Source organism: Sesamum indicum, linkage group LG2, assembly GCF_026168435.1.
Source record: "Sesamum indicum cultivar Baizhima isolate 11 linkage group LG2, ASM2616843v1, whole genome shotgun sequence".
In the NCBI taxonomy this organism is placed as follows: domain Eukaryota; kingdom Viridiplantae; phylum Streptophyta; class Magnoliopsida; order Lamiales; family Pedaliaceae; genus Sesamum; species Sesamum indicum.
The window spans coordinates 21,791,770-21,912,836 of record NC_142658.1 but is presented as its reverse complement, the minus strand read 5'-3'; the positions used below and the strand labels follow the sequence as shown (position 1 = coordinate 21,912,836).

General features: G+C 33.1%; 18 protein-coding genes and 2 long non-coding RNA genes across 26 annotated transcripts; 6 read left to right on the top strand and 14 right to left on the bottom strand.

Annotated features, from left to right (window-relative positions):
* Nucleotides 1-334: 334 nt before the first annotated feature.
* On the bottom strand, nucleotides 335-1,743 carry LOC105156536 (zinc-finger homeodomain protein 9). The gene has a single exon (XM_011072695.3). The coding sequence runs from the start codon at nucleotides 1,452-1,454 to the stop codon at nucleotides 567-569; it is 888 nt and encodes a 295-aa protein (XP_011070997.1). The 5' UTR covers nucleotides 1,455-1,743; the 3' UTR covers nucleotides 335-566.
* Nucleotides 1,744-7,737: 5,994 nt separating this feature from the next.
* Nucleotides 7,738-8,629, bottom strand: LOC148789275 (uncharacterized). Its single transcript, XR_016064058.1, has 2 exons — nucleotides 8,316-8,629; nucleotides 7,738-7,967 (listed from the first exon to the last, which is right to left on the bottom strand). It is a non-coding gene; the product is annotated as an uncharacterized LOC148789275 (long non-coding RNA).
* CLE45 (CLAVATA3/ESR-RELATED 45) lies at nucleotides 8,627-8,911 on the bottom strand. The gene has a single exon (XM_011072978.1). It carries the CDS (start codon nucleotides 8,909-8,911, stop codon nucleotides 8,627-8,629), a length of 285 nt encoding a protein of 94 aa, XP_011071280.1.
* A 2,019-nt stretch (nucleotides 8,912-10,930) lies between these two features.
* On the bottom strand, nucleotides 10,931-15,382 carry LOC105156535 (uncharacterized). 2 transcript variants are annotated; one of them, XM_011072693.3, is made up of 8 exons: nucleotides 15,182-15,382; nucleotides 14,349-14,690; nucleotides 13,527-13,598; nucleotides 12,755-12,819; nucleotides 12,393-12,549; nucleotides 11,583-11,672; nucleotides 11,398-11,487; nucleotides 10,931-11,271 (listed from the first exon to the last, which is right to left on the bottom strand). In XM_011072693.3, exons 2-8 carry the CDS (start codon nucleotides 14,637-14,639, stop codon nucleotides 11,143-11,145), a joined length of 894 nt encoding a protein of 297 aa, XP_011070995.1. In that variant the 5' UTR covers nucleotides 14,640-14,690; nucleotides 15,182-15,382; the 3' UTR covers nucleotides 10,931-11,142. The 2 variants fall into 2 exon arrangements, with proteins under 2 accessions (XP_011070995.1, XP_011070996.1); XM_011072694.3 differs by lacking the exon at nucleotides 15,182-15,382 and adding an exon at nucleotides 14,834-15,142.
* Nucleotides 15,383-17,976: 2,594 nt separating this feature from the next.
* On the top strand, nucleotides 17,977-19,531 carry LOC105156534 (extracellular ribonuclease LE). 3 transcript variants are annotated; one of them, XM_011072691.3, is made up of 5 exons: nucleotides 17,977-18,124; nucleotides 18,200-18,355; nucleotides 18,419-18,472; nucleotides 18,556-18,754; nucleotides 19,193-19,531. In XM_011072691.3, the coding sequence occupies exons 1-5, from the start codon at nucleotides 18,023-18,025 to the stop codon at nucleotides 19,414-19,416; spliced, it is 735 nt and encodes a 244-aa protein (XP_011070993.1). In that variant the 5' UTR covers nucleotides 17,977-18,022; the 3' UTR covers nucleotides 19,417-19,531. The 3 variants fall into 3 exon arrangements, with proteins under 3 accessions (XP_011070993.1, XP_011070994.1, XP_088733696.1); XM_088877570.1 differs by having other exon boundaries at nucleotides 17,980-18,124; nucleotides 18,207-18,355; XM_011072692.3 differs by lacking the exon at nucleotides 18,419-18,472 and having other exon boundaries at nucleotides 19,193-19,498.
* Nucleotides 19,532-24,102: 4,571 nt separating this feature from the next.
* On the top strand, nucleotides 24,103-25,635 carry LOC105156533 (extracellular ribonuclease LE). Its single transcript, XM_011072690.3, has 4 exons — nucleotides 24,103-24,263; nucleotides 24,362-24,517; nucleotides 24,601-24,799; nucleotides 25,186-25,635. The coding sequence occupies exons 1-4, from the start codon at nucleotides 24,105-24,107 to the stop codon at nucleotides 25,407-25,409; spliced, it is 738 nt and encodes a 245-aa protein (XP_011070992.1). The 5' UTR covers nucleotides 24,103-24,104; the 3' UTR covers nucleotides 25,410-25,635.
* An 851-nt stretch (nucleotides 25,636-26,486) lies between these two features.
* On the top strand, nucleotides 26,487-28,416 carry LOC105156758 (ribonuclease 1-like). The gene is made up of 3 exons (XM_088877564.1): nucleotides 26,487-26,780; nucleotides 27,016-27,370; nucleotides 28,054-28,416. Exons 1-3 carry the CDS (start codon nucleotides 26,676-26,678, stop codon nucleotides 28,278-28,280), a joined length of 687 nt encoding a protein of 228 aa, XP_088733690.1. The 5' UTR covers nucleotides 26,487-26,675; the 3' UTR covers nucleotides 28,281-28,416.
* Nucleotides 28,417-28,812: 396 nt separating this feature from the next.
* On the top strand, nucleotides 28,813-30,137 carry LOC105156532 (E3 ubiquitin-protein ligase MPSR1). The gene has a single exon (XM_011072689.3). It carries the CDS (start codon nucleotides 29,287-29,289, stop codon nucleotides 29,977-29,979), a length of 693 nt encoding a protein of 230 aa, XP_011070991.1. The 5' UTR covers nucleotides 28,813-29,286; the 3' UTR covers nucleotides 29,980-30,137.
* Nucleotides 30,138-30,486: 349 nt separating this feature from the next.
* On the bottom strand, nucleotides 30,487-32,591 carry LOC105156531 (Homeodomain-like superfamily protein). 2 transcript variants are annotated; one of them, XM_088877563.1, is made up of 7 exons: nucleotides 32,257-32,591; nucleotides 32,062-32,143; nucleotides 31,893-31,971; nucleotides 31,740-31,797; nucleotides 31,594-31,663; nucleotides 31,427-31,496; nucleotides 30,487-31,342 (listed from the first exon to the last, which is right to left on the bottom strand). In XM_088877563.1, exons 2-7 carry the CDS (start codon nucleotides 32,088-32,090, stop codon nucleotides 30,737-30,739), a joined length of 912 nt encoding a protein of 303 aa, XP_088733689.1. In that variant the 5' UTR covers nucleotides 32,091-32,143; nucleotides 32,257-32,591; the 3' UTR covers nucleotides 30,487-30,736. The 2 variants fall into 2 exon arrangements, with proteins under 2 accessions (XP_088733689.1, XP_011070990.1); XM_011072688.3 differs by lacking the exon at nucleotides 32,257-32,591 and having other exon boundaries at nucleotides 31,893-31,969; nucleotides 32,061-32,250.
* Nucleotides 32,592-37,421: 4,830 nt separating this feature from the next.
* LOC110011595 (uncharacterized) lies at nucleotides 37,422-38,329 on the bottom strand. The gene is made up of 3 exons (XM_020691995.2): nucleotides 38,161-38,329; nucleotides 37,989-38,047; nucleotides 37,422-37,909 (listed from the first exon to the last, which is right to left on the bottom strand). The coding sequence occupies exons 1-3, from the start codon at nucleotides 38,243-38,245 to the stop codon at nucleotides 37,760-37,762; spliced, it is 294 nt and encodes a 97-aa protein (XP_020547654.1). The 5' UTR covers nucleotides 38,246-38,329; the 3' UTR covers nucleotides 37,422-37,759.
* Nucleotides 38,330-45,171: 6,842 nt separating this feature from the next.
* Nucleotides 45,172-47,727, bottom strand: MYB105 (myb domain protein 105). The gene is made up of 3 exons (XM_011072687.3): nucleotides 46,682-47,727; nucleotides 46,093-46,572; nucleotides 45,172-45,702 (listed from the first exon to the last, which is right to left on the bottom strand). The coding sequence occupies exons 1-3, from the start codon at nucleotides 47,211-47,213 to the stop codon at nucleotides 45,434-45,436; spliced, it is 1,281 nt and encodes a 426-aa protein (XP_011070989.1). The 5' UTR covers nucleotides 47,214-47,727; the 3' UTR covers nucleotides 45,172-45,433.
* A 10,316-nt stretch (nucleotides 47,728-58,043) lies between these two features.
* On the bottom strand, nucleotides 58,044-59,201 carry EMB93 (Mitochondrial transcription termination factor family protein). The gene has a single exon (XM_020699309.2). The coding sequence runs from the start codon at nucleotides 59,031-59,033 to the stop codon at nucleotides 58,167-58,169; it is 867 nt and encodes a 288-aa protein (XP_020554968.1). The 5' UTR covers nucleotides 59,034-59,201; the 3' UTR covers nucleotides 58,044-58,166.
* A 1,581-nt stretch (nucleotides 59,202-60,782) lies between these two features.
* On the bottom strand, nucleotides 60,783-62,527 carry EXPA1 (expansin A1). Its single transcript, XM_011072686.3, has 4 exons — nucleotides 62,371-62,527; nucleotides 62,128-62,260; nucleotides 61,713-62,025; nucleotides 60,783-61,577 (listed from the first exon to the last, which is right to left on the bottom strand). The coding sequence occupies exons 2-4, from the start codon at nucleotides 62,252-62,254 to the stop codon at nucleotides 61,271-61,273; spliced, it is 747 nt and encodes a 248-aa protein (XP_011070988.2). The 5' UTR covers nucleotides 62,255-62,260; nucleotides 62,371-62,527; the 3' UTR covers nucleotides 60,783-61,270.
* A 15,175-nt stretch (nucleotides 62,528-77,702) lies between these two features.
* Nucleotides 77,703-80,047, bottom strand: LOC105156528 (cAMP-regulated phosphoprotein 19-related protein). Of its 2 annotated transcripts, none has more exons than XM_011072685.3 (7): nucleotides 79,911-80,047; nucleotides 79,110-79,270; nucleotides 78,856-78,918; nucleotides 78,557-78,604; nucleotides 78,409-78,462; nucleotides 78,041-78,110; nucleotides 77,703-77,948 (listed from the first exon to the last, which is right to left on the bottom strand). In XM_011072685.3, exons 2-7 carry the CDS (start codon nucleotides 79,257-79,259, stop codon nucleotides 77,839-77,841), a joined length of 495 nt encoding a protein of 164 aa, XP_011070987.1. In that variant the 5' UTR covers nucleotides 79,260-79,270; nucleotides 79,911-80,047; the 3' UTR covers nucleotides 77,703-77,838. The 2 variants fall into 2 exon arrangements, with proteins under 2 accessions (XP_011070987.1, XP_020547686.1); XM_020692027.2 differs by having other exon boundaries at nucleotides 79,850-79,996.
* A 2,090-nt stretch (nucleotides 80,048-82,137) lies between these two features.
* Nucleotides 82,138-83,252, bottom strand: PNSL2 (PsbQ-like 2). Its single transcript, XM_011072684.3, has 2 exons — nucleotides 82,700-83,252; nucleotides 82,138-82,579 (listed from the first exon to the last, which is right to left on the bottom strand). The coding sequence occupies exons 1-2, from the start codon at nucleotides 83,180-83,182 to the stop codon at nucleotides 82,481-82,483; spliced, it is 582 nt and encodes a 193-aa protein (XP_011070986.1). The 5' UTR covers nucleotides 83,183-83,252; the 3' UTR covers nucleotides 82,138-82,480.
* Nucleotides 83,253-84,639: 1,387 nt separating this feature from the next.
* Nucleotides 84,640-86,657, bottom strand: CYP704B1 (cytochrome P450, family 704, subfamily B, polypeptide 1). Its single transcript, XM_011072683.3, has 5 exons — nucleotides 86,420-86,657; nucleotides 85,826-86,122; nucleotides 85,332-85,718; nucleotides 85,060-85,260; nucleotides 84,640-84,828 (listed from the first exon to the last, which is right to left on the bottom strand). Exons 1-5 carry the CDS (start codon nucleotides 86,612-86,614, stop codon nucleotides 84,640-84,642), a joined length of 1,269 nt encoding a protein of 422 aa, XP_011070985.2. The 5' UTR covers nucleotides 86,615-86,657.
* A 3,322-nt stretch (nucleotides 86,658-89,979) lies between these two features.
* On the bottom strand, nucleotides 89,980-91,705 carry LOC105156525 (NAC domain-containing protein 1). The gene is made up of 3 exons (XM_011072682.3): nucleotides 91,309-91,705; nucleotides 90,945-91,225; nucleotides 89,980-90,687 (listed from the first exon to the last, which is right to left on the bottom strand). Exons 1-3 carry the CDS (start codon nucleotides 91,472-91,474, stop codon nucleotides 90,277-90,279), a joined length of 858 nt encoding a protein of 285 aa, XP_011070984.1. The 5' UTR covers nucleotides 91,475-91,705; the 3' UTR covers nucleotides 89,980-90,276.
* A 10,974-nt stretch (nucleotides 91,706-102,679) lies between these two features.
* On the top strand, nucleotides 102,680-104,346 carry LOC105156754 (transcription factor MYB16). 2 transcript variants are annotated; one of them, XM_011072972.3, is made up of 3 exons: nucleotides 102,680-102,965; nucleotides 103,054-103,183; nucleotides 103,456-104,346. In XM_011072972.3, exons 1-3 carry the CDS (start codon nucleotides 102,833-102,835, stop codon nucleotides 104,225-104,227), a joined length of 1,035 nt encoding a protein of 344 aa, XP_011071274.1. In that variant the 5' UTR covers nucleotides 102,680-102,832; the 3' UTR covers nucleotides 104,228-104,346. The 2 variants fall into 2 exon arrangements, with proteins under 2 accessions (XP_011071274.1, XP_020547692.1); XM_020692033.2 differs by having other exon boundaries at nucleotides 103,450-104,346.
* A 619-nt stretch (nucleotides 104,347-104,965) lies between these two features.
* LOC148789274 (uncharacterized) lies at nucleotides 104,966-107,091 on the bottom strand. The gene is made up of 2 exons (XR_016064027.1): nucleotides 106,680-107,091; nucleotides 104,966-106,553 (listed from the first exon to the last, which is right to left on the bottom strand). It is a non-coding gene; the product is annotated as an uncharacterized LOC148789274 (long non-coding RNA).
* A 7,223-nt stretch (nucleotides 107,092-114,314) lies between these two features.
* Nucleotides 114,315-117,021, top strand: LOC105156753 (transcription factor MYB16-like). The gene is made up of 3 exons (XM_011072971.3): nucleotides 114,315-114,477; nucleotides 114,824-114,953; nucleotides 116,011-117,021. Exons 1-3 carry the CDS (start codon nucleotides 114,345-114,347, stop codon nucleotides 116,759-116,761), a joined length of 1,014 nt encoding a protein of 337 aa, XP_011071273.1. The 5' UTR covers nucleotides 114,315-114,344; the 3' UTR covers nucleotides 116,762-117,021.
* Nucleotides 117,022-121,067: the final 4,046 nt, after the last annotated feature.

Sequence of the window (121,067 nt, the reverse complement as noted above, 5' to 3'; positions counted from 1 at the left end):
TTTGGTTTCATTTTTATTTTCAATTTTCTCTTTGTAAACTGTAACAAAAACACATTTGTTTATATACATTCTTTATTAAAATATTTTACTGTCAATATTTCCATCTCAATCATTATTTTTTTTTATATATTTATATATATGTGCAAAATTTAATATTTTTTTATAACAGAAGATTAATTTAGTTTGAATTTTTCCAATTAATGTTCTTTCGATGATCACAAAATGAGAAATCGGATGCCCATCTTCTTTAATTCATCAATTGACATCTTATTAATCACAAATAACAAATTGGTCGAAGAATAGCCGCGGAAATAATTAATATTAACCAAGAAAATTAAACAGAAGCAATAAATATATATAAAAAGAAAAGCAAAAAATAAAAAAGTAAAGACAATGAACTCTCTCTTCCCCCTGAAAAATTGTTAATTAATCTTTATTGCTTAATTATCCTGCATTATATATGCATAACAGTGTTTGATTGCTGTTAATCACTTAGCCAATCAACACACATAATTGGAATTACCTCCACTTAATTTACCTACAATTAAGTGATAACATCCTCAAGATCAAGGTGAAGAAGAAGAAGGCTCATTGTTGGAACCATGAAATTGATGAACTCCATTGCCGTTTTCGGTCTTTCTTTCTTCACTATTTCTGCCACCGTCGCCGCCGCTATTAATCTCCAAGCTTATTACTTTTCCGTTCGCAATGCCGCCGCCGCCGGTGTCTTTCTTGCCGAATGTGTTCTTGTTGTTATGCATCCATACCTTCAGCACCCCTTTCGGGACTCCTATTTCCTGGCAAAACTCTCTTACCGCCACTTCGTCGCTCTTCTGCATTTTCCACCCCAGCTTTTCTGAGAAAGAATGCATCTTTTCCTTCTGTTCTTGACTGAATTTTGTTCTGAACCTCTTCCTGCCAACTGGGTTCTCCGCGGTCGGGGTCACGGGCGCCTGGTGGTGTTCCTCCGCCCCCACCGCCGTGCTTAGGCCAAACAACAGGTGGGCTCCATAAGAAAGTGGAGGCTGAGGCGGTGGTGGTGGTGGGGAGGGTGAAAGAGAAAACCGCTTAGACAAAGGAGGGTGACGGAAATCGAGAAACGGTGGGGTGATTGCGGTGGTAGGGGAGTCAGGCTCCCGGCGGTGGAAATTCCTGTGGCAACCACAGGCGGCGCATTTTAGCGAGGTGGGGTCGGTGGGTGTGGCTGAGGGTGAAGGCATGAACTCCCCACAGCCGTCCACCGCGTGGCCCCCCAGGCTAGCTGCATGGTTCTTCATGCATTCCTTGTAAGTCACCACCAGGGGCGGTGGCGGTGGCGGTGGGCGGTGGTGGTGGTTGATTTCGCCGTTGGTGAAGGATAAAGAGTTGATGGGCTGACCATTTGTGTGTGGTGGGGTATCAATTTCAGTGTCATCAGGACTTTTGGTGGAGGTGGGGGTTAAGTCTAGGTTCATTGGGAAGTGATTTTGAAGAAAACAAAGGCCACAAATCTTTAGGGTTAGGGTTATGGTTCCTAATTAAAGTTGTTGGATTTTGATTTGGTGAACCCCTTGAGCAGCTAGCACTGAGAATGGTGAAAAAACTACACTGATTGGATATGGCAGATTAGGAATTTGAATAAGTTGAGGGATTTTATTGAAGGGTTAGAGTTATGGGAGTAAAGGGGGTGTGGGGTACTTGGAGTTGGGGATAACAACTGGACAAAAGAGTTATAATGTCAACCACTTGTTTATGGGAAATTGGAGGGGTTGGTATTGTAATAAGGGAGGCCGGAGCCAAAATTAAACCCTTTCACAATTCACACACCAACCTTAGTTGTGATGAAATAAATATACCAATCAGTTTTATCAACAATTTCAAGGGAATGAATTCAAAAACTTTACTATTAAATTATTATAATATATTAATATTCTTTATTGTATTGATATATTAATTAAATCAATATAATTTATTATTATTCTTAATTATATGAATTGAATTACTATAGATTATCATCACTGTATTTTAATAAAAATACTGATGGTCATGTATACACGTGGCAGATGCACGGTATGGGAAGAGGACTTGGCCCCTACTATCATCACAACTTATTACATGTGGTGGTTGTAGGGTAATAGAGGTGCGCTATATCTCATAAAATACTTACAAATACAGTAAAATACTAATAGTTCGGCACACTCGATTAGATATCTGTACTTATTAATTTACAATAACCCGATAAAAAGTTAGCTAAAATATAAAATAATATAATTAAAAAATATATGAGAGGGAATCTAGAGATAAGTGTTCGACAATGAAATAGGGGAGAAAAAAGAGAATTTTTATTTTATTTTTGTTTAATTATGCTTCCAAATAATTATTTTAGAGTACTAATCCACTTTCTTAAGAATGTAGACCAAGAAATTAATGAGATATTTAGGTCAAGAAATTAATTAGACACGTGACGACGAAGTTATGGGATGTTAATTACCTAATTTAACTAATGATTTTTCGACATGTTACTTAGACTATGATCATAATTAATTAAATAATATAAGTGGAGGGTAATTAATGGAAATATAAAATTCAAAACACAATTAAATTAAGTTGGGCGTATTGATAATGATGTTGCAATCCAATGCGTTTGATAGATACTGTTAATGCATCATCAATTAGTTGAATGTATAATCACATTTAGTTCCGCAATTTGGCTCTCAAAGTCAAGTCTTATCTACTAAAACAATTATTAGATACCAAAATTAAATAAATAAAATTTCGGGAGTGGAAGATTATTATTTAATTAAGGACCTAATATGCAACAATTTTCACTTAATTAAATGAATTTTATCATATATATATATATATATATAATATAATTTTTTAGCCATAATTCAGTTTTTTGTTTTATTTAATTTAATTAATCTTTAATTAATAAATACTCATGATGACTTACTATAAGTTTGTATTTAATTAATCAAGTGGATTGCTAAGTGTCAAGAGATGAGATAGAAATTCAGTATCAATGGGAAGAAATAAAAATAAATAATAATTCTCCTTTTTTCATAATTTTGTAATATTTACTTATAGAGAATAATTAAGAAGTCTTACAGCCTTCTTGGAATCTGAATATTTATATACGGACGCTAAAAAAAATGAAATGAGTGACGAGAAAAATTAAGTGACAATTTTGATATTGACATTAATTATATGTATTTAGTGATAAAAATATTTATTTTGTCATATCAATAAATTTCATAATTTTAATAATTACTATTATTTTATAAAAATTGTTATCAGCATGAAGTAGTGATAAAACAATGTGCACAAAGCAGTCAATAAATATAATTGGTGACTTTTGTATATTGACGACCAAGTGACAATAAATAATAGTTGTCACTAAGTTGTCACAATAGATGTGTCACTAATTGTATTTAGTGACAACCTTCTACATAATTTTTGTCATTAATAATTACAAAGTGACAAAATAAAAATTATTGTCACCTAATATATATTTCTAGTGATAACTGTAAAATGATGATCACTTGATATTTTTGTGAACAATTTCCAATTCTCTTGTAGTGAGATATATTCCCTTAGGTTGCATTTGAATGTAAGAATTTGAAATTATTAAATTTCAAATTCATAGTAATAAATGCATCGAATTTATTGAAACCGGAATCATACTATGTTGCGATTTACGTCATTGCTACATATATGTATCAAAATTTTCACTACCAAGCTTAAACGAAAAAAGAAAAAGAAAAAGGAAAAGGACAAAGAAGTGTCGCATACACAGACAGCAGAGGTTAGTGCAAGATGCATCAGATTCAGACCCGTAAAACGCGATGTCACGCGAGAATTAACGATTGATGTGTTTTGCTCTTTCATAGATATGGTTGTCTTGTCGGTTTAAAGAAATTTAAAGCGTGTTTAGAGGTTTGAATTTGAACCTGAGTTAATAATTTTAAAGAAACATTTAATCAATATTGAGTCGACTTTGAACTTATCGTAATAATTGTCAACAAATTTAACTAAAAATAATTATTGAAATAATTAAAGTTTATTAATGCTCCATCCCACCCCCCTCCAACCAACTATAAATTTAAAAACCTACAATCATATACTTACAATCTAAATGCAATCTTAATGTTCGAACATATAATGTATATACCGTGTAGGGTCTTCGTTTTTCTTTTTTCTTAAACGGCTTAAAAAAAATAGGACATTGATCATCACACTATGTATATATATATATGTGTATGTATAAATACCATATAACATAAGGACTTTTAACAAAGTTTAGAAAAAGTTAGAAATGACAGATGAGTAAGATTATGAGGTCTTAATTTGGTTAGGAGTCAATGCCTCTAACTAGTGGATTAGGACAATGTCATGATCACAAGCACGCCTAAGTTTGCGACTTCAGCACACTTATGTCCAATTTTACTACAAGTTTCATCAACTCTTCAACTTGATTAATAATTTTCCTATGATATGCAATATTAACATTGATTTGAGGTAAGTTATATATATATATATACATATATTAATTTAAAGTTCAATACAAGGTTGAATCTAGTTTAAAATCTTTAATTTTCTTGAGCTATCCGATTTCAAGCTGTATACTTAAATCATGCTTTCAACATACACAATCGGGTGAGCACTGGGTAAATTCTATTTATAGCCCTTCGATACTTAATGAGTCATTTCAAGGTATTAAGAGAAAGTATTATATAAGTCAATAATGTCTAAACCTATCGATTAGGTTGAGGTCTCATAAAAAAGTTTGAAGCTATGTGTTCGGGTCTCATTGGACGCGTGGGTGGTAGTATTACTTTATGTGAGTTTATTATAATTTATTTCATAGTGTTTAGTTATATTGATCGAATTGATATATTGCTTAATTATTAAAGTATTTACAATTTTCTTAAAGTCTAATGGCATTTTAATCCTTTAACTCGATAAGAAGTGGACCCACATCATTTTATAGGGCAAAATAGAGTTTTGCTTATGTTTGAATTGTTGTTGTTGTTGTTAGTATTTTGTGTCCCTAACCAAAATTCTAGGACATGTCAAAGTGTACATAACTAACTGTATGTTGTCTTCTTTAATGATAAAAAAAACCCACGAATTGAACAGGGTAGGGTAGGTGCATTGGTTGGAGTAGGTGACTGCAAAACAGCAAACAGCAAGAGGAAAAGTTTGCAGTTATGGAAAACACGAGCAATGCAAGACCAGCAATAAATAATCATATTTAATGTCTTGACTGAATAATGAGGCCCGGGGTGGGGGGATTCATATTGCTGCACCTCAACCAACCTGCAGAATAATGCCCAATAATCTCTGAATCTTTAAATGAATTATTAATTACCACTTTTACATATTTCCTTTTTCAAATAATAATTTTCATTTTTTTTCGCACTCATATTTCATTTTTATGCACCGTCTCAAAATATTAAATAGCAATTTTGCTGGTAGCCTGAATTTTGAGTTTGAATCCCAATAACGTGTAAATTGTTGTGCTATTTTAATAATAATTATAATTCTATTATAACCAATTTATTCAAAAATAAGACTGTTACAAGGTATCGCGAATTCGGGGATGAGCAATTAGCATCCATCCGATTTGAGTTTATCAAATACGCGAAGATAAGGATGAATTAGTGGGAATATATCTCAGACCAGCCAAAGTGAGGGTGGATAAGATCCATGTCCTTACAACAGAGGATAGAACTCATAAATATATATATATGTACAGTACTTTGTGATTTGTGTTACCTTTGATATTTTTATTTTTATTGTAAACAAAGTATAATAATTCATTTTTTTTGCACTCAAATTTGTAATTTTAAATTTATTCATGGGATTTTAAACTTAATCTCAATCACTAGACTAATACGTCACTAGTTATTAATTATTTTAGTTTTTTTTTTGGGCTATAAATATCAGATCCTAAAATCTAAAATTAGTGAATGTTCATTTAACTCGATCTAACATTAGAAATACGAATGAAACTAAAATTTAATATTTTATCTAATAAAATTTTAAATTCAATTCGGGTGTAGTAAGAGTATATAATAAAACATATTTTAAAAGATCAAATTAGTACAATGTATAGACTGTAGAAATAGCAACTCGAATTATCCACTGGACTCCTATAGGAAAGATGTCGGAGCATATAGACAACAGAAGCAAAAGAAGAACTATGGAAAAGTACTTGGGAGGAAGTAAAAAATAATCATAGGACAATTGGTGGAAAATATTTAATTATGTTATGTCCAGGACAGTCTTTTCCCATGCATGTCTGTACTTAATAATTGAGGAAATCAAATGTCTCATATCAAGTGACATTAATTCAAGAATTTTGGTTTTTTGCATGAATTTTATTAATAACCACTGATTTTATTTTATTTTTGTATTTATTAAAAGCTATATACGTATATATAGGTCTTATCAGAAGGTTGAGAAAATAATTTTTACTATACAATCATCAATTATATAATTGATTCAGGTCTAATTTTCCAACATTGTTTCAAATTAGTTGGAACTATGGTTAACATTGTAGAATAGGCTAATGATACATTTGGACATGCTGAATATCTGAGTCAAATAAATCATAATTTTGATTCATAAATAATAGAGTATGTGTATTATTAACTATAGAGAAAAACAACATTTGTATGATTTTTTAGGGCAGCAGCCATGAGAACAGGGCCATCCTATCATTTGCAAATGGACTGCGCCCACAAAAGACACTGTTCCCTCGTGTGTCTTTTATTCCTCTGGTTATACTTGTCTCTGTACCACGTTACACCAAGCCAGCACTCAGCATTGATCCTTCTTGATCGTGATTATAGGAGTCCTTTATTACTGTGAAGTATTCGATTGAGTCATAATTATTACAAATTCGTCGTCACAATCCCATGAAAATGTAAAGTGGATAAAAAGATTATAATCAAATTATGAGTCCCATGATTTATCTTATGAGAAAGTACAGTGCATCCCACCTTAAGTTACTGCCTTATTATGATCTCATGATCTATCGTATAATTTTCTCACACAACTAGAAAATAGAAACAAACCAAGAGCTGGATTTTCTAGTTTAGACACAAGTACTTTGTTTTGCATTTTCCAGCAGCTAATTTAACAATCTTGTCATGTTTATATACTTCTTCAAGCACTGCTACTTGGGATGACTTTGCTCCTGATTTGCTCGACTTGTTTTCCTCACAGTTTGACGTTAACGATTGTTTAGAAGCCAACACTAACGCTGTTGACTTCAAACTTCCAAATAGTACTGAAGCTAATAAGGTGTTGTCTAATGTAAGACTAAGTTCATTCCCCTTCGATGTTCTGTTACAAGACAAGTTCATGAACTTTAATTTTGAAGTAAACAAAAAGGTTTAGCTACTTTATAGGAAACTGGATTCGTTGACTATAAATAAATTGATGTAGTGCAAGTTCTTGTACTTGACCGTTGTGCTGGTACTGTTCATTGATTCTTGTACATAAATACCCTGATTTTGTTTTTTCGGACGAAGAACGGTTGATGGATGTGGAAGATATGATGGAATAAAGTCGAAGATTTGTCAATCATTTTTATGTGGCTGATGCGGCATTCACTTGCGTAGGTTAAAAGCATGAATAAATAAGTTACTAGACAACCATCAGTGAGTAAGAGGATAAAAGAATCTGTCTGCCATTTCTGACATGAAGAGAATTTAGGTTCTTGCCACTGTAAAAGGAATATTTGGTGTATGTTGGAATTTGACTGTATTATTCCTGACTTTAATGAACTGTATCAAGCACTATTTTTCGAGGTCTCAAGCGAAGAGTTTGCGTTTGTGACTTGAAACGGCCCACGATGGAAAATATATTGATCGGACAATCCTGGCTGGTGGCAGGGTGGTGGATAGTAAACAGCTTAGAAAGTAACTGTTCTGCTTCTTTCTGTAAGTTTGCCAGTTGGTGATACCTGCTACTTTCAACTGTAGATGGAATAAAGATGCATCAAAATACTGCAACGAATGAATCCTGGTTGCTTGAAGAACTCATGTGATTGATGAATCAATATAAAACCATCCCACAGGAACAAAAATACTCTGGAACAAAGAAAGTGGGTTGGATAGATTAGAAACATTTGATGAATGTTCATTGCTCCAGCACTCCATTGTGATATTTTACAATAATGTAGTCATGTTCAGTTGGGAGCTGGAACAGAAGTTTAAAACATGTTATGGCTTCAAATGTATGATATGGAAGAGAATGGGACAAAGGAAAAACACAAAAAACCCTTACATCTGTTAAAAACCAAGAAATAATGAAATCAAACTGACCAAATCTTCAAAGTGAAAAACCACACATCTTTACGGTATTCACAAGCCGGGCTCCCTTCTGTTGTACTTCTCTATTTGATGCATGCTGGAAATGCTTTGGTTCTGTCACTAAACTTCCATGGGCAGCACCTCACTTTTCTACAACTATACACATAGCTCTACGTCAAAACCTCCAACACAGAAAGACAAAATCCATTCATGATTCAACCAACCACATATGTCTAGGACTTTGTGGTTCATAGTTGTGCATGTCTTCATTCCGACTTCAGTTGCTCTCATGTGATTTTTCACCGAGGCTGTTTATACGTACATCAAGTTCTGTTATGGATGGGATCTGATCCTCTTCGAACTTTCCTTTTGCTTGATTGGTTTGAATCAAATTTCTTGTTTACTGGTGCTGGTTTCTTGTCTGTGTTCAGGTTATTCACATGAACTGCATTGAGGACGCGATGGCTCTTCACCATCACCAGTCGATCCCCTCTATCCCGTCTGAGAGCAAGGTCAGAACGTCTCAATCCACAAACTTCATTTGGTTGCAGTGCCAGTAACCCTACACAAACGAACAACATAAACGCCCTATGGATGTAATGATCCATGGTTTCTTTGGGAGGATAAGGGCGACCAAAGTATGCTTTTTATGGTGAAGTACAAAGAGGATATAGAGGTCTGAGGTTGCAACTCGTCTGTTCCTATGTTCCATTACTCTAGATATATTTCTTATAGGATTTGGAGGGGAATTTAAAGCATAAAGCAGGGAGGGCCCCAGAATCAATACAAGAGTTTCAGATTCATCCTCAATCATATATCTCCAAATCTAAGCAAATTAAGTGTGTTATAGGAAAGAATCTGAATAGAGGATGAATAAAGGTGATTGGAACAACATCCTCAAGAAGCTAAGCATCTTTTTCATTAAGTTTCCCAACATTTTTATCATTTGCTCTGCTTTTGTCTTCTTCAACAAAGGCCAATCCAGTCCTCCTGAAGTCCCGCCCACGTTCCACATCATCCCGTCCTGCATACATGCCACCACAATGCAGTATTATATCAGTTTGCAAGATTCTTGATCTTGGGGTTATTGTTTTAAACCATCCTTCCTTAGTCATTAAGAAATAAGTTTCCTGTTGAGCAGCCAAAACAGAAGATCTGTGAGCAGTCATAAAAAGTAAAATGGGGGCAAGGAAAAGGATTTGGGAATAGAACATCTCCCCTCATAAACAACCAAACATTAACTTTATGCCATTTCAGATCTCACTTTAGAATTCCAAGCTCTCCCCCATGCAAACACCCCCCCCCCCCACACCCACCCAACCCCACCCCCCAAAATAAAGAAAAATAAGTAAAGGGAACCTGGTTTCTTGTGAAAATTTGTTTCTTTTATTTAGTTATGGTGGTGGTTGTTTTTCCAAGTTAGACCAACATCTTTTTCCTTTATCCACTTTATTTTACATTAATCAAATACAAAATCACATGCAAAGTTGGAACATTCTGTGCTTTATTTTGAGTTTGCATTCATGAGATTCGATAGGCGTTTTGAGTTGAAGGGGTGGTAAGTAGTAATGGTCCAACAAATACAGCCCGACTTTGAAAGCTCGCATAAACGGACTTATTCCTTCTCTTTTAATCTTCCAATTTGCGTTCAAAAGAGTCTTTGATCTTCTTACAACTAGTTCTCCAAGGTTCAAGCTGTCAAACAGTGTCTGCACCTGCATTGCATGCTTTGATATGCATTTACCATATCTATGCATATCAGCATAGGAAGCTGATGATGACGGCTCGGGTCCTCTTTGCATGTGTAATGGCCTACACATGAAATCAAGAATCCAATCTTCAAAGAGACCCATATAACTTAACCCCTTCTTCCTCACTGTTTAGGCCTTTATTGCACTTAATCCACTCCTCGTGACAACAAAGACTGAGTATTTGATATATGAGGTTTCGATTTCAAATCCCACAAACTAATATGGATCAGAATATAGAACGCAAAAGGTACAATTCGACGTATGTAAACCGTAATTATGATAAACTTGCACGGCAACTACATAGAATGCAATTCTTTCCAAGAACTGCACTCAAACATTTCTTCAGCCAAATTCCGATTCCGGAAGCTTTGATGCCGTAACTGGATTTGGGGACCACTTCCTTGTACTCATTGTAGGACATGTACATGCTCTAAAGCGCTACTATTAAAACCTTAAAGTGTTCTTCCGACACTCCTCGAAAAGTTATAAATCGCATTAGGAAAAGGAAGATTGTCCTTCAAGTGTCTAGTTCCGCAGGAGAGAGTTGGAGGTGATGCAGTCTCAAAGTAATGACCTTTTAGACCTTTTTAAACATATGGGCTCCATTGCTGATCTTTGGACAATTCCATTGTCCAAGTCCCTACCACCAATTGTAGTTTAAAGGGCAAAAAACCAAATTATCTAAATCTTGCTTGGACCAAGACATAATCTTTACTATGGGGTTATTTTTCTGCAAGAAAAATTATTCTAGAGGAAAAACGGGTCATGGCAAACGGAATGTCACCATAAGGCACCAAGTCTAATACGCTCTGAAGCTTTGCTTTACACTGGTAACGAATCATTCCATTCATTGTAAGTATTAAGAAAAGCAAGAGGTACGGTAGAGGTAAAAATTGAACCAACTGGCAAAGGTTATATTACACAAAAGAAAAAGGTACCATTAACTAAACAGTTTTGACTGATTTTAGGTTGTTCGACAGAATAACCATTGTCAAACTGGTGGATGATGCTCTGAAGACAGTATATACAGATGGAACAGAATGAAAGAAACTCAATGTCAGATGGCCAATAGAGAAACTGTTATTTGATCAAACACGTCCCAGGCGAGGATCAGGCTGTGAAACGACTGCTGGTGCAGCTGGGGCGACAAGGAGACCTCTGCTTTGTGCTGCTTGAACCACTATTGCAAAGCGGGCTGCTGCCAGAGCTGCAGCCTCCTGTTCCAAGCAAATCATAAAGTTATAATGGCAGCTATGCAAAAGTTTGCATTCACATCTAACATTCTTCAGTTCCAAAGGAACTGAAACAAATTCAGAAATGTGAAGCTGTAAAGCAAGATCTACCTGTCTTTGCCTACGGCGCTGCAAGATGCTGATGGCCCAGATCATGATGTAGCAAGGCAAAAGGAAACCAACTACTCGAAGCAAGAATAGCTGAATTCATGAAAGACACGGAAAAATCAGAGTAACATTAACCTTGAGTTACAGGTTCCGAGAAACAGTATAAGTCACAATTCAAATCAACTTACAGAGAAGAGAGTTGATGCATCATCATCTCCTTCGCCATCTCCATCATCAGTAACAGAAAGAGCTTGCCTCAGTAGCAGAAGAGCCATCAACTGCCAAATCACAGCAGCAATATAAATGCATACTTCTCTTATATTTTACAATGAATTTAGTGTCTAGAGCAGTATTTTCAGGAAACTTTCAAGGTCATCCCCTCAATCACTAAGAAGAGATTGGAATAGAGTCAATCCCAAAAGTCCTTTGCAAAAGTAACATAATCCAAATTGTAAAGATTAATTCTGTTTGGATAAACTGTAGGACTGCAAAGATATCCAGCAACCTTCAGATTTACATAACAGTATCCAGATTCAGATTGACAAGGTTCCTTAAGATCCTCTCTTTCTCCCTCTCCCCCACCTTCCCCTCTCCCTCTCCGACAAAGATTTCAAAGAATCACCTTCACCCATCTCTGAGTCCATTGTTCTATTGCAATGCATCAATTTCAATTATTTCCAAAAGAAGCCTGTATCTTCAGATCTGAAGAATGCGTTTCAAAATTAATTAAAGTGAGATGAAAGAAAAAGTGGAAACCCTGAATTAAACTTCTCGTATCAGAGAGATGGCTGTGGCAGGCATTTCATATATATGGTATAAAATATTTTTCTCTACCACATTTAACTTTCCATGGAAAAGGATAAACATAGCGACATTAGACATTGTACCAGAAGCAACCAGGAAGAGCATTTACTGCATGCATCATTTTCTTTTGCAAAACTCTCAAATCAAGTACATTTAAGAAACGTCAATAATGATTTGTTGTGGTAAAGGCTTACGATTAGAGCAGCTGAGCGGCAGAAGGCAGTGCCGCTGTTGTTTGCACCATTGTAGTCATCATAATCAGCTTCAAACAACTGGCGTTCAGCCTCTGTAATTGCAAGAAGGCGAGGATCATGCATATCCAGAGGAGCACCTGAAATTTGCCATACTCCCCTGAAAGACAGAATAGCCACCAAATTAGGATTACAACCATAGTCATGACCATGGACATTTTCCTATCAAAATTAAGCTAAAAAGTAATTAGGGTAGAACTTCTGAATTGTCACTCAAATGTTCATTTCCTTTTTGTGTTGAGGAAGAAAAATTGCTAGCATAAACATTGCAGACTTGATTCTAACATGCGGAAACCAATACTTACCCAATATCAACACTAGCCTCATCAGATGGAGGTCGTGGAGGGGCAGTAAAACCTGGCTGATATGGCTGCACATCAAGATGAAGAAAGTGGCAACATTATGATTGACCATTTTGTGAGAAAACATTTTGTGAGACATACAGATGCACTGCAATAATATGAGAAAACACTAGAATCTGATATGCTTAGAATAAGAAACGATTTTGCGAGCCACACAGATGCTGAGTCTCCTGTTTTTTAAGAATGAATGATAATTACATCAAATGCCACCATCCTCTCACGGTGGATATCCCCTTTGGTGGGTGCACCAATATTTTGAGGTGCATACACAAATGATAAAAGCAGAGGATGAGTTAGCCATATTGGAACAGAACACTAATGCAATTCTAAGGATATGCACCAAGAGCTATAGCTAAATAGAATAGAAGACACTTCAATTTTTCTTCTCTGAAAACAACCATTCTTACTCAAACTATTCCAAGAAAGTCAGTATGTCTGCCTTCACATTGTCATGAACCATAATGATAAATATTTGCCACAAAATTTACTGGTATCTGTCATGTTTGGTAAATTTATTAACAGAACACCTCCAATTACTATTGTTTGCTGGAAAGTATAAAGTTATCAGCTAGTTTTACCATTTTGCACTGTTTGGAATCCATATTGCTTTAAGAGGCTAAATTTCAAGAAGGGTGCCCAAAAAGCTATCCTATTTGGTCTTCAGACACTAACATAAAAATAAACAAAGTAATAAATGTAAGAGAGCATCACATACCTGATGGCAGATCTCACAAGTAATATCTCCCTTCTCATTGCACCAGTGCTGAACACATTTTCTATGAGCATACTGCCAAACAATTAGGTTTCATAAAAACGTTAACTAGCTTATTTGATGAAATAAGATCCTCTGTCAGAAAGGTAAGAGAAAAGTTCACCATAGTAACACAAAGCAAAAGGATAAACTGAAATCTAAACAAGCCATCAAACAGATAAGATTCTGAGCGGAAGGAAGAGTGAAGAGGAGGGGAGGAAAAACCTTTACTATCCATACACAGTATTAAAGGAGAAATGATACCTCATTAAGAAATATAAAGCCAATGAATCAAGGAAAGTTCAAATAATTTTCATTCAAAACTCAAAAGCAAATATTCAAAGTTTTGTAGCCAACCTTACTTTGAGCGATATAAATTCTCGCAAACTATTTGCTTTCTAGTTCCATTTTGCACGAGTTAATTTCTTCTTCTAATGGCGAAAATAATGCTACGCCAATTTGAATACACAAACCTAGAGACTACATGTTACCATCTGGAATGAACTTGTGCAAATTCTATATCACCAAAACCAAAGTACAAAATCTAATCCATGCAATATCCTGTCAGCTCAGATCAGAATACTAGAACACGGAGCATATCTAGAACCGAACACCATTCCAGTTACACAAATTGCATTTACTTTATCATTTCAAAGATCGAAGCTTAGTTTTAGCCCCAACTCCTTGAATCATTTCTGAGAGCATAATTATTCGTTATAATAAGGTAGACTATACAATTAGCACCAACTCAAACCAAAAGAATAAATATCAAAAGAGAGTTTTTACCTTAAGACTTCCACTGCAAGCACAAGGGCTCTCCAAATTTTTGAGAGAATCCTCCTCCTGGCAAATTCGGCACTCCCCCATCCCTATCAGGGGCGCCTTCTCATCAGCATCATCATTGTCCACCACAACCACCACCTTATCATCTTCTGATGCCGTGGATGACGAGGACCCCACCAATTCGGGCTTCTTTCCAGTGGGTGCAAATTCCATCGCCCAAGGAACCGGTTCGCTAGGTCCAACTGCCTCAGGCTTTGGCAGCTGGTCCACATTCACCACCAAATGCTCACCCATTTACAACTTTTTCACAGCACCACCACCCCAAGCAACAAAACACAAGAATTTCTGAACAAAAACACCAAGATATTACAATCTACTAAGTTACCCCTTTCCTTCACAAAGTTATTATCTATTCACCTCAAAATTACAATATAATAAAGCTCGTATCTTTTTTATTTACAAAGCCGTGATACATATATATATTTTACCTGCACATTCAAAAAAACCACCTCAAAGCAAATTCTTGAAACTAAAACGAAAAACCCATTTCAGACAAGACACAGAATAACTCTATGAACCCACGTCACAAACAATTCACACTTTTCTTGATTACACAATCTAAGGCCTAATTCGTGACAAAATTATAGTGGGTATTTCAAGGAAGATTAGAAACCGAAAGAAAATCAACCGATCGCGCTGGAATATGCAGCGGGATCAGAGAATTTCTTTATCTTAGGAAGCCGAAACAAAAGTCAATATCTAATCAAGAAGAATGGAATTCGAAAAAAGAAAAAGGGTAAGCAGGAAAAAGATAAATCTGCGGGCATTAAGAATACCTGGAAGATGAAGAAAGAAAGGGAAATCGGAATGGAAAAGAAATCGCGACTTTTCTGCCCAACCAAAGGAGAAAATAAGGCAATAGATGAGTGAAATGTATTGTGCTATTGTATTGTAGTGGTTATCGCCGTTTCGGCTAATAATGACTTGTTCCCAAATTTTAACATCACTCAGGTCCCCAAGGCCAAGGATAATAACACCGACTCTTCTCCCCCCCTCTCCCTGCAAATATATTTGAAGTTTGGTCTGCTTTTCATTTTTAAATCTTATTTTAGTGTTTCTGAAAGTTTTCTATTGTTTTTTCATGAAAAATAAAAATACATTTAGATTAAAGATTCTGATTTGATTTTCATATAAATATATTTTAGTGTACATTCATAGATAAAATCAAAGTATTTTTTCGATATTATTAAAGCACTTTTATCACTTTAATTATATGTTTGGAGTAGGAATGGGCATTCGGATCTAATTATTTGGTCTTGACCCAATCCCAACAAGTTTCCGTAAAACGGGTTGAGTAGTTTTTACAATTTAAAGTTGGGATAATTATACTCTCCTTTCTTGAGATTTGGTGTAATTACACGTAAATTTTCTATAGTTTAAAAATTTTCATCTAGCACTCTTAAGTTTTACTTAATCTAACAAATAAGTCCCTTCATCAGTCAAAATTCACTAAATTTTTTTATATTAACAAAAAAAATTCGAAAAAAATATTTAACCTTAATTAACTTATTTCTTATTTTTTGCAGGTCAAATAAATCTTTTTATGACCAAATTATCTTCATACATCTTCACTCGTTAATGCATGTGAGGAGATATATTTCACCATTATGAGGATAGTTTAGTTCGAAAAAAATTATTTGACCTGCAATAAGTCATTCGATGGTAAATATTAGTTTTTATTCAATTTTATTGTTAATATCAACAAATTCATGAATTTTGACCAATATGAGACTTATTTATTAGATGGAAGCAAAGTTCAGAAATGTTATATATAATTTTTCAAACTATAAAGAGTTTCACCAAACCTCAAGGGAAGGGAGGTGTAATTATCCCTTTAATCTTTTGGGTGTTTTAAACTAATTGAGACCGTTATCGGTGAGAGGAAGATAATAGAGTTAATGATGAATAGTTTCTCATTGTTTAAGAAATTATCAATATTTCTTGATATGTGATAAAATTATATAATCTTTGTATGAAGACTTGAAATTGTCAACTTTGTCATTGTCGTATTTTTTTCTTATTTTAAAAAAATGAAAAATTATATAAAAAAAAATCAAACTGTGTGGATGAACAAAATTTAAAAGTTATAGAGTAATTGTTCACTTGGTCCATAAAAAAATTTAAAAAATAATAATAAAATTATAAATTATAGTCCACAAATATGTTTTAGTCAGTTCACTATAAAAAACGGATGAAAACCTAACAAAGACTAACGAATTGGGCTATACGACCGTTAAAATCAGTAGGATATAAATAATTTTTCAAACAACGATAATATATTTTTAATTATGACAAGTCTCAAGAAAATTCATTTGTACTTTATTCTAAATATTTATTAATTTCTTTTACAAAATCCAAGCCTTTTTCTTAAAAAAAATAATTATCAAATTTATAATATATTATATATATATATTAAAATAAGAGGAAAAAAATGAACACATGCTTCAGTCCCTAGACCATAGCATATAAAAAAAATATAAAACCAAAATAGTGCTATGATATCTTTTGACTTGATCACACGCTACCTTTCCAATATTTGAATTCTCTCTTTAAATATATAGCTCCACAATCTTATAATCAATCACATATTCTATGCATCATACTTTTCTCTAAATTATTACAAAACCCTCTCCCTCTCTCCACATAAATGTCAAACTCTCACCACATATATATTTTCTACCAATTTAATGTAATTTATCTTCTATAGTATTATAAATAAATAAATTATTTCTTTATAAAAATAATAATTTTATATATTTTTCTATCCATAGATATACTTTTTTTTATTTTAAAAAATACATAGTACTTTACTAATTTTTTCCTATATAAAAGTATTTTGCACATACTACAATATTATTACTTGCAATTTTTTCCTATTTCCAACATCTTCTGGGTCCAGTACGTTCTCCAGTATCTTGCATGATCCGCCATGTGAACACAAATGTGCAAAACTATCGTCACAAAACATGCAATATTGTACTACTTAATCTATACTAATAAATAAGAAAAAACCTTTTTCTCTAATAAATTGTAGTGTCGTAACACCAATTTTATTATTATGTCGATAATATCCTTAATTTTTGTTTTTTTTTCTATGTTGCTTCCTTCCTTTCTTTTTTTTGTTTATTTATTTATTTTTAAGAAATATGGTGGTTGTTTATATATTATTTTTTTTATTCATAATATATTTTAAAATATGCAATATTATATATTATTTATTATATACAAGCAGGACAGCGTGCCACAACGACTAATTAATAAAAGTTAAAAAAAAGAAAGAGAGAGAGAGAGTAGAAAAATACAATAAAAATGGAGAAAAATACAATAAAAATGGAGTTGGGGGGTCAGGCTTTCACGTGCATGATAAGGATATATAATGGAGAATTGATCGAATTTGGTTGAATTAAACCAATCACAAAATAAGTTTATCACAGTTGTTATGTAATTGATCATTTTCTCTGAATTATACATCAATCATACAACAAGTATATTGCACATGCCATACAATTAATTTAAATTTAACTTGAGTGGGTTGGGACTAAAAGTTTCATATATTTATGCCGAGCTTGTCTTGATAATAAACATGAAAGGCGGAGTACTCAGAGACCAAAATACATATGGGTAAATCCGGGTGCAGCTTCATCCTTCTGGAGCTTCTACTGCTTCAATGTCTCATTTCATTGGGACAGGGCTACGATTTCTTTTACTTTGTGCAACAGGTGACTCAGCTATCTACTCTTATTCAACTTGTCACTCAGCTATCTAACCAAACCTAAAATTATCAATTTGTTTAGTGGCCAGGCTCATACTGTGACACCAAAAGAAGCTGTTGCTACCCCACTGCCGGAAAGCCCGCCGCCAACTTCACTATCCACGGCCTTTGGCCTAATTATAACAATGCTACCTATCCATCCAACTGCAACAAGAATAGCCCTTATGATGGAACCAAGGTATTCACAACATTAGTTTCATCCAATTTCTTCACATTTCAATATATATACATTGTTTGTCAGGTTAACGACAACCAGTCAACCACGCTGATAAAAATGGACCGTACAATCGTGGTGGTATATTCCGTTTTTTCTGTGTATGTTATGTACTAAAGTGAAACTATATATGTTTTAATTACTTACATATATATATATTGCAGGTTTCGGATTTGTTTAGTAGACTGGAAGTGAGTTGGGCAACATTAGCTTGCCCGACGAACAACGGGACCAAGTTCTGGAGTCATGAATGGGAGAAACATGGCACTTGTTCTGAGTCAGTTTTAGACCAGCATTCGTATTTTGAAGCTACTCTTAACATTAAGGACAAGGTTAACCTACTTCACATACTCGAAGCTGCAGGTAATGGGTTTATTTTCTCCTTCAACATTTCTTCTACTTGTTATGACTCAGACAAATATTGTTTGGACCATGTTTTTGTTGGAATCTGGAGTTTGAATAAACGTACGTTACATACCTAAACCTACCGGATTCAACCCCAGATAGAGTTGGCAAGCCGGCTCCTTTGGTGACTGGCCGCCTTTGCGGTCGGGGTAAATTTGTAATTTTATAATATTTTTCAAACGACCTCCTAATTATTCATAAATGGCTTTATTTTAATTTTAACAAGAAGAACCTATTCGAGTAAAATCAATTTAAACATTCCTGGACGTAAAATAATCTTTGAATATGTCGTGCATTTAATTTGTAGACATTCTCCGGCAGTGTCAATCGGAAAACTGCTCTAAACATTAGATGATACGTACCCAAAAGTTTGTTTTCTTTGTCCGAACTTTACAGGAATCCGACCAGACGACAATTTTTACAAAGTGGAGGATATTAAGGAAGCCATAAAAGCAGGAACCGGTTATGATGCAGCCGTAGAATGCAATTCTGATCCATCACGAAACGGGCAGCTCTTCCAAGTTTATCTGTGTGTTGATGCTTCTGCCAAAGACTTAATTGAGTGTCCAGTTCTTCCCAAGAGGAAATGCAAGTCCTCCATTCAGTTTCCAATCTTTTAGTGACTTGTTTGGTTGCACAACATCTTATTTGAAATAAACTCTGGATTCTCAGAATTCATGGAACTCATTGTTTGTCGTAAAATTAAGCCCCTATATAATTTGTATTCCACATATATATGCATGGATTCATTTCTTGGGAAAAAGTTATCCTTTAACAATTGCATATTTACCCTCTCTAAAATGGAAAATTACATTTTCTCTAAAGAAACTTTTTAAAATTATGCACCCCTTTTAAAAATTCTTTATTTACAACTGTATTAGTTTGGATGTAAATGTGGAGGCCAAAAAAGAAATTACACAAACTTTCAATTTTACCTCACATTCAGCATTTCTGTATAATTTATTGAAAAAAATAGTTTCCTAATTTTTTTATTCTGTAAGGGGGTAAACGTAATGTATATAAAGTAAAAATGGTGTAATTATCATTAAATATTATTCCTAAATTGTTGTTGTTGGATAAAAAATAGCCGCTGATAATTAAAGAACTAGTCATATTGTTAATAATGGATGTTGAATAAGACATAAAATTGAAAGTTTATATATTTTTTTGTGTTGGGATTAACATCTTTCGTCCAAATTTAATGGAAGTAGTACAGTTGTAAACAAAAATTCATCGAGAGGAGTGCAAGTATAATTTTTAAATTTTTTTTTAAAAAGATGCAATTTCACATTTTTGAAATGATCCTAAATATAATCAAACCCTTATTTTTCTATAGTCACTTGACAACCAAAATTATTCATAAACCTATTAAATCTAAAGCAAATAAAAAATAAAAAACAATGTACGAATCTACTACGCTTGAACAATCAAACCAAGTCAGCAAATATTAATGTAAAATTTTCCAATTTTTTCTTAGTTTCTTTCTCCAAGAGATCGAGTCTAATCTCTTTTCGCTTCGAAGAAGATTATGAGAATCTCTTGGGGACTGCCTTTCTTTATATAATAAGGGAAGAAAATAATATATAACACGAAGACATAAATTTTCCACCATAAAAAAGTTATTTATCGATTAAGAGTTATGGTAAAAATATATATCATTACTTTTAGCCACGACAAATATTTTAGTCATCCTCACAAATATCATAACCAACAACCGTTGCATAGCCGTAATCATAGACTATTTGCTACTGCTATTTTGTTTTTAACCATGACAATTGATCATAATTAAATATTGCATTATCTGTAGAGAGAGGAGGTATCAGTGTAATAATGTCAATATTTATAATGCATGTATATATAATTATTCAAATAATATAAGTAATTTATATAGAAAGATATAGATCAAGACACATAAATGTAATTATTTTTATTATATATTTATTTTTGTCTGTTTTACAGCAAATAGTAGCAAAATGTTTCAACAATTGGTTTTTGTATTTTTCGAATGATTAAAGGATCAATACATGGTTCTCTCCCGACCTCACAAAAAGAGATAAACAAAAAATTACTATGTGATATCTTTACATTTCAAAATACGCCACGACAAGGATCGGCCCGCAACCTTATAGCCACAAACATGTAAGCATTATGCACTTGAATTATTTTGTTTTTATATCATGTATTAAAATCCTGTCAACACAGATATATATGAATATGTCCAACCTCAATTTTCAGCAAGTGCTTGGATCTTGCATATGAAATGTCAAGAACATCGATAAGGCCACGACACATGTGGGTAGAAATGTGGTAGAACATCAGATGAAGACAGTATGATATATTAGTATAGTTACAAAATGTACCTATCTCGTGCAAAGACCAAAATATAATAAAACATTTGTGGGAGGACAACCCTTCACATGCAAGAATAGTAACAATGGTGAAATACACTTTATATTCCTAAACTATATATTTTGTTTTATTTATATTCCTAAAATGTGAAAGATTCTGATAAAATAAGTTGGCATTGATAAAATATAAATTTCCTTCTCACTTACCCCTATACTTTTTTATTCTACTTCCTAAAATATGTTTCATTAAAATATCTCCCCCAAACTATTTTTAGTGATTTGAAATTTTACTTATATTTTATTTTAAAAATAATATTTATAATTTTATATAAATTAAAAAACACAAAAAATATTTATAAGCTCAATATATGCAAATATATTTTACAAAGTAAATAAATGATGTTAATAAAGTACATCTAAATATATGTCAATGCATAATGTATACACTATTATAGAAATAGTATGTTATATAACTTATAAATTTTTATTCAATTACATGTCCATATAATAAAAATATATCATCATAACATTACTTAAAAAATATACAATATTATATATTAACTATATTATAGATTTGCATATTTTATAGTATATATATGTTCAATGTAATATTTTAAATTTATATTGATAATTTATTTTTTTAAAAAATCAATATATATAACAACACAAGCAACAATTATGTAAAAAATTTTACCAGTTGTGCAAGAAATATAAGAATTATAAATTTATGGAGTTTATACAGATTTTATACTCAGTATACAAATTATAAATTTTGGATAGTGTTAATTATAAACAAAATATTTTTAAAATAATTTAGAGCTATATTTAGGAGAATGATTGTAATAGAGATATTCTTAGGAATGTAAATAATAAGGGCATTTTTATCATAAAAAATTAGTGTAATCATGAGGGGCCATTTTGTTATGTTTTCTAATTTAGGGATGCAAATGTACTTTATGCATAGTTCAAGAATGCAAAATGTATTTATACAAAAACTAAAATTCAATCTATGCTTCGTAGATCGTTATATAAAAATTTATATTTACATTATATGAATTCAGTCGAATTTTACGTACCATTCAATTAATTTTTTTTTTTTTTTTGGAAGATATAAATGGCTTGTCGAGCTCCGGAGAAAAATAAAATAATATTTGAATGATGAAAATATCTTTTAAATTTATATATTAGAAGTCTAACTTATCATAGGGGTATTTACACTAAATAAAGAAAATAAGGGTAAATATCACTTTTAGTCCCTTAACTATGTCAGTTATTCACATTTGGTTCCTCATGTTTTCTCTCCATCAGACTTAGTCCCTCAAATTTATAAATTCCATCAATTTTGGTCCCTACAGTTATCCTTTAACGAATTGGTGAAAAAAAAAAAATTTCCACTACCAAAAGAAAATGAAATCGTGACCTAACATCAAAGAATAGATGGCTTCACCACTCCACCAAGTACAACACTCAAAAATTTTACTAAATGAAATATTTTTTAAACATAATTGTAAAATGAAAAACATGTTAAAAAAATATCTTAAAATCAATCAACATCAATGATTATCATTCCATATATCCTAATAATAAAAATTAAAATATTTTTTGTTTTACATTATTATAAAAAATATTTCATTTAGTAAAATAACTTAGTGTACTTATTGGTGGAGTAGTGAGGCTACCCATCCCATCATGCTAGGTCCACATGAGGGATCAAAAGTGATATATACCCAAGAAAATAACGAGCAATTATCAACTGTACACTTTCTCATTTAATTTAAATTGAAGTCCAGATTTGATATTTAATTAAATACATGTTTATTCATGTGCAATATGTAAAAAAGAAATATAACGCACGTATCTTTTCATGTAAAGGATATAAAGCGCATGCATTTGATAATTATATATAAATAGGATAAATTGTAACGGCCTCCCATGAGATTTGGCATAATTATGAATATTTCTTATTGTTTGAAAAATTATTAATACTTCCCGATTTTTAACAGTCGTCTAACAATTAGTCTAATCCATTAGGTGTCCATCCATTTTTTATAGTGAACTAACCAAAATGTCTTGTGGATTAAAAATTAAATTTTTTTTTATTTGTTTAGTTTTTTTTTATGGACTAAGTGGATAATTTTTTATAATTTTTAAAATCTTTTCATTCATCCAGCTCGGTTTTTTTATAAGTTTTTAATTAAAAATTAAAAATATAGTAAGGGCAAAGTTGATAATTTCATATACCCATAGGATTAGATAATTTCATAAAATATTAAAGGATATTTATAAATTTTCAAACAATGAGGAATATTCATAATTATACAAAATCTTAGAAAAGCTCATCGTAGTTTATCCCATATAAATATTGTAAGGCTGCCAAAAAAGAAACTGCATACATATATATATATATATATATATATATACGTACAAGCCTAATCCGTATTTAAATGTAATCTGACTATCATCGTACACATAATATACTAGCATATCACTTTGGTTTTAATTAATAAATTAATAATATTTTCCATGTACGCACCTACACGAGTATCTACTTAACGGGAAATACAATAAAGAACACCACATATTGAGATGATAAAATCTTGGACCTATGATACAATCAATTGCCACAAGAAAATCTACATGCACCTCATAAAATAATAATATTGTTATCAATTATTTAGCAAGTATATATAATTATGTGGTTGGTCACTTTTTCTAAACTTTACACCAATCACACAGTAAATGTATTGCACTTGACATATGATTGATTTAGTTTAGGCTCAAACCCGATCTAGGCTAGAATTTACCGTAAAAAAAATTCTTATACAATCGAAATTATTTTGTAATTATGACAAATATCAGGGATAGAGATGTATTCACCCTAGTAATAGTACAAGAAGGCACACTTGGTGATAAGGCTACGGTGGTTCTTGTTTGGATTGTGATGAAGTTTGGTTATAAATATGGATGGCGAAGGGCTGAGACCTCTCACACCAAAATACACCAACATGGCGAAATCCAGCTGGTTCATCCTTGTGGAGCTTCTTCTATTACTTGAGTGTCTCTCACATTTGAGCATTTCACAGGGACAGGGCTACGATTTCTTTTACTTCGTGCAACAGGTAACTCAGCTACTCTTATTTGACGACTTGCTACATAAAGAAAGTCGTCTATCATATTCATCTATGTATGTTCCATCTAAAAATATCAACTTATTTAGTGGCCAGGCTCATACTGTGACACCAGAAAGGCCTGCTGCTACCCGACCACTGGAAAGCCCGCTGCCAACTTCACTATCCACGGCCTTTGGCCTAATTACAACAATGGTAGCTATCCATCCAACTGCAACCCGAATAGCCCCTATAATGCAACCAAGGTAATTAACATTAATTTCTTCGCATTTCAGATGTATGTATGTATGTATGTTTGTCAGGCTAATGACAATTTTACGGACTACAGATTTCGGATTTACTTGGCAAAATGGAAGTGGATTGGCCAACATTGGCTTGCCCAACGAACGGCGGTACCAGATTCTGGACTCATGAATGGGAGAAACATGGTACTTGTTCCGAGTCAGTTCTAGACCAGCATTCATACTTTGAAGCAGCTCTCAACATTAAGAACAAAGTTAACCTCCTTAAAGTCCTCGAGGATGCAGGTAACAATTGTCCATTTTCTCCTTCAATATTTGCTTCTCATCATTTTTCTAACTAAGATCTATACGTCTAGTAATTTTGACCACGTCTTGATCCAATTAAAGCAACTATAGAAAAGTTTATATATATATATATATACATATATTTATACTGACTAATTATCATGGCTAATAAGTAAAATATCTCGATGAACATATAGTACGTCGCGTTGATTAATCATAGGTGCATGCGTTGATGGTTATTGAATGTTGTTTTCACAAATGAGACGAAAATTAAATTGTAGCTAAAATTCATTAAAAATGTTTTGATCATTTAAGTTTTTACAATAATTATTTGACTACGGCTAATAATATTAAAAAAAAGCTGTCTTTATACGAATATATTGCAGGAATCCAGCCAAACGACCAGTTTTACAGGGAACCTCAAATAAGGGAAGCCATAAAAGCTGGAATTGGTTACACTCCAGCCATAACGTGCAATACTGATTCATCGAAAAACCGACAAATATTAGAGATTTATCTGTGTGTCGATGCTTCCGGCAAAGACCTAATTGAGTGTCCTAAGTTTCCTACTCGCTGCAAAAAACCGCCCCTTCAGTTTCCGATCTTTTAATTTAGTGACTTGTTAGCTCATTTTATTTGAATAAACTCTTTGGATTCTATGAATTCAGAGAAGTGATTGTATGTTGTAAAAGTTGTGCCCGTACCAGCACAGCTTAGAGTCATTGTATCGAGAATAATATCAATAGGTGTTGTTCCATATTGGACAAGGCGTATTGAAATGTTTTTTCTCGTACGATTTGGATTAAATGTATTGTGTGATGCTGTATTAGTCTTCATTGGCGTTCTTTACTCCAAATTATGCTTTAATTATTCCACTTTAAATATATAAATAGTTATCTGGATTCCATTGGCTAACTCGGGTAGATTGATTTAATGTTAATAAGGATAAATTATAAATATCGTGTTGTTGTTTAAAACTTACAAATCCTCTACTTTTTTAAAATTTATCTAACAACGAGTTCATTCCTTTAGCCTCAATTATGATTTCATTGAATTTTTGTGATAAATTAACCAAAATATTCTTCTAGATTATTAATTATAATTTTACATATTTTTTAGAATTATAAATAGCCCCTCTCAAATGAAAAATAATTATGCAACCTTAGACGTGAGGTGTACTTACTTTACTCTTACTGAAATTTAAAAAAAAATAATATTTGAAAATATATTAAAACAAATGGGTGGGTGAAATAAATCATCCACGGGGTATATTAGTCCATAAAAATATTTTAAAAAATTTTCAAACAATGAAAAAATATTTGTAATTAACCTTGCGGTAGCTCTAATTTACCATGTTTTAAAACATCATCCAAGGGCTTTCTTCATTAAACAAACAAAAAATCAAAACAATTTATGAATGTCCCATAATTAAACAATCAAACCAAGTCACGAACCCTTAAATAAAATTTTCCAAACCTTAATTAATCAGTTTCCTTTCTCCAAGAGATTGTCGATATCTTTCTTTCCTATATAATCGGCAAAAGATTATGAGAATCTTCCTGGCTATAGAGAATGCCATCATTTCCTTACATAAGAAGCCGACAAGCAAGGCAAACATATAACAAATATCATGTAATGGATTGTCCCATTCTCCTGTTTTCACAAACAATGGGCATAAATTACCCAGAAAGAGCATCAAATTTCCGTTACACACTCAAGAAAGAAACACCATTCACAAAATAATTAACAACAAGATTTCTAGCACATAATATTACATGTCTCCATCTTTTCAGTCATAAATATATATAAGAGATACAAGAAAACGTATGTGTATGTACACCACATAAAATTTTCTAAAGGTTTAGAACAGCAAAGAATGATGAATCCGAAGAACTCAGTTCTCTCAAAGCTTCTATGGCTAATTGGCTTTGCCGTTGTCTGTACTTGCCAAGATTTTGACTTCTTCTACTTTGTTCAGCAGGTCAGGATTGTCTGTCTATTTTTTTTATTTAGAAACTGGATTTGAAAACCAAGACCCTTTCTTTCTGTCCTTGAGAAGAGGAGAGTGGTGCCAATTCAACCAATTGGTTGTTGACATTGTCTAGACTATATTGTTTCTGGTAGTGAACTAGAGAACTAGGGTTTTGATTAATATTAAATTCTGACATAATCAGATTAATGTAATGTCTGAAAATGTTATGGATGTATATATGTAGTGGCCAGGATCATATTGCGACTCAAAGCAAAGTTGCTGCTACCCGAAAACAGGAAAGCCCGCATCGGATTTCAGTATCCATGGACTTTGGCCCAATTACAACGACGGATCCTATCCATCAAACTGTGACCCGGAAAACCAGTTCGATCCATCCAAAATTTCCGACCTTAGCAGAAGAATGCAAACAGACTGGCCATCTCTGGCGTGCCCAAGCAGCGACAGCCTTAGTTTTTGGGCTCACGAATGGGACAAACATGGAACCTGCTCCCAGTCTGTTCTTGGCCAACACGACTACTTTGCAACCGCTCTAAATCTTAAACAGCAACTCAATCTTTTGCAAATCCTAGGAGATGCAGGTTTGTCCTATAATTTTATGGGAAATTAGTGGTAGTTCCTCTAAAGTTTGATACAATTTTAAATATATTTTATTATTTGATAATTTATCGATACCTCTTATAATAATATTTATCCAACAATTGATCCATAACGTCAGTTTTCATTAGATTTTATCCAAATTTTTTATTAAATTGTTCAAAATGCTTTTTTAGATCTTGCATTATAAAAAATTTATCATTTTTGAAATAACATCTGCCCAACATCGATCCTTACATTCTTTTTTATATTAATGTGATGTCAGTCCAATATTAGAATTTTTTTTAATATTTTATCTTTTTTTATGAAAAAATTAAAGTTTCAGTTAGGATAAAGTTGACGTTTCCACTTTACTGTCCAAGAGTTACACAATTTTATGATATATGAAGGATATTGTTAATTTTCAAACAACCAATGATATTTATAATAATATTAAATTTTATGGGAGCTCGATGTAATTTATTTTTAATTTGAAGAAAATTTTTTGTTCGATCTGAACTCAATCCAATCATTTAATGATTAATAAAATACACTTATCATACGATTAGTCGATGTCACGGTCCAACAATTAAAAGTACTATTACAATACACTACTTGTCCTGTAATCCATGAATCTGAACAAAAATCAAATTCACAAGAATTCTAGTAATGCACTAATTTGGGACAGGGATTGAACCAAATGGAGGGGTATACAGCTTGAGTTCCATAAAAGATGCAATAAAAGGAGGAAGTGGTTATGAAGCATGGATAGAGTGCAACATGGATATTCAATCAGGGAACAGGCAACTATATCAGGTGTATATGTGCCTGGATGCTTCAGCCTCCAACATCATTGATTGTCCAGTACTCCCACACGGCAAATGCAGTAGTACGATTGAGTTCCCTCCATTTTGAATTATTATTAAGGCTAACGTTTAGTTTGTCTATCCTCGGATTGTAATAATTCATTGTTTCCATGTTTCTTATAATGACTTGTAAAAAAAAAGGAAAAAATTGTTTATGATAACTTAATCTTATTTTAATTCTCAAATCATGTTTATGTTGAATTAATGAAAAAACTTAATGTATTAATTGAATTGATTTATTTTTTATTATTTCTAGTATAGACACATTTGAAAAGCAAAACAAGAATATTTCACTTTTCCTGTCTTCTTTTTTAATTTTGTAAACTCTTATGTATAGATTATAAAAATATTCTAAGGATTTCCTACATAAAAACATATATACTACTAATTATTAAAACCTATTGATAAATAGTTTCGGTTATTGTATATTTATGTATTCTTATAAACTTGTATAAAAATAATTGATCAAATCGCAATTTCATTATTAAAAACATCAAAACAAAAAATACCTACAATTACGACCCTCCCAAAACGCAGTGTAGCCTCCGTATAGATATATAATCATTATATTTTTCTACTTTCTTCGAGAAGTCACCTATTGGATAAAAAAGAAAAAGTTGGACATTGCGCAGAAGTAGTAGGATCATTCTGGATGGCTCCTCGATTCTGAATCTAGGACAATCTCAGCTTCTAGTTCCACAAAATCTACGTGTAAGGATCATGATTTGAGATATGATCCACCTGAGACGAAACGTAGGACTCGCCAAGAATTCTCTTCAGCAGTCACCACCAAATCAAACCTCGACCTGAGCAAGAATCCCTTATTATTGGAAAAGACGGCAATCATGATCCAAACTTCGTAACTCGTTGAAGTGAAAAAACAGCAATCTGTCAGTACATCATTTCAGATCTTTCCACAAACTTCCTGTTGGCGCCCACCATTTGCTTAAAAATCAGATCTTTCATGTTTGATCTTCCAACAGTTACTCCTTTCAGTTCTTTGCTTGCAGAAATAAACTCATTGTGTGTTCTTTTGCTGGAAAGTTTATTCGGAAATGGCCTCCGAAACAGGGTCCCCAGAGCAATCATCCTTCTTCCAAACCCTAATTAATTCAAGAATCAGACACATCGCACTCTCTTTGCCTTACATGTTAGGCCTAACTACCTCCGACCCGCTTCAAGGTTCCACAAACCCACCTCAAGAAACACAAGATCAAACCACTGCACGTGAGTCACGTGATAGGATCATCTTCATAGACCCTTTTACAGGAGGCATGGTCGTCATGGAAAGTAGTGGTGGCTCATCACTGGGATTGGATTCCTTGCTTGGAGATTTAGAAGTTGGTCAACGAACTGCCTCGAAGGCCTCAATCGATGCCATGCCAAGTGTAGAAATTGTGAATGGTGAAAATGATGATGAACAGTGCGTTGTTTGCTTGGAGGAATGGGAGACTGGTGATATGGCTAAAGAAATGCCCTGTAAGCATAAATTTCATGTGGAGTGTATAGAGAAGTGGTTGAAAATTCGTGGGTCCTGCCCTGTTTGTAGATATGAAATGCCTGCGGATGAAGACGATGATGCCGGCAAAAGAACTAGCGGAGAGAATGATGGAGAAAGGAGGAGACGGATTTGGGTGAGCTTTAGTCTTAGCTATGATTGGAGAAGCGCTGAAAATAATCAGACCAGTGCGAGTGGGAGTCGTGAGAATAGTGATTCTGCATCACATCATCAAGAAACGGAGGCCTAGAAACATTTTTCCTTTGTTTGTCACCTTCAGATAGGGCTAACATGTGTGAACAGTCAAGTTTTTGTTGGATAATTTATGTTTTCTAAATTGCAAGGATGATGGTTGGATAACGTTCTTTTCTCTGTATAAATGTTGTTTGGGGATCGGAAAGTTCAATACTTTTTGTAGCGATGTTGGGGTCAAAACTTTGCTGTTATAACTTGTTCCTGTTGCGTGATTCAAAGAAAGTGACCTTATCTAGCAAAGAGTTTCGATTCGTACTATCAAGAGGATTAGCTGCCAAAGGTATCTATCCAGCAGTGGATCCTTTAGATTCGACTTCAATCATGCTTCAACTTCGGATCGTCGGTTAGGAACATTATGAAAATGCGCACAGAGTTAAGCAAACTTTACAACGGTATAAAGAGCTTCAGGGCATTATAGCTATCCTTGGCTTGGACGAATTATCCGAAGAGGATTGTTTAACCGTAGCAAGAGCGTGAAAAATTAAGCGTACTCACAGTCACATACTACAAAAGAAATTATATAGATTATTACATATGAGGCAGTGATTTTTGTTTGGAAATTACATGGAGAGATGACGAATATGCACATGCGACAATTGTGCCTTTCGATATGGATATACTTCAGGAAGTTCATTGTGGTCCACACAGAGAAGATTTTACATAGTTACTATAAGCATTAATATTAGCTATAGAACCAATCAGTTTTCCAGATTATATACGATGCAAAAGCACCTATTCACGCTGTTTCTAGTCTAAAAATTCCCATTGAAAAGTTCCAACCCCTTATCGTTCAAGTCTATTGCTCTTGGACCTGACCCGAAGTCAGTCATGGATTTGCAGTTCAAATCAATATCCTTGAACCAGCTGATCCTGTTCACTTGTTGGCTACTGCTTCGTGCTCCAGACTTTTCATTGTTGGTAGCTTGAATCTCTGATGGACCCTTTTCAACTGGATGCATTTCCATAAGTGAGAGCTCAATAGATTTTGCCGTTTCATTATTCATCTTTACATTTTCATGCTTACAGTTCTCACCAACTTCGTGCTGTGGTTCAGTTTCATCCTGCCTCCATGAACTCTCCGATGATGTTAAGGAACTCTCGTGCGAACATCCATTGCGACCAAATAGCTTGTTCCTCTCGTGTTCTAACATTGAACTTTCACTCTCTGTTAAAACAGAGAATGAGGAGCTCGGGCATCCTGAGTCAACCATTGATGCCAATTGAGAAAGTTGAGCTTTTGCACATTCGGCTTCAATGGAGCAAGAACTGTATTCGGAAAGTGTCTCCTGCGCTTTTCTCAAGACTGATTGTAAATACTTTCCTTGAGCTTCAATTCTTAGCTGCAAATGCCTTTGCACCTGAAAGATTTTGGGTCATAAAGTTGCTGATCAATTTATTCAATGTTCAGTGGTTGGGTATTGCATGAGCCTGGTATAGTTTACCTCAATTTGTTCATGAAGTTTCCTCTGTACCTCCATTTGCATTTGCAAAGCCTGAGTTATCTGCAAGTTTCTGATCAACACAAGCTGTATCAGTAAAATTCCTTCTTTGTCATTTTCGCTGCAAAAATATTCAAAAAATCATAGTAACTGCATCTAACAATTATTACTCATTAGTCGGCTCTTTTGCTTCGTCAAAAATCGTACTGGCAAATAGATTCGTCTGTTTTCCTCCATAATCTGGATTCAGGAAGATATGCATCAGGGCACATTAATTTTCAACTTTAATGAAACACGGTTAAGAAATGCTCGTTACCTTCTGGCTTACTATGGTGATAGATTTGTGATTGTTGGCTCCTTCCCAGCCTATATTTCTGCAGCAAAAATACATCAACCTATTCAAGAACCCTTCTGAACAGAAAAGTGAACAAGAATCTAGCGATGTTTAACATGAAACAAATAGGATTGCCTGTAAGTGGCTCTTGAGGTGGTACAAAGTGAGTCCATGAATGCCCATGATCCTCATCAAAGACTTCGGTGTAGCCTCTGTATTAAAAAATACAATCTCTTGTATCAGAATGTATACAGTCCAATACACATTAAAAATCGATCATAACAAAAAACTTTGATACTCAACTCTCTGCACCACCGAGCTGGTTGACAGCATCGACAAACCGCTGATGCAGCTCCTGAGTCCATTTCAGTCGAGGTTTTGCATCACTGGACAAAACCAAGCTCATTTCATTATCGTGAACATTCTGAAAAGCCATTTCTGTTTCTGAGAGAAGAATATAGTATATGGGGGTTGTATCATTTGAAAGGACAGGTTTTACTTGTAGTTCAGAATGCGGCAGCCGGTAATTCTCTTTATAGTTGGGGAGTTGTAAGCCTCTGTCCTATGATCTCACCCCATATCAGGAAACATAAGTGGGGTTATGCTGGAGGGAATATATGCCATGAGCTGTGGCCCTTCCTTTTCTCCCATTTCCCATTTCATATCAAACTTTTCTTTATTTCTGCTTCCAAGTTTTTATCTCTTTTTTTCTTTGACTTGAAGGGTAGAGAGAATCTCTGATGCAGCAAAAATAGAGAAAGCAACACACTTCAATTTTGAGTCTCAAAAGGAGAGAAAAGAGAAAAAGTGTGTGTTTTGTTTTATTTTGCTGTTTTCCCACCTCTCCCTGTGTCTGTGTGTGTGTGTGATATTCCCATATAAGTTAGGCAGTCCCCTCCATGATGTGTAAGGGGTGCAATTTTCTAAATTAATGATGATGCTTTAGTGGATGTTTCTTTTTAAAGATTGAAGTAGATGGCCAAATGAGTATCTCTTTTCTTTCGCTACATTTCAATTCTTAATGTTTATTTTCCCAAATTTCCTTTCTGAGGAGGTGTGGATGGATTTGGCCCCTTCTTTTTGTTTTTGTAGGGATAAAAGGAATCAAAGAATCTAGGTTAGATTTTAGGACAAGCAAGTATTTTGTATGATCATCAACTACTTTTTTAGAAGGATAAGAGTTGATAATGTAGGATATATGACTAATAATGACTCTCTCAGATTATCATCTCCTACCTATGGTTTATCTTTGAAGTATTAAGACTGTATGTTACAAACAAACCAGAAACTGTGCCAATCTTCCATAGATTATGCAGTAACAGGCAACACAGGTTATTACCAAGCTGATGTGGAGAAAGCCCATCTTCTCTTTTCCTTAAAATCGTCCAAGAATCGCATTGGATTATGCTAAACTCCTCTAAGGTTATAATATAGTCTAGTTGATAGAAAGGAATTCAAGCCATATTGACAAGGTATGTTTCTTGGAAAGACATTATCAGTCTTAGCTAATTCTTTTCCATGGACAGACAGTATTAGACTATGTAGTAAGATACTATGAGACGATAGTTTGTGGACAAAATAAACTACGAAGTTTATTGGACTTTATTGTGTGTAATAGAATCTCTTTTCTTCTCAATCATAGTCTCCTAACAGAAGGAATTGACAAAAATACATCCATGCATATGTATGTCACATATATGGCTCTCCTTCTTCCACAAAAGTAGCAAGATGAAAAAGAGAGCATATAACCAAAACAAGGGGGCGTTCTTGCAACTACCTTGAAGCCCTCCATGAATTTCGTAAGGCATTGATCAACGCCTAGATAGAACTGAACAGTGGATATCATGAAGTTTGATTTTCACTTAAAGTGAAGAAGGGAAAGAAAGGGAAAATAAAAGATGGCCACAATGGCAAACAACAAATCCTAAAAGTCATCTAGATCGGATCAGTCTTTTAGATTTCTTGGGTTGCGGACAGAGTCCGATCGTGGAATCAAAATCCAATGATTGATCTTAAAGCATTTCCATCAGAGCACCATACGTTCTCCTGGTCCGCTACACTTGTTAGTAATTTTTATTAGACAAGATCATTAGATGCAAAGTAAAAAAGAGCTAGTTCACATGAATGTGATGGTATTTTTATTAGTGGAAACTCGAATGCATGATACATATGGCCCAAAAGTCAGTGATGAGAAAGAAGAAAAGAAGAGTAAATGAAGAAGCTTTCCCTTTAACCAGCTGCTGTACTTGAAGCTCTTTTCTTACTTTAATATATTCCGTAACAAGTAAAGCAGATTCTAAGGATGATGCATTGCAGCCCCTTAGAATTTGAAGGTCAGTAGCAGAAGGTCCAGAGAATCAAAAAGTCACCTAAACAAAGTTGCCTCTCAATTATTATTCTGTTAGGGTCCCATGAGGGGATGTGGGGTGAGATAGCAAATCGTAAAGCATGTATAGAGAGTGAGAAGAATATAGCGTCAGGAACCAGGCAAAGTGAAACAAAAGGATCACTATCCCACGAAACAATCATTGTAATTTATCCCGGAAAATTCGTTAATGGAAAATAATTGCTCTTTGAAACTGACGGGAGCATTGTGTCACTGATTGGCTTCCACCTTTATTATAGATTATTCGGAAGTAGGAACGGTATTTATTGATAAGTAAAGAATCATGCATGAAAGATAATAGCTGAAGTGATGGATAGATGAAATCGTTTAGATTATTGACCTGTGATCTAGCACGATGAGGGTGGCTTAGGAAAACCAATGATGAGAGAATTGCAAGTTATGTATCCGAAGCAAAATGTGAAACACTCAACTAAGAATCTGGTTTTTCATGGAACGTGTACTAGAAAGATTCATCAAGGTATAAGTTAACGATATAGGTTCAGTATATATTACAATAAGAGATAATATTCATCTTGTTGAAGTTGGAGAATTAGATAATAGTTTCACAGAATTTTGACAGAAGGTTTATCCCCGTAAGACAAGGTCAATGTTGATGTTCAATGACTTGAAGAACACATATGTCTTTTGACCCCACATCTTGGATTAGGAAGACAAAATAAGATCATAAAAGCCTTCTGCAATTTGTCTGTTCTCAGGGGAGGAGCTTCCTGTAAGAAGGAATGTTAACTCTGAAGTTTCATTTTCTGATTACATATCTAACTTTTTAATCCCAAGAGTCCATAATCATTGTCTGTTTCACTCTGCTTTATTCTTCATCATTAAAGTTTAAAAACATTCTTTGTGTTTTTTCTAGTAGTTCTGAAACGGTAGGTCTGCCAGTACATGAAAATTTTAGGAAGGATGCTAAGTGCTGAGAATGATGTAAAAGAAACCATTTACTAAATTCATTGGTTTGGACCGACATTACTGTTTTTTCTGGGCTACAGTACGTAGCAGATGCCTTATGATTATATGAGCCATGAATTGATCCGTCTTCAAATTTCCCTTCTCTTCAGTAAGATGAAATGTTTTTTCAAATTGGAAAACTTGCATATGTCAAAAGTAGACATTCTGTTCGATAACATGTAAACTAAATTTGGATATGTTGTCCCACGATGATAGATTACCAAGATTCAGCAGAATGCTGGTTACTGTTTCGGTTCTTGTACAGCAGGAGTTCTTACATGTTATGAGGATCGTAATTTCACTGAACAAACAGGACAGAGCTGGCATAGTATTTCAGACACTTGGATCATAGTAGGCCATGTTTTGGTTACCAGATGATGCCTCCTAGAATATGCTAGGCTTCTAGATGATTTGGATTAAAAATAACAATGTTGTCTTAAATTATGAATAGCATTTGGTGGATAAGACATAGCCTTGCTCCCAATTATTGAATCAAATTGCTTAAGTGCATCTCATTAATGCTTAACCATTTTGCAATTCTTTATTCTTCACCAAAACTGAAAAGAATGATCATTCAATTTGTAAGTTTCAGTTCAGAACTTTAGCCCAACATCTATAATTGGTCTTTAACACATTTTACATGTGAAAATCTGTGAAACTTGAAGCAATTTCTACAAATGTTTCCAAAGTTAGTAGAAATATACAACAACTGATAAGTCTTCTCTGATATAATTATAACTCACTGGTGCGAGTAAACTAACATTTCTGACCGGAATAAAGTTAGTTTATCCATAATAGCTGGCTGACAACTTGAAATTCGATTTACTTTTACACGAGGTCAAACTTGCACTAATGAGCTTATGAATGGTGTCATGTCCAAAGAAGGTAGTGGGATTGGAAACGTTTAACTGAACTCATGTAATGCTTCATTTCCCACCTTACTAAGTCAAAAATGTAAAAGCGACAGTGCCAACAATTTCTACACTAGGTAGAATTTTTGTCCAAACATTTTTCGCCTGAATGCTTCTTCAAGTTGATCTAGTGACCCACTAAGTTGATGAAACCATGTGAACTGTTGGACATTAATGAATATCTTCATTATTCAAATTGCTGTACAATGAAGCTTTCTGCATCAACATTTTTAGCATTCTTCTTACTGCCTGACAAAGGGAGGAATTTTCTGAATGAAGGCTGTTTCAGGTCGTAAGGAATAAAAGATAACATGATGATGATCTCAGGTATTGTTTGTACTTCAAGTGGCTGACACCTCACATCCACTTCCTCCACTCAGACATTATTGTCTGTGCTGTTTTTATATGTTTGTGGATAGTTTGGGTGGTTCACATGAGGCCCTATTCCTTTTTATTGCTTTGAATTAATTAAGAAGATATTCCAATATCTTAGATTCCCTGATCCACTTTTAACTTTCTCACAAAAGGCTAAACTTCATAGGATTCATTATTGGATTCAAGAACATGGATTTGCCATACAGCTGATATTGTTTCTTGTAAGAATTTAGAGGGTTTCTGAAACCCTGAAACTCCATTGCAGACTGAAATTGTCTTAGAGGGCTGTTTCAGGATTTGTTCCTCACAGATTTACTAACACATGGAGGTCACTAGAACAGAGTTAGTCTCAAGATTTCAGCAACTTGATTTTAGCTACATAATGAGTGCGATAACTCACCCATCTACGACGAAATCAAATTTAGAGATTGCGTCTATCCTGATGAAAAATGTTGCAATTGTTTAACAAAATGTACGAGTGATTATAGCTGCAATTTCCCCGGAATGATATAATAAGCTATTCACAGCAATGTCATATGGTATGAATTGTGTCAAAATTCGGTAGATAAATCTTGGTCTGTCAAATCCTATTATTGATGCATTCCACGGAGAGCAAAGCGACTAACATAAATGAAATAAGGAAGTTTACACTTAGTGAATGATAACGAGAATCTATTCCCTGGAATTGTCTTAAATAATAATCTGATTCTACCTCTTACATATCCTGATTATGGTTTAGAACTGAATTTGATTGATTGTGATTTGTTGTTCAGCATTGGAACTACAGTGTGTTATTAAGCTGGTCATAAGGACAAAAATCTACTCTGATCAATATGTTCTTGAGAACGGATCGATGTAAAAGGAATTCTTGTCCCATGAAGATGGATATATGAAGAAGCTCGCTGCTCAGAAGCTGAAATCCCATCAAGACTTCTCACTTTTTTAGGTCTTGATATCCTTATGGTTCATGCCTCAAATTGAAAGCTTAAATAGTCTATAAAGCAATCCAAAAGGAAAAAGGGAATCGAACTAGAACTGAAACACTTTTATTGATGTGGACAGACAAGAGTTGAGATGCTAACAAAGCTGATATAACAATCTTCACACCCTCTTACCAGAGCATTTAAGATACATGTATTGGCTCCATCCACCTCGGACCATGAACGTAGATTAAAATAACACCAGACCTAGAAAGTAGTGATACATGCAGTACGAGGTTTTGCTCATAGATTTAATACAGGAAAGCTAGTAGTAGTCGATTAGGCCCCCACGGATGGAGGCTTAATTAGAAGCAAAATGTGCTATACATATTATTACATAAATCAGAAGCAGCATTAGCTGCTTCTGCTTAGAATTTCAACAACTTAGTCTTTAACAGGTGGATTTGGCGTATGACGGTTGTTTGCTCCTGATCCAGGATAGTCCCTGTTGATAATCTCGAGATCCATCCTGCTGCGAAAGAACTCATCCTCTACCATGTCCATGATTTCCCTCATATTTTCTGCTTTACTCATCTGTGTGAAAAACAGAAATCGACTAAATCAGAAAATCAAATGAAAAATATAGTTAACGTTCCATTTCATCGTAATGTACCTGAAACGTATCTTCTGGTGAAGGAATAGGTCGACTTTCTTGGTCAAGGAGTATAGCCCCTGTAGTTACGAAAAGAAAAAAGACGGCACATAAGTATCGATACTCGGTTTTACCACCTAAACATATAACGACAGACATTCTTTAATCATACAATAAGGACTAAAAGAATTACTTGAAGTTGCGAGATCAATGAAGAAAAAAAGGTAAGAGAAAGCTAGTATAGTCACTAATACATGCAGGGCATTATTGCTGGCCATTTTCTATTACAGGCTTTGCAAGTATCGTGATAATGTATGTGCCCTGTCTTGCAAAACCTGTTCCCTATTTATAGATGAATGGTGAAGACACTTTTCTGAACCGTGGGTTGTTGAAACACAATCATAGTATTCTATATATGACGCCCAAAAGGTGGAAAAGAATCCTGTTATGGAGGTATACCTAAACTTTTACTCTCTTTGTCTCCCTGAAAATTTGTCTACTGTCTGCTTTTTGGTACCTATTGTGGGATTTTAGCAGGACCCAGAATTTGCATGGTTCAGCTTAAACTATGATGATCCCTCCAGTTTCAATCCACAAACACACCTTCTTTGCCCACTTCCATAGTTTAATATGATGTTGGTTGAGTAGTTTAATGGAGCACTTCCAAGGAAATAGATTAAGTCAATGCCAAGAAACCAATACAAGATTAGAGCCCACCCACAAAAGTGAAGACAGATATTACATGTATAAGCTCTAGTTTTTTACCTTTCTACCATGAAGCAAAAGTCAATTCTTAGTGGAGGAAGCTATCAATCAGACAATTGAACTGTGTTTGAATTAGGACAGTGGCCCAGTTATTATTCAGGTGTCATTTTCATAGTATGCATAATGCAAAAACAGAGTCCCCTGTTTCAGGTTGTTTGGCAATTCTTTTCCAGCTACAGTCTGCGGACAAATAAACATTTGTTGGACAAGTTTGACTACAATGACCTCTCCTGTAACTATTCACTATGCTCCTCTTTCTCTTAGTGATGTTGCTTCAATATGCAAAGGGCACAAGGGTAAGATCCAATATAGCTAAATGTGACGTATTCTTCAGTAGCCAAAAATGGTCTATTCTTAGGGTGTTTATAGGAGAGCACCAACACAATAGATGCTACTTATTAAAACGATATGATGAATCATCATTAGATCCCATACGTTTTAGCTAATTGATTGTTTAGCCTCTACTAATCCTCCCTTTTGATATCTCATTAAATTTTAAATATTTTTATTTGTTATGATAGAACGAGACGTGTCGAATCAGAAAAAAAAATTAATAATTCCAAGAAAAAATTTGATAAGGGCAAATATGTATAATAGAGAAATCCAAAAAAAATTACTCAAATTATCCCACATACAATACGTTCCACGTGTTTTCTGGTAGGCCAATCCTACGAACCCCAAAGACCCAAAAGCCTAGCCATGGATCAAGAGACACATGGCGGACCTTACGGGTTCCAGTTGGTGATCACACAATTGGGTGGGAGCTAAAAATACATCCATCAATTATTATGCTTTCCTGTATCATCTGTGATCTCTTTATTTGATTTATTGACTAATTTGAGTGCATTGTGAAACTGACCCTATGACGATAAACCTGTATAATTTCAAAAGAATGAAGATATGTAGCGTGCACAAGGTACAAGCTCGAAAACGAATGAATTATAATTGATGAATAAAAAATTTGCAAAGGGAGGTTGTATTGGGAGGTAGTATGATGACAAGATGCTTTCATATCTGAGCTACCTTATGCTTAATTTAATGTCCTAGTGGGGCTGAATAAGATAGTTGGTCCTACATCCGGCGCCACATGTGAACGGTACAAGAAAAGGCGAGCAGGAAATATAAGGCGCACTTCAAGAAATGCGCTTTGCCCAAATTGCATAGTGCGTTTCGGTCGGCCAAACACCAAAAGAATTCTACCACCCATATGCAAAATTTTAATTTAGTTTAATCTGAATCAATTAAATTATACTATAAGTGTAATACGCTTGTCGTATGATTAGTCTATAATTCAAACAAAATAATCAATCATATAACAAATTATGTTATATTTATTTTGTAATTGATTTGATTTGATTTGACGGGTAAGAATTTTTTTTTGGAGTAGAGCAGTGAGCGAGTGAGGTTGACATAATTGTGATGATGAATCCATAGCTGAAAACGCCAGTTGAATCATTCGCATCTTCTTGTTTGTTTAAGTGTGAGACAGCAACATCAATTGTGGGAAATAAGTATTGTTTTTTGCTTGTCGAAGATGAAAATGGGACGTGTGTGCAGATGGTGTGCCCATGTCTTTGATATCATCTTTGCATTCTTTTGTTTTCTTATGTTGTTAGTGGCTACATTGGATTTCAGAAGTCTTTCTACTTACATACCTTACTCAAACACTGTAATGCACCAACCCTGTTCTGTTTCATTTTATTGTTACATCATTCTGTCTGTAGTATGCATTTTATTTTTAAATTACAGCTTGATTTAGATAAAATAAATAAATAATTTATAGCCACATCTCTTAAAGTTTAATATAATTACAAATACCTTCTCGTTGTTTGAGAAATTACAAATATTTTCAATATTTTTCTAACGTTAGGTTTTCATTCAATTTTTGTAGTAAACTGGTTATAGTGCCTTTTGGATTATAAATTGTAATTTTATATACTTTTTAGAATTTCCTAAACTATTTTTATGACTCAATATTCCTCATGGATTATTTATTTTTCCTACCCTCAATTTGTTTACATTTTTTCAAATATTAATATTTGTTTTCTTTTTTTTTTAAATCAACAGTGATAAAATAGTAACGTCTACCTCACCTTGTAAGGGCTACATAATTATTTTTTATTTGAGGGGATATTTTTAATTTTTTAAACAATAAAAAAATATTTATAATTATCTCAATTCTCAAAAGAAATAGTTGTAATTTACCTTTAAAAAAACACATCTCGTGTGACAAGAGAATCTATTGCATACAAATTGATGAAGGAATTTTTAATGATGTGGAACACAGATACTTATATAGTATGTTATCCTCTCTTGAATTACAATAATTTAATTATATATTTTTTTAATTTTTACATCAAAATATGGTAGAAAATTGGGAGGAGCAAAAACCATTTATGTCATGGAAGTGAAAGGTTGTTGAGTTGTTTTTGGAGGAAAAGGGTGTAGCGGTTCTTAGGTAAGAAATGAGGTAAACGTTACGTACGGAATATGGTAACTAATTGTGAAGACCATCTCAGAACAATTAATATTGTTTAAAACATGGGCCTGTTGATTACGTCATTAAGCACTTGTCCCCAGCCTGGGTACAATCTGGGCCAAACATGGGCTTTTATAAACTGGGCCCAAGGCCCGTTTACCATATGGAATGTTTTTAATCTATGTTATTATTTTAGCAGAATCGGTTGGTGTGGGGCCCTCGTGCGATTGATGCTTAATCTTTTTATTTTTAAAATTTATTATTTTTCTGCAGCAAAATAACTCTTCAAGTGATGGATGTTGTTTATAGAAACAAGAAACAAGTCATATTGGGCCACTAAGAGTTTTCGGGCCGAGAAATGGGCCCGATGGATCCTGTTTGTGTCCATATCCAAGGTAGTGATTGAGCAGATGAAGTATTTTCCAAGAAATCTGACTCACCAGCGCAAAATGCTTTCATTCATTAAAAGAAATGAACAAGAAAAGAGTATTAAATTCAAATTCAAGTTTCCTACAAAAATAAATAAGAAAAAGTTGAAATAGTTCAACATTTACAAAAATTAAAAGCCTTGAAGTCATCATACAATTGGTCTACCAAGACAGAATTAATTACACCAAATTATTAATTTTTATGTAAAAATCATTCTATAACTAAGATGAAAAATGCGATTATTTAAAAAAATTAAGTAAAGAAAAATAAAAAATAATCCGCCGGCCGTCCAAAACATGTCGTGTGTGTGTATATATATATAGTAGTCTTGCAGAAAAAGAAAATTTGTGAATGATTGTAGAGTTTTGACTAGGTTTAATCATATGTAAAATGTATTAATGTAAGTGAAACAAATTGTTGAGGATATAGCAGCAGAAATTTCACGGAAACTTGTACATATCCATTTCTTAAAAGCAACGTCAAGGAAAGGAAATTTCACAACATTTCCCACCACCTTCCATCTTAATTCTTTGTAGGCCGTCCAAATTCACACTGAACCCAAATCAGGGTGACAACATAATCATTTCTTACCAACATTCTTATTCTTGCTACCTATTTCCAGGAAAATTTGCCGAATCAATTCCTAACTTTCCTTACAATTATGTATATATAACATTATTCAAAATGCTCAATAGTACTATAAACCTAGCTATATATGACGACGTAGTCATCATGACGACTTCAAACATTACCTAAATTCTCAGTTATAAATACCAACAACATTTCCATGATCAAACGCAGAGAAATCTACATACATACATATATATAACCAACCCACCCCCCCCCCCCCCCAAACAAAAAAAGAATAGCCTATTTATTGTTTTAGAGATGGAGTTGACGGTGGCAAGCATTATTACAAATTTGCTGGTTTTGCTATTCAGACATGGTGCTTACTTGGACACAAACAGTTTTTTTCCAGGTGTCCATTTTAGTTTCTTCCAAACGTTTTCTGAGTTCTTTCCAACTACATGGAACACGATCCTGGGGAGGAAACTGGAATTCTCCAATACTTCCGGGCCGATCCAGCAAGCGCCATCATGCAATAAAGAGACTTGTGGGGTGGAAAATAAAATACACATTAGAGAAATCAATGTGGTGATGAATAGGCTGGGAATGGTGGGGGGGTTGGAGGAGGATGATGGGAGTAAGAGTATTTTAGGGGCGGATGATTTCTTGGCATTGTTTGAGGAGGAAGAGCCTAGTTTGGAGGAAATTAAGGAAACTTTCGGGGTGTTTGATGTAAATAAAGATGGGTTTATTGATGGGAGTGAGTTGCAAACAGTTCTTTGTAGTTTAGGATTAGAGTTCCGTTTGGAAGAATGCAAGAGAATGATTGTAGCTTTTGATGGCAATGGAGATGGGTTGATTGATTTTCAAGATTTTCTGAAATTTATGGAGAGATGTCTTTGTTGAGGCCTAATTTATTACATACTCTAATAAACATACATTTATCTTGTGCGAGTTGTTTTTATGGCCTTTCAATCTGGGTTTTTTTTTTTTTTTGTGTACATTTTTATCTTAAAGATGATCATATAAATTTATGAATTTTGTGATTAGACAGATATTAATTTTATTGGATTGAATTTCCTAATTTAAAATTTTATTGCATTTAATGCATTGTTATGTATATAAAATCTTTTTTCATCAAATAAAATAAGGAACATAATACTCGTAATACATATGCTTTAAATAGAATAAAAAAGCTTGGTTCTAATTTGACTACATGCTACTAAAGGTTTCCTTTGAACTTAAAAAAATATAAATAAATAAAATAAAAAAAAAACTAAGTCAATTTAGGATTAAACTACGTACGAGGCATTCAAATTGGGTTTCAATTACTACGCGGAACAAAGGGGGAAATTGCACCTTTAAGTCCTATGCCATAGGGATTGCTGCACTTTTCATTCTATAATTTACGGGCTTAATTAGTTTCATAGGATAAATATCGTAATATTTTTAATTTCATAAAATAAAAATTTGACATATTTGGTTTCATAGGACGATTTTATGTATTATAGGACTAAATATACTACAATTTTATCCTATAAGACCAAAAAATACAATTTTTTCCATAACAAAGATTCTAACATAAAATGGTTATATCCAACCAAAAATCACAGAGTCCTAAAGGTTAAAATTAATTCCAAACTAAAAGCTCGATTTGAAACCATAACGATGAAGAAATAAAATAAAGAGCTAATTATACTTAATTTTTTTCAAAAATATAAAATTATATTTTTAGTTAAAAAAAATTAAAATTACACTTATACTTCCACCCAAAATTTTTCGTTTACACCTGACCCTCTTTCATTAAATTTTGGACAAAAAATACTAATGTTAGCAAAAAAATTATATAATTTTTTAATTTTACCCCTCATTTGCATGAAAATATTAAATGAGGAGTAAAATTAAAAACTTATGTAATTTTATCACTAACGTCGGCATTTTTCATACAAATCCTAATAAAAATGGATCAAATGTAAACAGTAAATTTTCATAGGGGGTGTAAATATAATTTTAATTTTTTTTAAAAAAAAATTGTGATCTTATATTTTTAGAAGAAGTTTTAAGTGTAATTAATTCACAAATAAATGATGTCATAATAAAAACATTATTATGGATTGCCATATGGATTTCAATTGCTAAGTTTTAACAAGAATGTTCTTTTCTAGGTAGCAAATGTTCTTATCGACTCATCCAAAGAGCCATAAGTTTCCTATCAATTTAAATCATCATCAAGGACTTGCTTCAACGAAAAAATTGGAGATCCCGATATTCTCTATCCAACAAAACATTTTAAATTAAATCCCGTTTATCAATTTTTAATACATGAACGCACTGAACATTGTAATGAATCAATTTCATTACCAAAAAAAAAAAAAGAAAAAAGAAAAGCATTATCTATATATGTCTTAATTTTGTAAGCACACGTATCTCTGCGTGCATTGGGGTTGGTTGGTAGGAAGGAGCAGCATATTATGCAAGAAGCGGGGTGGGTATGATAATGGTAATGGTATGGATTGATGGGTGGGGAGGAAAGGAGTTTGACAGTTCCATGTTTATCAATTCATCCCATTCCCATGTGGATAGCATGAAGTCCAGCAGAAGAAGATTCTGCTGAGGCAACAATTGTTTTGTTTAAAACAGTTTTCCATATTGAATGCAATTGAAAGTAGTGTTGGCGTTTAGGACCAGAATTTGTGCCTGATTCTTGCAGGCCCATGAGAAAAGGATGTCTACTTTTCCTTTTCCTACTCTATTCTTTGTCTTTTCCACTCTTTTTCTCATATATTTTTCCCTTCCTGAAAACCAAAATCTGCTGTACGTACCCCATTATTTCCCTTTCTGGTCACAAACACAACTATTATCGCACCAACGTGGTCCAAATTACCCACTTTTTGCATGTAATTCAGTTTTATAACATGTAACATTCTCCATTCCCATTATTGTTAGTATTAAAGCAAAAGAGAGAGAAAAGAGCAAGTGACATGACCTTACATCCAAACATGAGTTCCATCTGAGGATAATGAAGTTACAAGGAAAAAGAAAGTTAGGGAAATGACATCAAAAACACTTGGTTTTGGCATTTTTCATGTTGCCCAACTGAAAGAATTTCAATTCAAACTGTCCCTTTTTCTTCTTCTTTTCTTTTCCTTTTTTTTGTTTTTTTTTTTGTTTTGGTCTTAACAAAATGGCTGCCCCGACATTAACACATATAATATCATCAGCTGATTCACAAAGCTCCAACCCCAAGAAAGTCTATGAAGGTTGGTGTAATTCTCTCCTGGTCCGCTGCAGATGGTTCTATGGATGAAATTTGCTGCGGTGATGCTGTGAAATCTGAAGCGTAGTGGTAATTTGAGTGTTGGATGGCAGTGATCAGGGATGGGTATTGGGGATGGGGGTGGGGTTGGGTGTAAGAATTGGCTTGAATATCCCAAGGTTTGCTGTGGTTGAAAATGTTCATCACATCACTGGTACTCGTACTGGTGTTTGGCGGGCCTGCGTGAAAACAAACAAGAAATGGGCCAAGAATGATGAGCTAAGAAGATCCTCTTTTTTGATATCTTGATGAACAAAAAGATTTTCGTCAAGTTGGTGTCTTTTTTGAGAGAATAAATGGTCGTACTATGGAAATAGACAGTTGAGGGATGCATCAATCTCTCTTTCTTTTGTGTTCATTGGGTCTTGGAAAACATATATAATCAACAGCTACTAATGTATGACTTGCATGTTCTTGAGTTTTTAAGATTAATTGAACTAATTATCAACTTAGGTTGGGGAGCCTTTAAGATTAGAAGATCAAACTAAGGAAAGAAAAAAAAAAATCCGGAAAAAGAACAAAGACAGTGAAATCAGACAACTAATGAATTTATGAGAAAATTAACGAACCTGGAAAGAAACCAAGAGATGTTTGTGGTGGCCAAAATCCATTGTTGTGAAGAGTTGCTCCACCAAGACTAGCTACGTGGGCTGAACCAACTGATCCACAGAAAACCCCGCCACTACCACCACCGGAGTTATAGATGACACCGCCACCACCAAAACTTGGCAACGGTGGTTCTTTTTGGATGGATGTAGAGGCATTAACAAGGGGAATGTCATCATCTTCCATTCTTTTAAAAACAAACTGTCCCATCTTCCTCCTCCTATAAGCACTGGATTGCTCTCTGTACTTTCTTGCCATTATAACGTGCCAATGGTTCTTCACTGCATTGTCTGTTCTCCCAGGAAACAGCCTTGCAATCATAGCCCACTTGTTACCGTACAGCCTGTGAGCAGCCATTAGCCTCTCTTCTTCTTCCTCACTGAAAGCCCTCCTGTTGATCCTTGGATCCAGCTGATTAAACCACCTTAACCTACAGCTTTTACCTTAAAAAACAAACCAACCATACAATATAAGCCAAAGCCCAGATGAAAATGGTACTTAAATTTAACCACAGTTATTATTATTACATCCTCAATTTCGTTGTATTCTTACCTGACCTTCCCTCCAGCTTTTCTGCAATAAGATTCCAGTTCTGAGGGCCATAAAGAGCAACAAGTTCTTTCAGCTTCGCGTCTTCCGCAGGCCTCCAATGACCTCTGGCACAAAGCTTAGATTGCCCACTTGCATTACTCGGATCCTTACCGCTGCTCAACGCATGCATGTCGCATTCTTGATCTTCTTCATTCAAGCTTGTATTAAGATCAATCATCTCATTGTTCTCTCCAAACACATCACTGGAATCAGAGCCTTTTCCCTCACTGTTGCGCGTCTGATCCTGATCCTCCGAGAAAGGAAAACCCCAATCAGCTTTGCTCTTGCAGAAAGAAGAAGAAGAGCTCTCCCTTTCCTGTGAGGAAAATAAGCCGAAGCTGGGGTTTATAGACAGAGTTCTCAAGTCTGAAAACACCATCCCCACCATTGATGAACCCAGACCAGAACAAGAAGAAGCTGAGCAAGAATTGGGGTTGATAGTAGCGCTGCTTGCCTCATATATAACACTACTACTACAATTCTTGCTGGCCATGTAAATTTAATTATTTTTCACAAAATTTATTAATTCTTTTCAGCTTTAAATTTGTTCTGACAAATACTGCAGCTACACTACTGTTACAAGGTCATCCATCATGTTGATGAGCAGATGACGGAAAGTAAAAAGATTTAGGGGAGAAGTGAGAGAGAGAGAGAGAGAGAGAGACAGAGAGAGTTTTGACAGATTGGGGAAGCGAAAAGAAAGGAAAGCCAAAAGAGAGTTTCCGCAGTGGGGATTGAGTGAAAGTTTGGGAGCAGAAGAAGCAAAACAGGAGAAAGAGTTTAATTTGTAACAGAAAGGTGTAGAGATGTAGGGTGGGGTGGGGTGAGGTGATGATAGATGGGATGATGATGATCTTCTTCTCTTCTCTCCTCTCCTCTTCTCCTCACTTCACTCTCGCGATTGGGAGAGAGCTGTGCTGTGATTTTCAGGAGATAAATGCTTAAAACCACTACTCCCTACACACTCAGACCCACTCACCCTGGAAATTATTTTATAAGTTACCTACGTCCCTGTAACACAATTAATTCTTCTCTCTCTCTCTCTCTCTCTCTAAGGTGGTACATATATATATATATATGTTGCAAACAATCCATTTATTACTTTATAACAATTATTTTAGTCAAAACTTTTTCAATTTCAGAAAAGTACTACAGCTAGAGTAATTATTTTTTTTCCCACTATTATATGAGGGCTTAAATAAAAATTGGAAAAATGAAAACTTTCTATATGTAGTGCTACCATTTAGGAAAAACCCACATTTAATTTAAAAACTATAATACTTATTTCTTAGAAAAACTATATTACAAATAGATATGTTCTAAAGACAATATGAATAACAAATTTAAGATAGGAAAAAATATATAACAAGTATATGTTTTCGTCTAATAAATAAATCACTTCATTGGTCAAAATTTACAAATTTGATGATATTAGAAAATTTATAATTATTCCTAATTTACTTATTATTAATTTATTGTAGGTCAAATAAATTTTTTTTGATCAAACTATTCTTATACAACTTCACACGCTAATGCAAAAAGAAATATCTTATCATTACAAGAGTAATTTGATCAGATTTTTTTTATCTGCAATAAGTTGATAATAACTTATGCAAAATATAAATTTTTATAGTTTTTATTAATATAAAAAGGGATAAGAGGGAGAAAAGCTTAAGTGTGTGTGGAGAAGAGTAGAGAAGTAGGAGTAGGGTTTGTGATGTAGGGGGGTTTAGGCTGTCTCTCTCCACTATGACAAGAAAGAATCCAACGTGATGCTCTGCTCCTTTGCTTCATGATTTTTACACACACAAAACCTTGTCAATCTCTCTCCACACACATACACATATGTGTGTGTGTATATATATATATACATTGCTTAAGTGGTGCCCCTGTATCTATCCCCATCAATCTATTTCGATGATCCCCTGAAAAGGGATTTAATTACATCATATCTGATAATGACTGCCTTCGTTTTCCAGTAATAAATATTATCTGCTGTCTAAATAATTTCACCTTAAACATAAATTAATCTCAACATATATATATATAAGATTGCAGAAATTATTACCAAGTAAGTTTCAGTCTGCTAGTGATGGGCCCATATTGATTCTTGATGTGCTTATTAAATGTTTCCTCATATGTCATATATTTATCGTGTTTACCCTTGGTACAATGTAATTACACATTTTGTGATTTTTCTTAATTTTTTTATTTTTAAGTTGTGTGTGTTTTTTTTTTTTTGCTGTAGAATGATTTCATTTATTAAAGATTTAAATGAATTTTGGGATAATTACACTTTCCTCACCTGAGGTTTGGTGTATTACACGTAAACTTCTTGTGGTTGGGGAAATTTAATTTAGCACCCTTGAGGTTTGCTTCTTTCTAACAAATAAGTCCCTCCATCAGTCAAAATTCACCGAATTGCTGATATTAACAGAAAAAAATCTGTATTTATCTCAGATTGACTTATTACTGACTAATTGCAGGTCAAATAATTTTTTTATGATCAAATTACATCTTCATGCGTTAATGTATGTGAGGATGTATATCTTCACTTTAGTCCCAAATAAATATTTGACTTGCAATAAATTAGTAATTAGTCAATTAATTATAAATATCAATTTCATTCAGTTTTTTCGTTAATATCAACAAATTCAGTGAATTTTGACTGACAGAGAAACTTATTTGTTAGATGAAGCAAACATTAGGGGTGTTAGATGTAATTTCTCAAACCACAGGGGGGTCTAAGTGCAATTATCCCAAATTTTAGAGGATGGAGTGTAATTATCCCATGAATTTTTTTTGTCCCGTAAATTAGATAATTTTTTTCGTCCTTAACTTTTTTTATCTTAAATCATCTAACATTTTCGTCCAATAACACAGGAAAAAAAGATTGAAATTATGAAAATTAAAATAACACAGGAGCAAAATATTACCCTAGAAATTTTTTTATTTATAACTGATATAGAACGTGTATATATATGTCAATAAATAAAATTTATGTCGGAGTTAAACCAAATTATTTGGATGAAATGAAACTCTTCTAAAATGAGTTGAAGTTATAACAGTATCACACATCATTCTTTTGTTTTAACAACCTAGTCCTTAAAGTGCCATCCCATACACTATGTCGAAATGTCATGAGAAAGCTACTGTTGATGGCCTGACTCAACATCCTATCCTACATGTATTGATTTATCATAGGTTTTAACCATCATCACCATCCATGTTTTCTTTCTTTTTTTAAAAAAAAAATATTATTATTATTAGATCTTGATCAATTATAGATATCGAAAAATATGACGAATTTTCAAACTAGTCTTAAAATTAAAGTTTGGTCACAATCAATACTTGAAAGAGGATGATCGTATATAAATATTGTTGTATATATTTTAGTCAATAATTATTATTTAGCAGCTGATGTTAGTTAATTGTACTTTCTTTCTCCTTTAATAGATTTAAAAAAATTAAATTAAATCCCATTAATTAATTAGCAAACTAAAACTGCAGCTTCTGTAAAAGAGAAACCCAGTTTCAGACGTTTTCATTTATTGTTGGCAGATGAGAACATTTTGAGTGAAGGCAAAATCAATAACATTTCAAACTTGAAACTTAACCTTATAAAGCAAACTTACCAACTGGGTTTTCGCCTCAATTTCAATTAACTGTTTAGAAACAAAAGCCATAAATGGATTTGACCCCACTCCCATCCCCTATCCTACCCCTCCCTATCTCTTTCTTTCCCTTACCACCTTAAATATATAAATTCAATCAATGATATCTTAAAATTCAAATACTATCAATAAATTTGAATTCTATCTAACGTATGAATATTTATTTTAATTTATTGTAATTTATTTATCAATTTATTATAATGTAGTTTCATTGATCGAATTAATGCATTCACGATCAATTTACACAGTCACATGTACTAAATTTACACGAACAATTATGTATTTTAAAATATTTGTACTAAATTTATTGTTGATCGAAGATATCTTATACTAGAAAATACAATATCAAACTTTTCAAGAAACAGTAGTAAACTATGTGTTGTATGTTATGTAATTCATTGAAAGAGAATATATCTTCAGTCAACTGAAAATAGTAATTTCTGCTCGAGCATATGTTTGGAATCGTCTTAAACATTAATTTTTAATTTTATGATTTAAAAGGGTAATCATTTTTTATTTAATTTTACATGCATTTTTCACACCACTAGTACTAAAACAACTTTTCTAATTTCAGTACATAAATAGGGATCAGTCAAACCTGTCGTCTAGAATAAATATAATATATATATATATAGTATTCTAAAAAATATTAAATAATAGAAATAATATCATATGATCAGCACAATAAAATAAAGTAGTAAAGTAATAATTAATTATTGAGATTATTTAATTCTTAATCCATGATGATCTTACAAGTCGTCACATAGGGAGTGAGGTGAGGACAAGGTTTGGTGTTGGTGTGCACCAAAGGGCCATCCGTGTGTGTGTGTGGGTGTGGTATGATTTGAGTGTGGTTTCAGACAAGGACAATCAACTATCTGGTCTCTAACTTTTCGGACCATAAGATATTATGTGAGAAAAAGTTAAACTGCTTCTGTGTATGTTGACAGACAGCCAAAGAAAAGTGTGCAGCCACAGAGAATATGTGTGTGTCTGTGTGTGTGTGTATTCATTGATTCAGCTTTCATCACCCATATTATCTGATCATGATATGATATGATCTTCTTTTTCGTTTTTTTTTTTTTTCCTTCTTTTATGCTTAAACAAGTCACCACACGTGTGCCCCCCTTCTGATGATCAACAGGGCTGCACGTGTGGAAACTTGTCCTCCCCACTTTTACTAGCTATATATATATATATACACTTTTTTTATTGACTATCACAGTAATGATTGATGGAAACAAGGTGCCATATCTTTATTTATAAACTAAATAAATTACCGAAAATAAAAGGAAATTGCATTTTTGGTTGTGTATATTTTAGGAATAGTATAATTTTTATTTTATTAATTATGTAATTTTAATTAATAGTTCCATATATAATTTTTATGGCCGTTGACTCTTTGACCTTATGAACAATAGTCACATGTTTAATTAGCACGTATTTTTTCCGTCAACATATTAATTATGAAACCTAAATAAATAATAAAAAATGAGAATGTTTATAATTTATAAGATTATTAATAAAAATTTTATAATTAATAAGATAAAACCGACCTTAAAACATTGGACAAAAAAATGCGATTTTCCCATAAAAGGAAATATAAGACAAGGTTGGTTAGCAAGAAGCCAGGGGAAATTAGTTATTAATAAGGTGGTCGGTTTGCTGTGTTCGTAGGAAGCAAGTTAGTTTGTTAGTCCATCCAGCCGAAAATTTGTGGTATATATGTGTATTTTAATTAGATGCACAAATTGAGGGGAACATATAAAACATGCATATCCACTTACTAATGTCCACGAAATATTGTCCTAACACAAACATGTGATCGACATGAAAACATATATATGTTTTGAAGAATTGGATCGGACCTTTTTAAAAAATGACATACATATATATATATATGTGTATATATATATCAACGGGAAAATTTTGAAAAAACAAAGAACAACAAAAAATTATTTATATGTTACTATATATAAACAATAATTGAATGCTGAATTATTTTTATTTTTTTATTAAAAGAATTTAATAGTTTGTATTTGATAGTAAATTTTACATATAAATTTAATCAATCATCGTTAAAAGCAAATAATAGTTACATGGGCTCCAACTAACATTCGATACTGATTAGTCTGAAAATTCCGAAGATTCATAGAATAATACCTTAATTTTACAGATATTGTCATATGTGATAGGGACATGTTGGTCATCGTCCAATTAACATGTTTTAGATTAGTGTCATATGTGTCCTTGGAATTGCTTAACTTTCTCAAACATAATATTGAGACATGTAAGAGAATTTAAGTTTGTGACGAGTGGGAAGGGAAAAATTAAACAACAACATGTGTAGAATTCTTGGAGGTGCTAATGAAATGTCCCAAGAGTGAAATGGGCACAATATTAATGGGTATGTGTCCGAGAGAGAGAAGGTGGGTAGGGTAGATGATAATTAAGAGTGACCCACCATATAAAAGTAGGACTGCTCCCATGAGATTCTGTTGGGTGTGTTCCCCTGGAACTATGTGCATGATGGCTACTGCTGGCTTTCTTGGCTCTGGCTTTAGGGTTCCACCACCAAACACCACTCAACAACAAGACAAAATCTAACCAGTAACATGGGATTGCAACCACTCACTACTCACACACACACACACACACACACAGTGTGAGAAAGAAGAGAAGAAAACATCATCAATATTTTTTCTAGTACCAATTCAAACAACAATGTCAAGTTAGATATACAAGCATGAAAGACAGTTAACTTTGTCCTGGAAGCCACAGGTCCAAGTGGGCAAACCGGTTTTCTCTTCTTGTGGGGTTCTAATCTTAGGTTAATTTACTGGTCATATTTTGTTTAATAGTGCTCAGAATTATTGGTGGAGTATTTACTTCATTTTATTTATTTCAAAGAAAATCACTCCAACTTAAAAATAAAATCTAATAGAAACTGATTTGTTTTTATTGGATCCAGACTAGGTCTAAAGTTCTGCCACTTTGAAATTTACGATAAAGATATGTAAGTTTTTATCCAATGTGAGCTCGGTCCAAGCTAACGACTAGTAAAAAATCGGTCATTGATCGATCAAGAAGATATTATTCAAATCGAATTATGACATGAGTATTAATACATCATAGCTGAACGAATTATATATATATCACCAGTTATTGTATATTGAAATCTAGCACATAGTACGGCATTGTCCGAATGGACTCGGACTAATTTAAATATTATTTATTTTAACTCAAACACCATATCTTGAAATTGTTTATGAGGTTATTTTCATTTTCCCCATATGAGGGGGTGGGTGCGGAGGACATAGGTTTATTAGCTGAAATTCCTAACATCAAACAGTGCAAAGGAATGAATGACAACAAACGAAGGCATTAAATGTTGCACAACAATCCCAGAAATAAAATAGAAATGCAATGAAAGCATGAATTTTCATGAGCATCACTTTATTTGACAAGATTGATGAAAGGGTCGGGGCTCCCCCACACTGTAATCCCACACAAATAAACACTGTCTGAAAACAGGTAGAGAAGGATGGACACAGTGTCCTGACAGAAACTCGTTAGGAAGAAAACTAAAAGTAATGATAAAGGATGAAGAAGCAAATACCAAATAGGAGGCGTCTACAGCAGACTTCTCTGTTGGAGGGGTTTGCCTGTCTTCTGTCACTCCATCAAACCCTAACAAAGTAATTGCTTACATCTTATCAAAGGACATATGCTCATTATTCATACATGTGGATCCCCATTTTCCCAACTACCTCTTCTATACTATTCTCACATTTCCAATTTTTCCTTCCAATTCTACCTAGTCTTGTCCATCACAACATTAATTAGGGGTTCCAAGTTTTGCTTTTATCAGAAGATCAATGTTTTAACAATGGAAAGTTTCAATTTATTTGATTGAGTTATCGTAATTGTCTGTTACAAACAATTTATTTTAATTACTTATGCAAGAAAATTTATAAAATTAGATAACATAGTGGACTAGTAATTGACATTTAATCACGGCTAATTGTCATGTTTAATAATAAACGGTCGTTGTAAATAGTCATTGACTATGACTACACAATAGTTGTTGGTCGTAATTTTTGCGAGGGTGGCTAAAACATTTGTTATTGCTAAAAACTATGGCAAATGTAATCTATCATGACTCTTAATTGTGGCCAATAATATATTCAGGGCAAAATACTTTTCTAGTCCCATGCATAAAACAAAGGCAAAATTTATTTTGGTACCACAACTACAACATGTGTCACTTTTAGTCTCATAAAACTCATAATCACGTATTTTTAATTTCAAAAAGTCACTTATGTTGTGGTTTTGGAACTAAAAATGCCCAAAATTATATCTTTTGAACTAAAAAGACGTGATTTTGAATTTTATAGGACTAAAAGTATTACCTGCATAGTTGTGGTACCAAAAAAATTTCTACCCTTATTTTATGGGACTAAAACAATATTTTGTTCATTTTTTCACGATAAAAAAAGTAATTTTTGGCATTGATTATAACCAATAGACTGATTTTGATTGGTGCTGATGTGTTCTTGAAAAATCCTTTGGACTAGACACTTATATATGTTAGAGTTGTTGTGAACACTTGCACCAAAAAGATAATAATAACAAAGCAAAATTATAGCCGAAAAATCAATAAGAAAATTGCAGCATGCAGATATATTTCATTTTATTTAAATTTATTAGGTATGATTAGTTGCTAGTTTGAAGAAAAACTTAGAATTGAAAGGAAAAGGTAAAATTATTAAAAAGAAAAATGAGTTATATTGAGTGTGGGGAAGAAGGAGATGGATTTTACAGTGGCAGTGTCATGACCAAATATAGATAGGAAAAGTAAAGAAGTTAATGTTTATAACAGTGAGCGTTGTGTAGGCATATTGATATGGATGAGCAGAAAATAGTTTTTTCAAAATATCGATATACTAAAAGTGGTAAGTAAAGGTTGGTTTTCCACAGTTCCCCATGATTTGGTGGATGTTAACAAGTCAGTGCAGGGAGTTTGTGTGAATAAGTGATTTGATGGTAAATGAACCTCTACCACCTACACCCCTACTGCTTAGACCAGTGACTGTGAGGTGTGTACATTTACTATGGCCCCCACACCTCTCTCAATGATCCCCCTTACTCTTTTGGATAGTTGACGTCAACAGTGCTCTGTAGTTCTACTCCCCCACTGCTAATTAGGTTGATGGTAGGGGCAGTCTTGGAATTTATGCTTCTTTTGGTACAATGATGTTGAGATTGGGAGATGGGGTTCAATTCTTGAGTAATTGTGAGTTTAATTTCCTATAATTCACATGTTGGTAACTGGAGTTTAAGTGATCAAATGTTCTTACATCATGCCCAACTTAACTGCACTGAACAAGAGAAATATTATAAATGTTCTTCACTACAATTACAACAAACATAGCAAATCCAAAGTTATTATTTTCCTAAGAATTTAACATCTTTTGTTCATGTTTAGAATTAGAAGCTAGTGATGCAAGTAATGGTATTAATGAGGAGTGTCAGATTTGCCACAAGTAAGCGTTGCATCAGAGAATGGGGATAAGAGATCTTAAGCCCTCGTAACTGAATTTAGCGTTTGTCCTTTGTTGCAATTGGAGGGACAGATTTTAGGCATCCTTCACCGACCGTACAATTCTTGCAATGCAAAGAAAGCCTATTACTGCCCTGCCCCTAACCCTAAGTGGAGCAAATGCCTGAAACCATACCCACTGCCACCCAATACTTCTCTGAGCAACAGTTTTTAATACCTCCTTTGACTGCACTGCACTCCACTGCAATAAAATCAAATTACGGCTTCAAGTAATAAAATTTTGTTAACCATCTCCAACAGGGTAAAATGTGAGAAATCTTTGTGTGGTCAAACACCCAAGAGCATATTGTCTCAAATTACCAGTATGTGAAACTTGGATTTTAACTCGGGTGTGAATCTGTCACCTCCCAAGTTCATTATCAGACGCATGGTCAGTTTTGTGTTGACCAAGAATGAGGGTGCAGCCTAGGTTGCAAGAGCTAAAGATGCATGAAAAAAGACAACATTGTACACAAACATCCAAACAATACTATTCATTTAACATTGACACAAGAAACAACTTCAGGGCATGGCTTGACACTGCACCATGCATGCATGGGACTGACTATTGGTGCTCTTACTTTATCCTCTACTTGCATCTTCTATACATTTGAACATGGAGGTGACCTGAAAGAGATAGTGGTATGTTCTACTTCATAATTTTGAGAATTGATGCAACCGCATACGTTGACTAAGAAATTGTAATTTGATAACTCATTAAGTAAAGGTTTCCTAGCCTAAGTTGCTGTATAAAATGAAACCACCGTAGAGACGCAAACAAACAATGCATGTTAACTTTGAGCGACATTTAATTCCACTCCACAAATTAGCTCACGAGCTGAAAATTCTCATGGTTATAGGCTTTAGCAATTTTACAGTTACAAGCAATCACTTGAGAGCAATTTTAGCACCAAGAAGCTACGTTCAATTAAAGTGGCATGTTACAAATTCCTGTTATCTAAAATACCAACCTCTTATTCACCATATTCAAAATGAGAAGTGATTCATAGATCCCCTCTGTTGCAACAAAAAGAAGAATGGAGCGGGCAAAAGCACACAACTCGCTTATATGGTATCCATGAGCACGAGTTTCACTAGATAAAAGTTGGAAACCACAAGGTTTCTGATGCATAGCAGTAACAATTGGCTCCTTTAGTTGGGTTTTCCAGCCCATACAATAAACAAATTCAACATATTAAATGGCACCTATTACAAATATTAAAATGTTGGGAATTTTTTCTGTTGTATTCGAGAACAAAACTCAAAGTTGAAGTGTGATAGGGAGTAAACAATCTCATATCTCCGCACAGTTTCCAGTAACTAGTGTGTGTTTAACAGTATGGTGAGATAACCTTGCCTTATTGCTAAATAGGAAAAAACACATCAAGCTCATTTCCAAGCCATCAAACATACGACAAACAAAACCAAGATCGTACTGTGTCAATCCAGTGTAGTTGTGTTTGAAATATTTTCACAAGCCCATGTGCAGCTATGGTAGAGCCAAGCAGAACCAACACTCAGTAGCCGCACTCAATTTGATAATTTGTATATGCCATATCGAAAGAGCCCCAACCTTAACAGCACTTCCATATAATCTTGTTAATCACACGCAAAATATGCAAAGGAAAATGTGATACACGATATTTTGTAATTTGTCATCTAGCCTTCTTGTCTTTGACAAGCTCTAAGAATCAAGTTACTCTGCAGATGCTTCAGAGTTTAAGCAATGTCGATCATGAGGCTCAGTCAAATAAAGGAGCCTGATACATCTAGAACTGGTGTTTCACTGTTTCTTGAATCAAATTGGTTAATTTCTTGACTCAGGATCCGTGTCCATTAAAGTTGGTTAAATTAGTTTCTATTAGCCCAAGTCCATCATATTGCAGAAGAACTTTAAGGTTAAATATACTCTTGAAGCCTCGTCCTTTTCCACACTTTTATACATTAGCATCAACTAGTAACTTGGTCCCTCACAAACATAAGTTTCAATCTCCCATAAAATATTTATGTAAAAATTACTGAACATTTTGTGGCACAAGAACTCGTATACTCCAATAAACATATACAATCAACAAAGTCCAGCAATCTACAATTTCATTCTACACATTTCAATTTACCTCCCAAGATAGCAATATGCTACAAAATTAGAAACAGGACAACTTACAGAATGCTACAACCGCCTCTCCTGCGCCATCCGCAGACGTTTCTCAAGCAACCGCACATTGAATTCTCCATCGCTAACCTTCAACATAGCCGACAACGACATGAAAACCCCATGTTCCATTAAAAGCCGATGGCGTGGCTTAATCTTCCTTTCCAAACTAAATGAAAAATACTGAGGAAACCTCTTGATCTCCTCCACATCCCCATTCATTTCCTTCAGAAAATACTCTGCCTTCGGCCTATAATTGTTCTCCACGCTAAACGTCAACAACCCCGGCGACCTCAGCACCATATTCCTCACCTCCTCGTACTCAATTCCCAATCCCACTAAATACTCAATCTTGGGCATCAGCGTACACTCGACGCTTGAAACGAGAAGCAACGTGGTCTGTGATGTCAATTTATTCGTGCCCACAAAGCCCAATTCAGTCAAGAAATCAAATGTGGGCTTCAATTGAGTTTCCGGGTCGGAAACAAGAATCCGGGGGCACCGAGTTATCGATTTCTGGATTTCGGGAAAAGGGAGTTGGACAGTATGTAGTAAAAAATCAAAAATTGGGTATATGTCGGAATAAGGATCGGCAGTTAGGAGTTGAGGGTACATGTCGAGAATGCGGCCGATGGCAGAGAGTCCGAGGCCCATTGAGGAGAGACATTGAGTGATGGAGTGTAGGGTGGAGAGTGGAGCAGCACGGAGATTAGGATTTAATTGGAGAGCTTTAGTGGTATTTACTTTCAGCGATTGAAGGAAGAGGAGTTTCTGCCGGAATTTGAGGCCGGAGTCCCCGGTGACGGTGGGGAGAGGGGAGACGTGGTTCTTGAGGGTGTTTCGGGTATGTTTGGAGGGGAAGGGGATTTGCAGGTGGAGGATCATCACTGATGTTCACTGTTCTAACATACACCTGTTTAACCAGCTCTATAATGTTTACACAATGGATAACGGGAAATCCTTGTCTGGACTGAAAATCGTCGGGAATGAAACTTCATGGTCGTTTTTCTCTTCCCTTCTGTAGTATCTATTTTCTGTCGAATTGGGACATGTGAAGCTTTCGTGTGCTCTGCTTGGGCCCAACACTTCTGTCCAAGTTCGATTACATACGGGCCAAAACATGAGAGTGGGCCGACTGCTTCTCCACAAATTCAGACATCCTTCCAAGTCCGAATTTCAAAATTTCAAGATCACGTGCAGCTGGAAATTGTCGAATGCGGAAGCCCACTTCAGGTCATCATCCGACTAACTGATGTAACCCATATCACCAATTCTTATCCTCGCCCATTTCACTTTGATTGAGAAAACATTGAGCCCATGATGATACACTTCGATTCTCATCTACTTTTTAAAATCAGTAGGCAGGTAATTACTAATTTGAACAGCACCACCTCTTTCTCACTGAAAAAGAATCCTGGATTCAAATTCAAATTCCGCCAATTTCATCCCCTCTGCTGTAACGATGTAAGAAAAAGTTCACACTCCGCAAATATTACAATCATTGAGTACGTAAAAGAGCAACACTCCATGATTACAGTGTCTCTAACAAATCTTGATAATACACGAGTCAAAGTGAGAATTATTACCACATTTCAAATATCTGGTCCAAATCCTTGAAAGAAGAAAAGGTTATCTTTGTTGCTTTTTCTTCTTTTCCCTTATGGAGAAAGGGTGTATGTATGTTTGTTATGACGGGTCTCGAAAATTGAGAGGAAAAGGTCGAGGTATGACACTAGGACAGGCCTCTGGTTTGACCCGTCAGCCTCAGCCTCTCGTAGTTAATTACAATTTTATTCTCAAGTGGAGTCGCAGGTTAGAAGAAGACAGACGAGGTTAAGTTAATAATCTCTGCACGCATTACCTTTCTATGTCATATTATTTGAAACTTTCTGAATACTTTACCTCTAGAAGTTTGAAAATTCAACATCATTGTTAATTGAATAAAAAAGAAAGTGAAAATCTGACAGGAAAATCTTCCCACAGACTGTGAATAAGATTTAGTTTGAAGAGAAGAATCCAGAATAGACAAAAGCTGCCTGAGATTTATTCTCCTTTTCCTTTCTTCTCCAAGAAATGCGGACTCTACGCAGTGCTCGAGGTTTAAATCGCACTCTTCGATAACGCATTTGAACAAAGAAAGCGACTTTATTTTCTTCCCCTTAAAATAAACATTATTCTTTAACTATGTTGCAAGATTAATTTCCCCCCTTAACCTTAAATGCAAGAGCAAAGTTAAAGAAAAGAATAAGATCTTTTATTGTCTTTATGTGGACAATCTGGGCTTAGCCTTTTCGGTTCTCTACCTCTTATACAAGCTGCCTGGTTAGAATCTCAAACCCAATTTTATACATTCCTCCGACATCTTGACATGGCCGATGAATTTTCTATTACAAATTTTATTATAATTTTAGTTAAAAATATACATTATTTATTTTATTTAAAAATATTATACACGTAATTTGTATAAGTTAAACTTGGAAGTAGTTATTGGTAAAGAAGAAAAAGAAAAGAAATTGTTGTTGCAGCAAGATTTACTTATTTAACCCTCTAATAACTGGAAAAAGAAAGAATGAATTGAACTAAGATGGAATATTAAGATTGGGGAAAAGGCGAAACGAAAAATAAAGACAAAAGTAGGAAGAAGAAAGAAGCCATTTCATTACTACTCAAATCGAAAATTTACATCTTGCTTCGTACAAACACAATCCTAACTAGGGGATAACTCCTTCAGCTCACATGATGCTGAACCCAGAAATTAAAGACAAAAGAGATTCATAAAAGTCCCACATGTAACTCCACTAGGACTACCTTAATAGTAAGCGGGTGGTGATAATTCCACCTCGGCCACCTTAAAACTCCCAAAAAAGAAAAAGTAAAGGAAAGAACCTCAAGAGCAAGGAGAAAGCCCCTCATAAATTGAGTGCCCCTCCTCCTCAAAGACGAGGACCATTTAAAATTAGTCCCCTTCAACATCAACTTCCCATTGTAATAAAGTCACACTACTAATATTCGTGACCATATATATGTTTTCATAACAATATCCAAATACCTAACTTCTAGTAATTTAATAAATCTCCCTCCTGCTAAAAACTTTGATATGGGACAACCTCAAAATCATTCATTTAACGAAATTGGGCTCCGGAGAAGGTTTGCCCAAACGACCAGCTAGCCGGGGCGACGTTGTAGGAGACGACGGTGCGGCCGTCGCTTGTCGTGACCTTAAACGACAGGCTTTGGCCGTTGAGATAGGAGTTGCTCTGCCAGTTCTGTCCCCAGTTTCTTGACATGGGCTGCCACCCGGTCCTGGACCCCTTGATGGAAACAGCATGAACATCCCCGGCTCCACCAACGTTGGTGATGAGTACTAGGTTGAAGTAGGAGTGTCCATTAATGGTGAACCTTATGCCTCCCTTTCTGTTGCAGGGTACCCTACAAGAATTAAACCCACAACAGTAAAATCAGTCAGTTTATGTCATTACAGAGGAGAAATGGGCAATTCAATTCTGTACTAAATTGGCCTTTTTTTCTGTAAAAAGAAAAAAGTAATAATATAAATAATTTTACCTTCTGTAAGCAACAGGGACAATTCCAGCTTTGTACTGAGCGATGTGCTGGAAAACAGGCTGAGAGAGATCAAAGTGGTGCAGGGGAGGATTGCACCACCCGCCAGCATTGTTGGGTAAGGCATTGTTTGGGGGGCAGAAATTGGTGGCGGTCACCACAATTGAGCCCGGCAAACACCATTGCCCGTCATTCACACACTTAATCTCGTAGCAAGAACCGCAGCTCAGCCCACTGTTGAACAGGGCTGTACTTAGTGCTGCAGTGTTTGTACCGTAACCCTGGCTGTACAGATTCCCATACCCACAAGCACCACCTGTTCCAAGAATTTCAGGCAGTGAAAAGGTTTAGTTTAGTACTAAACATGCACTTTTCCTAAGTAAAAAATGGTAAAAAGAAGTGATTTTTATTAGCATACCCATTGTTCCAGAGGCATCACCACCGCCGTAGAAGGTCGCATGAGCGTTAATCCATCCCCCACCGTTGGCCTGAACATGCGACGCCATTGCAAGAAAACCAACCAAGAAAACTCCAAGAAAAGCCATTTTCACCTGCAGAAGAGAAGAAAAGACAAGTGCTGTCTTAGAAGCATTTTCCTTGTAAATTCAAGAAAATAGACATCCTAAAATTGTTGAGAGGAAATGAGATGTTAGTTAATTACTTGTTGAGCTTAGGCCCTGGGAAAGCAAATGCTAGACAACGGATGTGAGGAGCTGAGTGAGGAGCGTTTGAAGGAGTGTGGTGATTTAAATAGAGGTAAGGAAAGTAGTAGCCCTTGGGGTGGGTTGGGAGCTTTTCTGGCTACAGTCACTAGTCACACAACTAACTGAAAATTTTTAGGGCTGTTGTGGGGGACCAACAACTGATACTGATACGATTTAAACCAGAAACAGATTCTGATGCTGCCTGCAAAGGTAAATTCATGCCTTGCTGAATGGTTTTATTTTGATGGGACTCTTTTGTCCAATCACGTTTAGTTTTCTTAATAAATTGAAATTTTGTAATACTAATTTACGTCAATAATAGTTTATTGTCAATTATAAAGATTTAATGGTAATAATTAAAATTTATAATGTAATTGTAATATATTAAATAAAAGAAAAGAAAAGAAATGATATTACAAGGGAAAGTTGACATATCCCAAGTGGGTTTCCAGGGTAAAACATTGTGTGAATTGAATTCCATAGCATGTGCAAGCAAATGCCAATTTGCGGCAAAGGTCCTTTAACTTTTGTTATCTTCCCCAACCGGCCTATCCCTCTTTGCTTTGTTGTATGTATTTACTTTTTGATGTACTCTATTTCTTGATTTTATTGGGAACAGGAATATTTTTTTGCTTTTTTCAAGGTTACAACGTTTTTAATACTAAGGATGGTGTGGTGTGGTGTGGGGTACTTCAATTCCTCTGACTTTTACTATTCCCTCGTACAATTCTCTCTCTTTTTTCGTCCGCCCCTTCTTTTAGACGACAAGTCCACATTTGAACTTGATGAGGTTTGGGCATCATTATCTCAATTTTCTCTAATACCACTTTGATATTTTGGCACATTTTGTCCCTTGATGATAAAATTGGTCAATTCTTTTACCATTAATCACTGCCAAAAAATTTAATGGCTCGTTTGGTTGGTATCACTGCCAAAAAATTAAATATGATTTCCAGCGCATATATCGAGAATTAGAGGCAAGATAAAGCTTATGATGCAGATTTCGTTTCTGCAAGGACCATCTACTCTAATCCAATATGCAATCATGGCCAAATTTTGAAAGTCTATGATTTTCCTTTAATTTCACTCATTTAATTAGATTTTAAAAAACTAAGTTAAATTAAATATATTGTCAATCATCAATTTTAGTTGGAATCTTACACTCGAAGAGTAGTTGATGAATATTTATTGCATTTATCACTATGGTACAAGATATAAATGATGGCAACTCTTCCCGTACGGGAGAAGGGAAAATCATAGCAATTAAGTTAAATTAGTGCACTACATAGGCATATTATAAATTCAGTCATATGCCAATGAGGCCTAATTTTGTTGGCAAAGTTGAGACGTATGATGTTAGAGGTCATTGATTCGAACACATTTTATGCGTGAGATGTTGTTTCTACTGAATATATTGTTTATACAAATTTAATGTATTTAATATTATTGATCATAGTATGATTGTTGTAATAGTTTATTGATATCCGACAACAATTATTGTAATCAATTTATTTCAATTAATAAGTTCTCTCATCTAAAACGTTTTATGCTAAATTAATTGAAAAAAATTGCACCATCAAGAGTTTTTTAGGTGGGGTGTGTAAATTAATGAGTCGAATTACTCCAAATTTATATATGTTTTATATTTTTTTTAATTGAGTTTGGAATTTCGTGATAGTTTTTAATTATATTTTGATTTAATTCGAATGAATACAAATCAAATTTGAACAAATATTAATTAAAACAACTACAATAGTTGAATTTTTTTTACATATATTTTTATTATTTCGAACTCCATAACTAATTCATAGACTTTCCATCCATGTTATTATACTAAATATACATAATTCGATATCTCAAAAGTCTTAAATTTTATAACAAACGGGTTTTCTTAATCTCATGTTTTACATTGATTTAGGACGCAAATACATTCTTAAATTTTGCAAAAACGGAGTATAATTAATAATTGAATGGTAATGAAAAGATTATTTTTTGAACTGATTCACACACTAAAATTCAAATAATACATCACATAAAAATTTCGAACTTAAAATGTTGGATTGTTTCAAAGGACTCAATGAAGATATCAAAAGCAATAGGTGGGGACTAATAGCCCTCGTTTAAAAGGTTTCGATCGTAAACTAATTACACAAACAAAATAATTTTCTTGTCCATAATCTATCTTATATAGTATAGGAATATGTACAAGAAGCTAATATTAGTTAATAATTCAATTTTATTGGTACGACGACGTATAGTTGGACATAGCTATTAATTGAGGAACCCCACTTGTACTTTGGCCGCTCAGTTCAGCCATTCACCACCCGAACCAGAACGAAGCTTTTAACCAATGAAAAATCTTTTTTCTGGGGCGGGGAGGGGTTTCCGGTAAGAAAAGCAGCAGAGCGGACATCAACTACCCTTTTGGTTTCTGTGTTCGTGTGAGAGAAAGAGAACACAGAGAGTATGATGCCGGCACATGGGTTTCGAATATTGTGAGCAGCCTCATAATTATCAAATTATAATTCAATATATCAATTAAATACCAACTGCCAAACGCATTCATTTTTAATATTTCTTTTATGTGGTTTGATTACAAATAAGATCCTTATATATTATTAAACTTTAATAATTCATTTTATATTGTTTATAAATGAGTACTTGCTAAAAATCGTAACTACTTTCTTGAAATCAACTTCCGACACAGTTAAATCAATGAAATTATTGTCCCCTGCATCTTTTAATTCATTTTATGTGTATGCGAACGAGTAATAAGTGGTATTTTTAATGTATTTTCTTTTCGAAGTGAAATCTTTTCTCTGTCATTTGATCTTCATCATTACCATGTCAATCAAGATATCTAACATGTTAGAATACTTGAAGATTCGTAGTACAACCGTTATATATAATAATTAATATTATTGGGATATATTGAGAGTGAGGATCATATTAAGAAAATGGATTACAAGATTGGGTTGGAATTTCATATAATATATATATATATATATGTGCATGGAAAATGAAATGCGATTACTGATAATATATATTTAGGGCCGAGATTCCTGGTACATAATTAAGATCATTTTCTTCCCGACTAACTGACTGAGTTGTATAGGATAGATATATAAAGTGTGGAGAATCTTCTGTTTTAAGATCTGATTACTGTACTTATCTCTAGGTACGATGATTAGCCTCATTTCCCCCTAAAGACTAATCAAACTTGTCTTCCTCTGTCATATGTATAATTTCGAGGAAACTATACATGTTATTTACAGATGTCAACTCAAATGCAAGATCCTCAACTTGCCGCTGAGCACCAATTTTCGGACTAACGGAGTCGTTTCTGAACAAGCCCATATGTATATGAGAAATTGTATACTAACATAGTAGAGTAAGATTTTTTTTTTATCCCATTAAAAAATATTATTTTTATTTTTGGTATCACAATTGTGGTGAGTGTCGCTTTTAATATCATAAAACACAAAAATAAGTTTTTTTGGTTCCATCTTGGGATAAAAAAGGCGTGTTTTTGTATTTTATGATAACAAAAGCGATACTCGTCATAATTATGGTACCAAAAACGAAATAACTTTTTTTTCTTAACCGAACATAAAAGAATTTTGCCCAACATAGTGTTTGAGTTTGTTTGTCTGAAAAGATGACATAATGATAAGTTAAAAAAATAAAATAGGAGGGAGGAGTTTTTCTGAGGATAAATGAGGTTAGGTGACAGCTGCAATTCTGTACATCTGAAAACGATCACACACACAGAGGACAGGAGCCTCAACGATGGAGATAGAAAAAGGAGGTTCACATGCATGCACAATTCCAGTGCGTCCCTGTTTGCATGCATGTTAGCTACTTCCGTATCCAAACCTGATTTTGCTTTTCCTTATTTTCCTCTTTGGTTTTCCAATATTCCTATTTCCCAGGTTTTCTTTTCAACAGTACGATGAATGATGGTAAAAAGATTTCAAACCCAAGGAGAGGTAAAACTTCATTCATGCCCTGTCACTTTCATTTCAATTCAATTAGCAACTGAAAAATATCTCTCTTTTTCTCACCTTTGTCTTTACCTCCATCTTCCATATCTTGAATTTTATGAATTATTAATTCTTTTTTATTTATTTCAATTTTTGGAGGATAAGAAATGACAGATAAATGGACAAAAAATTAATATTGTTGTGAAATATTATTTTACACGCGTGATAATGAAAATTGTAAATTTCAATGAGCCCCTTCATGTTTGTCGTAATTATAATATTTTTTTATTATTTAAAAAATTATAAATATTTCCTAGTATTAACAATCGTCTAATAAATACTCTATCATGACAACTCATCGTAGGAGGTATTTGTTAGACGATCGTTATTTTAAAAATATATATATATATATATTTGTAATTACGATAAATTTTAAATAAATTCATTGTAATTTACTCTTAACATGCTGGTATTGTATATTTTGTCCATTGATTTTTTCAAAGCTGATTTATGTAAGAAAAATATTATTGTGTGGTATTTTCGTACTCATATTGGTTGACGATGTCCAAAATTAAAATAAGAAATAATTAACTTTTGAATTTTTCTGGGAGAATTTGGGTATCCAGCAAGGAAGGAATATTTGAATCATCTTTTATAATCTTTAACGGTCAATAACCAACTTATCGTCTTTAGCAAAAAAGAAAAAGAAAAAAGGAAAAAGAAAAGACAACTTATCGTTTGTTTAATAAAATTCCAAACAGCAGAGATTTTCTTTCACCGACAACCTTTCCTCCGACGGCCTGGATGCTAATTCAGGTCAATCTGCACCGTCCATCTCGAATATACTCTCCTGACCACAGCCAGAAGATAAGATTTTCTTTTATCTGCTCAAATCTTTCTTTTCCACACCCAATTATATTTGTGCTTTTTGCAATTTTTCCACACCGAAAAAATTCTGTAACTAAACTACAGGATATTGCATTTTTCGACTCATAATTTAAATTTTTTATATTTTTACTCCTATTATCTATAAAAATGAACTTATTCATCATTCAAATTTATATGCATGTATCGAATAAATAATATGGAAGAAATGTAAGGTTGGAATTGAAAATTCATGGTTGAATTTCGGTTCATTGCAATGATTGATTTGTGAAATTGATCATTTATCATTTATAATCTAACATAAATTCTATAAATTAAAACAATATAATCATCACACGAGAAAATATTATTTCATACATTAGAAATAATATGGTCTGAAAATCATAATAATCCGAATACTATCTACCACGATCAAACAAAATGAATGTGAAACTAAAGTTTTAATTATGGGTAATGAACGTTTGCCATGACCTTCAGTTATGCTAAGATTTGATCTTACCAGTATAAACAACGACTAATAATCGTTGCACAATCATAATTAATTACCATTCATCATAATTTTTTTATTTTTTACCATAACCATTAATCACGACATGAAAAAAATTAAATTTGTTCGAGTGTATATGTTCGGAAATTTCAAATAAGGGCCTCAATAATGAATGAACTAACATATGTGATGTGAAAAAATTGTTGCACCTTTGATGAAAGGCATAATAATTAGACTGTACAACAACTCATTCGACATCACATAATGACCTTAATGCACAACCGCATTACTCTGAGTTGGATCACACTGGTAGCTGATTCTTGATTTATATGTAAAAGGATAATTATATTAATTTTTTTTTAAATTTGATATAATTATATATATATAATTTTTTTATTTGAAAAATCATATTTAATATTATTTATATTTATTTTTTTTAATAAATAAATTGATCATTAGTTAAATTTCACTAATTTGTTAAGACAATTATGCGAGGACACGTGGGGAAGAACAGTAGCAGAAGAGTAGGGGACAGGGCGCGCCATCAGTGGGAGCTTTGCTTAGGAAAAGGGCAGCGAGAGAGTGTATAATAAAGTATTAAACTTTATTAAAGATTTCCACATTCTTTTAACTACCAAACCTTGCCTCACCTAACCACCATTCGATCAAATTTTGAGGAAATTACTCATTTGTCCGCAATAAAAGAATAGCAATCGTGCAAAGAGCATTAAAGAGGAGGGATAGATCTGTAATTTCTTCCTCCATCATAAATACAGGTTCTAATTTCAAATTCTTGTATTTTTATCTTGAATTATGTTTTTTGGGATATTGATAAAATTCAAATTCTTTTATTTCTATTTAAAATATTTTTTAAATTTTTTTAAAATTCAAATCCTTCTATTCAAACTATCTTGAATTCAGTACTAGTGCATTGTAGACCAATCTTTCTTTGCTAATATATTACTCACCGCTTATTTATTTTTACTATATTATTTTATTTTATTTCAGTAAACATTTTCAAAAATCAATTTTCGTATAATTCTTTACCCTAATCATTATTCATTAGAAGAAAGAGAGAAAGGGAAAAAAGAAAGAAAAAAAAAGCAAGAGAAAGAAAGAAAAGACAACTAACAAATAGTGAAAATGTTATTTTTTTTATGATTAATAACACAATTTTTAGTCTCACAATTACGAGATTATGAATTCGAGTTCTATCAATGTGAATGTCTTGTCTATTTGTTGACTTTGTGTATGTTTATTGATTTCGAAATATTGATATAATGAATTTGTGTTAGAATTTGAATTTAAATTTACTAAATAATGTAATAATGAATCTTATTTACCCCCAAAAAAAATTGAACAGTTTTGTGATTCACCGACACTAATGCTTCTGCATGACTTTTCATTATCTCTGCATCATTAACTTCTGTTGCTTCTTCTCACCATTTATAATTGCTAAAGAATTTCAGGAACATGTTCTTATATTTTCTATGGGATTAATTAAAGATATCTAATTCACAAAAAAATCTCACTTTTATCTATTTTGTTAGATTCTATTATTAGTTTGATGAAAAAAAATTACATGCACATTTACTCTTCGACCTTCTGGATAACAACCACATGTTTTTTTTTCTTTTTTTTAACTTATGAAACAATATATTAATGAGAATTTTATAATTAATGAAACGAAAAAGTATGCGGCAAAAAAATGTTAGATTAATTTCTAGAATTGAAATAGACCAAAAATACATCAATGGAATTAGATTAATTTTAAACTAAAATTTGATTTCTAAAGCTTTAAATATGGCTTTACTATCAAGTGTTTAATCAAAATCTTCCAAGGTACAATTTTATCGTACTTCTAGAACATTCACACTGATAGAGATTACGAAAATTACAAGTGGAAATAGTTGACATGTATTTATAATTAGAATTTTTTAAGGAGGAGGCTAGAACCATAGCAAAAACAACTTTTTATTACATAATAGTTTTTAGTCTAAGATATCATATAAAAAAAAAAATACTAGGATCCTTCCGACTGAGATTGAGTTAGAATGGGGAGCATCTTGAGAATAGCGACTTATGATATGGATGTGACTACTACCTACAATTTTACGTACCCGACATAATTTACATTAAATATGATGTTGCTGGAAACATTATATATAGCTCCAATTTTCTTCGTCTTGATTTTGTCATGTGCGTGCATCAATTTACAGATTATGCGATGGAGCTGCATGGTTTATCCCGGCGGTCTCGGTTCTAATGAGTAGGATAAGACATGATTGGTATTAACTGAGATAAGATTTGGTGCACATGCAAATTTCAAAATATTGAAAATTCTTGTGTCCAATTTCAATTAATACATTTAACGAAAATGAGAGGAGAAAACGATGGCCACATGGATCTACCAAACTGCTCTTAACTCTTTCTTAAATCCAATTTTGGTCCATCCACGAATTAGGTCAAATATTACAGTTCAAGATGGCGCCCTCATATTTTAATGCTGAGCCTGACTCTAAACCACTCTGAAAATACTACTCCTCCTTTAACAATTAAGAACTTCGATCTAATTCAAATCTCGACTTTAATTACTCGAATTTGTCATTTGGGCTCGATCCCCCCCCCCCCTTTTTTTTATAAATAGAAGCCATTAATCAACGTTATTATTTTTTGAAGTAGTATGTAATTATATGCATAACTATATCAACATTTCGATAAACTGAATATATTAATTCAATCGATATAATAAATAAATTATAATGATTCATATAAAATAAAATAAATATTTTACATGTCCAGAACTCAAACATACATGGATTTAGAGAGATAATAAAAGCATAAACTAAGTCCATGATATATAAAACAATAAGAAAATGTTTTCGTCCCAAATACTTAATTAAAGTGAATTATCCTCAAAAAATGAAAACTATATACAATTTCCAATCAATATTTAAAATCCGACAAAATTTGGTTGTCGGCCACAATTGTGTAAACGATCGTTTTCCAGTACGTACAATCATAATTGATATAACAACCTCGATCTTTTATACTTATATTAAGACTCAGATCACTAATCATTTGCTCAAAGAAAGTTGATAAGGGTTCCACGTGAATCCATTCACGCTCACCATTACTTTATTTTTTGATCTCTCTCTCCCTCTAAATGTAATTTCAATTAATTTGTATAGAAAAAAATAGTTAAAATAAGTGTAGAGCATGCGCATAAAGAAAGTAGTGTTATGTCTTAACAATCATTAATCAACAACTGTTTTGAGAATAAGAACAGCACAAAAGAGACGACGACCAACTCCAAAAGGGAGAATCAAAGGAATGGCTGCTAATATTTCATAATATGCTTGACCACGTCCATCACCACCACCCTAATCTCTTTATTATTAATTAAAAGCATTAGCCCATCTTTATTTCGAGTGATGTGATTAAAATAGAATGTATTAAATTGTGATTAATATCATGAGTTTATTGTAATTTGATTGGTTGATTTTAGTTATATTGATGCATTGATTGAATCGATATCGCTCAATTTATTGAGATATTAATATAATTATGTAGTTACCTACCTACTGCTTCAGAAGAAAAGAAAGAAAAAGAATGTTAAGACTTTAGTCTACTATTGTGGATGGAGACATACTACATTCTACTATAAATTACTTACAAGATTGTCTACAAATTGATTTATTAATAGTTTTTTTACATAATTAAAAAAAACTCAAATATGTAATTTCTTGATATTGAAAACATATTAATTTATCCTTAGAAATATTCTGCAGTCGTGTTTTTCTTTCTTAGGAGAAAATTATGGTTATAATTAAATTATTGTGCTCCTTAATTTAAGGTTGCAGACAAAAAGAAAAAAAAATAACAACATATACATAATGTTTGGATTCGTTTTTTTGAGTGTTTTGTGGAAATAGAGAGAGAAAAACAAAGATAAACAAGTGTGTGTTAGAGATAGTATGTATGTTTGGATTTGTTTTTGGAGATAATTTAAAATAAGTATTATATATTTAATGTTGTGTTTTGGGAGACAAAAATTACTATTCATTGTCAAATCATGTCTTTGGAGATAATTTAAAATAAGTATTATATGTTTAATGTTGTATTTTGAGAGACAAAAATTACTATTCATTGTCGAATCATGCCTTTTTTATACATATTTATGTATATATGTGTGTATATATATATATATATATATATGTTTTTATGCTAAAACAGTTAAAAACACCTAAATAAGGTGTTTTTGAATGATAGCAAACATTGAGTATGTTTTGACTCATTTTGAAAATAAGTTGGAAATGAAAACAAATATAGTGATATTGTTTTAGACGGTAATGGTGGATAACAACTGGGCGTCGCGGGTCCTAGGTCCTAAGTCCTAAGTCCTAGTCTATCAAAATGACAAAAATGCAGTAGTCATTAGTCATGCAACAAAATAAAAAAAAAAAAACAAGCCAGCTCATGCACATGCACATGCTCCTCATTTCACTCTAAACTGTGTAATTCATCTTTTATTTCAAATTAATTTCACCACCCAATAAATACGAGGTTAAATTTAATATGACCAAAGACTAGTCATTATTGATTCTAATGCATAGACATTTCTGTTAATGCAATCTGGTTATCATATATAATTGTCTGTTAAGTTAATTCACAGCAAATAAAGATGCGTGTCTGGATCAGAATTTCCATATATTAAGAGATAAATGAGGTAAATAGGAAAGGCGCATTTTTAAAACATTTGAAATAAAAAGGTCCATTTCCTTTAAGAAAGTTTGGGTAGCACTTTTTAGGCCTAATTAGTGTCTCGCGACTTCACTTTAAGAAAGTCAGACAACGCACATGGATGAAAAAGTGACCTCAAGAAAGGAATTAAAGATGAAATGGTTACATGCAGTCTCATGTGTAAGAAGAGTCAATTTTAATGTTGTTTCTTCTATTTTCTTTGTTGGATGTATATAGATTAACACATTATTATCATCATGGACCCATTGAGCACATGAATCAATCTCTTTCTTTTATCACCATCCTCCCAACCAAATCAACATCACAACCTAGTCTCTCTATTTTACACACGAATTCGGTTTGTGACAACAAAAAACTCTAATTAACGATATTTATAAAGTTAATTCTGTATGTGAGTATTTGAGATAGAATCAGCCTCAGGAGTCACACCCTATATGAATGTGAACGGGTCGAATGAGGAAGAACGTAATGCTCCCGCTTCAGTTGATATTAGTTGGATAAGGACATTGAACCTCAAAGTTTCTAACTAATAATTTAAATTCTATATGATGAAATTTGTAATAATGAGAAATATGTTATAAAGTTTTGGGAGGTACCTAGTAGTAGTTGCAACACTATTGGGGCATTAATTAGGAAAGGCATATTAATTGCAATAGTGGTAGCATCAGTATTTTGGGTGAGTCATTGACTTATAAATGTAGGATGTTGGACCAAAGGTTGCACAACACATTTTCTTGCATGCATGATTAGAGGAGCTTGTGAACACCTCCTTAGTAATTGTAATCCACAAATGTAGAAACAGAGCCCTCATGAGCCAAGAATTGTGATGGTCGGCATATATAGGATATCTCTTTTATGGCTAAAATTATATAAATGTGGTCAGCCCTACCTAGCACTCTCCCCATCCAACTTTCTGTTATACATATATATTATCATCATTTTCAAATTTTAATTTAGAATGTGAAAAATTATATTTTTGAGTCATGTAACTATAGGTACTTCATCTACACATTTTTTTTTTTTTATTTTTTGTTTTCAAGAATTATGTCATGAAAATATTCCATTTGGTACTTTTTTTTTTTTGACAAATTTAATCTTTTGATGATAATTTTAATGCTAACGACTGATAGTGATAGGACAAAAAATGAAATCTATTTCAGTATGAGCGGACTAAAATTATCAAACATGACCAAAATTTGCTAGATACGAACTAAATGTTAGATGTTCAAGATTAAATTTATCAAGAAAAATAACTAAATGTATAAATAGAGTAAGTTATAGAATCAAAATGACTAAAACCTATCATTACATGATAGAAAATGTAATGTTGACTTTAAAATAACTGTATGCCAAAAACCTCATGAATGTGGTTGTATGTTTGCTATTAGGGTAAATTAATATCACTTTTGGTCTCTTAACTATGTCATTTATCCAGATTTAGTCCCTCATGTTTCCCCTCAAAGTTAGTCCCTCAAGTTTATAGATTTCATCAATTTTGGTCCCTTTCTTTACCTATCGGTTAGTTTTCACGGATTTGTAAAAAAATATATATATACTTTTTTGCTAACATAAGAACTCAAAACCATGACCTTGCATGAAGAATTAAGTAGCTTCACCACTCCACCAAGTACACCATTTGATATTTACAAAATGAAATATTAATTATACATAACTGTAAGATAAAAAAAGATGTTAAGAAATATCTCAAAATTAACCAATATCAATAATTGTCATCCTATATATCCTAAAAACAAAAAGTACAATACAACAAACCAAAATAACATAAATGCCAAATAATTTCATAAATCACAACACATAAAATTATTTTTGAATGATGTTTTGACTGATGTTCATAATATTTTTGAGATTCTTTTTTTTGTATTTGATGACATCACTTTTATGTATTTATTTATATGTTGTGATTTATGATATTGTTTGGTGTTTGTGTCATTCTGATTGATTACATTTTAATTTTTGTTATCAGGATATATAAGATATCGTTGATCGATATTGATTGATTTCGAGATTTTTCAGCATGACTTGAGATGTTTTTTAACATGATTTTTTGTTTTACTATATGTATAATATTTTACATTTATGTATAAGTAATATCACATATAGTAAAATAACTAAGAGTTGTATATGGTGGAGTTGTGAGACTACTTATTTCGTTCTGCAAGGTCACAGTTTTGAGTTCTTATGGTAATAGAGAATTTTTTTTTTTGAACAATCCGTTAAAACTAACGGTTAAATAACAGAAGGGACCAAAATTGTTGAAATTTATGCAGTTGAAGGACTAAGTCTGATGAGGGGAAAATATGAGAGATTAAATTTGGATAAATGGTATAGTTGAGGGACCAAAAATGATATTTACCCTTTTCTATTATAATAATTTTTCTTTCTTTATCTAGTTTGAATGTATTTATTAATTTGAATTATTAGTATATTGCATTTAAATGTTGAATCATGTATTGAATTGCATACCTAAAAAAGAAAAGAAAAAAAAAAAAAGACATGAACGGTGACTATCAACAATTTGGTGTTGCATAGGGAAGCTGACGTTCAGGCACATGAAAACATCTGTTTCTGCCATTTTCACGTTGATGTTTCAACTTTCAATTGTCCTATGGGGATGCAAACAGTATCACATAAATTTGGACAAAGCTGCAATGCCCCACCGAAACTTCAATTTTGGCCGAATTTCATTTGCATTACATTTATTTGGTATCCATAATTCTACTCAATAACTTTATGAAAGAATTGAGTGAATATTATAATATTGTTTATTAAATTTTAACATTATTTTATTTTACGACATTTAATGACGTTGAAAAATTAGTGCTTTTTTTTTTTTTTAAGGCAAATGTAAATGTGAAGACTACTGTTACTGGAACATCTATCTCTATGTATCTTCAATCACACAATTCGTACATAGGCCTAAGTTGTCCAGGGCACACTTGCAAATACTTATTTTTGCAGGGTTTGGATTAAATAGCCTTCTCCTTAAGCACGTCAGCACACTATCCAAAATCCGAAATCCCCAGTCCAACCTCATACCAACCCATCGGGCCTGTACCAGAACAACGATGGTATTAGGCCTGTCAACGATGGTATTAGGCCTGTCAACGAGTAGGGGTTTGGTCTACCAATGTCCATATCCTAGGAATGGTACGGCCTTTAAACGATTGACAGTTGAATCGTAGTCCTACATCATTAGGGGAATTTATTTAAAAAATGTAGAAAAAAAAATTAGAAAAGTAATGTATTTTAAAAAAATTTAAAAAAGTAAGTGGCACTACGGTTACTCGCGGCGGTGCCACAATTTTTTATTTTAAAAAAAAGATTCTCTATGTCACCGCGGTGACATAGTTATTAAAAAAAAAAATTAGGTGACAATTTTTTTTAAAACAAAAAAAATTATTTTATTCCAACGATGAATTGCTGCCAACTTCTCGTTAAAATTTCGACATCATCATGGTGAGTTGTCAACCATCAAATATACCGTTCGACTCCCCTTGATGAGACCAACATTTCCTCACAAACAATTTCAAGTTTTATCAATCATAAATAATGAATTTTTAGCACAACCACCGCACCTTTCGATCGTTGATTCGTCGCCACCGGAGCGACCCACGATCACAGACCACCACCACTGGACTCGTCTCGAACTAACAGTTCTAACAAGACCAACCTAGTTCAATTTTATTAAATATTTGTCGAGATATGAAAATTTTAAAATTTTTCCACCGAAAATTCGCGCTAAAGCTGTTTGCTACCATTTCTCCATCATCAGGACGAATCACAGATTGAGACCATAGCAATTCGAATTCTATCGTCCCAACGATTCCAACAAGACCAGTTTTGCTCAATTTCATCAAGTATTTGTTTGTTCAATTAAAATTCATATGTTTCAAAATAGTTATAATTTTATTTAATTAATTAATAATACTATTTATAATTAATTAATAATTAATAATATTATTTGTAATTAATTAAATAGAATTTAATAAAATTATAAATATTTTAAAACATATGTATTTTAATTGAACAAACAAAAAGAAAATGATTTGGCAAACAGTTTCAGCGAATTTTTGGTGGAAAAATCTTCAAATTTTCAAATCTCAACAAATACTTGATGAAATTGGGCAAGACTGGTCTAAATAGTATTATTAATTAATTATTTTTATAAATAGTATTATTAATTAATAAATAGAATTTAATAAAATTATAACTATTTTACAACATATGTATTTTAATTGAACAAACAAATACTTGATGAAATTGAGCAAGACTGGTCTTGTTGGAATCGTCTAGACGACAGGATTCGAACGGCTATGGTCTTAATCTGTGATTCGTCCTGACGGTGGAGAAATGGCAGCAAACAGCTTCAGTGCGAATTTTCGATGGAAAAATCTTCAAATTTTCATATCTCAACAAATATTTAATAAAATTGAACTAGGTTGGTCTCGTTAGAACCGTTAGGTCGAGGCGAGTCCAGTGGTGGTGGTCCATGATCGTGGGTCGCTCCGGTGGCGGTGAATCGACGGCCGAAAGGTACGGTGGTCGTGCTAAAAATTCATTATTTACGATTGATAAAATTTGAAATTGTTTGTGGGGAAATGTTCGTCTCATCAAGGGGAGTCGAACGGTATGTTTGATGGTTGACAACTCGCTATGATGGTGTCGAAATTTTAACGAGTAATTGACAACAATTTGTCATGAAATAAAATAATTTTTTAAAAAAAAAAATTGTCACCGTGTTTTTGAACGGCGGTAACACATTAAATTTTTTTTTTAAAAAAAACAATGTCACCGCGGTGATATAGAGAATTTTTTTTTAAATAAAAAATTGTGGCACCGCGGTAACCGCGGTGCCACTTATTTTTCTAAATTTTTCCAAAATATATTACTTTTTTATTTTTTTTTGTTCCAGCATTTTTTAAATAAATTCCCCCCTATATCATCCTAGGTTGGGCCTGCTGTCCTAAAATGAAAGTGGCAAAGACTACCTTACTTGGACATTCCAATCCCAACAACTTCATTTGGATTAGAATTATGAGCCAGCGGCATATGATATTTCCAGGATTATAACTTGAAGATGAAACAAGATGCACAAACTTATTCACTTTCCTCTGCTTTCCTTATACCTTCATGCTTTGAGTCTTGGATGCAACAGAAATCATAGAAAATTGTCTTAAATAAGTGGATACGGAGCAATTCGTTTATGACATCAAACCATAACGCTACAACATGCATAACTTTGAATAGAAGAAGTTTACATTGTTTTTGTTAACTCAGACGGAAAATCAGATTTGGTGGTCCTGATTCTGGGAAGAATGGCTGTGGCTCTCGATGCTGCCATCCAAAGTACTGCCTTGATTTTCAGCAGAGTTCAAATTATCGGAGTTGCAACTATCTGAGCGAGGCAAGTAAAAGTTGTCAAGTTATTGTAAAGAAAATGTGAGTGTAAGCATCAGTTTATAGAAACTTGCCATTAAGCATTCTTACCTCCATCATCATCATCATTATCTGCAGGTGCATACGCTGATCGGGAGCGTACTTGCTGATGTGGTGTGGGCTGTCAAGATTTTCACGAATAAATTTATTAAACATCCATAGATCCACATTCTTGTTTCTTCTCCCTTCTTAAGGTTCAATCAAACACGCCAAACTTCCATAATTCGTTTCATTTCGTGAAATTATTACACCCTCAAGAACTCTTTGCTATAAATTAGATTATAGTTAGAGTACCCTTTTAATCTTTATAGAACTTGATGCCTGGGGAAAGCCATGGCATGCCTTGATATTCTCCACTTAAAACACAATCCGAAGTGAAATGAACATTGTAAAAGATGTACAGGGAGAACATCAGATACCTGCAATTTAGGGCGAAGAGCTTCTAGTGGTCCTTTGCTCTTCTGTGCCCCTGCCTGACTCATACAAACGGGCACAATCCATGACGGTATTGACATTCAACATCCAATCACAGGTTTTCTGTTAAGTCAAGTAGAAAGAGTTACTTACCTTTCCCAAAGCCCAATCAGCAGAATCGAAAAAAGCACGTTCGTTGTCCTGGCCACATGAGAAAATCGGAAAGTAGCAGCTGTAAGTGGCTGAAGTCTCCAGGTGTGTTTGGATCTCAGAGTTTTAGTGATAAGTAGGTACAGGGAAAGGGAGAAGCAGTCTAAACAAAGCATTATATTGTATTATTTGGAGTACGGAAACATTTTTTCCTTAGTGTTTCCTTACTAAAAAAGCCCTTGATCCAAACATAGCATTAGGTCTTCTCTGAAAAATTTGAGAATGAGCAACAATGTAGTTACCTTGGAGATTAATGGGGGCTTCTTTGGTACTAAGCCACCATACTTTTTCTTGATGATCTCCTCCTGCCAAAAGAGGGTGCCTGTGTTATTGCCAAAAATCAAAAGAAGAACGAAACCAAAATCGGGATATTATGCTTCCAAATTGACTGACAACAATCAATCTACAGATTCAGGCTTCACGAATTGAGGCCATTTTTTACCTAACCAACATAAGAAATATCTATGGGACTTCAATAAGACTTTTTTGGATATACCTCCTGCTGCTGGGATGGCATTTGGTTTTCCTCACATATATCGACACCTTTTGAGTCTCCATTCGACAAATTCTCAGCCTCTTCAACTTTTGGAGCTGTGTCCACAAGATTCATTTCCTCTGCTGCAGCTTCATCATTTCTCTCCGCCATTCTCTATGTCACTACACATGAGTACAAATTCAGCTTCTACTCATAGTACAGCACCAGATCATATAGTTCTTGGCTTTAGCACAGATGAAAACAGATTTTTGCATAAAAGAATGTTCTCCTAACACCCATCTTTCTCTTTCTTTTAAAGTTAACTCAAAGATTATTTCTGCAAACCTAAGTATGATACTGAATATGATCAAGTTCCTGTCTTGTGTTCAGTAAGCAACTAACAAGGACATTCGGACAACTTTACAATTTTTCCTTAATTTATACTCTGATTTACTTACTACATAAGATTGAATGTATGAAGATCTAACATGAAAGAATAAACCAGAATTGAAGAATCATGTAAAACCAAAAGATCAGTAAGTTCCCCTGTTTTTTTACATACAGGTTTCAGAACTATCGTCGTCTCTCATACTATTACATCAACAAAACGAGGCCCTCGTAGTAAACATTAACATGAGGTAATCAGTTGAAAATTTTCATTTCAAAACTTGCCAAGCAGTACAAAAAGATGCCACCTTTAGAGTTGAACAGTAAATAGATATATATTTGATAAAACCCAAGATATCTACTCTTACACTTACAAGAAATCTTTGTAATTCCCGGAGCAAAGAACTAGATTAGAAAGTGATTTGAGGAACTTACCTGAACTTGAAACTGATACAATTATGGAAATCCGAGGAAGAAGAAGAGAAGGTGATGGAGACAAAAAAAGAAAGACTGCGTTTCAGTTCAGCTACAATGGAACAAAGAGTTTCTGTTGGCATCTGTCTACTGGTGCGCACTTTTGGGCTTGGGCCATCCATATGTCATCAATCTCTTAAGAATGTCATATAGGCTTTTCATTCATTTCAAGAACTGACATGGTTACTGGCCCAATATCTTATCAAATATTCGTAGTTTTCAAAGGCATTTTTGTTCTCTAACTATACTCCATTCCCATTTTAATTTTTAATTATACTCTTAACAACTCTATAAAGAGAAATGACTAAAACAGAAATTAGTAAGAGGACCAAAAATCATTTTAATTCTAAACATAAACTAACAAGCGAATTATGTAATTTCATGAGTCGTATAATTCTACCAAACATGTATTTGCATTATTTGAATCCAAATCAAATGGTTACTATAGTAATATTGTTGTAGGAGAATCAGACTATTCTCCGGATCCCGAAATTTATATCCCAATACGCATATCATGGTACTTAAAAAAGGTTATTTACTTGATTACATATGATATGTTTTGGACCAAAGATTTGTAGCTAGAGGTAGTAGTACTGTTCTAACAACCATGGACAAAATAGAACAAATTAATAATAAATCTCAAATGATGAATATATTATAATTTAATTAAATGTATGAAGGTAGCGCCATAACTTTGTTGGGAAGCAAAAGCTGAAGAGAGGTTGTCCAGCAGAAAGAGGATGGGTATAATTGGTGGGCAATGTGTAGCAATTTTGCCTAGAAGTGATCACTTCCCATCCCTTATCCATAATTCGAAATTAGTTTATAAAAGTGATAAGATGTCACGTTTGTAACAGCTTCAAATCCTGAACCGACAACAGATAACGCCTAAAATCTGGCTATTCTCAACAGCATAGAAATGCTGACCATTTTCGCCCTTCTTCACTGTCATATCATCACCTTCTCTTTCTCCATCCTTCCATTTCATACCTAGCTAGCATGGAGTCTTGGTCTTTATATATCGATCACATCCAATCCAAGTTTAAGGATAAAGCTAACAGAAAACATCAAGAAACACAAAATCCTTTTATTCTGCAGACTTCGTCCCTTGGATTCAAACACAAAACCCTCTTTCTTCATTTCAAAAACATATCCTTCAATTTGCTTTTATGGGATGGCTATAATTACCTGAATGAAGAAAGGGTTCTTTAAGGTCTGTTGCAAGAAGAATGTAAAATCATCTTATGTCTTGTATGTGCATACGACGCATGTGTGGTGCAGCCAAGGATGACTTGCCGGCAAACTTCTTTTCATTTTTATTTTTTCTATTTACTTGGGGTAAACGTACTGTTACTAAATATAAACGGAAAGGTTTACCCAAAACAAAATAACAAATAAAAGAAATTAAGTTATATATTATACATTTGATGATTTTAAACATAGATGAGATCTTGTTGATTAGCATGTATGGATATTTTTGTGTCAACTATTTCTACAAAGAATCGGCAAGTCATTTTTGGCTACATTTCAATCTCGTATATACATGTCAGATGTATGATGATATAGATCAGTGGTTATCATTCAGCCGATTAATGTCCAGCAGAATGCCAAAACTACAAATAGTGTATCAAAGTAAGTTTCTCAGTGCATTCACTCAATTAATTTTAGCAGCATTAATGTTCCTCTTTAATATATCTTTTGTCTGAGAGGAAAACACAAATCATTTTCTCATTATGTTCTTCTTAATCAATTTCTAATTTTGTGATTACATGGCAAAGAACTTCTAAACTCACACATATATATGTAAATGTGTATATATTGCCCAATATGCATTGAATTCTAGAGTGGTCATCAAGATTCCCGTTACAGAAGGTTGTTAAGGGCACGTTGATCATTTTCCTTTGTTATCTCATTCTGATAATTGTGACATATCTATGCAAAGTTCTTGGAGTAGATCAAGTTTAATAGAATTCTTCTTGGAGCAAACCAAGTTTGCACCATCAGTAATACTGCAGACGATGAACTTATTCGACATGGGATTTATGAGTTTGATCCAACGCCAAAAGATCAGTATATGGCTTGACATGAAGCAGTCCAATGACCAGTTCCTGTGCACACATTGAAGACAGCGATCCCAATGGTAATTTGTTGTATGAATGAGGATCCATTACAACATTTGGCAGACAAATTGTCCAAGAAATTTTGACTTGAAATGCATTGTATATAACTAGATTTCAGCTTTACTGCTTGGTTATGGTTTAAGCATGTTACAATGAAACAAACTGTTGGTACTGACTAGTGTTGGCAAGTCTCAAATACTAAAGAACTAACATTCGATCTCATTGACAGCTGACAAGAATGCCATAACAACAATTCAAATGTGCAAACTATTCTTCTTGATGAATGAACTTCAATATACAGGAGGCAATCCCATGCTAGAAAATTTCTGGAAGAAATTCTCCTTCGCTAATTCCAAGACACCATCGATCAATCAACTCAGATTTGTCTGCCAAACAGGTAGGTTCCTTGTATTATGCTAACAATGCCACAAGATCATCTATTGATTTCAATGTCTTCTCGTAGTATACATATGACTCGTAAACCTTGGGTGTCCGAACGTAATAATCGAACTGTATCAAGAAATCATCATATCAAACATCTACCTTTGGCAAACATATACACAAAATTCCCGGCACTTAACCATAAATCAAAAGAAACCAAATCAGCTAGCTTGCAAACTGATAACATACCTCAGCCATGTTGTCTACCAGTTCATTAGCAGTTTGAACATAGGATTTTCGCCGGCTTTCAGGCACCATAGACATGGCAGTTTTCATGTCCTGAGAAAGGTAGGCTTGTTTTAGTCGTATGTAAAAGATCACATACCTCCAAGACATGCTCTCCAACATGCCCCTAAGGTCATGAAGCCCTTCTGCCGTCTGCCGGATTCTTGCAACGGCATCTTCAGGCGACAGGCCCGGCTCGAAGAACCGCTCCTTTAGAAATGAACGTGTTCCCCAATTTTGAGCTAGTGCTAATGGGGTGGCCTGCAGGCCTGCTAGAGCTAATGAAGTTGTTAGGAATGTGGTTAAGAATTTTCGTCGTGGGCTTGGGTTTTCTTGATCTTGCAAAGTAGCTTGGGTTCTTGGGAAGAAGTGGTGATGGCGTTTGTGGTGGTGCTCGGCGGTGACGTGGTGGCGGAATGGGGTTGTGGAGTTTGTGATGGTGCTCATGGTCTCTAAGTCAGGAGATAGAGTTCAAGATTGTTGCTAAGGAGAAATGGCATGGGGCAACAAATTTGTGGACGGTTTTTGGTGTTTGTTTACAACATGGGCCTTTGCTTTTGGTGACATGTCATTTTCATTATCCTTTTAATTTTGGTAAACAATTATTTCTAACAATTCGTGTAACCTTGCATCTTCTAGTTAATTAAATAAATGGTTAAAACAGCGATATAACGTTGAATTGTTCATTAAGCCCAATTTATTTTATGATACTAGCCGTCGTGGCATGTTATTTTTACGTACTTAAAATAAATAAATATTTTATACTTTTAAAATATATTATGATAAAAAAAATATTATATAAACCAACGCTTTACATTTCAAAAAGAAAAAAAAAGAACGAAAGCAAACAATAAAGAAAAGAAAACCAGCTTAGAAATATTCTCGCCATAACAAAAATATTGGTGTAGCGGTGTCATAAACCGTCATTTATAAATAAAGAATATCTTTTTTTTTTTTAATAATAGTATAGATGAATTATTTGGATAATAGGATAAAAAATTGTATTAATTATATTTGGTCAACGCAATTCAAACGACGATTAAATTCAGTGAAACGACATTGAGAGACTACGTGAAGCCAAGCCATGAACATTAAACGCCGTCGTAATACAGTCAAATCCCTAACTTTTGCTAAGATCTCCCCAAAACCTTTTTTTTTTTTTGTTTTTTGATAGGGATCTCCTCAAAACTTAAAGATGCTACTTTTTATCCATTTTTCTAATCAGAAGAAAGATAATGTTTCAGTTCTGGTAAAACCCAGATTGTTAAAATAAGGAGCTCCGGAAATTTCAGTGTCGGCTTATCGCCAATCGCATACTATGTAGCAGTTTAGCTTTCGGAATCACCTGCGAAATTAGTTTGAGTTTCACGCCACAAGCAGAATTAAGAGCGCTGGATTAAGTATGTAATTTGAATTCGTAAAGTGGACAGGGGTTTATGCATAAACTTTCTTGTATGGACTATCAAGTTCATATTTATCATTGTTGTTTAGTTTATTGTATTTATCAGCAATTGTTCTGCATTTGTGTAATTTGGGCAGAAAATTACGGGGTAAATGGACTCTCGTCTTTCTGATAGCCCTCTTTTATTCTATCAGATATTTATCTGACGCATAGTTTTATTCCCAAGTTTTTAATCTTGAATAATTACTTGCTGTTTCTCGTTAGGACTGGGAGATGATGTTTGCTTGGCTTTCTATATCTCAATACATGTACAGTATTTACTATGTTCTGTATGATTTTTGTTGAACATAAGTACAATCCTCGGATAATTTTATAAGCAAAATTAATCAAGAATAGAACACAATGACAGAATTTATCAAAGGAGATGAAGCCAGGCCCTGTCTCTCTATGCTTCCCCATGAAAGCTTTGGATTTTTCATCAGCTGTCGATATTATGTTTAAGTTAAGAATCTTGTTGGCGTCTCGAAACTGTAAGCTTCAAACCGTGTGCCATTGAGAGAATCGTCATCATCCTGTATGCCACTAGGTGCCCTGGCAACAACTTGAATTCGTAGAATCTACACAAAATAGCAAGTGCCATCTTCATCTGGAGATATGCAGAGTCCTTCCCCAGGCATATCCTTGGTCCTGCCTGCATACAATTTAATATAACACCTCCGTCATGGTTTCTAGATATCCATTGTAATTAGTACTTCTATGATTGTTTCAAGAATAGAAAGGAAATCCTCATGTTTTTTAAGTCGTTATTTGTCCTTGTTTAGGATTCTGTTTAAGCAGCCCACTGTTGTCTTCCTTAGCTTCTCCAATGTGAAACATGTGAGTCAATTGGAGTTTGCAATGTGATCTAATATTCTAAATATACCTGGAATGCAGTGAATTTGAATGGAGATGAATTTTGGAAGATCCCGTCTTTCAGCCATCTCTCAGGGTCGAATGAAGCTGCATCTGGACCCCAATTGTACTCCATTCTTCCCATAGCATATGGAACATAAGTCACCATCCCTCCAGCCTTTACTTTGGTTCCATCTGGTAAAACATCATCCTGTATGATGCCTTTCGGGTCCTGCAAATCAGATACTCCTAGGATCAACTTCTGCCATTGTTTTGCATCAGATTAACCGAGAAATCACTAACCTGAGGAACAGCAGGGTACAATCGAAGTGTTTCTGTTATCACAGCATGCAGGTAATATAATTTCCCTATTGAGTCGTAGCCTAAAAGTCCTGCAAATTGCATTGCTTTCTGATTAAATGATTCTGGATTCTCTTTGTGATACTTAATTAATGAGATACCCTCTTCTTCGGCACGATCTTCCTCAAATCTCTTTAACTCTGAGTAAAGTTTGTCTGCTACATCTTTGTGGGTCATTATCATGTAGATAGCCCAGGCAAGGGTTGTTGCAGTTGTATCACGGCCAGCAATTACAAAGTTTAAAACTACATCTCTGAGGCTTTTGTCAGTCATGTTGCTCTGGGGATCTCTGCTAAGCTCAATGAATCTCGACAATATATCGTGCTTGACCTGATAATTATTGACAAATAAATAGCAATATAGTAAAAATAAAAAGTAAGCAAAGAAGAAAATACAACTTTTATTGATAGGGTGATATCAAGTCCAAATTTAGTTACCTTTTCATCTTTGTTAATTCCTTCGGTTTCTTCTATCTCAGCTTTCCTCCTTTTGATGACAGAGAATGTAAAATCATCAATGGTTTTAATACTTTGGTCAAGCACGGCCTCTGATCCCACATTGAAAAATTTCTTCACTTTCCATAGAGGATCAATAAATCTGAGCGTCACTATAGTGTTTGCCATATCAAAGGCCTTTGCAAATTGATTATCTGGTAAATCAGGAACCAGAGTTCCTATCTCCACACCAAATCCCACCTTACATATTGAGTCAAGAGTCATCCGCATCAGAAGTTCCTGAAAAAATCAGAATTTGACTGATAATATATTATTCTTAATAACATCCTTGGATTGTATAAACAAGTGTATGAAGCCAAATTATGTTCAGAACAATGTCATTATTCGTTCTTGAGTAGTTAATTCCTTTTTCAAATTATTGTTTGGACAGTTATTATACGAACATAATATTGCTTCCTATGTCTCTGATATTGCCTCCTCATCTTAAGATGGTAACCAAATAATCCCTCTTTTTTCTCATGTTTTCCCCTAGATTTTAGTGTGTTCGATATCTCCAACATTAACTGATTCAGATACCTGCATGTCTATTTCCTGATTGCTGTAAGATGCATGACATAGTATGTCAAAGAGCTTAAGGCTATATTCCCTGAAAACCACAGTACTGAAATCCCTCAAATTCTTGGAAGCAAACTCAAAGCTTGCTGTCTTCCTTTGTTTCCTCCAGAGCTCCCCATCTGCATTGAAAATTCCATCTCCCAGCAAGACTTCCATATATGAATGATAAACTTCGCCCTTAAATAAATAAGAAGAAGAAAATAAAAATAAAATTCAATATTTGGAAATAAAAGAAAAAAAAAATAGAAATATATCACTTCAGATAAGGCTCATGTAGATATCAGCAGAAAGAAGCTCAACCAATCAACCATATTCCACATGTAAGACTAGTAAACATCCCCAGAAAGTTGGATCAATGATTGATGAACATTTAGTCAAATTAGAACTGCTCTGGTGCTTTGAATTTATTCCAGAAAGTGACATAAACTGAGTGATTAAATGACGATATTTTGTGCTCACTTTTGGATAATTACTGAAGTTTGTTCTCAGGACATGCTCCACATTGGCTGGATCTGCAATGTAAGTATAAGTCGTGAACGGCATTGGCACGACTACAGTTCTTGACTGAGATAAATACTCGACCATCCAATCGTGCATCCTGTCGTAATTCACCAGCTGCTCGATGGCGGCCCCCAAGAACGGCCAGGTTTTAGGACCTTTTGAGTTCCTCTGTTTCAACCTGTGGATGAAAATCCATGAAAATAGCATGATGGAAAGCGTTATGATGAATGTTGAAAGGTTTCCCTCCGTATCCATCATGATATCGAGCAAAAATTGCTCTTTTTCGATTTATTTCTACCAGATATATAGATGGTAATGGTTAAATTGTTGAGATCTTGGTATTTTACAAGTAGCTATGTTTACTAAACAATCTTGGCATGCTTGCTTGGTCAAAAGAGCACTTCATATTCTTTGTCCCCCCAACCTAATCTGAGTGATGAGTGAAAAAAGAGAGGAGAGTTTTATTTACATGGCTTCTTCTTCTTTTTTTCATTTAATTGGGATGAGAATTATTAGAAGTGTGTTTGGTGTGTCATTGACATGGAACAACAGGTTCTTAAGTATTTTCCTCCCCCAAAAACATTCGGATTAGCACAGACTGCATACTCTATAAATATGCATGAAATTTTGTTTATTTAATTCATGATATAGGAATAACTATTAATTAAAATAATAGAAAAGGTTAATTTAATTTGATTGGAAAAGAAAAAAAGTGGAAAGAGAAAGAAATACAATTGAAATAAGAGAAATAGTAGGAAAAGTGGGGCAGTGGGAAACATGTCAACTTGTGAAAGGAATAATATGCTAAACTTATGAAAAGAGTATAGATAATTATCAAGTTTTCAGCTTAATTTTTTGTATTATAATTCAATAATCATATCATTTTTGATAACTTAGTGATTTTTAGGCCGTTTCGGATGAAACAAATTAGATTTGAGAAAAAGGAGGATTTAAAGTAAGAATTTTGATTGATTCCATATTAAATAAGTTTAAAATTCATCATATTACTACAGAAGATAATTTAAAGTAAAAGTTCAAGAATTTAAAATATTTTATGACATGAATTTATCTAAAAAAAAAATTAATACGTTTAAAATTTTTGTTTTCCATCAAAATATTTCAATTCAAACATAAGATTAAAGACAATGAATTTTGCAACTCATTGCAAATGAACCAAGCAAATAAAACTAGTTATTAATTAGGTAAGAAATAAATGGTACTAATTAAGATTAGCCATCTCATTAATTTAATTACAGAAATTTTTTTACTCAAATCAAATTTGAGATCCAAATCAATTATAAAATAAATATGATATATTTCTCATAATTAATTATTTTTTATAAATTATATATTAATTATACAATAAATATATATAATTAAATCAAGTTAAACCAATCACAATTGGGATTAGATATTCCCCTCAGTTATGTTGTGGAGCTTGAGATATCAAAAGTATTTCCGTGCTGACCTAACCTAAAAACTTTGATTAAATGTAAGCCACGAAGACACATGTCAGTCCATCAAAATTGGTTCTGATCCTAAAGCAGCTTTACAATGTCAATGTCATTCAGATGTATGATGTTAGTACAAACACTGCATTCGTCTACGATGATGCAATAAAACCCGCATCCAGACAAACCAAGCGGTTGCACTCACAAAGACTTCCAGGGCAGTTTTGTTTTTTCTTGTTAAATTATATATTCTTCATCATTTTCTTGATTAATCACTTATTTTTCCACCACATTGACCAGTATCCTTTTTGTTTAGATTCTTTAAAAAGAACAAAAATAATTATCATAATATAAATTTTAATGTTATTTATTTTTATCCAAAATAAAATATACGATTCCTTTAAGATGTTTCTTGAGCTCCCTACGATCTTTCCAGATATCAATGAGAAGAAACAAGAACGCGAGGCTAGTTGGACACGTCCTCGACTAAGATCCTCCATCGCTCAAGTCAATTCGAGTTCGAGATGTAAGGAAGCAACCTTAAGCAATAAATGAAGTAGAAAGCACGTGTCATACCATAAATATTTTGGAATGTGCTTCGCCAGGTAGGCCACATACTGTCATCTAACAACTCACGTTGTCAGAGATCGTGTGATGAGATGTTAGACACGTCAATCAGGTCTAGACACCTGGTTGATGGAGCGAGTCGAACGGTCTGATCTGACTCGATTAGAAACACGCGGATCCTGGGGTATTTTGATATTTTTGCCCTAAATAAGGGCATTTTTGTCCTTTTCTCTAATTAGTAAGTTATATTCCTATCATATTCCAAACTCAATCAACCATATATCAAATGTTATTAAATTTATATGACCCTAATATAACTATTTCTAAATTGTATCTTAACTAAATCCACCCGGAATCTTCTACTGCAAAAATTATAACGTTAGATCCCATGTTTCATTTATAATACACAAATTATATATGTATACAAAATATTTTTTTAACTATACAAATATCATGAAATAAAAAAATTATATATATATACAATCATTTTGTAATAAAATTTCAAATTGAATTACTTAACACATATAATTTATTTAAGTGTGAGTGAACTCCATTGAACTAAAATTTCCATCATAGAGAGTGTCTTTTAAAGAAATGTTGGGTTGATAAATATATAGTCCCTTGTATGACTGCTTAATAATTAATTAAAACTAAAAATAAGGAGTCCCTTCCCCCCCCCCCCCCCCCACGATTAGACAACTTGGTAAGTAATATTGTTTTGCAACTCGTGTTCACTTTTTTTCTTTTTGATAATTATGCAACTCAAATTCAGAATTATTACTTGAAAGTGGTTTCTTTTTCAAATGTAGTTGGTTTAACAACCTTTTTCCATGCATGCTTACAAAGATGTCACTGAAAGAATGGCTGCACCTAGAATTAATAATATATATATATATATATTTTATTCAATATATAAATAAAATAATTTATAAATTGTTTTGTACATGTGTGTATATATTAATTTTAATAAAAATTACAACAGAATATAAATAAAAGTTTCAATTAAAAGCGTCAACGTGTCTAAGAATTTATTTGGCACAAATAGGAATCTTTTACATCATTTCAAAACGAGACATGATAAATCGACAAGCGAATTGTAGGAAAATCTATGACCTAATCATCAGACACTCCTAATTAACACTATAACATTTTATAAATTAATTTTCCTACAAGCACAATCTGATAAGGCTTGTAAGATATTTGTTCTGTTGTGTACCGATCGAGATTGATAAGTTTCTCGACAGCAGTTGTTTTGTACACTTCCCTGCCTTCATTTCTTCCCCATCCCTAAATTTAGTTTCACTGGTGTTGATACAGTGGATTCACAAAAATTGGCTGGTTCACTTGAAACTTGACTGGCACATCGACGTATGGCAACTGCACTTGGCCTGGCAGTGGCTGATGATATGATTTCTGGGTGCCGTCGGCGGCGTCGCTGTGATTGGTTACTGTTTCTGATTGACTGCTGAAGCTTAAATTGTAGGAGGCATAATTGTTGTCGTCGTGGAGAAGTTGGGAGATTGAGGCCATGTAATCAAACTCCCAGAGATGAGTTAGAGAACAAGTCCTTGGGAATTTGTATGGTTGTGGATCAACAGCAGCAGTGGGCAGGATGTGGGCGAATGATTCCTCATGATGATTAAGTCTGTGCTCAGGAGTTTTTGCTTGATTCTTTTTCTTGTAGATTCTACACAGCACCCAATCATCCAACTGATTTGTATGTCGATCAAGAACAAGTAGAAATACATATTATTAGTCATTTCCTCGACCATGCTATGAATTAAACAAGTGTAATACACATCTGTCATGTAATCAATTATTTTTTTTGAATTGTACGCTAATCATGTATTGCATTTATTATACAATTAGTTCAAATTCGATCAAATTTAATTTGAATTAGAATATTTTAGATATAAAATGAAATATACATATAAATACATTGATAGTAAAATATGTATATAAGTTACCCTCATGGAGCCATTTTGCTTGTTGGGATTGGAGATTGAGTCAGTGAGTCGATATTCATGCATGATCCAATCAGACTTGACACCCTTTGGCGGCTTCCCCTTGTAAAATACAAGTGCTTTTTTCACACCCACAAACTTTGATCCACTATAGATGGCTTTATCTGTGCCTGTTGCTTTCCAATACCCTGAAACAGCTGCTCTATTCGGCCGCACTCCATTTGGGTATTTCCTGTCTCGAGGGCTGAAAAAATACCACTCATTTTCCCCGAATTCTGCTTTTTCTGCGCCAAAAAACCTAATCATTATAATCTGATCAAACGACGACAACCCACGTATGTGTGTACAGTAATTTTAGTATACTGACCAGGCAATTCCCAGGGATCGAATTTGTAGATGTCGACTTCCGGGATGATGGAGACGGGGCACGGCCGGGATTTAGCCTGGTTTCGGAGATAGTACGTGATTAGTTCCTCATCTGTGGGGTGAAACCTGAAGCCAGGTGGGAGATCTGAGCTGTTTCCTCCTACCATTTTCCGGTTTGTTTTCTGAAAGATTTGGTCCGGAAAAGACAAAATCAAAAATTAGGGTTGTTCAAGAATTGGTCAGTCAGTCTTGTTGCTGATGAAACCTTAATCCTATATAAGTTTTAGTTGGTGGTGGCTAGCCAGGGGAGAATTTTACGAGGAAGAGGGGAATGAGAGCTTTTGAAATGTTTGCAAGGAGCTGGCTGCCTGTTTTATATGGGAGGGATTTTTGTCATTTTATGTGCATGACATCACACCTTGGATTGGCTGTTATTTGGAGTTACATACATATGTACATATTTTAGTTATATGTATACCTAGTATTTGTAATGGAATGGGCAAATATTCCATGCCATACCTGCGGGATTATAGATTTAAAAGAAAAAAAATACTCTACTCTACTCTCCTTTTTTATTTTTCTTTTATTCCGAGAGAAAGTTGAATAACACTTGGGAATATACTAATATTCCTCTTTTAATGAGCTTTCTTGTTGCTTCGTGCTACTTTAACAAACTTGATTCGTCGACTCTTCATATTTTCAAATTTTAGGTCAATAAATGAGAATTAATTATAGAAGTGGCAAAATTCAAGAGTGAATTTTACAACTTTTGCTTCTAGCATGATTTCGTTTTAATTTTTTAAATAATTATTTTTGCAGGTAGTATATATATAGATATTTTATTTGTATGGTCTACCTTTTCTGGTTTCTTCTGAGAAAAGTAAGAAAATTGGTAGCGATAATTGGTTGCAGGCAGGACCAGCAGTCCATATATATTTGGCCACACAAATATCATATATTTTGCGCCTGCACTTTTCAGAATCGTCGATCTCGTGTCAAACTTCTCAGCCTCTTTGAATTATGTATATTGCCAAACAAGTTTAATTTATGAAGCTAACTGGTCAAATTAATTTCCTTAATGTAAAAATTGCTATATTATATTAATAATAATTACTTGTCTATTTTGTTAGTATTGTTCATTAATTATAAATAAATTAATAGTAAAGATTGTTGTTATAATTGTAATGATTAAGATCATAATATAATTATGATGGATTCACAAAAAAGAAATTACATTTTAGAATATTAAAGAAGTGATGGTATGATTTGCAGTAAACCCAATTATAAAATAAGAATGAAAAAGTAATGCTTCTTTCTACCTACCATATGTGGGAATAGTGACTAAGCCCACGTAGAAACAATTACTCATCTAGGGATGTCTATCAATAACAAAATAATAATAAAAAAAGTTGATTTATTATTTAAACTAATAGCATTGATTAAAAACTATTTGAGGGAAAAAAAAATAATACTAAAATTCATATTGGGTTAATTGTGGTGGAAGCATAGGTAAGAAACCTGACTTAAAAAGAAGACACATGTCCTTAATTTGCTAAAAGGGGTAGACACATAGACATGTAGATAAGCATCGGAAAAGGATGTAATAAATAAATAAATAAAAGAAAGAATTATGGGTGTTGTAGTTGTGGCTCTTATCCACCCACTTCACCAGTATGCCTCTCATTGGAGCAGATGCTCATCACCCTTCTTCATCATTTCTACATTCAAACTATATATTCTACTGTCCCAATCTATATATAATCATAGTTAGCTCCTCATTAATTTAATTAATTAATCATGTCACGTGTTCATCCTCTCATCCACTCGATTAACATCCATCATCTTCTTATCATCATCCACATATCTTTTTCTTGGCTCCCATTTCTCTACTTTCTTCTTCCCATGCCTATACGTGTTGCTATTAGTTAGTGGGCTTGTTTTTACTTTTCCTATTTTTAGATAAATGCACGTTTTTATTGATCAATACATCAATTCAATCAATATATAAATTCATATATTAAGTGAGATAAATATTAATTATAATAAATTTATATAAAGAGAAACAAATACCCATATGACTGATGAAAATTGAACTCATAATTCCAAATTTATTATAAAATCTCGTATCACCTTTAGATATCGTTTTTTTTTTTTTGGAGAGACATGGAGGTGAGGTAAGAGGATGATTTTTTTTTTTTTTTTACCACTTAGGCAATTTCATGAGTTCATTTTTATAAAAAAAAAAAAACTATAGTGATAGTTTAAATTATATTTTTTTCGTATCTAATAGCATTTGGGAGCAGCCAAGATGAATTAATTTACAGTTATTTTGAGGCAAGTGATGTAGCTGACATGACACTCAACCATTAATGTTTTTTTTAGAGCGATATTTTGAAGGTCTATACATTGTTAAAATGGCACATTGATAAATAAATTTCACTTAATTATTTTAATGCGGGCAGCCAATCTATACTAGAAATTTCCTTAACACTTTTATACCTGTCGAAAATAAAAAATGAGGTTATCTAGGAGTTGATGACGCCCGCCAATGGGTCCTATAATTTTGGGAGATAGAATTTTTTTTTTTTTTTTAGACAGCACGCGCGGCGTGATTACGTAAATAAAATTACATTATCTGTAAGAAAGTTAAAACCAAGTCCAAGATATATCTTAATTATTTTTAAATAATCTCAACAATCATGATTTTCTTTTCTTGAACTGAACATATATATATAATATACTCATTTCAACTGATTAATAATCATGTCGAAACAATTACTAATTTCTGCAAGAGTTTTAATTTTTATTATACGGCAAAATTTTTTTTCAGTTTCATGAAATAAGGGTAGAATTTACTTTGATACCACAACTTTGGCTAATATAGTTTTTAATCCCATAAAATCGATGTAAGAATTTTAATTATCCACCATGAAAATTACTCTTAGCCATGATAAATATTTTTGTCATGACTCTTAACCATGATAAATATTTTAACTACACTAGCAAAATTAATGATCAATAACCATTGTGTGGCCATAGTCAATACTATGACTATTTATTTTTAAATATGACAATTAACTATTGTTAAATTTATTTTTTTTAGTGACGTGCAACACATGTTAATATATATATATATATATATATATATCATATTACTATTATATGAATTTTATGGTTGACATAACATATTAATTCTTATTATTTATTCTTTTACTATAAATATATATAAGAATACTTCTCCTCTATACTAACCTTTTTATCGTAGTTAACTATCATAGACATATATATATATATATATATATAACTATGATTAATAGTAATCAACTATAACTTTCCAATGATTATTCGATAATATCTTTAGTTACAAGTGATGTTAGAATATTAATCATAGTTAAAAATTATGATAAATTTACCAGAATTTTTTTTTTTTTAGTGATTGCATTGATTGCCAAATTTTCATAGTGTGAACTTAGTTTATTTTTATTTATTTGTTTTGACAAGAAACTTAAGTTTAGTTTTTTCAGATTTGTCAAAATTAGTACATTGAGAATTTTTGGATTGCATTTGCACGTGCCCGCCCTCCTTCTTTCTGGGAAATTAATTCATACTCATATTAGATTTTTTTATTATTTTGGTTTGTTTTTTCACTCTTTCAACTACCACAACTGTTGCGCGGACATATCTGTCTAAAATAGCATCATAATTCACTGTTTTCTTCTTTGGCAATTTGGATTTTATAAATACAACAAGTAGGAGTATTAAATTCTTTGACAAATTCGAACACAACTACATATTAAAATAACTGTATTAACAGGACTTGATACAGGTCAATTTAGGAGTTGAAATCATTGGACGACACAACAAGACGGATAAGAACTCAAATTTCGACAATCCATTTTGCAGTTAAATAATCAAACACACTGGATTGCGGCATGCAAAGTTTTTGTTAAAATATTATTCACGTTTCTAAACTAATCAACATACTATTATAATATTTAATATTTTTAAATAAAGAACAACAATATACCAACAACTTGGAAGCAAACAAATAAATAACATATATACCACTATAAAAGGTGGACTAAATATTTATATTTGTAGGACTTGAACTGACGACTTTTTAATTGCGGCGACAGGCAAAGTTCATGCATTAATACGTCTAATTGTTGACTGCCATAAGACGATATAAAAAACCATTCTTAATCAAGAAATAAAATTATACTTAACGGTAGTGATAATTATGAAGGATCAAATCTTGTAAACGTGGTCAAGAGATATGATTATATTCGGAACTAAGCCATTTATAAAATAAATGACTCAATTTTTATTTATCACATGTTAATCATTTATACACAAAAAGAAAAGAATAATAGGATTATCGAATTTAATTAAGTATATATGGGAGGATTTTTATTGAAAGCAAAATGGGATTTGATTTACAAATATAATCTAAAAACTGAAGCTTATCCTGTGGGTACGTACGTTTAGGGTCAAAATTGAAAGGAAGAAGGGATAAAGTTTAATGGATGAAAATAGAGCAAAGTAGGTGGTGATAAATTACAAGAGAATTTGATTGACTTGGCTTTACTTAAGACATCAACATAAGCATCTACTTTGATTGGACAATCTTTTTTGAGCTTATCTTCACACTAAAACATCTTTTTATTAATTTATTTTAAATTCTGATATATATATATATACTGCGCTCGAGCTATTAATTACTAACTAGCTACTGCTTGACGACAACAATTTTTATATATAATTCTTCCATCACTTGTAATTATTATTTTAATAAATTCTGGACATGAATGAATTAAATCAAAGAAGCTTTCACCACTACTGATTACTTGTTTCTCAATATCTCATCATCTTAATTTGTTCTGTCATACGAATACGGATTTGTTCTTTTAAGTTGTAAACAGAATATCCGCAAGAAACCAACATAACCACATCATGCATGTTATGTACTTTGGTAATTTAGATAACTCTTAACTTTAATTTTGTCCTTTCTCTTCTTTTTTCTTTTCTCTTTATTCTTTTTATCGAAATTTAATAATTAGATCGATTATTAGGATAAAACTGACCAAAATACTCTTGTGGATTGTGAACTATAATTTACTTATTTTTTTAAAAAAAATACATTAAGGGTAAAGTTGACAATTTCACATTTTCACCCAATGATTAATTACATAATTTCATCATACATTAGGAGGGGTATTTGTAATTTTTCAAATATTAAGGAAGTATTCATAATTATACCAAATATTAGGAGAATTTATTGTTTTTAACTGTAATTATTATTCGTTACAATTTTTCTCTTTTGACTGCTGTAACTAACAAATACATATATAAAAAAAATTCTTCTCGTGCAGGCGTGAATATAATTTTGATAATTAACATAATTATAAATGGACCATACGTGCAATACTGTAATGAGATAAATAATTGAAAAGGTGAGTGACCAAATTTATGTGTAGTAATTTGATGTTGAGAACAATGACGAAATAGACATTATTGTACGAAATGTATAGATAAAGTGATGATACATAATTGTGATGAACCGTTAAGGGAACTAAACGGTAAACATTTGGGGGAGGTGGTGGGATCAAATAATTAATACAACATTATTGAATTTCCACCCGAGGGTAGACATTGCAATTAATATATACATATATATATGTTGGAATAATGAAATACTACGTCGTACGTACCATATTTATAAATGTTTACTGTGCTGTTTGTTACTTACTTGAATGTTAACTGTGCCAACAAAAATGTATTCCGACTAAGTTTGATTATTCCAACGCTATAAATTTTACTTCACATACACCCTCCTCATTCGTCTCTGCTCTAAATTCAACCTAAATTCCTAAACATATATACCACACTTATTTTTTATTAACTATCTTTTTAATTATTAAAATACTTATTCAAATTTTATAGATTAAAAAAATACTAAATATAATGAGGTTTGACTCTAAAATACGTCCTTGAACACTAAATATATATTTCTCTAAAGGACGGTAAAATAAAATATATCAAAGAGAGAAAAAACACAAATGCTAAAGAAGATGATATATAATTGCTTGAGGGATTGACTCAGGTACCCTAACAATTGGTATCGGAGCCTAAGATTATTCTTAATATACTTTGTGGTTGCAGTTGTCGACAACTACTCATTCATCTCTTTGGGCGAGAACTGATATTACAAGATTTGCAGTTAAATATTCTTATGGTATCTGTCATTATTTCTGCATGTGCTAAAGTAAAATTTTAGACGCCCTCTTTTAATAAATTTTAGATATTGCCACCAAAAAAGTAAGTATAATTAACTCTAAAAATAATTAAACAATATATATGTTATTTTTATTTTACATAAATTCAAATAAATATATAAACATCATTGCGATGTATTGTACTAATAAAATATAGTATTCCCCAAAAGAATATTTCAAAAATATGAAAATTTAAATAAATAATACTTAAAAAAAATAATTAATGTAGTATATTGCAAGTTAAAACAAATATTAGATTGAGAAATTAGGATATTAGTTATCAAGTAATTTGGTGACGAAGGGAGAAGATCTCATATTGGAATGTGTTGCTGACATCTCATCCTTAATTTCTAATGGGCTTAACCATTCATAAATCTCAGCCCAAAACAATCTTATTAGTATAACATCTGAAACAAAATTCCATTTTCTTTTTTAATTACACCAAATTGTTCTTTTTTTAAGAGAGAGAGAGGATTAGGTGGATGATCTTAAATGGTCGTAGTTTAGGTTAAATGCGGCCGACATAATTGAATTAGCTTGGTGTGTGTGAGTGAAAGGTTTTAATTGGTTTATGAGGCCACTCATAAATAAGTGTGCGCACTCTGGCTATAAATATATATATATATATAGCAGAACTTTGCAAAATTATATTTTTATTCTCGTATGATAAATGTTTAATATTTTCAATTTTTTATTTTAAAATAATTTTACATTAAAAAAATGTGATATATTTTATTTGGCTAAAATACATTTCACCTCCTGTGTTTTGTTTAAAAAGCTAAAAACTCCCTTATGTTTTTGAAATAAGCTAAAAATCTCCTATATTTTGTAAAATTTAGTAAAAAACACCCTGGTGCATTACATGCGCTCCTTGTGCGTTTTAGAATATTTATTTTAACTGTTTTGACCCCCCTTTTTTGGGTATTTTTCACTAAAATGCCGTTATGGTATTTATGTATTTCACTTGCACATTTTTACTTATTTTGTGTCATTTTTTTTTTATATTTTCATCTATCTAAAACATAATTTTTTATTATATTTACTTAAAAAAAATAAAAACTTATATATTTTTTTAAAATTTTATAATTTAAATTAAATTATATTTAATTTAATTAATATTAAATATTATATTAAATTATATTTAAATTCAAATAATTTTTTTTAAAATTGAAATTTAAAAACTATAATTGTTTTGAATTAATTAAATATATTTAAGTACAATAACTATTCTAATTATTTAAAATATATTTTTAATTAAATATAATTAGTAATTAAAAATTAAAAAGAAAAAGAAAATCTACAGCAAAGGAGGTCACAGGAGGGCGACGACGCTCTTTCTTGATCTGGGCAACGCCGTGTCACCCATATTTGTGGGCGACGGACCCTTTCCTGATTTAGAAGACATCACGTCGTCCAGACTTGGAGGCAACTCTACGGGGAAGAGTGGTGGCGGGGGGGGGGGGGGGGACGATTGGGGGGCGCATATTAATTTTATTTTTTAAAATAATATTTTTCATTAATAAAATTTGAACTCTTAATTTTTTTATATAAGTTTAAGATCTAATGATTAAAATTATAATTTATTTGATCTAACAACTGTGATATAATGAATATAGATTCAATGGTCATTAAAATAAAAAATAATATATGTTAAGTAAGTGTATAATGGTTATTTTGTAAAAAATTAATGCCGTTAGTTAGATTTCACGCTCTCTAATTCTTTGATGGAAGCTTGGACATCAGATTAAATATATTGAGTTTTTTAAAATTTTAATATTATTTCAGAATTTCATAAATTAAAAGATTAAATATATTAAGTTTTGTCATGACTGAGATCATTTTCAAAAATTTTGTAAGATAAAAAACTAAAAATATTAAATTGTTTTCTTATTTGGACACAAAAGTTATTGCAGCAGCAGCAATTATTGCAGAAGGGAAGGTAGAAAAATGATTGTAGCTTTTAACATTTGATATGACAAAAGCAGATATCAAAACTTACATCATCCATATCCCACCTAACCCACGTGTATACTCCTTAATTTATTCACAAAAACTAACATATATTTAAATTATATTCAGTTAATATTAAATATAAAAAAATAATGTTATTCTTAATTAACAATAAGTATTTTAACCAACCACGTCCCTCTTGATTGGAAGCAGAGCAGTAGATTTAATTTTGCAGACGCAACAGCGAATTGTGGGAGACAGCGCTGTTGTGCTAAGTATTAATGGCTGCTTCCGATGGGGGCATCAGGCATGGCATCTATTGTCTTCAATAACCCCACATATATAGTGGCAATGTAATAATATGTCATGTAAACGTAATCCGACACATACATATTATTATTATTATTATTATTATTATTATGGTGAGCCCTGTCTTAATTGGTGCAGCAGCACAATAATGCTTCTTAATTTCTTAAATTCCTCTACACATTATTATTTCTACTTTCTTTTTCTTTTTACTGTATATTCACTAAATAAAATGACTGAATAACTATGAAAAAATTAGTACAAATATTAACGTCGAGCTAATTATTAAATATTTTTTTATCATTAATTTATATTATTTAATATATATCTATATAAGTTGTTTCTAAAATTATTAGCAAATAATTTTTTTGTTAATTACTGTAAATTAGCAATAAAGATTTTACTTGTTGATTAGTTTAATTTTTTTTTTTATGTAGTATCAAAGTGAGATATATAGAAGATTTTTCCACGATTTTCTTTAACTCGGTGCAAAGGCTGATGATCAGATCCAAATTTTCCTGAAAGAGTTCTTTTCTATATTTTTAGATTATTTTTTTTATTCAATAGTTGAGAATTAGTTATGTTATATTGTTATTTTAAATCAGAGGGTTGTTGATTTTAATTTTTTAAAACTCAATTAGGGAAAATAAAATGTTATTTTGGGCATTCTAAATTAAAAACATACCATCCATTTATCATTAAAAAATTTGGGCACAATCATATACATAGAAATATCTTTCTAATTAGAGAATTATTTGAATTCCCATTTCAGTTTGAAATTATTTACAATAGTCAGAGTTTATAATTAGGGAAGAGAGGAGAGGAGAGAGGGTAATGATATCAAACAAATTTATGATTTGAATCTCAAGAATTGATAGTAATTAATGGGTCTCAACTGCTAGGGCTGTTCACATTTAGGGATCCGATGCATGGAAACCGTGTTACATTAATATTTATTATTTCTTTATGTGGGGTTGGGGGTGTGTGTATATATATATGTATATATATATATATATATGTGTGTGTGTGTGTATTTTGGACAAGGTGGTAGACATAAATTGTTTCTTACAAAGCAGTCCATAATTTGGATGAACCGTTAAGAAACTGAATGCATAGGGTTTAGGAGGGGGTCATGATGAGTGGTGCAGCCAACTTTATTCTGTGTTTTTTCAGAAATGCAGCTGATCAGTGCCTGAAGAGTAGTTGATGCTATTTATATCCTCAAACAGGAATTTGCCCCTTTGAGTTTGAGCTCATCATCATCATATTCTATCTAATTGCATAAAAAATGATTTTTTCTTTGCATTTAATATATATATATATATATATATATAGGTGATGGGGTGGGGTGGGGTGGGGTGGGGGTGGTGCTTATTAGTTATTTCTAGCTTGTACTGGTGTACGTACAATGAGACATTGAAGTCCTTGGAATTACTACAAATGCAGAAAAAAGGTAATTCTGAGTGCTGTGCAACTGTATGAAAAGATGGATGCCATATGTATGTATAGTGTGTGTGTAAGAAACAGGAAAATAGGTGTCCAAAGCTACCCTTTTCTTCCCAACACGACCAGAAGAAAGAGTGTAATAGGAAATTGTGGAGGGGATGTCGTAACTAGAAGTGCAACTTTGAAGAGGTTGATTAATTTTGGGGAACCTAATAAAATTCCAGACGATATATATCACATACTCCTCAAATTAACTTAAACAATAAATAATTAGATGGCTTCGAGCACATACTGATTGTGAGTTTCTAACATCAAAACATAGATAAAATAAATATTTATTTTGTAAAATATTTCTTAGGTTCATTGATGTAGCTAGCTGGTTTTGATGATGAGGTCTCAAGATTCTGAAAATAAAATATATTCACTAAATTTCAAAATGTTTCTCATAGGTTCGTTAACTTGCAGGACCATATTTATAATAACCCTATATATATATATATATATATATGTCGTGTTAGGTGTTGAAATTGAGACGTAAATTTGTTTCCTTTTATATATTAAATAATGAAATTAAATAACCAAGAATAAATTATCTCAATAGATAAGAACCTTTTATGTTTGGAGATAAAGAAAATGACCCGAATCATTAAGTTCAATAAAAACTCCAACTAATTAAGAGAAATTAGATATATATATATATATATATATATAATATTAGCAGTACAGTCAATATTGACAAATTTTATTCACCCAAACAGACCTCAAATACAAAAAATTCAAAGAAATTTACCAGATACGTGCAAATTCATAATGACACACATATATATATATCCATTAATACTAGTTATTACATCATAGTTAATACTTATTTACAACCTTCATCTAACCTCATCTCACTTTCAATTCTCCCAAGCTCCAAACTTGGACAGTACTGTCTGAAATCCCATTACAAAATCTGAAAGTGGACCATGTTTCTTAATTAATGTCGCCCAAGTTAATTTTTCAATATAAAGAAGGACACAACCCGCCCCCCCCCCCCCACCCCCATCCCCCCATATACTCATTGCAAATTAAGTCCACATAGGAGGGGTGCTGTAATACTGACGTCACAAGTGTATTATGCAAATTAATGTCTCCGACAGTATTATGCGAGGCAGTTCAAGATTGCTTTGAATTCTCCTCTTCTTGCACAGAAACAAAGCATGCAATCCTCAGTAATGATTCAATAAAATCTATGTGTAGTAAGTTGCACGTACCTTTCATCATAACCCTCTATATCTATGCGTTCCCACCACAATTAAACCACAAATACATACATATAGCTGTAATATTTAATTCTTGGGTTTCTATATATGCATGGTCACATATTTTACAAGTCCCATAACAGTTCAACTTCACAACATTCTGGTAATAAACTCCCTGTGTGTGAGCAGATCCTGTATTCCCATCCATCCATATATATATATATATATATAGCTACTGCTGGATTCGAGAAATTCCACAGTTTTTGATTGGAGTTGCCCTGTTTCTTTCTGTAATAACCCTAAAATGGGAAGATCAAATGGTCACGACAAGGTCGAACTCAAAAAAGGACCATGGACTCGAGACGAAGACCAGAAGCTACTGGCTTATATTCAAGAACATGGCCATGGTAGCTGGCGCGCCTTGCCTGCCAAAGCTGGTATATATTTTTTTCACTTTTTTGTAATTTCAATCCATTAAATTTGTAAGAAAATAATCATTGGTCTCATGCATAATTAAAATTTTAGGTCTCCAAAGGTGCGGGAAAAGCTGCAGACTGAGATGGACGAATTATCTAAGACCTGATATTAAGAGAGGAAAGTTCAGCTCCCAAGAGGAGAAGGCCATTATTAGACTCCATGCACTTCTAGGAAACAGGTAATAAGATACGTGATGATACATATTTTTCATGTTGGATCTGAGAAATTCTCGAGTTTGTTTGAATATTTAAATAAATTATATAGTAAAAGTTTAAAAAAAATAATTAATTTAATTGGAATAAACTTGTTTCGGTTGGATTTTTTATTCTAATTCTAATTAATACATACACGTCGAAAGATAACGTAACTCATTATTATTATTTTAATTTAAAGAAAAGTTATTATTAATGCATGGGGCGAGACATATTGATTTGGTGTACATAGTGTTAGGTGGTCAGCAATAGCAACTTATTTACCAAAGAGAACCGACAACGAGATCAAGAACTACTGGAACACCCGCCTCAAGAAACGGTTGATCCGAATGGGAATCGACCCGGTTACCCACAAACCCAAAAACAATCCCAGCGGGTCAGCTCACTCCAGACAAGCCGCCGTCGTCAGCCACATGGCTCAATGGGAAACTGCTCGGCTTGAAGCCGAAGCCAGGCTCGTTCGTGAGTCGAAACGTATGTCCAAGCTTCAGCTCCTACAGAAAATCACCGCTCCACCTCCGCCGCCTCTGCCGCCGCAGCCGGCACTGCCAAGATGTTTAGACGTACTCAAGGTCTGGCAAGCGACCACCAATCACAACGGCTTCTTCGGCTCACCTGGATGCCTTGAGTCGCCGACCTCTACACTAAACTTCTCCGTTAACAGTTCTACGGTTCCTACAGTTGGAGCTCGTGGGAGCTGTTCACTCGTGGAAAACGACGTCATATCAATGATTAACTCCGGTGTATGTGGGGTGGGACTAGAAAACAGCTATACCGAAGTGAAGGGTAACATGGAGAATTCAGTGCAGCTGCTTCATGACAACAATGCTGCGTACACTATGGAATATGATTATAATGTGATGGGCTCAATGGACCTTGCATCCATCAACGGTGATGACTACGACAACACAACGACAAGTGGTTATGATGAAGAGTTCGAGGACAATAAGAATTACTGGAACGATTTATTTCATTTGGTGAGTTCATCCATGGAATCTCCAGTGTTTTAGAGCAAGTGTTAGAATCTCCAGTGGTAGAATCTAAGGAAATCACAGTGTAGTAGAACTTACATTTATGATGGGTCTGATTTTGAATCAATCATATAATAAGTACGTACAATTAAGCTCAATATTTGAAAAAATTCTTGTTTTAAAAATTCCCAATATTTTTCTAGACTATATTAAGAGGCTATTTTGGTAAGTTTATAAGTTTTTTAAAATATCTTATCTAATTTTAAAAATGTTTCATAAAATTTTAGAAAACGAGGTTATAAGAAATAAGAAGTTAGAAGTTTATAAACTCCTTTGTAAAAAGTAGGAAATTTCAAATTTATTTTATGGTTTTACTAATATCCTTCAATTTGTTTCATATTAATTACCAGATTGTCATTATTAATCTTATAAGTTGTATTTTCATGCATAAATACTTTACAAAATTATTTTAAAAATAAGATTTAACATCGAAAAAATTGCAGTGTTGGTCTTATAACTTACATTTTTTGCGATTTTGGTCCATTGTTTGACCTATCACCACATTTAGTCCCACAAGTATAAAAAAATTTGCAATTTTAGTTGCATTAATAGTTTCCTTCCAATTCTTCACGGATCTTCACGGAATGAGCACGTGTGAGTTATTTTAACCATAGGTTGACTGGAAGAGTTGGCCAGAGACTATCAAATTTTAGGGGGGAAATTTTCGAGGGAAAAGACTACAAAAAAAGAAAATAAGTTTTTTCTTCACATACTTCATAAGAGAATAAAGTAACAGAATCTGGTTGAGTTAAAAAAAAAAACTCAAGCTCTTCAAATCCATGAGAAGAATAAGCTCAAGCTTAAGAACATACAAATAACAACGCACAACCTCATATGTATTACACACACACACACACATATATATATATATATATCAACATCCAATAACTTTACAATTTGAAACCACAATACAATAATTTTTACACATAAAAATTTGAGAAGGGGAACTCACAGTAATCTGGCGGTAGATACCTAATAAATTCTACCGGCTGTCAGGACATTGCAAATGAGCCCTTAACAACTAATCACTATTTTTCCTTCTTGGTTTATGAAGTTTTTTCACAAATTTTCACCAATTTTCTATAAATCAAGTCTGAATGTGAGACGGGCTAGGGTTCGTGTTTGAGATTTTGGGGAAAGTGTTTGGTTTTTCTCTGTGGCTAATTCTTCCGGTCAACCCATGGTTATTTGAAAATGAGAAACAATACATTGTTTGATGCCGTCCTCAAACTCTACCCACTTCCCTTTTGGAACTCCTAATCCTCCAAATCAAATTTGTTTGAAACCGCCAACTCGCCAGCCGATACAAAAAGCTTGTGCTCCTCTATTGCCAAACTGTTTCCATGTGCGGCAATGCTTTCTAACTCCTTTCTTACTTAGGAAATCTCCATTCTAATCTCTGGGGTAATACAACCTGCCAATAACCCTTCCAATTTTGCTTCAAGAAACTCAATTTGCCTCTTATCAGCTTGAAATATTGTCTTACTCCATCTACTGAGGTTGTACTGAGAATAACTGATCTGTTCAGCCATGCCACTTGTGCACCCCGAGCCTAACCCTATCGCCCAGTTGTCAGCAACAACTCTCTTGCATTGCACGGACTGCAACGAAGCAACTTCAAATCTCTAGGGTCGGACCATGCGACGGGATGTCTCTAGTCTATCCTCAAGCTGTATAAGGAGGGCCTTATGATCCGAGCAATTGATGTGAAGGTAGGATACAGAGGCATTTGGGAAAAGTCGGGACCAACCAAGATTTGCCCAAGCGTGATCTAGGAGCTCCTAAATAGTATTGGAGACGGCTGTCTATTAGTCCATGTGAACGGTGCCCCTTTATACCCCACGTCGGTAAGTTCACACTTCAACAAAGCGTTTATGAAGTTTCAGATTTGCCAATTCGAACATTGAAGTCCACTGTACTTCTAATCTAAGATTTCACTAAAATCGCCTGTACAGAACGAGGCACGCTGATATTGCCCATGAAGCCGAGATAAGAGCTGCCATGTTAGATCCCGTCTACTAGTCTCAGGTTCCTCGTATAACCCTGTAAATCTCCAATAAGTCGCATTCCCATTTAACATGCTAATGACAGAAAATTTCAACGACTAATCTCAGCAAAATGTCACACTAACGACAGAAAATTTCAGCAGGAAATCTCCCCCACAAAAATTCACAGAAAATTGCTAATCACGAAAAACAAAAGATGGTTAGATGTTACCGTGTGTCTTCAAGATCAGATCAACCGTGGCTCTGATACCACTGTTGGGTGAGAACCTCATGTATCAGAGAACCCTATTCCACTATTACTGCAGCGCGGAGTACAAAACTCCTTAGATACAATTACTTATTACAAATATCACAAAGAATAAATATAATGAAAAAATCAGAAATCAACCAAACTTAATATATATTGAAGATAGGCTCAGATCTACCAGATCCAGTAGAACTCGGTCACTAAGCACCGATTTTTACGATCACCACGACCCACGGTTGCTCCACCCAAGAAAGGATACCACCAAGGTTCCGATTACTAAGAACACACTAACTCACGGTCACTAAGACCAAAGAGAAGGTTTTGCACAAAGCTGTTTTGCTAAGGAGAAGCAAGAATATGTATTCTCTATTTCAACCAAAAGGGGTCAACTCCTTTTATAGAGGAAATGATGGTAAGTCTCTATGCTTACCAGTACTCAAATCTCAGATATTTAAGCAACAAGGGAACTAGAGAGAGAGATGGATATTTGTGCAGAGATAAGAGAGAAAAGAGACGTGAGAATTCTGAAATTTTGTATGAATCCGAACCGGGTCGGGTCAAGGTGGGTAGGTGGGCCGTCCAGTGGGTCAAGTTCTGGGCCTTTTAATAGGATCTTTGGGCCATTATTCACAACATGCTCCCCCTTGGACCAAGTCCTTATTAAAAAGAGTAGGGTCCAGAGCGTTACACTGGATCTGATTTTCTCATCATTGCCTAGGAGCCCCCTCCAGTGTACCTGCAAAATAAAATGTTAGTAACAGGATATCTAAAGCACAGAGCATAGCACACAGCATAATTAACTATTGCACACAGGAATCACCAAGCAAATAGCGACGCTATAAACCCGTAGCCACCAAGGCAAAATCAAACAGCCACTAAGGCTCAATCAGCTACTTAGGCAAATTCACGCCACCAAGGCACACAAAGAACTCAACGAGCCACTTAGGCATTGACATACGACCACTAAGGCACAATCACATAGCCACATAGGCAAAATTGAACATTCACATAGGCTTAATTTTTAAAACACTTAGTCATTTAAGCTCAAGACACAAAGTCTTACCATATTCACAAGGGAACATTGCATAAAGCAATCACAAGAATTATGAATTGATACAAAATCAATAAACTGTTAATTCTTCTTCTTCAATCACTAAGTTTGTTTCTTTCTTATTGTTATTAAACCGTTTTGGTCTTTTACAATCTTTTATAAAATAACCATTTTTTCCATAATTGTAGCATCTCCTATTTCTTTCTTCCCTAGCTTCTTCTTCGTTATTACTGGACTCGGAACTATTGTGTTTTTTATTCCTTTCTTTGCTATGTCTTTTATGAAAGGAATTTCTATACCTTGATTTTCCTTAAACAAAATTTACGACGTTTTGTTCCGTATACGGCTTTTTAGTTTTTAAATCAATTTCTTTACTTTTTAAACCGTTGACAACGGTACCAAGACTAATATTATCTCTACCGTATTTGATGGCAGCTTTGACATTGCTATAATCATCAGGAATTGCAGTCAAAAGCACACTAGGAGAATATTCATTAATATTTTTATCACCAGTCGACTTTATGTCTTGAACCAGTTTAGTGAAATCATCCAAATTTTCATCAATGGTTTTAGACAAATCAAGTTTGTATCTAAAAAACTTTTCAAGTAAGTACAGTTTACTTGGTAGGGAAGTTTCAGTATAAAGCTCTTCTAACTTTTCCCATAATTCTTTCGCAGAATTTTGTTTTCTGACTTTTTTCAAAACAGTGTCAGAAAGGTTTAAAATTATTGAAAAATAAGCAAACTCATCAGTTTCAAGTTTTTTTTCATCAAACACACTTTCGGCATATTCCCCATCAATTGCTTTAAAAACTTTTTGTTGAATTAGAATTCATTTCATCTTTTGCTGCCAAATATTAAAATCGGACTTCCCATCAAAAAGTTGCATGTTATATCCAAACATATTAGGAAAATAAGATGACAATCACAAATAAATCATAAAAATTAAGAAGGATCCCGGTTAAGCTCAACTACATACCCGCAACCTCAAAGGTTCGGCCAAGTGAGTGTTTTGATGGGGAGATCGGAAAATGGGCCAACAACAATTTTCAGTACCAAATTTTCAGCAAAGTGTCATGCTAATGACAGAAAATTTCAGCGATAAATCTCAGCAAAATGTCATACTAACAACAGAAAATTTCAGCAGGAAATCACCCCCAAAAAATTCACAAAAAATTGCTAATCGCGAAAAATAAAAGATGGTTAGATGTTATCGTGTGTCTTCAAGATCAGATCAACCATGGCTCTAATACCACTGTTGGGTGGGAACCTCATATATCAGAGAACCCTATTCCACTATTACTGCGGCGCGGAGTATAAAACTCCTTAGATACAATTACTTATTACAAATATAACAAAGAATAAATATAATGGAAAAATCAGAAATCAAACAAACTCAATATATATTGAAGATAGGCTCAGATTTGCCAGATCCAGTATAACTCGGTCACTAAGCACCGATTTTTGCGATCACCACGACCCACGGTTGCTCCACCCAAGAAAGAATACCACCAAGGTTCCGATCACTAAGAACACACTAACTCACGGTCACTAACACCAAAAAGAAAGTTTCGCACAAAGCTGTTTTGCTAAGGAGGAGCAAGAATATGTATTCTCTATTTCAGCCGAAAGGGGTCAAGTCCTTTTATAGAGGAAAGGATGGTAAGTCTCCATGTTTACCGGTACTCAAATCTCAGAGATTTAAGCAACAAGGGAACTAGAGAGAGAGATGGAGATTTGTGCAGAGATAAGAGAGAAAAGAGGCGTGAGAATTCTGAAATTTTGTATGAATCTGAACTGGGTTGGGTCAAGGTGGGTAAGTGGGCCGTCCAGTGGGTCGAGTTCTGGGCCTTTTAATGGGATCTTTGGGCCACATTTCACAACACAACTAGATTGGGGTCCTCAGTCGAATCCACTGGATCTAACACCAAGAGATTTTTATCATAAGCCCCAAACGACAGCAATTGAGCGCATAACGAGGCCAGCATCCTTCTTATTGGATTTTGTCAAAACGGAGCAAAAGAGAAAGAAAGATTTGAAGAGAAAAGCCCTAATTTGATAGAGAAAGGAGAACCTTTTTAAAAGAGAAAAAAAAAACTCTCATACAAGAGAATCTGTCACCTCATTAATATAGGCTAATATATACTATATATTACTGAAAAGTGTCTTGTTAGTGTTCGAAATAATTAAATTAATTTATTAGTTTTAACTTCTTTTGTGGTCTTCCATAATTATTCTTTTTATAGTTCTTTTCCTTCATGTATTTTTATCTTATATATATTATCTTCTACATATATATATACATATATTTGATAATTATTAATTCTACACAAAGTAAATGATATAATTTATGAAAATATTATATATTTTAAATAATTTATAAAAATCATGCATGCATATAAAATTTGTTACACTCGTATTATATTATCTAGCAAAGTGTACATATTATGCGGGCTCTCAAAACCAAGAAGTGTGGGCCAATCCAACAAAGTCCAGTAGATTTGTTTGTTGGACCTGGACCAGAGATGACATGGAAATTGGGCCCCTACCTTGGAAGCTGATCCAAATTAAAAGGCTACATCTGAAATTTCATTAAGATGCAAATTACTTTAAAAAAAAAATAAAATTGAACAAACTTGTCAAAATTTTGAGGGGAAAAAAAATATGGAGAACTCGTGCATTTTTTATAAAGAGTTTATACGCCATTAATATCTCTTTTTTTATCTTACAAATTATTTTAAAAAAAATAAATTACGAATTAATTTACAACATCTTATAAAATATTTTAAAAAGCTTATAAGCTCACCCAAACACTACGTTTTACCTGATTGCATAATTTTAAAAATCACTTCGACATAATTTTCTTCATTATCATATATTTTTGTACGAGCATATAAAGGCATATTGGAAGAGGTATTGCCTGCTTTGTAGATGAAATAAATATTTTTTATTATATATACCAGATGTATAATTACAAAATAGTATAAATCATACAACATCGATCAATACAATATAAAATAAATCTCATTATTAATATGACATAATTGATATTATTTGAATTGAAAGTGATGGATTATTATTTTTTGAGTAAATCAATTACGTACAATCATCAATACTAAATATCTGTATTTAACAACTATAACAATTATATATTGATCATCAATAATCATATAATTATATATAATCAACAATAACTATTAAAGTAAAAAGACAACTATTATAAAATAAAATAATATTTTACATATTAGTGAAGTTTAAATTCATAATTTTATATCATGGACTATCAATTTCGCTATTTGAATTAGGACTCGAAAAGGAGGAAGAATTAATGGGTGAAGAGTGGTCGTTGTTGGGGTGGGGGAATGATTAATGAAGCTGCGCAAAGTTGCTTTCATTGCTCCGTGGAAATAATAACCATGCCAGGTCTGATATGTTATGCGTATCATATCTTACAACATATATATATATATATATACATATATATATAGAAATAATCACACTCTTCTGTCTTGGAATTTGGTGTAATTATATGCATATCTCTTATGCTTTGAAAAATCACATCTAATATCCCTAAAGTTTACTTTCTTCTAACAAATACATCCCTACATTAGTAAAAATTAACTAAATTGCCGATATTAATAAAAAAAAGAAAAAAATCTATATTTTGATCATAAATTAACTTATTACTGAGTTATTGTAAGTCAAATAAATTTTTTATGACTAAATTATCTCATATGTCTTCACGCATTAATGCATGTGATGAGGTATATCTTCACCGTTATAAAGGTCGTTTAGTTCGAAAAGAATTATTTGACCTGTAATAAGTCAGTAATAAAGAAATAAAGAAATTTTCTTTTATTTAATTTATTTTACATGGACACGTGTTCATCTGTTTGATTTAGCATAGAACAAATACTATCGACAAGAGACGAGGTAAAATTATGTATTTTTGTTGTGCATGTCTTTTTCTCATGTGCTATTTGTGTACTTACAAAAATGATGCAAAGGGAATGGGCGGCAAATATCCAAGTCATCATAATTTTCAAATTTCCTGTAACATATTTAACACAAATGTTGTTAATTAATGTAATAGGATGAATGCCTTGTCCTGTTTCTTGTTTCTCTTAGGGCTCAATTATCACACCATGCATGTCTACCTCGAATTAATCCATCATAGTGTCTACTACTACTACACACACGTAATAAGGACGTTTTTGCAATTTTGTACGTCGTAATATTTGCATTTTCTAAGATAATAAGTTTTGCAACAACGTGGATCAATTATAGAACAGTCCAATTATTTTGGGTTCAAGATTTCTTCTTGGAGGTCTTGATTGTGAATTTGAAATATTTGCGAGTGGGATGATTATGAATGTGTAAGAAAAAAATATGTAATAATATCTTTCTTGGTAGCAACAAACACACAATAAGTTATTTAACATTTTCACCCTAATTGCCAATTTTAGGACATTAATTCCAAGTCTTACATGTCATGGAAAAACAAAAAAAGTAGAAATTTTTCTTACTACAAATAGAAATAAAGGTAGGTTTTATTTTTGTAAAAATGAGAAAGCAAGGACAAACATTCCATAATTTCATTCAAAAGAAGTACGTACGTCGTAGAGACACGGCATAATGAGTTTGTCAAAAATCGAACAGCTCCCTAACTAGTCGAGAACTTTTTGGTAAGTATTCAAATCCCATTCATTCGTAGAATGTTGTCTAGATCTATTAATAATTCAAAATTTAATTAGATCTAAATTGATATACATATATATATATGTGTATAATAGACAAGCAACAAAATAAAACTATGTACTCAAACGATTAATTAGCTAGGTCTGTTGCATTATAATAAAGTTGGGACACTGCTGACGAACAACTACACATAACAGGAATTCTAAATAAGCTTAATTGCTCCATAAATTACTACTATTAGAAGGCAAAAGGATGGCTCCATCCCCTTTGCTTACCCTAAGAAATTGAAAACCTTATAATTTTAGTCACACAATATAAAAAAAAAACATGTATTTTCCGTTTAATTTGAGAGGCATGAGACAAATTGCAAAACGTTCTGTAGTGTGGGGCTAAAATTATAATTTTTTCCTGAAAATCATAGTATTCTTTTCTCGACACGCATGCGAAACTACACTAAAAAAAATTGGTGCCAAAAAGTTAATTAAGTGATAATATTTGAATAAAATTTGTCGATAATAATAATTAGTTGCGAAAAAGTTTTTGTATAAAGACAATATAGTGAGAAAATTTTATACACAATTTTTACTTGTCCCAAATTAAGAAAAAATAACTTATTGTCACTTAATATATATTTTCAATAATAATTTTAAAACTATTGTTTAGTACTTTAATACTAATATTATGTTTAGTAGAGTATGAATTCATATTTGGTATGTAAACAAATACAGCACATGATATGTAAATTAATTACATTTGGACAAATCTGCTCTCAGAAATTAATTTTTTTTTCAGAAACGGTACATAATGCTGTCCGGATGACAGTGCGTCAGCCATACGTATATATAAATCCATACGTAATTAAACATTCTATTGGGGGGTAAGTAAAACTAGTCGTTGATAACTGTTCAACATTCAAGAGCTGCTACAGCCCAACCTAAGGAGGATGATGTTGGTTGCTCTGTTTCTGCTCATCACACTCAGACTTGTTGCTGCTTAGATAATGGATAGTTGAAGTCGTGGTTCTTGATTGACGCTTCTCTTAGTGTCTCACTTCCTTCTCTCGCCAATCTTCCCTTCACTTCTCCAATTTCATCAATAACCACCTTCTAGCTGCCCAATTAATCTTTCCATATTATAATACGATGATCTACACAAGTGTTTTATATTAATTGTAGATGAAAAATTTGGGAAGGCATCCTCACCCTAGTGAGACGTCTTTTAAAAACAAGTCTTGAATAATGTCTTATTCAACGGAATACTAATTGAATTGCAAATCGCATCATAATATAAAAGGTGACGTATATATCACTTTTATTAAAATACGTAACATAAAAATTAAATTTTGACTAATTTCTTCCAAAAATAATCCCCGGCCCATTAGTCATTAAAAAAAGATAAAATATGCCAAAAATATTAAGGTCGATATAAATAATGAAAAAAATTTTCCTTTTTAGAAAAAAATAGCACACCACTAAAACAATATGAATTTTTTGAGGCTATTTTATGTCCCTCTACAACTATGAAAATTGCATCTATATGTATTGAAAACAATTTTTATAATTGTAAAGGCACATTGAATAGTTCAAAAATTCATATTGTACAAGTGCACATTAATTTAATAAAAAATATTATTTTCTAAGACCGACCAATCAATATCTTTTTAATATAGTAGATATATATATAGTAATAAAAATCGGTTGCTATTGAGTTATTTATAGTAATAGATGGCAGCATTTAATTAAAAAAAAAAGAGGGTAGAAGAAAATTAAGTATCTTTATGGGTGCGGAGAAGGTATTATATATTGGTTTACGGTGAATCATTTAATGATAAATCATAAATTTCAATTATTAATATCAAATATTTATACTTGACAACTACTGATATATTATGTCAACAATTACTATTAAAATAGATCAATATGTACCCACACATCAGTAAAATTCAAATTCATGATTTCGTATACAGGCATCATTAAGTGCTATTGGTTTTTATTTATATATAAAGGAGTGGTGTCTCCCAGCCTTTTTTCACACACACCCCACCAGCTCTCTCCCTCCTCCCCCAGAATAATTTGTAGGGAAAGTAGGTTTAAAATGGGAAGGTCGCCATGCTGTGATAAGGTGGGGCTGAAGAAAGGGCCATGGTCACCTGAGGAAGATGAAAAGCTATTGGATTACATTCAGCAACATGGCCATGGAAGCTGGCGTGCCCTTCCTTCTAAAGCTGGTAATGACAATTAGGTTGTCTTCATCGTCAGCTAAAGATTTTATACGTCCATACATCTTATAACATATTTATAATTAATTCTGAAGAAAATCAAACTTACGTAACTCGTCAATATTTTCGGATCGAGTTTATAAGCTCTTAACATTGTATTTTTGTGGTTTGCTGAAAGAAACAATCCAAATGCTTTGCAGCATGTAATAAGCAAATACCCTCTGAATTAATCATACTTCATGCATGCAATTATGTGCGTACAGGAACTGCATGTATACATATACGTATATAAATGCAATAAACGTAGTTCAATATTATGAATATTGGTTATTATATATGAATGGAGTGTGTGTAGGGCTTGAGAGATGTGGGAAGAGCTGTAGATTGAGGTGGACCAATTATTTACGACCTGACATTAAGAGGGGACACATCAGCTTACAAGAAGAGCAGACCATCATACAACTTCATGCCCTCCTTGGAAACAGGTACTTTATAAATTATTATATTATTACTCTGCTAATTATTTGCTAAAACAAAAAGAATTAATCACTTTTTTGGCCGCAAGTACTTCTTACTGTTTTATCTGCTCAAAATAAGCATAAATTGTGGAATATAAGCCCCAAATTCTTCTAATCATATTCGTACGTAGCACTATTAATTACTATATATGAATGTTAATGTTCAATTTTGGTAAGAAAGACTCCATTAATTAATATAGCACGTTTAATATATTTATAACGTGATTGGTGTAATTTAAAAAAAGGGATTAATCGCATAATAAGTATACTACAGTTATTTTGTAATTGATTTAATTTTATTAAAAATTGATTGAAATAAAAAAATTTATATAAATATATATAGACATATATATGATGACAAAAACAGTTGGATAATATTTGGTTTTATGTTTTCGTATTTATTCTGAGAGGGTAGCCGTCTAGCTAGTATAGGTACGTAGCTAGCTTCCTAGATTTTTACAGTATTGAGGTACAACATAGTAAATGGTATTCCATGTGAGAATTAAATGCTTAGTACCAACATCCAACTTTTGTCCTAGCTACCAAATCTTCACTTGCATCACCATATATAATGCATGTGTATACATCCATCACATCATCATCATCATTATCATCATCATATATATATATGCCTTAATCAACATCAAATTTTGGTACCCTAATTTGGTTGTTTAATTTCTAGTAATTAATTAGTCTATACTTATAAGTATAGACTAATTAAGTGTATAAAAAACACCAAGGACAAAAGGTAAATTCTATACGTGATTTATTTTCAATTCTCTCGCTGACATATATATACAAATCTTTTTATTTCTCACACTGAATAGATTCACTCATTGCGTTGAATAATAAATAAAATTTTATATAAAAACAAAGAAATTGAAGACTAGCGTCAATACAATGAGTGAATCCATGTGGGTGTTTTTATACATTAATTTGGTTTGTTTAATTTCTAGTAGTTAATTAAATACTTATTATAAGTAGTTGAAAATTAAATTTGATTTGTATATTAATTATTTGATAGATGGTCGACCATAGCATCTCACTTGCCAAAGAGGACTGATAATGAGATAAAGAACTACTGGAACACTCATTTGAAGAAGAGACTGATTAAGATGGGAATTGATCCAACGACTCACAGGCCTAACAATCTTGCCCTCACCTGTGGCGAATCCAAGGACTCTGCCAATCTTAGCCACTTGGCTCAATGGGAGAGCGCTCGGCTTGAGGCCGAGGCCAGGCTCGTCCATGAAACCAAACCCATCATGCTTAATCCTCATCACTATTATCAATTACCCTCCACCACTCCTCCACCACCACCACCTCCAGACCAACCCTGTCTAGACGTATTCAAAGTCTTGGCATGGACTAATCCTGGGGAAGACATCTCCACCGTCATACTCAACGGCCTTCTCCCTCCGATTCCTATTTTAAACTCCTCAGACAACACGCTCCCGATTCCAACGCTGGGATTATGTAATGGAAACTTGTCCATCACAGACATCAACAGCATCGAAACCTCGGGTGCATGCACAACTGGAAAACCTAACAACAACTTATTTTATGATGATCATCAGCATGTGGTCAAGGGCATGATGGAGAATTCAGAGTATTCAAATGATGCCAGAATCGACCCTTTTCATCCTACTTATGTTGCTGATTCCTTATCTTTTCCAAGCTTCATGGAGGACTTAACGGATCTTCAGCCTAGCAGCATTTCTACAGCCGATGATGTATGTTGGGGAGTTGTTGAGGAGGATAAGATTTATTACTAGAGAGACATTATGGATTCTAGTACCCATGTTGTCCTAAATGGAAATCTAATAGTAAAACGGATAGTAACCCAGCACACTTATCTGATACACGCGCTTGTCTCGTGAACTTGCAGATGGAGTCAGTTTGTATCCATAAGTTGGTGTGATTGCGTATTAATTCCTAGCTAGCTAAGTAAACATTAACATTTGTCTAATTTTTAGGCATGTTGTCATCATGGTGTGAAGTGTGAACTCATTGGAGTGTAATTTCCTAGTGTGCATGCAACGGTTGTAACAAGTAAGTGTCGAGGAAGTATTAAATCTAGTATTCTCATCATGTTTAGTTCTTAGTTAATGAACCAATTAATTAGCTGATTCTGGAAGTGTTCTCATAATGCGGTGAACTTTTTAATTAGAGCAGATTGAATTTGATTATATCTGAATCAATTACTGATTATGAGGCAAAATTATATTTTAGTTCCATAGAATAGGGGTGATCAACATTTTTAGTCCCCTGTTTTGCAAAATTTTCAAAATAGTCCCAAAATTAAGAACATATGACACATTTAGTCCTATGCTCTAGGGGATTTACGGGATTAAAATGTGTCGAGTTTTTTCAATTTTGAGATAATCTTTAAAATTCTATAAAGCAATTCTAAAAATATTTTGAAAATTTTATAAAATAGAAGACTAAAAATATTAAACCCCTATCCTATGAGATTAAAATTAAATATAATTTCACCATAGTCATCTCGTAAGTTGGTGTATGAATTCATGAAAAGTGAATAATCACATCTCCAAAATTGTAATTACAGTTGCTATGTATGTTTTTTTAATAATTTGAATAAAAAATTTCGGATTTATTTCGATTGCTTGTAGATATCTTGTGATGTACAACTTTTAATTTATGCCCCCATTAATGATGTACCAAATTCATTGTCTATTGTGGTCTGTCTATATAAAGATATAGCATTGGCATGCATTTCATATGGGTAAAAGTTTGAAGCTAGTTTTATTGTATGAGTGTTGTGCAGCAATATTTAAGTACCCTGTCTGAATATATATATTTTTCCTTTGTTTACTCGTTCCCCTTCTGTTTAATGTGCTTCCTTTTTTATGAGTATTCCCCTATACGCAAGAAAAAAATTAAAAAAAAAAAAAAGAGGAATAGTTGTGTCAAGATGTTAAAAAAATGACATTATATATTATTTTATTTTTGATTGGGCAATTGGTCAAAACATGTTCAAATATAACCCCTTGCCAATAAATTTGTATCAAAACACATAGTGCTGAAATCCAATAATTAAGATTGAGGCCAAGCTACAAATCATAAACTACTCATGCTTAAAAAAAGAGGCTTCATCCACGATACAACGATGACATACACAAAACACACAAGTCACCAAATATATACATGCAACAAACCCTAAGGATTTAAGTCCAAAATAAGTCTCCATGACTAAATTTGTAACCACAAAGGTTTTACATTTTCTTGGCATCAAAGTTACAAGCATTAATATCATATTTCAAAGTGATAAATAGTTTGCTCGAAAAAATCGGGGGGTGGGGGGGGGAACTAATTTGATTCAAAAACAAGTTTCAAGCCCTTAGATCAACAGTCAAAATAAAGAATCAGAAGATAAATTTCACTTTAAAGATTGTAATATTTTTTATTTAAATTTGTAAAATCTTATTTTGTTCATATATATATATAATGGAAAAAATGCAAATTTACCCTCATGTTATCAGAGAAATATGTGCAAAACACCCCCTTGAAAAAAAAAAATCCTCAGCAAATTATCCCCTTCGTATTTTCGAGGATGAAGCAAAATATCATCCTATTCACATGGGTTTTGTTTTGCGCATTTGTATATCACATGGAGTAAATTGTATTTAATTTATTTTTAGCCTTATAATTTTCATGATTTTAATTTTTTTTTTTACCAGAATTTACCTCCACTGGCATAAAGTGTGATGGAGAACCAAAATGCTATTGTATAAAGTTAAACGACAAAAAGACGATATGACCTAATAAGTTACGGCACCAAAAATGCATTTAAACCTTATAAAAACCTTGAAGTAATAAAATATAATTAAACTTAAATCCGAAAATCAATTATATTTTACCAAAAATATGGTAAGAGACCTTCATAAGATATCCCCACATCACTATATAATCGATTGAGTCTTGGTCCACGTCCTTACATCTTAATTAGATCAATTGCAACTAATTTTCAACTTTCAATAGCTACATGAGTTGCAATGTATACATGTCTTCATCAAGCAAATATTTAGTAATTAAACTGTAATGAAAGTTCATTCAAGTGTATAAATAGTAGGTGGATTTTAATTTGTCCGAGAATCAGGGTGCATATCTATATATATGTACATCCTGGGAACTCTGAACTAATTAATTTCTCTTGTCTGATGAGTCCCCCCTCAGAATTTTGCAACCATTTTCGTGTCTACTGCATGACACCACAATGGCAAACTTGCTCAGACAACAAAAGGTTGAACCTCAAATGAATTTATACATAGCCAGTTTGTTTGGTCTTTGCTGACGCTGCTACAGTGGAGTCTCAGAAACTTGCAACCCGCCCCGCCGGCCCCTACACACTCTTGTCCCTCAAAAGTACATCAAATTCAGTAATATTGTCATCCTCATATGCACCTACGTGCGTACACCCACGCCATAAAATGCACATCATTCATGTAATGCATCCCAACAATGGCAACAAGAACATGTACGTAAATCCTTAGTCAAACTACTTCTTACCTCTCTCTATATATATATATGTACAATGAACGCTGTCGTATTCCATTCAATTCTTCTTGAGACACGCCCGCACGCACTCAGATATTAAATTCAGAGGATGGAGATGAAAAGGCAACCTCAGAAGTTTGTTAATTTCTCAGAGTTGCTTTGCTACAACTGTTGATCTTGCTTGTCCAAATTTGTAGTTGCAATACAAACTGCAGAGTTGCATGTTACGTGAATCTGTACCCCAAACCATGAACGCCCTCCACGTCCAACCCGGCCCCCTCACCTATCTTTTCTGCCCTCAACTCCAACGTTAATTAATTTTTTACCCTTTCTATACTAATATAAAAAAAAAATAAAATCACTCCTCTCTAGGACTGACGTTTGTGATACCACATCACCAAATTTTGTACTATCAATTATATACATTCTTAAATATTTACATCGATATATTTTAAAATTTGTGTTGTACCTGTTGATTATATGCTCATAAAACCAACATCCCACTATCACTAGTTTGTTGCATATGATTCAAAAACTGAAGGGCAGGATTTGAATGATGGAGAAAATCATTTTCCAGATAGGGTTATAAGAAGTTAACACAATCCTAAATCTAAATTCCAAGAATAAGCTTCTCTAAGACATATAGGAAAATTTTAACCCATATGAGGTTCGGTTAAAATCTAAATCATTTATATGACAAATACAATATATTTATTATGTGATTAATATACAATTTCGAAAAAATGATCAATTATATAGCAAGTATATTATATATATTCTATAATTAATTAGTTCGATCCAACTTGATTCGAAGTATAATTTTTGAAGATATAATTTGTCTAATTCAATCATCCTATTTCTATGAACACTCTTAAAATCAATTTCTATATTATAAATTAGTACCAGCAACCGGTAAGATGATGAGTTCTTCGCCTTCGAACTCACGATATTTAAATAAAATAATTAGTGATTTTAACCACTAAGCCATTGCTATGATGTTTTAGGATGAACCTTTCATCTTGGTTAATCAGATTATTCACTAATATATTTAATAGCCAGGAAAAAGAATATTGAGAAATTATATAGTCGGAAGAAAAAGTTAGGGAAAAACATAGTATAAAATTAAAATAAAATAGTGAAGCCCGTTTCAGTTGGTACAAAGGCTGACTGTAAAAAAGGCCCAATAACCCGAAAGGTAGTTTGGTCTGAATTTACTGCAACTTTGGTTTCGGACAACGTTATATCATGGGCCGGGTATCCGATCCGTTCTCTCCCATTTGGTAATGCCAACTCGGTGCTGGGAGATCAAATTCTTTATATTTTTTATTTGATTGCAAAATAAATGCAAAATATCAGTAAAATTCTGTTAGAATATTGCTTAAGCAATCTATTTTTACAGAATACCAATTTGTATAAATAAAATATCAAGAAGTTAAAGGTAGGAAACTGACTATAAATTATTTGCTTTATGCAAAACACAGATGTTTTACGTACGCATGCATGCCACGTGGATTATATAGAAAAAAAATTGAGTGACTTATATTTTAATACGATTAATTGTAA

What these genes read in the sequence shown, in the direction of transcription:
- LOC105156536 (XM_011072695.3), bottom strand. Translation starts at nt 1,454, where the DNA reads ATGAACCTAGACTTAACCCCCACCTCCACCAAAAGTCCTGATGACACT.
- CLE45 (XM_011072978.1), bottom strand. Translation starts at nt 8,911, where the DNA reads ATGGATCATTACATCCATAGGGCGTTTATGTTGTTCGTTTGTGTAGGG.
- LOC105156535 (XM_011072693.3), bottom strand. Translation starts at nt 14,639, where the DNA reads ATGGGTGAGCATTTGGTGGTGAATGTGGACCAGCTGCCAAAGCCTGAG. An exon ending in CTTGTGAGATCTGCCATCAG is followed by an intron (nt 12,820 to 13,526) that starts GTATGTGATGCT and finishes CTTGATGTGCAG; the next exon opens with CCATATCAGCCAGGTTTTAC. An exon ending in AGCGCCGTAGGCAAAGACAG is followed by an intron (nt 11,272 to 11,397) that starts GTAGATCTTGCT and finishes TGCTTGGAACAG; the next exon opens with GAGGCTGCAGCTCTGGCAGC.
- LOC105156534 (XM_011072691.3), top strand. Translation starts at nt 18,023, where the DNA reads ATGGGTAAATCCGGGTGCAGCTTCATCCTTCTGGAGCTTCTACTGCTT. An exon ending in TCTTTTACTTTGTGCAACAG is followed by an intron (nt 18,125 to 18,199) that starts GTGACTCAGCTA and finishes CAATTTGTTTAG; the next exon opens with TGGCCAGGCTCATACTGTGA. An exon ending in GCCCTTATGATGGAACCAAG is followed by an intron (nt 18,356 to 18,418) that starts GTATTCACAACA and finishes ATTGTTTGTCAG; the next exon opens with GTTAACGACAACCAGTCAAC.
- LOC105156533 (XM_011072690.3), top strand. Translation starts at nt 24,105, where the DNA reads ATGGATGGCGAAGGGCTGAGACCTCTCACACCAAAATACACCAACATG. An exon ending in GCCCCTATAATGCAACCAAG is followed by an intron (nt 24,518 to 24,600) that starts GTAATTAACATT and finishes TACGGACTACAG; the next exon opens with ATTTCGGATTTACTTGGCAA. An exon ending in TAAAGTCCTCGAGGATGCAG is followed by an intron (nt 24,800 to 25,185) that starts GTAACAATTGTC and finishes AATATATTGCAG; the next exon opens with GAATCCAGCCAAACGACCAG.
- LOC105156758 (XM_088877564.1), top strand. Translation starts at nt 26,676, where the DNA reads ATGATGAATCCGAAGAACTCAGTTCTCTCAAAGCTTCTATGGCTAATT. An exon ending in TCTTCTACTTTGTTCAGCAG is followed by an intron (nt 26,781 to 27,015) that starts GTCAGGATTGTC and finishes GTATATATGTAG; the next exon opens with TGGCCAGGATCATATTGCGA. An exon ending in GCAAATCCTAGGAGATGCAG is followed by an intron (nt 27,371 to 28,053) that starts GTTTGTCCTATA and finishes AATTTGGGACAG; the next exon opens with GGATTGAACCAAATGGAGGG.
- LOC105156532 (XM_011072689.3), top strand. Translation starts at nt 29,287, where the DNA reads ATGGCCTCCGAAACAGGGTCCCCAGAGCAATCATCCTTCTTCCAAACC.
- LOC105156531 (XM_011072688.3), bottom strand. Translation starts at nt 32,193, where the DNA reads ATGGCTTTTCAGAATGTTCACGATAATGAAATGAGCTTGGTTTTGTCC. An exon ending in CCAGCTCGGTGGTGCAGAGA is followed by an intron (nt 31,970 to 32,060) that starts GTTGAGTATCAA and finishes TTTTTAATACAG; the next exon opens with AGGCTACACCGAAGTCTTTG. An exon ending in GCAAAAGAGCCGACTAATGA is followed by an intron (nt 31,497 to 31,593) that starts GTAATAATTGTT and finishes TGTGTTGATCAG; the next exon opens with AAACTTGCAGATAACTCAGG.
- LOC110011595 (XM_020691995.2), bottom strand. Translation starts at nt 38,245, where the DNA reads ATGGCCAGCAATAATGCCCTGCATGTATTAGTGACTATACTAGCTTTC. An exon ending in CATTGATCTCGCAACTTCAA is followed by an intron (nt 38,048 to 38,160) that starts GTAATTCTTTTA and finishes TCGTAACTACAG; the next exon opens with GGGCTATACTCCTTGACCAA. An exon ending in CACCAGAAGATACGTTTCAG is followed by an intron (nt 37,910 to 37,988) that starts GTACATTACGAT and finishes TTTTTCACACAG; the next exon opens with ATGAGTAAAGCAGAAAATAT.
- MYB105 (XM_011072687.3), bottom strand. Translation starts at nt 47,213, where the DNA reads ATGGCCAGCAAGAATTGTAGTAGTAGTGTTATATATGAGGCAAGCAGC. An exon ending in AAAGCTGGAGGGAAGGTCAG is followed by an intron (nt 46,573 to 46,681) that starts GTAAGAATACAA and finishes TTGTTTTTTAAG; the next exon opens with GTAAAAGCTGTAGGTTAAGG. An exon ending in ATCTCTTGGTTTCTTTCCAG is followed by an intron (nt 45,703 to 46,092) that starts GTTCGTTAATTT and finishes GTTTTCACGCAG; the next exon opens with GCCCGCCAAACACCAGTACG.
- EMB93 (XM_020699309.2), bottom strand. Translation starts at nt 59,033, where the DNA reads ATGATCCTCCACCTGCAAATCCCCTTCCCCTCCAAACATACCCGAAAC.
- EXPA1 (XM_011072686.3), bottom strand. Translation starts at nt 62,254, where the DNA reads ATGGCTTTTCTTGGAGTTTTCTTGGTTGGTTTTCTTGCAATGGCGTCG. An exon ending in TGATGCCTCTGGAACAATGG is followed by an intron (nt 62,026 to 62,127) that starts GTATGCTAATAA and finishes TTCTTGGAACAG; the next exon opens with GTGGTGCTTGTGGGTATGGG. An exon ending in GTCCCTGTTGCTTACAGAAG is followed by an intron (nt 61,578 to 61,712) that starts GTAAAATTATTT and finishes TAATTCTTGTAG; the next exon opens with GGTACCCTGCAACAGAAAGG.
- LOC105156528 (XM_011072685.3), bottom strand. Translation starts at nt 79,259, where the DNA reads ATGGCGGAGAGAAATGATGAAGCTGCAGCAGAGGAAATGAATCTTGTG. An exon ending in AGCCCCCATTAATCTCCAAG is followed by an intron (nt 78,605 to 78,855) that starts GTAACTACATTG and finishes TCATGTGGCCAG; the next exon opens with GACAACGAACGTGCTTTTTT. An exon ending in TAATGATGATGATGATGGAG is followed by an intron (nt 77,949 to 78,040) that starts GTAAGAATGCTT and finishes TGCCTCGCTCAG; the next exon opens with ATAGTTGCAACTCCGATAAT.
- PNSL2 (XM_011072684.3), bottom strand. Translation starts at nt 83,182, where the DNA reads ATGAGCACCATCACAAACTCCACAACCCCATTCCGCCACCACGTCACC. An exon ending in TGGTAGACAACATGGCTGAG is followed by an intron (nt 82,580 to 82,699) that starts GTATGTTATCAG and finishes TTCTTGATACAG; the next exon opens with TTCGATTATTACGTTCGGAC.
- CYP704B1 (XM_011072683.3), bottom strand. Translation starts at nt 86,614, where the DNA reads ATGGAAGTCTTGCTGGGAGATGGAATTTTCAATGCAGATGGGGAGCTC. An exon ending in ATCAGGAAATAGACATGCAG is followed by an intron (nt 86,123 to 86,419) that starts GTATCTGAATCA and finishes TGATTTTTTCAG; the next exon opens with GAACTTCTGATGCGGATGAC. An exon ending in TCAAATTCACTGCATTCCAG is followed by an intron (nt 84,829 to 85,059) that starts GTATATTTAGAA and finishes AATTGTATGCAG; the next exon opens with GCAGGACCAAGGATATGCCT.
- LOC105156525 (XM_011072682.3), bottom strand. Translation starts at nt 91,474, where the DNA reads ATGGTAGGAGGAAACAGCTCAGATCTCCCACCTGGCTTCAGGTTTCAC. An exon ending in CGATCCCTGGGAATTGCCTG is followed by an intron (nt 91,226 to 91,308) that starts GTCAGTATACTA and finishes TTTTTGGCGCAG; the next exon opens with AAAAAGCAGAATTCGGGGAA. An exon ending in AGCAAAATGGCTCCATGAGG is followed by an intron (nt 90,688 to 90,944) that starts GTAACTTATATA and finishes CATACAAATCAG; the next exon opens with TTGGATGATTGGGTGCTGTG.
- LOC105156754 (XM_020692033.2), top strand. Translation starts at nt 102,833, where the DNA reads ATGGGAAGATCAAATGGTCACGACAAGGTCGAACTCAAAAAAGGACCA. An exon ending in CGCCTTGCCTGCCAAAGCTG is followed by an intron (nt 102,966 to 103,053) that starts GTATATATTTTT and finishes TTAAAATTTTAG; the next exon opens with GTCTCCAAAGGTGCGGGAAA. An exon ending in CATGCACTTCTAGGAAACAG is followed by an intron (nt 103,184 to 103,449) that starts GTAATAAGATAC and finishes TGGTGTACATAG; the next exon opens with TGTTAGGTGGTCAGCAATAG.
- LOC105156753 (XM_011072971.3), top strand. Translation starts at nt 114,345, where the DNA reads ATGGGAAGGTCGCCATGCTGTGATAAGGTGGGGCTGAAGAAAGGGCCA. An exon ending in TGCCCTTCCTTCTAAAGCTG is followed by an intron (nt 114,478 to 114,823) that starts GTAATGACAATT and finishes GAGTGTGTGTAG; the next exon opens with GGCTTGAGAGATGTGGGAAG. An exon ending in CATGCCCTCCTTGGAAACAG is followed by an intron (nt 114,954 to 116,010) that starts GTACTTTATAAA and finishes ATTATTTGATAG; the next exon opens with ATGGTCGACCATAGCATCTC.